Genomic DNA, 144179 nt, shown 5'->3' on the forward strand with positions numbered 1-144179 from the left:
ATTCTTTGTTTTTATTTAATGAAAAAAAAAATATTTTACAAATATTTAACAATTTCTAATGGGGCAATTATTAAAACAATATTTAAAAAAATATGTATATATATGTAACTTTACAACACAAAACAAAATGTCCACATATTGTGGTGAGGTATGAGATATAGCTGAACCAGACACCATAATGTGACTAAAAACCCGGAAATTAAATAGTGGTTGGTGGTTACAGCCATGTAGATTCATGCTCACATAGATTCATACCTTCAAGGACCCCGTCTAGGGACTTAGGGAGGCTCAATGTAACCAAATAAGAGGAATGTTATTTGCCAATTGCATTAATTTTAAGTGTAAAATATTTTTGGTTGAGTTTCGTTTTAGACATGGCATGTAATGGACTCACTATGGAAAGCCATTATGTATTTTTTTTTAGTTTGTGACCCAAACAGTGTTTAGGAATCTCCAACCTGAGGAAAAACAATCCGTATATGTAAAAATTTTCAAGTATGACACCATATATTGAATTTTATTCGTTTGAAACATTTTTATGTAATATTTTCGTTAGTTCTTCGATGGTTACTCTCATATTTCTTTCGCAAACGATTTCCTACAAGGTCTTATATGCTAGAGTTTTAATTAAAAATAATTAAACCTAAGGTATGTGTCGGTGTGTTTATTGCTCGTGGTATAAATGACAATGTATGAAAGTGTGTTTATGTTTATAACTTTACCTAATTCTAAAGAAATGGATAGTTTGGCCTGCCATCCATCCTGTGAGTGTTTGGGTATCTGCAAAACATAAGAATCAAAAACAACACAAACAATTATTTAATTATCTATTTAGAATATGGCTTCAACAAAAAGGTTTCTTTAATTGGTAAAGCTATGTTTGACCTACATTTTTTGATGTAGGTCACTGTAGTTCCCACAAAAAGTGGTCATTTAGCATTCATTCTTAAAGCCCTAAGAGCTCTTATATGTATCCAATTGGGCTGAAATATGATACGTATAGAACATATGTTTATCCACTCCATCATCCTCACCAAATACCACAATTTGAAATCCGGCGAGAACATCTGTAACAATTTTCAGCAGTGGTTAGAAGTGTCGCACTGCGGCACGTCCTTCGGACTCAGCTATAAACAAGTAAAAGCGTGCTAAGTTCGGCCGGCCGAATCTAATATACCCTTCACCATAGATCGCATTTGTCAAGTTCTTTTCCCGATATCTCTTTTATGGCAAACAAAGGATTAAAGGAAACAATTGCTATAATATTGGAGCTATATCAAGTTATGGCCCGATTTGGACTATACTTTAACTGAATGTTGTGTAAAATTTCAACCAATTCGAGTAAGAATTGAGCCCTTTAGGGGCTCAAGAAGTAACATAGAGAGATCGGTTTATATGGAATCTTTATCAGACCATATTTGGGTCTGAATCGGTCTATAGCCACGTATGTTGAAGGTCATGGGAGAAGCCGTTGTACAAAATTTTATCAAAATTAGATAATAATTACGTCCTCTGGAGGCTCAAGAAGTCAAGACCCTAGATCGGTTTAAATGGCAGCTATATCAGGTAATTGGAAGTCATAATTTACCACGTCGTTCAAAATTTCCGCCAGATTGGATTGGATAATAATTGCGCCGTCTAGACGCTCAAGAAGACAAGACCACAGATAGGTTTATATGACAGCTATATAAGGTTATGAACCGATTTCAACCATACTTAGCACAGTTGTTGGAAGTCATAATAAAACACCGCATTTCATCCAAATCGAAGAAGAATTGTTGTTGTTGTTGTAGCAGTTTATTATACCCTCCACCCTAGGTCTGAATCGGTCTATAGCCACGTATGTTGAAGGTCATGGGAGAAGCCGTTGTACAAAATTTTATCAAAATTAGATAATAATTACGTCCTCTGGAGGCTCAAGAAGTCAAGACCCTAGATCGGTTTAAATGGCAGCTATATCAGGTAATTGGAAGTCATAATTTACCACGTCGTTCAAAATTTTAGCCAGATTGGATTGGATAATAATTGCGCCGTCTAGACGCTCAAGAAGTCAAGACCACAGATAGGTTTATATGACAGCTATATAAGGATATGAATCGATTTCAACCATACTTAGCACAGTTGTTGGAAGTCATAATAAAACACCGCATTTAATCCAAATCGAAGAAGAATTGTTGTTGTTGTTGTTGTAGCAGTTTATTATACCCTCCACCCTAGGATGGGGGTATTCTAATTTCGTCATTCTGTTTGTAACACCTCGAAATATGCGTCTAGGACCCCATAAAGTATAGTCATGTCATTTTTAGTCGATCTAGCCATGTCCGTTCGTCAGTCCGTCTGTCTGTCGAAAGCATGCTAACTTTCAAAGGAGTAAAGGAGTAAAGCCGCTTGAAATTTTGCACAAATACTTTTTATTAGTGTAGGTCTGTTGGGATTATATATGGGCCAAATCGATCCATGTTTTGATATAGCTGCCATATAAACCGATCTTGATTCTTGAATTTTTGAGCCTCTAGAAGACGCAATTCTTATCCGATTTTTTGAAATTTTGTAGTGTTTTGGTATCATTTCCAACAACTTCGCTAAGTATGGTTTACATCGGTCCATGTTTTGATATAGCTGCCATATAAACCGATCTTGGGTCTTGACTTCTTGAGCCTCTTGAGGGCGCAATTCTTAGCCGATTTAACTGAAATTTTGCACGTAGTATTTCGATGGCACTTCCAACAACTACGCTAAGGATGGTTTTAATCGGTCCATGTTTTGATATAGCTGCCATATAAACCGCTCTTGGGTCTAGACTTCTTCAGCCTCTAGAGGGCGCAATTCTCGTCCGATTTGACTGAAATTTTGCACATGGTGTTTTGGTATCACTTCCAACAACTGCGCTTGGTATGGTTCAAATCGGTTCATAATCTGGTATAGCTGTCATATGAACCGATCTTGGGTCTTGACTTCTTGAGCCAATAGAGCGCGCAATTCTCATCCGATTTTGCTGAAATTTTGCATGAGATGTTTTGTTGTGACTTCCAATAACTGTGCTAAGCATGGCGTAAATCGGTATAGAACCTGATATAGCTGCCATATAAACCGATCTGTGATCTAGACTTCTTGAGCCTCTAGAGGGCGCAATTCTTATCCAATTTGGCTGAAATTTTGTACAACGGTTTCTCTCAACCCTCAACATACGTGTCTAATATGGTCTGAGTCAATCAATAGCTTCATACAGCTCCCATATAAACCTACCTCCCGATTGTGCTTCTTGAGCCCCCACAAGGCGCAATTCTTATCCGAATGAACTGAAATATTACACATTAACTTCCACATTGTTCAGCCGGAACGTAATTCAGCCAGAACTACTCTGGTTTGCCGGGGAAGGTCGATTTCTTCAGGTGCAATGGGAGGCGGTCGTTCTCCAAGAACTGCATTCACCCGGTAGCCAATTACCGCATCTGCTACCGTGTCTGCATGAATGTTGTTTAGACCTGCTTGATATGCTGCTTGATCTATTGGTTCTCTTGTAGCGCTGAACCTCACGCTCTAGATCATGTAGATCTACCTTAAGGTTCTGGGCGTGGAATATCTATCCACAAGATGATGATTTGGATGGTCTCTGCGATAACAGCCCAAAAGGTATTGCTCAGACAGCATGTAGTTATGTCTTCGCACTGCTAGGATCTTTGTCTCTTGATGGAGGTGGTCCACATGAGAACTGAGGAGACAGCCCGTCGCAGTTCGCAGGGCGGCATTCTGACAGATCTGAATATACGAATATTTGAAGAAGAATTGTGCCCTCTAGCGGCTCAAAAAATCAAGATCCAAGATCGGTTTATATGGCAGCTATATCAAAACATGGACCGATCATTTACAATCCCAACAGACATACACTATAGAGAAGTATTTGTGCGAAATTGCAAGCCGCTAGTTATTCTCCTTTAAAAGGTAGCGTGCTTTCGACAGACAGACGGACGGACATGGCTAGATCGCGACGATCAAGAATATATATACCATATGGGGTATTAAACGAATATTTCAAGGAGTCACAAACAGAATGGTATACCCCCATCCTATGGTGGAGAGTATAAAAAGAGGTCCCTGAACATTGAGCTTAAAACTTAAACCGGACAGCACTCATTGATATTTGAGAAGTGCGCCCCTGTTCTTTGATGAAATGTTCATAAGCAAATTTGAATTTGAATTAATGTGCTCAAAAATGCAATTGGCACATCGATCTATATGACAGCCCCAAACCACACGGCAATCAAAATTTAAGCGTAAACGCAAAACATACCACTTCCACGAGCTCAAGTAGAAGAATGGGACATCCTATATCCATATAGTTCGATCTGTATCATTTTCGCCAAAAAGTGTCGAAAGTTTTAAGATAACTACCTACGAGTATTTTAAATTTAAGGAAATAGGGTACAAAATACCCCACACACGTCAGCCCATTGGGCTCATTCAAAAACTTAAGCATCTTTTGGACAAAAGACGGTTCTTCGCCAAAGCGAATCGCTGCAACACATTTTGTAAGTGCAGCCATAGAATCACACGTTCTCTCTCGCCTCCAAAAAATGTTATCAATCCCATGGCAGCCCGAAGAAACCCTTCATCGGCCTGGAGCTGCCACCTCAGTGTAAATGTTCTTGTCCGTGCCGGGATTAAAGAAAACCCCGGATCCTGGTATTATTCGGTTTGCCATAACCGACTCCGCCGTCGGACGTTGTCTTTGAGGTTTAACCGGTGCATTGCCGTTTTTGCTCTGACCTTACATTATCACGGGAGTTTAGTCATATTCAGTGCATATGTTGCAAGTTGCGGTGCCAACATAGACAGAAGTGAGTTACAAGCGTCCAAGGGGCCATTCTGATTTCTCCCGTGCGGCAATATAAGCAACAGCAACAAACCAGTTCCAATAACGCAGGGGAGTGCATCTTGCTTGCATTTGAATTGCAATGGTCTCCGAGGCAAAATCGACGAAATTGTAGACTTTTTAAGTCGGAAGAACATAATGGTTGCAGCGATCCAGGAGACAAAACTGACAAACACCTGCAGCCTGCACAGTTTTTACGGTCACAATGCTCTACGTTAGATTCGCAGATATCGGCCTTCGTGGTACAGCATTCCGTGCAGTATGGATCCATCTCGCCGGCGATAGTGACCTCAACACGGTTGGCAGGTGTGGCCAAGCTTACAAGGCAGAAATAAGTGGGATACTGTCTGGCCATATTCGTCTGCTTCTAGGAGACTTTAGTGCGCATCACGTTTTATGGTATTCTCCCCTGGGTAACGACCAGCGGGGCATAACTTTGACAGAGCGGATTGAAGGTTTCATCTTTTGCACGGTGAATAAAGATGCCCCCACTAGGATTACGAGGCGATGCGGAAGTTGTGGCTGGAACAATTGGAGCAATGTAACTTGGGTACCGGTGTAGGCAAGCTGTGGTCTAATGTTAAGTCACTTTCGAACCTTGGAAGAAGTGACGACAGAACCTCAGTCACTTGTAGTGACGTTAATGTGACTGACCCGATGAGGTGCACCAGGTTGTTCAACCGTCAATTTATTGTGCACCCTTTGAGTGACAAAGCTAGGAGGAGAGTCAACCGTCGCATCCGTGGTCTCCAAGCCGATTGACAGCCATCATAATTTACCGTGGACGAAGTTACGAATGTCATCCGTGGCTCCAAGTCGTCGAAAGAGAAAGAGCGGAATCCCTTCATTGATGCTGAAGAATCTGGATTTACCCGTAGTCGATTACCTTACAACTGACCTCAAATTGTCTTTGACCACTATTGTGGTATAAAAATCGGTTTCAAACACGATATTAATTGGTCCAATTAATTCCTTATTGGAAACTGCTTTAATCACAAATTGATAATATCAATCACAGTTTTTAAAAAAGGTGATTGAAAAAAATGTTCAAATAAAAATATGCATATTTAACTAAAACAAGCTAAAGCGTGATAAGTTCGGCCGGGCCAAATCTTGGGAACCCACCACCATGGATTCTGCTAAGAACCTATACAAAGTAGATTTAGTTGAAAGGCATAAACTTTCTACATGCCAAACTTCTGCCAAACCATCAAAAATTAAAGCTTCTATGAAACGAACAGGATAATTGAGAGACTAATTTATATGCGAGCTATATAGGGTTATAGACTGATTTAGACCATACTTGGCACAGTTGTTCGAAGGCATAGCAAACACTTAACATGCAAAATTTCAGCCAAATCGGACAAAAAAATACGGCTTGTAAGGGCCCAAGGAGTCAAATCGGCAGATCGGTTTATATGGGAGCTATATCAGGTTATAGGCTGATTTTCAACGTACTTTGCAAACTTGTTGAAAATAATAACAGAACGTTGCATGCGAAATTTCAGCAAAATCGGACAAAAAGTCAAATCAGGAGATCGGTTTATATGGTAGCTATATCTAAATCTGAACCGATATGGCCCATTTGCAATCCCCAAAGACATACAGGGTGGCTGATGAATATTGCTACAATGATGAATATTGCTACATTTTTTTTTCGGTGTATGGAATACATTTTTCTTTTATTCATGTTAAATTAAATTATTAAATTAATTATTAAATTATTATTAATTAAATTAATTAATTAATTAATTAAATTAATTATTAAATTATTATTATTAAATAGAAAAAAAGTTATTACATTTTTTTTTGGTAGCGGCTTTCATCAGCCACCCTGTACATCAATACTAGTATCTGTGCAAAATTTAAAGCGGCTAGCTCTACGCGTTCGACCGCTATAGTGATTTCGACAAACGGACAGACGGACGGACCTATCTAGATCGACTCGGAATGTCGAGACGATTAAGAATATATATACTTTTCGGGGTCTTAGACAAAAATTTCGAAGTACAAATGGAATGAGTAGATGAGACTAGATGCTAACCTCTGCGCTACGGTGGCCTCTTTAAACATTTATATAGAACATGTTATAATGAGATCGGTGCTAAAAAATCCATTATGTCAATAATATGCATATTTTAATCATGAATGAGATTAGAATTGCGTCTATAAATTTAAAAAGGTAGTCGAAAGACAGTTTATTGGGAAGTTTTATCTTCTATATATAGAAAGTATTTATGAAAATTTCGAGCGGTTAGAGTTTTTCAAAAGTTTTCTGGCCTTCACTGCCAAATCGTCTGCCCTTTCATTCCCCCTTCTTTTTACACTCCGAGATTGTTCGTGACCCTACCGTCCTGGTTGATATTGCTCTTATGGCCATTTTACTGTCCGTAAAGATGTTCACAATCGACGTCCTCGCGTTCCGTTCGGACCATATTAAGACATAGTTGCCATACAGACCGATCTCTTGAAATAGGTGCTTAAAGCCATTTGTCAATTTAGGGTCTTAAGCCTACAAAGAGCGAATTTTTTAACCGCTGGGACTGGTATAAAATTTCTGGACATCTAAGCCAATTATGGGTCCAAAACCTTTAATTGATTAAATCGGCAGCTCTGGACCGATCAAGGCCAAATTAAAGAAGGATGTCGAAGGGCCTAACACAACTCACTGTCCCAAAATTTGGCAAAATCGGATAATAAATGCGCCTTTTATGGGCGCAAAGCCTTAAATCGAAAGATCGGTCTATACGGCATCTATATCCAAAACTGGACCGATCTGGGTCAAATTAAAGAAGAATGTCGAAGGACCTAACACAACTCACAAATTTCAGCAAAATCAGATAATAAATGTGGCTTTTGTGGGATTAAGACCCTACCCGCTTATGGACCAAAAAATAATCTGTGCAAAATTTCCGCTCAATATCTCTATTTTTAAAGATTGTAGCGTGATTTCAACAGACAGACGGACGGACATGGCTAGATCGTTTTAGACTTTTACGCTGATCAAGAATATATATACTTTATAAGTTCGGAAATGGATATTTCGATGTGTTGCAAACGGAATGACAAAATGAATATACCCCCATTCTTCGGTGCTGGGTATAAAAAGTTTGTAGTTTAGGCCGTTGTTGATTAATTGACAAAGATAAAACATTTAATTATATTTATTTATAACTGTTGTTTAAGATTCAATTAAAAAATTTATTGAATCAATTATTATTCCCTCCACCATAAGATGGGGGCTATACTAATTTCGTCATTCTAATTGTAACTACTCGAAATATTCGTGTGAGACCCCATAAAGTATATATATTCTTGATCGTAGTGAACTTTTATGTCGATCTAGCCATGTCCGTCCGTCTGTCCGTCCGTCCGTCCGTCTGTCTGTCGAAAGCACGCTAACTTCCGAAGGAGTAAAGCTAGCCGCTTGAAATTGTGCACAAATACTTGTTATTAGTGTAGGTCGGTTGGTATTGTAAATGGGCCATATCGGTCCATGTTTTGATATAGCTGCCATATAAACCGATCTTGGGTCTTGACTTCTTGAGCCTCTAGAGTGCGCAATTCTTATCCGATTGGGATGAAGTTTTGCACGACGTGTTTTGTTATTATATACAACAACTGTGCCAAGAATGGTTCAAATCGGTCCATAACCTGATATAGCTGCCATATAAACCGATCTAGGGTCTTGACTTCTTGAGCCTCTAGAGTGTGCAATTCTTACCCGATTGGAATAAATTTTTGCACGACGTATTTTGTTATAACATCCAACAATTGTGCCAAGTATGGTCCAAATCGGTCCATAACCTGATATAGCTGCCATATAAACCGATCTTGGGTCTTGACTTCTTGAGCCTCTAGAGTGCGCAATTCTTATCCGATTTGAATGAATTTTTGCACGACGTGTTTTGTTACGATATCCAACAACTGTGCCAAGTATGGTTCAAATCGGTCCATAACCTTATATAGCTGTCATATAAACCGATCTTGGGTCTTGACTTCTTGAGCCTCTAGAGGGCGCAATTATTATCCGATTTGCCTGAAATTGTGTACGACGGATTCTCTCATGACCATTAACATACGTGTTTATTAAATTCTGAATCGGTCTATAGCCCGATACAGCTCCCATATAAATCGATCTCTCTATTTTACTTCTTGAGCCCACAAAGAGCGCAATTCTTATTCGAATTGGCTGACATTTTACACAGGTCTCCAACATATAATTTAATTGTGATCCAAACCGGACCATATCTTGATATCGCTCTAATAGAAGAGCAAATCTTTTCTTATATCCTTTTTTTGCCTAAGAAGAGATGCCGGGAAAAGATCTCGACAAATGCGATCCATGGTGGAGGGTATATAAGATTCGGCCCGGCCGAACTTAGCACGCTTTTAGTTGTTTTTTAATTGAAAATATCACAAATTTCAATCACAAGAAGTCAAGACCCAAGATCGGTTTATATTGCAGCTATATCACATCGAAATATCCATTCCGACCCTATAAAGTATATATTCTTGATCAGCATAAAAATCTAAGACGATCAAGACATGTCCGTCCGTCTGTCTGTTGAAATCACGCTGCAGTCTTTAAAAATTGAGATATTGAGCTGAAACTTTGCACAGATTCTTTTTTTGTCCATAAGCAGGTTAAGTTCGAAGATGGGCTATATCGGACTATATCTTGATATAGCCCCCATATAGACCGATCCTCCGATTTAGGGTCTTAGGCCTACAAAAGCCACATTTATTATCCGATTTTGCTGAAATTCGGGACAGTGAATTGTGTTAGGACCAGCGACATCCTTCGCCTATTTGGCCCAGATCGGTCCAGATTTGGATATAGCTGCCATATAGACCGATTTCTTGATTTAAGGTTTTGTGCCCATAAAATGCTCATTTATTGTCTTCTTCTGCAATATCGCACAGATCGGTTCAGATTTGGATATAGCTGCCATATAGACCGATATCTAGGTTTTAGGTTTTGGGGCCATAAAAGACGCATTTATTGTCCGATGTCGGTGAAATTTGAGACAGTGAGTTAAGTTAGGTTCTTCGACTCCTTTCTTCAATTTTGCTCGGATCGGTCCAGATTTGAATATAGCTGCCATATAGACCGATCTCTCAATTTAAGGTTTTGGGCCCATAAAAGAGGCATTTATTGTCCGATTTCACTGAAATTTGACAGAGTGACTTATGATAGGCTTTCGACACCCGTGTCGAATATGGTTCAGATCGGTTTATTTTTAGATATAGCTACTGCACTTATTAGTATTTGGTCCAAATCGGTCCAATAACTGATATGGGGCATAAGGTATGAAAGTTTCAACGAATTTTGATGAAAGGTGGTTTATATATATACCCGAGGTGGTAGGTATCCAAAGTTCGGCCCGGCCGAACTTAACGCCTTTTTACTTCTTTTTATTGAAAATGACAAAAATTTCAATCACGATCGTAATTGGAAAAAAAAACGTATTCAGTAAAAATTGATTGAGTCAATTATTTTTTAATTGAAAATTTCCTTAATTTCAATCACAATCGTAATTGAAAAAAAAAATTTAATGAAAACATTTTCAATAAAATGTTAGTGATATTTTTTTCTGTGATCTCGAGAGTGAGAAAGAGAGAGTGATCTCGCTACTGAAGCCTGGAAAGGACACGAGCAAGAAAGTCAAAACGCTTGATGGACTACTCCTTCCGAGCCTCGTTGGAGAATTCCCATTCGGCGAACGTGAACATGGAAATGCAATGCAGTGCATACACAACAAATACTTAGCATGCCACCACCGTACACTGACAAAGATACCTGCAGACGCAAAAGCGCAAATTGGTTGAGAGAAATATGCATATTTAAATATCAAACAAAACATCCCTTGCTAACTTTTGGAAAAATAGACTAAAGTGCGGTTATCAGATGAAAGATAATTAATGAAGCTATATGTAAATTTGATGGGATAATGCTTATAGAAGCGTAAACGGGCATAACGGATGAAAGATATCTATAAAAGTTATATCCAAATCTCATCTGATCTGTTCCAATCTCATAAGCGTTCGTACTCAGGCCAAACAAATGGCATGTGCGAAATTGGAAACTAAATGTGACCAGTTGCTTGATCACAAGAATAACTAGACAAACATAGCGACATGATGCATTCGAATCAGGAAGTGATTCTGGGTTGATCGGTATTCATAGCAATGGGTCAAGCTCTGCTCCTTTTTAAAGCTATGAACTAATGCAAAACGTTATAATACCTTGTACTACAGTAGTGGCGTATAGTGTAACTAACTTGTATTAAAATATGGATTCTAATGCTAAAGCATCACGCTCTGGTTTGGGCGTCGTTTAAAGCAATCAATTTATTAATGTCGAAGCTAAAACTGCTAAACCTGTTGCACATCGATATAATAAATAGTACCATTTGAATGCAAATTATTTCCCCACGACATTAGTCTGTATTACTCACCTAAAATCACATTTGAGTAGAATAAAAATTAAATCGATACAATTTCAGCTCCAGAGTACAGTGGTTGTGCCGATAATTGATGATGTTTGCACTTGCGCTGATGATCTCAGCCGGATCTTAGAACACATTTGCAACATGATGGCATCTTGAATTGATCGCGGATGACGGTTTCATTTGTAAAGGCCACCAGAGATCGATAGATATAGCTTTGCTTGCAGGTGGCTGTATACCGGTTGGGTACCTGTAGCCCGTTGCTTTCACCACAAGTGGAACCTTCGTTACTGAAAGGACAAATTGAAACTCAATGCTAGACAAAGAATATTTTCAAAGGACTTACATGCATTCCTCGATACGAATGCCTTGCTTGTAATTGGGTATATTCACAATTATTAGCCAGTTGTAGTCTTTGTTAAGACCTGCCTGCGGATAGATAACTCTGGTGCGAGTCTTACATAAGTATTCCTCATGTGGTTCGCTGTTCATGCGCTGGCTGATGTTTTGTGGAATAACAAGGTCTTCACCAAAGAATATTTCCAAATTTGAAAATTTCTTCTTAATAACTTTTTCCAAATAGGTCCGTTCCGGATAGTTGCGTAAATTGGTACAGAACGACTTTTCGCCGTGTTCACCATCCTTCTCGACGCAATCATCTGAGTTGACTGTGAAATTAGCGTCATCCTTTCCAGGTTCTTCGGTGGGGAAGAAGGTGGCTAAAAACATGAAATAATTGGATCATTAGTGATGGGTTGGACCTTTGCAAAAACCAAGATAGGACTTACGAGATTGTTTGTTGTTGGGATTTCCCAAGGATTCATTCTAAAATGATAAAAACCAAAAAAAATAATTAATTGAAATCTAATAATGAATTAGCAGTAATAGTATAAAATAGTGTAAATAGTGTAAAGTAATAGTGTTCGTTATACTCTTTTCATTGTATATGTGTAAGTTCGATTTACAGAAATACAAAATTGGGGAATAATGACCAAAATTGATAAATATATACCCACAGAGGACAAACTTTTATTTCTCTTTTTTGGTAATATATATTTACATATATACATATGTACACCTAATTGACAATCTTATAAATAACAAGTAAAAGCGTGCTAAGTTCGGCCGGGCCGAATCTTATATACCCTCCACCATGGATCGCATTTGTCGAGTTCTTTTCCCGACATCTCTTCTTAGGATATAAGAAAAGAGTTGCTCTGCTATTAAAACGATATCAAGATATGGTCCGGTTCGGACCACAATTAAATTATATGTTAGAGACCTGTGTAAAATTTCAGCCAATTCGTATAAGAATTGCGGCCATTGGGGCTCACGAAGTAAAATAGAGAGAACGATTTATATGGGATCTGTATCGGGCTATAGACCGATTCAGACCATTATAAACACGTTTGTTGATGGTCATGAGAGGATCCGTCGTACAAAATTTCAGGCATATCGGATAATAATTGCGACCTCTAGGGGTCAAGAAGTCAAGATCCCAGATCGGTTTATATGGCAGCTATATCAGGTTATGAACCGATTTGAACCTTATTTGACACAGTTGTTGAAAATAAAAATAAAATACGTCATGCAAAATTTCAGCTAAATCGGATAGGAATTGAGCCCTCTAGAAGCTCAAGAAGTCAAATCCCCAGATCTGTTTTTATGACAGCTATATCAGTTTATGGACCGATTTCAACCATACTTGGCACAGTTGTTGGATATCATAACAAAACACGTCGTGCGAAATTCCATTCCAATCGGATAAGAATTGCGCCCTCTAGAGGCGCAAGAAGTCAAGACCCAAGATCGGTTTATATGGCAGCTATATCAGCTTATGGACCGTTTTGAACCATACTTGGCACAGTTATTGGATATCATAACAAAACACGTCGTGCAAAATTTCATTCCAATCGGATAAGAATTGCGCACTCTAGAGGCTCAAGAAGTCAAGACCCAAGATCGGTTTATATGGCAGCTATATCAAAACATGGACCGATATGGCCCATTTACAATACCAACCGACCTACACTAATAAGAAGTATTTGTGCAAAATTTCAAGCGGCTAGCTTTACTCCTTCGGTAGTTAGCGAGCTTTCGACAGACAGACGGACGGACGGACGGACAGACGGACGGACAGACGGACGGACATGGCTAGATCGACATAAAATGTCACGACGATCAAGAATATATATACTTTATGGGGTCTCAGACGAATATTTCAAGTAGTTACAAACAGAATGACGAAATTAGTATACCCCCCATCTTATGGTGGAGGGTATAAAAATGAATTTGTGTTTGTTTGTAGATTTGTTTGTTTGTATGTTTGTGTGTTCCTTATAGACTCAGAAACGGCTGAACCGATTTTCTTGAAATTTTCACAGATGGTGCATAATGATCCCGTGGTGAAAATAGGGTACTACATTTTTTGATATATGAAGGGTGGCGGACCCTCCCCCTTACCCTAATTTTCAGAAACGAAAGATTTCGGAGATGGGTGGTGCGATTTAAGCGAAATTTTGTATGCTCTCATATAGTACCCTAAAAATAAAAATTTGGTATCCAAATTTCGCCAAATGGGGTACCTAGGGGGGTTGCCCCACCCTAAAACCTACCAAACATATATTTAGCCCAATCACGACAATATGGGACTCAAATGAAAGCTATTTAGGATAAGAAAACGTATCTGATATCCAATTGTCGGACCAAGTGCTAGGGGGACCACACCAAAACACCCCTAAATCGAACATATATACCGACCATGGCAATATGGGACACAAGTGAAAGGTATTTGCGAGTAGAATACGAATCTGATATCAAAATGTGGGACCACGTTCCCCCAAACTGGACTTATTTAACTTATTTACTGACCATAGGAAAATTGAGCTTAAATAAAAGGTATTTGAATGTAGAATACGAATCTGATATCCAAATTTGGGGCCAAGTGTTTGGGGGGCCGCCTCTCACCAAAAACATCCCCCAAAGGGGACAAATTTACGACCATAGCAATATGGGGCTCAAATGAAAGGTCTTTGGGAGTAAAGCTCGACTTTGATATCAATATTCGGGAAAAGTGTCTATGGGGCCACGCCACTCCGACAACACCACCCAAATAGTAAGTATTTTCTGACTATTGCAATATGAGGCTCAAATAAGAGCGTTTTTAAAGTGGAGCACGAATCCGATATATATTTTCAAGGCCAACTCACTGAGTAGCCGCCCATCCCCCAAAACACCCCCAAGCCGGTCATTTTTGCCGACTATGGAAAAATGGGGATCAAATTAAAGTTTTGTGGGAGTAGACCACGCATCTGATATCAATATTAGGGGCCAAATGTCTAGCGGACGTCCCACCATCATAACAACCCCCAAATAGGACGTATTTACTCACCAAGACAATTTGGGTCTTAAAAAGAGTGGAATTAAATATTTATAGTTTTTAGGGCCAATACCCCAAACCGGACATATTTGCTGACTTTTGCAATAAGGAGTTTAAATGAGATTAGAAAACGAATTTGATATCCAATTTTGAGGGCAATGGTAATATGGGGTTCAAATAAATGATATATAGATATATGAGAATAGAGCACGTTGCTGATATATCTTCCAGGCTTAGTGTTTGGGTGACCACCCTAATCCCCAAAAACACCCCTAAATCGGGCATATTTACCGACAATATCCATGTGAAGCTAAATGAAAGGTATTGAGAGATAGAGCAAGATTTGATACCTATTTTCGGGACCAATTTTCTGGGGGTCTACCCCTCTCCCAAAATACCCCACAAACAGCAATTTTTTAGTGACCATCACAATATGGGGTTCAAATAAATAATAAAAACGTATTTTGGGGCCATGTGTTTGGGTGACGCCTCATCCTGTAAACTCCTCTTAAGCCAATGATAATATGGGGTTTAAATAAGTGGTATTTGGGAGAAGTGCACGATGCTGATATTTTTTCAGGGTCAAGTATCTGAGGGACCACCTCTCCCCCGAAAACACCACTAAATCAGATATCATCAGAATACCGGGCTGAAATGAAGTAGTTTAAGAATGAAGAACACCTTACATCCAAACTTAAATACGTAGACCAATAAAGTTCATGAGGGATTCAGATAACGGCACTTATATTGTTAAACTGTCAAGTTAGCATGGTATATCACTAAAAGATCTTTAATTGTCCAAAATAAATATTCCAAGGAGACTTTTGTTCCATATAAAGTAAAAGAAGGCGCAGTGGAGCGGGCCCGGGTCAGCTAGTGTAAGATAAAAACAAGTAAAAGCGTGCTAAGTTCGCCCGGGCCGAATCTTATATACCCTCCCCATAGATCGCATTTGTCGAGTTCTTTTCCCGATATCTCTTCTTAGGAAAACAAAGGATAAGAGAAAAGAAACATAGCAATGTTATTCGAACAAAATCAAGTTATAGTTCATTTTGGATCATAAATGAACTGAATATTGGAGACCATAGTAGAAGTGATTCTGCAAAATTTCAGCCAAATCTAGTAAGAAATGTGCACTTTAGGGACTGAACAAATAAAATAGAGAGATCGGTTAATAGGGAAGCTGTATTAGGCTATAAACCAATACATGCCATATTCGACACGTATGTTAATGGTCATGAGAGAAGTCGTTGTACAAAATTTCAGCCAAATCGGATAATACTTACGCTTTTTAGAGGCTCAAGAATCAAGATCCCATATCGGTTTATATGGCAGCTATATCAGGTTATGGACCGATTTGTACTATTTGTTGAAAGTTGTAATAAAACACCTCATGCAAAATTTCAGCTAAATCGGAATAGGAATTGCTCCCTGTAGAGGCTCAAGAAGTCAAGATCCCAGATCGGTTTATATGGCAGCTATATCAGGTTATGGACCGATTTCAACCATACCCAGCACAGTTGTTGGAAGTCATAGTGGAACACCTCATTCAAAATTTCCGCCAAATGAGATAATAATTGCGTGCTCTAGTGGCCCAAGAATTCAAGACCCCAGATCGGTTTATATGACAGCTATATCAGGTTATGAACCGATTTCAACTATACTCAGCACAGTTGTTGGAAGTCATAGTGGAATACCTCATTCAAAATTTCCGCCAAATGAGATAAAAATTGTGTCCTCTAGTGGCTCAAGAAGTCAAGACCCGAGATCGGTTTATATAGCAGCTATATTAGGTTATGAACCGATTTCAACCATACTCAGCACAGTTGTTGGAAGTCATAGTGGAACACCTCATGCGAAATTTCCGTCAAATCGGATAAAAATCGTGCCCTCTAGGGGCTTAAGAATCAAGACCCGAGATCGGTCTATATGGCAGCTATACCAAAACATAGACCGATATAGCCCATTTACAATCCCTACCAACCTACACAAATAAGAAGTTTTTCTGCAAAATTTCAATCGGTTAGCTTTACTTCTTCGAAAGTAAGCGTGCTTTCGACAGACAGACGGACGGACGGACATGGCTTAATCGACTTAAAATAGCACGACGAACGAGAATATATACACTTTATAGGGTCTTAGTCGAATATTTCGAGGAGTTACAAACAGAATGACGAAATTAATATACCCCCATCCTATCATCCTATGGTGGAGGGTATAACAAGCAGAATCGACTGAATGTATTTGGGACGGGAAATTTGAGGGAAATCGAGTATTAAATACCCCTTTCATATGTTTATCAAGTTTTTTCGAGAAATGGGTTTCTAGGCAGCTACACAAAAAGAGATTTGGAAAATATTTGGCATATTGATCGTAAGATGTAATAATGTATCGGATTGTTCCAAATTTTAGTGAATTCAGAATTCCTTGTATGAGCTAAAGACAGGAGATTGGTACTCAAACTAGTCAAAATACATTAAGTTCGACCAGGTCGAATTTTATATATATAAAATTTTTTTTTTGTCAAAATCGGTGTAAACTACACCATTTTTAAACCCATTGCTGCTAAATCGTTCCATGGTAGTTGTTATATATGATTCGTTCTTTGCTTTTCATTTCTTTATAAACAGGAAAAGGATAATGTATAAGAATAGCTATGCTATTGGAGCTATGTCAAGTTATGGACCGATTTGGGGCATACTTAGTTTGGATGTTGGAGACCATCAGATAGCCACATCGGGGCTCAAGAAGTAAAATCAGGAGAAAGGTTTATATGGGAGCTACAACAGGTTATGAAGCGATTGAGACCATATTTCATATTTCATATTGAAGGCCATAGGAGAAGTCGTTGTGCAAAATGCCAGTCAAACAAGACAAGAATTGCGCTCTCCAGAGACTCAAGAAGTATAATCGGAAGATCGGTTTATTGAAAGACTAAATAAAACGCTACGTGCAAAATTTCAGCCAATTAAATAAGAATTGTGTCCTCAAAAAGTTAAAAAATTCAAATCGGGAGATGTGCTTATGCGGCAGCTGTATCAGGTTATGGTCTGATTTAGACCACATTTGGCGTAGTTGTTGCAAGTCATTCTAAAGCGATATGTGCAAGCTTTCACCCAAATCGGATAAGAATTGCGCTTTATCGAATCTCAAGAAGTCAAATTGGGAAATCGGCTAATATGGCAGTTAGCTTTCGCAAGTTCCATGCTTCGGAGCCTATTGGGATCCGGGTAGTATCAGTGTCTTGTATAGTGTAATTGCCGTTCTGTTACAGCGGTGACCAAGGAGATTGAGTTGATGGCTATCTCAATGTTGTAGTTCCCAACTTTTTTTCCATTTTCTTTATTTGACCAGGTTTACAGGGCTTTGTGAAAGTTTATATCAACCACTTTATCTTACCTCCATTTTTGTAAAACCCATTTTCGTTGTTTCCTTTCGAAACTTTCAAAGGCTGCTATTGCTATTTCCGGTGACCGACCCTTAATATCAAAGTCGTCGCCATAGGCGAGACACATATGTTCTCTTGTGAGAAGTGCGCCATGCTATTCACACCTGCATTCCGTTTAATCTTCTCCAGCAGGATATTAAAGAGATCACACGATTTTGAACGGCTCGGAGATTTCTTTCGTATTTTAACTGAGGAGCTTGTACCAGTAAGCGTCAAGCAAAGTCGTATCTGTTTTGAAGGGACACCAAACCTAGACATCGCTAAGGGCTGTCGAGTGCGGCTTTGTAGTCAACGAAAAGATGGTAGGTGTTGATTTGTCCTTCTTGGGTCTTTTCGAGGATTTGGCGCAGGGTATATATCTTGTCTATGGTGGATTCACCAGGTCTAAAGCCACACTGATAGGACCCAATTATTTCGTTGACTTTAGACTTTAATCTTTCACACAGTACGCTCGATAATATCTTATATGCGATGGGGAAGAGACTTATTCCTCTGTACTTGGCACATACCATCTTGTCCCCTTTCTTGTGTACGATACATAGCTTGCTGAGTTTCCAATCATCTAGTATGCGTTCTTCTAGCCAAATTGCGGAGACGAGCTGACGCTTATGCCTTATCAGCGTGTCGCCTCTGGTCTTAAACAGTCCATCCGGCAATCCATCGGCTCCTGCTGACTTCTTGTTTTTCAGCCGGGTTACCACCATCAAGGTTTGGTTCTACGCTACACTCATGGCCACAATCATCGGATAGCAGCAGCTGGGAAAAGTATTCTTTCCATATCCTCAACACATTATCTGTATCAGTTACCAGATTTCCTTCTTTATCTCTGCAGGAGGATGTGCCTGTACCAAAGCCATCGGTTTGATGTTTATGCTTTTGTATAATTTTCGTACATCATTCTACCTTCTGAACATCTCGATTCACTCATACCAAAACGACATATGCAAAATTTCAGCTGATTTAGACCATACACGGCACTATTATTGAGAGTCATATAAAAACGCAATATGCAAAATTTCAGCCAAATTGGATAAGAATTGTTCCCTCTAGAGGCTCAAGAAGTCTAACCGAGAGATCGGTTTATATGGCAGCTATATGAGGTCATGGACTGATTGAGACTACACATGCACATACCAACATATATGGGCAAAATTTCAGCAAAATCGAAATCGCCCCCAAGAAGTCAATTTGGGAGATTGGATCATATGGCAGCTATAAAAACATATGCCTATTTGGCCGATTTACAATCCCAACTCACCTAGAGTAATAAGAAAGTAGAGTTGGAAAGTTAGCGTGCTTTCGACAGACAGGCGGACGGACATAACAAGATCGACCTAAAATGTCATGACGATCAAGAATATATGTACCTTATGGTGTCTTATATGAATATTTCGAGGTGTTACAAACGGAATAACGAAATTAGTACACCCTCATCCTATGGTGGAGGGTATAAGAATGTAAACCCAAATGGGGAAACTGGGCTTTTGGATTTAAGAACTTAAGGAAGTTTTCCAATTTTTTTTTTATAAAAAGTTGACATTTTCGAAGTGCATATAGCTCGCATTTAGGTTAACATATCTTGTTCAAATTTCTCTTAAAAAGTTTTTAAAATATGTCTGCTTCACAAACAAGGAAAAAAAATTAAGGTATTTAAGCAATTTTTTCAATGAAGACCAATCAATGAAAAACTCATATTAGCCAAAAAAAATGGAAAATATACACTTTTCTCTCGTTTTTTGACTTCCAAACTGTATAACTTTCAACCGAGTAATTACATCCGGACATTTTTTGCGGCAAAGTTTAACATTTTTGTCACAAATCCAAGTCATCCATAAAAATGAAAATCGAGCTACAAATATCTTCGTAAATTGCAAAATACGAAGCAGGTCTCGATAAAAATTGCAAAACAAAAAAAAAAAAATAAACGTCGAATATCCCCGAGACAAGGCGAAATATTGAAGACCTCAAGCGGACTGTAGGGATTTTTCAGCACTTTCCAGTAAAAAAGTAATTGAAATCGGACCACAAGGTGACCAAATTTAAGGGCCTGCCAAAAAAACGTTTTGTGTTTTGTTTCACAGTAAAAACTCTTCAGTTATTATTGAATTTTATTATCAAAATGCATGCTTTGTTAAGAAAGTTCATTGCGCGCTTCTTCCATTTTATGGACGAAGCTCTTTTTTGGCTCAATGGGCAGAATTGTAAATTAGCAGAATTGTCGATTTTGGAGTGAAGATCAGCCAGAAGCATTGCAAGAGCTACCAATGCATCCAAAAAAGTCACAGTTTGGTGCGGTTTATGGGTTGGTGCCATTATTGGACCGCACTTCTTTAAAGATGATGCGATTCGTAACGCAACTGTTAATGGTGAGCGCCATCTTAAGATGATATCCAACTTTTTTTGCCCAAAATGCAATGATGCATGACATGTGGTTTCAACAAGACGGTGCTACCTGCCACAACCCGGCACAGGACAGCTGTGAGCACTGGGGTTCGATCTGTGTGGGGTTAAGTGTGTAAAATGAACTTATTGAGAGGCGAGTTTGGTGAACTTTTTACTTCATGTTCGGGACCGGTCTATTTGTCGCCTAGATCGTGCGATTTAAAGTCTTTAGACTTTTTTTATGGGGCTATGTTAAAGCTCATGTCTATACAGACAAGCCCGCTTCAACTAACGCGTTGGAATACAACATTGAAGCATTTATTCGTAAGATACGGGTCGAATTGTTGAAAATGGCCATTTAAGGGACCGTCACTGGAAACATTTGTACAAAATAATCTTCAAACATTAAATTATATGGAACGTACCATAGGTTCAAATAAATATTTCATGCATTTTTCTGAATTTTATGTAATTTTTTTTTTTGGAAAAACTTTTTTTAGCTCTTAAAAAATCACCCTTTCCATTTTGACTAATATTAAAATATCTTGGTGATTTAATAACTGTTCTTTTATCACTCTTCAGACAACTGGTGAATTTCATACCAAATGGGCTGAGATTTAGATGTAGATCCCATATATACATATGTATCTTCCGATTATTAAAGGATCTTCTCAAAATTTTGCACATCGACTTCTTGTATCAATTCTACAATGTGTACGTATTTTGGTAGAAATTCTTTAATTCATATTAAAATAAATTTTAATTTCGGCGATTTAGACTGCATACCCAATGTGGTGTAGGGTATCAAAAAGTCTGCTTTGCCCGACTTTAGCCCAACCTTAATTGTTACACCCACCACCGAAGGATGGGGGTATATTCATTTTGTCATTCCGTTTGCAACACATCCAAATATCCTTTTCCCACCCTATGAAGTATATATATTCTTGTTCAGCGTAAAAATCTAAGAAGGACATGGATAGGTCATGTCCGTCCGTCTGTCTGTTGAAATCACGCTGCAGTCTTTAAAAATAGACATATTGAGCTGAAACTTTGCACATGTTATTTTTTGGTCAATAAGCAGGTTAAGTTCGAAGATGGGCTTAATCGGACTATATCTTGATATAGCCCCCATATAGACCTCATTTAATATCCGATTTTGCTGAAATTTTGGACAGTGAGCTGTGTTAGGCCCTTCGACATCTTTCTTTAATTTGGCCCAGATCGGTCCAGATTTGGATATAGCTGCCATATAGACCGATCTCTCGATTTAAAGTCTTGGGCCCATAAAAGGGGCATTTATTGTCCGATTTTGCTGACATTTGGGACAGTGAGTAGTGTTAGGCCAGTCGACATCCCCCTTCAATTTGGCTTAGATCGGTCCAGATTTGGATATAACTGAAAATTGACACAGTGACTTATGTTAGGCTTTTCGGCACCCGTGTCGTAAATGGTTCGGCCTATATTAGGATATGGCTTCCAAGAAGACCAAAATTTTTTTCCGCAAAATTGAACAATGACTTTTACTTATTAGACCTCTCAAATTTGGTGCAAACCGGACCATATCTCAATAAAGCTGCTATGTGGGCATAAATTATACAATTTTCACCGGATTATGACGAAAGCTGGTTTATACCGCTTTTTTACTTGTTTTACTGCTCCGTTTTTACGTTTTATGCCCAGGAACATTATATATATCCCTTTTAGAGTGTCTCTTAGGAAAGGTATGTTTTCTACTATTGATTTTTATACCCTCCACCATAGGATGAGGGTATACTAATTTCGTCATTTTCCTTGTAACTTATCGTAACGATGATCTAATCATCTTAATATAATAAATCGCAAGTTGTTGGGCTTTTTAAAGCGAATTGGACGGTTCAATGGTATGAACTAGAAGGCATTTCCTTCACAATGGGCGAAAACGCCTGAGTAAGTCTGATTACAGACTGCCATTAAAACTAACCTGGTCTAAATCGGTTATTTACTTGATATAGCTCTCATATAAACTGATAGCCTGATTTGACTTCTTGTGCTTCTATACTGCCCAATTACTATCAGATTTTTCTGAAATTTTGATCGTAATAGTTTTGTATGACTTCTAACAGTCATGAGAAATACAGTTTAGATCGGTCAATTACTTGATATAGCTCCTATATATTCGAAAAGGTCATTTAAAGAATCAATGGGGGAGGTTATATAAGACTTAACTCGCTTTTACTTGTTAATATGTTTATTTATTCATTTATGGAACCGTTTCTTTACAGATCTAACTCGCATATAAAAATACGCAATGTGTTGAACGATTATAATCAATATGATCGAGTTTTTACCCAAATACTTCGTGCTAAATTAAATCGAATTGCGTATTGTAAATATGGGAAATAGGTCTGCTTATTTGATATTCCGTTTGATTGGGAAACATTTCTCAGCCTAATCACACGAAATTTTACACATGAAGTTCAATAACGAATTCTAACTCCCATACAAAGAAAACGCCAAATGATCGCTTCATGTACCATCTCAATGATAAATCAACTCGAAATATTCGATTAATCCTTTATTTAAACATAAAATTTTCAAGTTTAAATTTTAAAAGTTTTGACTATAGCAAAGTTCAAGAATAATCGATTCATCAGATTAGGAGATGGCACACCGTAATAAAAATATTCCACTTTTAAATTTACATTTCTCAATCTATTGTGACCTTATATAACGTCCTTACATTATATACCTCTTGGCTTTTTATACCCACCACCGTAGGATAGGGGGTATATTCATTTAGTCATTCCGTTTACAACACATCGAAATATCACTTTCGTAACCTACAAAGTATATATATTTCGGATTGTCTTAAAATTCTAAAATGATTTAACGATGTCCGTCTGTCCGTCCGTCTGTTGTTATCACTCTACAGCCTTCAAAAATTGAGTTATTGAGGTGAAATTTGGCACAGATACGTCTTTTTGAATTCTTGAACGGGTTAAATCGGACCATATTTGGATGTAGCTGCTATATAGACCGATTTTCCGATAAGGGTCAATGCTTATAAATGGTCAATTTTTCATCCGATTTCGCTGAAATTTGAAACAATGAGTAGTTTATTCGATATAGCTGCCATATAGACTGATCTGCCGATAAAGGATCTGAAGCACATAAAAGCTTTTTTTATTACCCGATTTCGCTGAAATTTGAAACAGAGGGTTATCTTAAGCCTCCTAAAATCTGACCTAAATATGGATAAAATCGAACTATATTTGGGTATAGCTGCCATTTAGACCGATCTCCAGATAAAGGGTCTAAAGCCCATAAATGCTTTATTTATTAACTGATTTCGGTGAAATTTTAAACTTTTAATAGTTTTACGCCTCTTACATAGGACCCAAATATGCTTCAGATCGGACTATATTTCGATATAGCTGCCATATAGACCGATCTGCGGATAAAGGGTCTGGAGCCCATAAAAGCTTTATTTATTACCCGATTTCCCTGAAATTTGAAGCAGTGGGTTGTCTTAGACATCCGTCCCAAATATGGTTCGGATCGGACTATATTTAGATACAGCTGCCATACAGACCGATATCCCGATAAAGGGTCTGAAGCGAATAAAAGCTTTATTTTTTTTCGATTTCGCTGAAATTTTAAACAGTAAGTAGTTTTAGGCCACTCGCTATCCGACCCATGAGTGCAGATTGTGACGAAAGGGGGTTTTCATATATACCTGAGGTGGTGAACTTAATGCCTTTTTACTTGTTGTTGTTAAACTCGGAACCATACATTTGGCTGCGATTATCCCAGTCTTCTGATTGTGCAACGAGCAAATATGTGTTAACATTAGAACATGATTACCTCTTCATAGTAGTTAAGCGAGAATTGTCAATAACGAGTATGTACATATGTATATGTGAGAAGTTTGCCCCTGTTCCTTAATGGAGTGTTCATTGAAAAATTTGCATATGTATAGGACGACGATTGATTATTACAAACTTACCTCTTTTGTAGGACCCTTCGAAGATTCGCCTGTTCTCTGACCATCGCCATTGTCATGACTAGCTGAAATTTTAACAGAATCGTGGGTGACACCAACATTTCTTCACTTTTCCATTTCTCATGTAAAAAATGCCAACGAATAAAAAACTACTTACAGTTATCACTCTTTAAGGGTACAAAATCCTTTCTGTATACCACGTCCAACTTTCCCGTCGGACTTCTTTGGACTTTGAAAAAATTTGCTTCTGTCGTAGACGATACTGAGGTGGGCTGGTCAAAGTGCGTATAGTCATTATCGTACGAGTGCAAAGTCGGCGCTTTGGGTTCGGTATTCTAGAAGCCATGAGAAAGAATGTGAACAAAGCTATAACAAAATGTCATGAAAGCCAGCAAAGGAACTTACATTAAACAAATGCAATCCTGGCCCAAAATCTGTATCAAAAATGCGATCAATTTTCTTATTGATGTCGTCGTCTTGAGGGTTTTTTTGCGAATGACTTGATGTATATGGTACTGTCGGGGGCACGGAAATCTGTGTGTGAACAACGCGTCCATTTTTCCTATCTATTTCTTCGGTCTGATGGATGTTCTGTAAATGAATTGACGTCGATGCTAATGATGATGGTATGTGAAACTGAGATAATCTCGTTCGACTTGCCGCACGTCCAAGCGTATCACCTAAATACTGTTGCCCCAAATCACTTGTGTCAATACTGGGTGCTCGATCACGTCTATCTGAGTTAATTCTACTACTTGGACATACTATCTAAGAAGAAAATACAATGAAAGAGAAAAAAATTTAGCAAAACGATGATTAGAAAATTAAATTAACACCAAAGGACTACTTTCAATTTAAATAAAAAGATTTCTGTTAGGAATAAAGCGAACTTTAAGTAACATTCCAAATTATTATCTGTCAATTAAACCTTACCTAAAACTAAACAATCCTATTTTAATAGAATTTCTTAATACTGAATAGGATGTAAGGTGAACGTCCGCAAATATTCATTTAGACCAATTTGCGTAGTACTGTTGCTTGTTTCCTCGAATAAAACAGTATTAATAAACCCAAATTTTCGTTCAGGGTCTGCCATACCGTTTCCCATTATTCGTCAACTACTTAGACAATCTGCGCCAAGTGTCTGGTGTGCTGCTCAGTACCCAAACAATCCTAAATGGATATATAGGTCATTGGTAACATGGGGTCAAATGAAAGGTGTAAGGGACTAAAGTATCGATATTATATCAGAAATTGGGATAGTGCCAACCCAAAAAACTCCCAAACGGTCATAAAGGTCTATCTGATGGAAATATTTAGAACCAAGTGCTTAGAGCCGGCAACAGTTCCCACAAATGATCATAACGGACGTGTAGTCTGATCGGACAATTTGATGTAAACATCCTACACAGAAAAAGTTTTTTTTTTTTAATTTCTCATAATTCCATTCATAGTTTATTTTGTACATACTTTTAATGTAACGAACTTTAAATACATGAACAAGTTCTTATATTGATGCGCAAGCCAGTATTTTTTTGAAAATATGTAAAAATTTGTAAAATCCAGAATCATTTTCTTATTTTTCCCAACTTTTCTACATTTTGCGCTCTGTTTTGCTCTCTTATTGGCAACAAGAAACCCGGTTTTGTACTTCGCCTGCAGAGAAAGACCACTTGGGGTGGTTTTTTGCTTATGTTGTTAATGTGTGTGTAAAACTGATAGGCATAACAAAAAGAAAAAAGTTGAAATTTTTCTTTCAGATCAAACAAGTTGCATAGCGTTAGTCTTTTACTGCATGCAGATCTGAGAAGATGCACAAATCATTCCAACAACAACAGGTATTTGGTAGGTTAGGTTTAAGTGGCAGTCTGTCATCAGACTCGCTTAGACGTTTTTGTCCATTGGGATAACATAGGAACAGAAGAAGGAAGATGCCATCAAGTTTCTGCCGTTGAACCATACATATCGCTTTAAAAAGCCCAACAACTTGCTAATATTCACATCCGCTAAGTAACGGACAGCATCAAGACAAAGAAAGACACAAAAAACAAATTACAAACAAAACTTTATGAACACTATTCATGGAATACATGTACAAATTTTTTCTGTGCATACGAGATGTATTTTGAAGAAGATCACAAATTCGCTGAACAAATAAATAATGTGGTTCCCAAAAGAACCCCCATTGCTCCATCGATAGTTTAATTTTTTCGTCAATATAGAACACACTATCGATTCTGTTGATATATTATGTACCCAATTGTTGATATATATTTGACCAATTCCAATAATTGTAATACATATAATCTTTAAAAAAAGTTAGAGTATAGTTGATTGGCTATTGAATAGATATTCTTCTTTAGCTCCTCTATACCTTTTATTTAAGCCCCATATTACCAGGGTGGGTATATAAGTCTTGTTTTGAGGAAGTTTTGAGTGAGGACATTTCGCTTTGAATGCCGATATCGAATTCGTACTCTTCTCGGGGCATGTAATAGTGAACTGAAGAAATGATTATTTTAAACATTTTAGTTATATTGAACAAAAATCCAAATTTCTTTAAATAGTTCATACTGAAATGAATTTCAGTAGGGATATCGTCGACGATAATATTGATATAACCATATTTAGTGATATGCTGCCTTATTCAAAATAAATTAGTACTAATACCACATGAGTATGTCCTTTTTTACAATTAGAGTATATTGAATATATTAAAAAAATATCTGACCAATAGTAAAATGTTCAGTGTGAACATAGGACATCAACAAGCTCTCTCTATTTATTTCTATCATTGGCCAAAGTCTTGGCTTGATTCCACGATATGTGGGTTGATTTCAACTCTCTTTTCGTGCAATGGACCCATGTGTTTCTCGGGCCTCCCCTCCTTGCTGCCCATGTGGATTAAAGTCTAGGACATTTCTCGCTATATCATCGCACGGCTAGGGTATTACCGGCGGCGTAGGATATTCTCATCCGAATTTCTACATCGACAAGGGTAGTGTTAGTTCTACTACTACTACTGTTGAAGATTCTGACTTTTATATCACAAATATGAGATGTCACTGCATTTCTAAACTTTGTTTAATTTAAGAAAGTCACTTCTAGCCTTACTGATACGTTCGCGGATGTCGGCCTCTGATCCTTATGAGAATATTAGCTTTATTTGTACAAAGTTAATTTCCTAACACCTTAAGAATTTTTAGTTATTCGTGAGTTAAACTCATGAACTAAGGTGTATTATGTAAATAACTCAAATTTACGATGTGCCTATTTCTGGGTGCATAGTCCCCTAAATATACGAAAACTGAACCCAAATGCTGGAAATCAATGAGACTGAAAACACAATTAATGGTAAAGTCGTGCGTTAAAGTAAACGCCTTTTATAGGCTTAATAACTTAAATCGAAAGACTGATTTATATGGGAGCTATATCAGTTTATATACCAATTGGGACCATAATTCGTAGCATGGCTCAATTTTTTAAAGGTTATAGGAGTAGCATACACATCCGCACATTAATTCCAATACCCGCGGGAATAGGACAAACAACCAGAAGCACACGGACAGTGTAAACAACTTCGTGTCAGTTCGTTCGGGTGACTCTATTTCAAAGTAATTTGAGTTGCCCAGCCAGTAAACAAATGGCACCATAATCTATATCGGTATCAAACTTTTTCAAACAATTGTTTTTATACCCTCCACCATAGGATGGGGGTATACTAATTTCGTCATTCTGTTTGTAACTCCTCGAAATATACGTCTAAGACCCCATAAATTATATATATACTTGATCGTCATGACATTTTAAGTCGAACGTCCGTCTGTCTGTCCGTCCGTCTGTCTATCGAAAGCACGCAAATTTCTGAAGGAGTAAAGCTAGCCACTTGAAATTTTGCACAAATACTTCCTATTAGTGTAGGTCGGTTGGAATTGTAAATAGGCTACATCGGTCCACGTTTTGATATAGCTGCCATATAAACCGATCTGGGATCTTGACTTCTTGAGCCGCTAGAGGCCACAATTCTTATCCGATTTGGCTGAAATTTTGCATGAGGAGTTTCATTATGACTTCCAACAACTTTGCTGAGTACGTTTAAAATCGGTCCATAACCTGATATAGCTGCAATATAAACCGATCTGGGATCTTGACTTCTTGAGCCGCTAGAGGGCAGAATTCATATCCGATTTGGCTGAAATGATGTAGTTTATTATGACTTCCAACAACTGTCTTCAGTACGGTTGAAATCGGTCCATAACCTGATATAGGTGCCATATAAACCGATCTGGGGTCTTGACGTCTTGAGCCAGTAGAGGACGCAATTATTATCCGATTTGGCTGAAATTTTGCATGAGGTGGTTTGCTATGACTTTCAACAACTTTGATAAGAATAGTTCAAATCGGTATATAACCTGATATAGCTGCCATATAAACCGATCTAGGGTCTTGACTTCTTGAGCCTCCACAGGGAACAATTCCCATCCGATTTGGCTGAAATTTCGCATGACGTGTTTTGTTATGTCTTCTAACAACTGTGTTAGGAATGTTTCAAATCGGTCCATAACCTGATATAGCTGCCATATAAAGCGATCTGGGATCTTGACTTCTTGAGCCTCTAGAGGGAGCAATTATTATCCGATTTAGCTAAAATTTGGCATGACGTGTTTCGGTATCACTTCCAACAACTCTGATAAGTATGGTGGAAATCAGTCCATAACCTGATGTAGCTGCCATATAAACCAACTTCGTGTCTTGACTTCTTGAGCCACTAGAGGGCACAACTCTTATCCGATTTGGCTGAAAATTCGTACGAGATGTTTTGTTATGACTTCCAACAACTGTACTAAGTATGGTTCAAATCGGTCCATAACCTGAAATAGCTGTCATAAAAAACGGATCTTTACTTCTTGAGCCTCTAGAAGACGTAATTATTATCCCATTTGGCTGAAATTTTGAACAACGGCTTTTCCCATAACCGTCAACATACGAATCAATTATGGTCCGAATCGGTCTATAGCCTGTTACAGCTCCTATATAAAACGATCTCCTTACTTTACTTTTTGAGCCTCTAGATGACGTAATTCTTAGCCGATTTAGCTGAAATTTGGCATGCCGTGTTTTGTTATGACTGCCAACAACTGCACTAAGTATGGTTCAAATCGGTCCACAACCTGATATAGCTGTCATATAAACTGATCAGAGGTCTTGACTTCGTGAGCCTCTAGAGGGCGCAATTATTATCCGATTTGGCTGAAATTTTGTACAACGGTTTCTCCCGTGACCTTCAACATACGTGTCAAATATGGTCTAAATTGGTATGTAGCCTGAAACAGCATCGGTCTATAGCCTGAAACAGCACAACAGAGATACCGGGAAAAGAACTCGACAATTTTTATCCATGGTGGAGGGTATATGAGATTTGACCCGGTCGAACGTAGCACGCGTTTACTTGTTATACCCTCCACCATAAGATGGGGGGTATACTAATTTCGTCATTCTGTTTGTAACTACTCGAAATATTCGTCTGAGACCCCATAAAGTATATATATTCTTGATCGTCGCGACATTTTATGTCGATCTAGCCATGTCCGTCCGTCCGTCCGTCTGTCTGTCGAAAGCACGCTAACTTCCGAAGGAGTAAAGCTAGGCGCTTGAAATTTTGCACAAATACTTCTTATTAGTGTAGGTCGGTTGGTATTGTAAATGGGCCATATCGGTCCATGTTTTGATATAGCTGCCATATAAACCGATCTAGGGTCTTGACTTCTTGAGCCTTTAGAGTGCGCAATTCTTATCCGATTTGAATAAAATTTTGCACAACGTGTTTTCTTATGATATCCAACAACTGTGCCAAGTATGGTTGAAATCGGTCCATAACCTGATATAGCTGCCATATAAACCGATCTTGGGTCTTGATTTCTTGAGCCTCTAGCGTGCGCAATTCTTATCCGATCAGAATGAAATTTTGCACGACGTGTTTTGTTATGATATCCAACAACTGTGCCAAGTATGGTTGAAATCGGTTCATAACCTGATATAGCTGCCATATAAACCGATCTTGGGTCTTGACTTCTTGAGCCTCTAGCGTGCGCAATTCTTATCCGATCAGAATGAAATTTTGCACGACGTGTTTTGGTATGATATCCAACAACTGTGCCAAGTATGGTTCAAATCGGTCCATAACCTGATATAGCTGCCATATAAACCGATCTTGGGTCTTGACTTCTTGAGCCTCTAGAGTGCGCAATTCTTATCCGATTGAAATGAAATTTTGCACGACGTGTTTTCTTATTATATCCAACAACAGTGCCAAGTATTGTTCAAATCGGTTCATAACCTGATATAGCTACCATATAAACCGATCTTGGGTCTTGACTTCTTGAGCCTCTAGAGTGCGCAATTCTTATCCGATTGGAATGGAATTTCGCACGACGTGTTTTGTTATTATATCCAACAACTGTGCCAAGTATGGTTCAAATTGGCCGATAACCTGATATAGCTGCCATATAAACCGATCTTGGGTCTTGACTTCTTGAGACTCTAGAGGGCACAATCCTTATCCGATTTGAATGAGTTTTTGCACAAAGTATTTCGTCATGATATCCAACAACTGTGCCAAGTAAAGTTGAAATCGGTCTATAACCTGATATAGCTGTCATATAAACAGATCTGGGGATTTGACTTCTTGAGCTTCTAGAGGCCGCAATTCCTATCCGATTTGGCTGAAATTTTGCATGACGTATTTTATTTTTATTTTCAACAACTGTATCAAATAAGGTTCAAATCGGTTCATAACCTGATAAAGCTGCCATATAAACCGATCTGGGATTTTGACTTCTTGACCCCTAGAGGTCGCAATTATTATCCGATATGCCTGAAATTTTGTACGACGGATCCTCTCATGACCATCAACTAACGTGTTTATTATGTTCTGAATTGGTCTATAGCCCGATACAGATCCCATATAAATCGTTCTCTCTATTTTACTTCGTGAGCCCCAATGGGCGCAATTCTTATACGAATTGGCTGAAATTTTGCACAGGTCTCCAACATATAATTTAATTGTGGTCCGAACCGGACCATATCTTGATATCGTTTTAATAGCAGAGCAACTCTTTTCTTATATCCTTTTTAGCCTAAGAAGAGATGCCGGGAAAAGAACTCGACAAATGCGATCCATGGTGGAGGGTATATAAGATTCGGCCCGGCCGAACTTAGCACGCTTTTACTTGTTTTTAATTTAATTTAATTGAGAAACTTATTGCTGTCCAGTAATGCTTATTGCGTTATTCCATTATTATCGAAGTGATGTCGGTAGGCTAGTGAATGAGTGGAAGCCTACCAAACATAAAATTATGAGTTCAAATATCCTCGTCGGCCACTAACAAAACTTACAAAATTGTTCAAGTAGAGGAATGGGAGAGAAAAAACCGAGAGTAAGCAGAAAAATAAAAAAAAATATTTTTTCAAACATTGAAAAATGTCAAAAGAAATCAATAACGGAACTAGTTTGTTGGAATTAGCAGAAGTACTAATTCCAGGGACAACTTGTTACTCCAATGACAAACCCTTGTTAAATTCACAAGTTGTTTACAATGAATGTATACTAAAGTGGAACTAGCCCTGATTACTTTGGAACTAGGAAATAAACAGGTTTGGAACTAGTGGCCTTAACTACCGGGTTGATTATACTCGCACAAACACAGTTTGCTCTTTTCAACAGTGGTTGTGTGCCCATTTAGTGATTCAGCCATGACTTGCCATAGTTGAAGTCATTATGTACAATTTCAGCCAAATCGGATAACAAATGCGCCCTCTGGAGGCACAAGAAGTTAAATCGGGAGATCGGTTTAAATGGGAGCCATATAAGGTTACAGATTGATTTGGACCACACTTCACTTTTTTCTAAACTACACATAAATACACTTTGCTCCTGTTCCATAATGAAATATTCCTGGGCAAATTTGCAATTTTTCACTCAAATATACCTCTGTACCAAATTTTAGAGCTCTATGTTTTCTACTATTACTAAACTATTTTTCCCAGCAAAAGCATGAAAAGGCAACACTGTGCGTCCCGTCCCCAAACCCCCCAAACGGACATGCAAACCGATTGTGGCAATATGGGACTTAAACGAAAGGTAATTGGGAGTAGAATATGAATCTAGAGGCATCGAAAATGGCTTAGCTTAAATTGCCGATGTCTTCTAATTTCGTATGCTTATTTTCACAACAAAAGTGTTTAAAAATCAACATTAGGTGATAAATCTTGACTTGTTTTCATTTTAATTCTCATGGCAAGTTTGTGGTTGACGCATAAGTACCTCATTATTGTTTATTTTCACCAACGTGCTGTTCTATTTCCAGTCTTTGGTATTTTATTTTGAATTTCAATTTCCTATTCAGTATACTTGGCCCAATCAAAATATGTTCTTCTTATACATTTACATTTAGGTTAATAAATAAGCATTTATGCAATTGGCATTGTCATGGCCCACAGCCCAACGTGTTGTCGGAGAATTTATTTTACTTTTTTTATTTTGTTTGCATGCTTCCATAGTCCTTTTGGCAACAGATGCTGAAAAAATAGCAATAAAATCAATAACCATACAAAGACGTTTAAACAGATGTTTCCGTTAATGCAAATATTTTTTTTAACTCCGTACGTGGTTTATTCAATTATTGAAACACGAGCGCGTGGACTGGCATGTCAGTATGTCAGTCAGACGGCCAGTAACTATTGAGATGGTTATTTCAGTACAATAATTTTTGTTTTATCGTTCTGTGTTAGCGAAATGTTAGAAACAAGAAGAGACATATAAAAAACAAATAAAAATGTGCTAAGTTCGGCTGGGCTGAGTCTTGGGAAACCGCCACAATGGATTCGGCAATAATTTTCCACAATTCAACATAGTTGAAGACATATGTGTATTTTAGTAGTAAATTTTTACCAAATAATCACGAAATGAAGCTTCTAGGGGCCGTAGAGGACTAATCGGGATATCGGTTTATATGGGAGCTATATCCAAATCAGAACCGACATGGCTTATTTGCAATATTGACGCATATTGCATATTGATGTAGGTCATTGGGGACTACATCAATATGAAGCGGATATCTTCATTTCAAACACAGTTGTTAATAATAAATAAGAGCGTGCTAAGTTCGGCCGGTCCGAATCTTATATACCCTTCACCAGAACTCGGCAAATGCGATCCATGGTGGAGGGTATATAAGATTCGGCCCGGCCGAACTTAGCAAGCTTTTACTTGTTTTTGATGTTCTTGCCAGGATCCAATCCCAGGCGTTCAGCGTAATAGGCGGACATGCTAACCTATACAATACGGATGTATTGTCGGGTAAAAAACTTTATATATCCAAATCTGAACCGATATGGCCCATTTGCAAACCCCAACGACCTACTTTAATACTAAGTTTCTGTGCAATTTTTCAAGCAGTTAGCTTCACACGTTCGACCGCTATCGTGATTTCGACAGACGGACGGACGTGGCTAGTTCGACTTAGAATGTCGAGACGATCAAGAATATATATACTTTATGGGGTCCTAGGTCAATATTTCGAGGTGTTACAAAACGAATGACTAGATTAGTATACCCCCATTCTATGGTGGTGGGTATAACATAGCAGATTTGCCTTTATTAAGCGCACTCTCTGCATATCGTCCTTAAGAAAGGATGCTCTCTGGAAATGTGTTTCCGCTTTTGTATAAAACATATTTTTAACATCGCTTATTTTTCGTCATTTAATTCTAAAAACAAGTAAAAATGCATTAAGTTCCGGCCGGGCCGAATTTGAATACCCACCACCACCTCGGGTATATATGTAAATTCCCTTTTGTCACAATCGGGTGAAAATTGGATAACTTATGCACCCAAATTTAGCACGGATTGAGTGGTCTAATATATATATCACTATTCAATTTTGTAGAACAAATTATTGCTCCTTTTGACAGATATATCCAATTTCAAACCGATCTGAACCATATCAAGGTCGGACAACGTAAAGCTCAGAAAAACTCACTGTTTAAAATTTCAGCGAAATTGGGTAATAAATAAAGCTTTTATGGGCTTCAGTCCCCTTATCGGCAGATCGGTTTATATGGCAGCTATATCTAAATATAGTCCGATCAGAACCATATTTAAGTTGGATGTTGGGAGGTCTTCACCTGCTCACTGTTTCAAATTTTAGCGAAATCGGTTAAAAAATAAAATTTTTATGGGCTTCAGACCCTTTGTCGGCAGATCGGTCTATATGGTAGCTATATCTAAATATAGTCCGATCTTTACCATATTTGGGTCGGATTTTGAATTTCAGCGAAATCGGGTAATAATTAAAGCTTTTATGGCCTTCAGAACCGTTATCAGGAGATCGGTCTATATGACAGCTATATCTAAGTATAGTCCGATCTGAACCATATTTACGTGAGATGTCGGGAGACTTAAAATAACTCACTGTTTTAAATTTCAGCAAAATCGGATGAGAAATGATGTATTATGGTCATTAGACCATTTATCGGAAAATCGGTCTATATAGCAGCCATATCCAAATATGGTCCTAATTGACCCCTTCAAGAACTTAACCAGGGTGCATCAAAAAGACGTATCTGTGCCAAATTTCAGCTCAATATCTACATTTTTGAAGGCTGTAAAGTGATAACAACAGACGGACGGACAGACACACGGACATCGTTAAATCGTCTTAGAAATATATATTTTTTGTAGGTTCGGAAATTGATATTTCGATGTGTTGCAAACGGAATGACTAAATGAATATACCACCTATCCTACAGTATAATAACAAAAGTTTCGAATAAACTTTGCTGGCGAACTTTCGATGTATCTATGTCTGTCTGTATGTCATCGAACTACCCAGCCGCAAAATTTGAGAGGCCTTCACGTATTCAGGCATGTTTAATGCAATGTGTTCCTTTTATAATCAAACCATAATCCTTATTCTATTAAAGAAGTCAAGAGTAACGTATTTGTAAATATTTATGATATTTTTTAGGCCTTCAGAAGAAGGTCTGTTATCACTTGTTGCCTTTGCTTTCCAAAGGCAATATTCGGGAATGTCTTTAAAAAAAGATCATAAATATTTACAAATAAGTTGCTCTTGACTTCTTTAATAGAGTAAGGAATGTGGTTTCATTCTAATTTATTTATTTTAAGTAGTTAAAAATAAGGCATGTTAGAAGAGAAATATTGAAAAATCACAACGTTGGCACTTTTCTCCAATCACCGCTAGTTTGCATTCTCCTCCATTTTTAATTTGTTTTTACTGCGTAAGCCAATCCGTACAGAAAAAAAAACTTGTACGTCAGCTTTTTTATTATTTATAGGTATTTTTCAACCGATTTGGCGCTTATAAGTTAATCTCAGATCAAAAACATTGGGTATGCAGCAAATGCCTGCGCAAGACCATTAATTTCTGCTGTCAAGACACGCTACCAATCATAGAGTATTTCCAGAGCTGAACTCTTCGTTCAAAAATACTACATTGTATGAGACAATTGAGAACTGAGTAAAACTGATAAACAAGACATCAAGTAACGAGATGAGTGAATGCATAAAATGAGCCCTTCAGCAAAAAGAAAGATTGATTTGGATTTCAATAAGTGCACGTTGTACAATGCATGTGTTCGAGTACTTATTGCTTCAGATAAAGTACTATTTTTCTTGTCGTCTGCTGACGTAGTACGTAGTACGAAATTCGTACTAAGGCAATGTTGTTGATTTGGCAAAAGCATGGGTAATCACACACACACACACGCCTTGGTTTTTTATATGAGAAAATAAACAGTTTTCTAACGATTTGTGTGATCAGTTCATATTTTGTAAATGACAGCGGGACGCTTTCATATACAGCGAGTAATTTCTCATATCTCACTGCAACGGTGATGAATCCGAGATACCAATAATCCCAAGCACTGAATGGTGGTTGTTTTTATACCCTCCACCATAAGAGGGGGGGTATACTAATTTCGTCATTCTGTTTGTAACTACTCGAAATATTCGTCTGAGACCCCATAAAGTATATATATTCTTGATCGTCGTGACATTTTATGTCGATCTAGCCATGTCCGTCCGTCTGTCCGTCCGTCTGTCCGTCCGTCCTTCTGTCTGTCGAAAGCACGCAAACTTCCGAAGGAGTAAAGCTAGCCGCTTGAAATTTTGCACAAATACTTCCTGTAAGTGTAGGTCGGATGGTATTGTAAATGGGCCATATCGGTCCATGTTTTGATATAGCTGCCATATAAACCGATCTTGGGTCTTGATTTCTTGAGCCTCTAGAGGGCGCAATTCTTATTCGAATGGAATGGAATTTCGCACGACGTGTTTTGTTATGATACCCAACAACTGTGCCAAGTATGGTTTAAATCGGTCCATAACCTGATATAGCTGCCATATAAACCGATCTTGGGTCTTGACTTCTTGAGCCTCTAGAGTGCGCAATTCTTATCCGATTTGAATGAATTTTTGCACGAAGTATTTCGTTATGATATTCAATAACTGTGCCAAGTATGGTTGAAATCGGTCCATAACCTGATATAGCTGTCATATAAACAGATCTGGGGATTTGACTTCTTGAGGTTTTAGAGGGCGCAATTCCTATCCGATTTGGCTGAAATTTTGCATGACGTATTTTATTTTTACTTTCAACAACTGTGTCAAATAAGGTTAAAATCGGTTCATAACCTGATATAGCTGCCATATAAACCGATCTGGGATCTTGACTTCTTGACCCCTAGAGGTCGCAATTATTATCGGATATGCCTGAAATTTTGTCCGACGGATCCTCTCATGACCATCAACAAACGTGTTTATTATGGTCTGAATTGGTCTATAGCCCGATACAGATCCCATATAAATTGTTCTCTCTATTTTACTTCGTGAGCCCCAATGGGCGCAATTCTTATACGAATTGGCTGAAATTTTACACAGGTCTCCAACATATAATTTAATTGTGGTCCGAACCGGACCATATCTTGATATCGTTTTAATAGCAGAGCAACTCTTTTCTTATATCCTTTTTTGCCTAAGAAGAGATGCCGGGAAAAGAACTAGAAAAATGCGATCCATGGTGGAGGGTATATAAGATTCGGCCCGGCCGAACTTAGCACGCTTTTACTTGTTTAAGATTATCTACTCAACAGCAACTTATTCGTTTTACTCTATCTTCATAGTCTCGCTCTTCACTAGTCCTTAAATACAACATCATGTGGGTTCAGTGTTCACGAGTTCAGCACCAATGAATGGTTTTGTGCAGGGTCTTGGTATGCTGGTTAAGTCGTCGAACTTAAAATTTGCTTATATATGAAATGTAGAATTTCGACCAGAATCCGGACATATTGTGGGAGTTGTAAAAAGATGGTAGTCTAAAATATTGAGAAGATCGGTTAATAAATGCGCGAGCAAAGACCTTAAAAGTGATAATCGGGAGATACATATATATAGGAGCTATATCTTAGATCACACATATGTTGTTATATAGTTCCGAGGCATGGGTACTTGTGAAAGCAGACGAGACAGTACTTGGAGTGTTTGAGAGAAAGATTCTTTGTAAAATTTATGGACCAGTTTACTTTGATGGAGATTATCGGCGTCATATGAACCACGAACTGTATGAGCTGCATGACGACGTTAGCATAGTTAGCGTATCAAAATACAAATATATGTTGTCAGAATGAATGAAGAATCTGCAGCAAAGAAGTCTTTTGAATTCGATCACGATGGTACAAGCAAACCGGGACGGCGAAGAGCCCGATAGTAGGATCACGTGGTAAGAGATACCACGAAACATGGTGTCAGAGATAATAGAAGGAGCGCAGAAGATCGAGGCTTTTAGAACGCCATTCTACGTTCGGCTAGTGGGGCAAACTTTTTGTCAACGGAACAGATTTCTATGCAATTTTTCAGTAATCAGAAGAGACATAAAAGAAACCTTAGTGACAATTTTTTTGTGGATCGGTTACCAAATGACCAAATGATAGCAAATAAAAATCGGACGAAAATAAATATCAGAACTACATACATATAAATCTTAACAGATTATAAGCAGAATCGGCATACATAGTTAAAATAATAGAAAAAGACAAATAGGACAAAAATAAATTTGGGGACTAATTATAAATTTTAACAGATTTTAAGCAAAATCGGAATAAAAATAAATATTTAATAATAATTAAAATAATAGAAAATACTTGATCAAAATTTTGGGAAACTCTGTTAAGAAATACGTAGACAAAGTCTCTTAAAGTGAAAATCGTCTAATACATAAATATGGGGACTTTATCTGAATATGAACCAATTTCTATGAAATTCAATAGAAATGTCGGGAGTTTTTAAGGGATCCTTTTTAAATCGGTCAACAAATAGCCACGTTATTGCAATATTAGTCCCAATCGGATGAATATATATATGAGAACTAAACCCAAATCAATCAAAATCTGCACATTATGTGTTAGTCGTAGAGAAAAGCGGCAAAGCAAAGGTTTGCGAAGATCGGTTGATAAATGCGATTGCAAAGGCTTTAGACGTGAAAGTCGCGCGATAGATATATATGGGAGCTATATCTGTATGTGAACCGATTTCTAACAAATTCACCAGTAATGTCGCGACTCATAAGAGACCCTTGTGTCAAATTTCGTGATAATCGGTTCACAAATGACGATACTATTACAGTATTAGTTTTAATCGGACAAACATATATAGGAGAGCTCTAACTGTACTTTGTATATAAATTAATATGGACAGAGAGACGGACGGACGGACAGACAGAGGGGCATAGCTAAATCGAATCAGGAAGTGATTCTGAGTCGATCGGTATACTTTCAGTGGGTCTAGCTCTCTTCCTTCTGGGTGTTACAAACAATTTCACTAATTTATAATACCTTGTACCACAGCAGTGGTGTAGGGTATAAATACGATTATAGACCACTGAATCAACCCTGCTTAAATTAAATCGTAAGTCTATTCAAATGTATTTTTGCATCGCAAGTTTTTTTTTTGTTCAATAAAAATTATTTTGTATTTTTTAGAAATGGAAAACGTTCTAATCGACATACAAAACAAATCTAACATTTCGTTAATTTTTATACCCTCCACCATAAGATGGGGGGTATACTAATTTCGTCATTCTGTTTGTAACTACTCGAAATGTTCGTCTGAGACCCCATAAAGTATATATATTCTTGATCGTCGTGACATTTTATGTCGATCTAGCCATGTCCGTCCGTCTGTCCGTCCGTCCGTCCGTCCGTCCGTCCGTCTGTCTGTCGAAAGCACGCTAACTTCCGAAGGAGTAAAGCTAGCCGCTTGAAATTTTGCACAAATACTTCTTATTAGTGTAGGTCGGTTGGTATTGTAAATGGGCCATATCGGTCCATGTTTTGATATAGCTGCCATATAAACCGATCTTGGGTCTTGACTTCTTGAGCCTGTAGAGTGCGCAATTCTTATCCGATTGGAACGAAATTTTGCATGACGTGTTTTGCTATGATATCCAACAACTGTGACAAGTATGGTTCAAATCGGTCCATAACCTGATATAGCTGCCATATAAACCGATCTTGGGTCTTGATTTCTTGAGCCTCTAGCGTGCGCAATTCTTATCCAATCAGAATGAAATTTTGCACAACGTGTTTTGTTATTATATCCAACAACAGTGCCAAGTATGGTTCAAATCGGTTCATAACCTGATATAGCTACCATATAAACCAATCTTGGGTCTTGACTTCTTGAGCCTCTAGAGTGCGCAATTCTTATCCGATTGGAATGGAATTTCGCACGACGTGTTTTGTTATGATACCCAACAACTGTGCCAAGTATGGTTCAAATCGGTCCATAACCTGATATAGCTGCCATATAAACCGATCTTGGGTCTTGACTTCTTGAGCCTCTAGAGTGCGCAATTCTTATCCGATTGGAATGAAATTTTGCACGACGTGTTTTCTTATTATATCCAACAACAGTGCCAAGTATGGTTCAAATCGGTTCATAACCTGATATAGCTACCATATAAACCGATCTTGGGTCTTGACTTCTTGAGCCTCTAGAGTGCGCAATTCTTATCCGATTGGAATGGAATTTCGCACGACGTGTTTTGTTATGATACCCAACAACTGTGCCAAGTATGGTTCAAATCGGTCTATAACCTGATATAGCTACCATATAAACCGATCTTGGGTCTTGACTTCTTGACCCTCTAGAGGGCACAATTCTTATCCGATTTGAATGAATTTTTGCACGAAGTATTTCGTTATGATATCCAACAACTGTGCCAAGTATTGTTCAAATCGGTTCATAAACTGATATAGCTGTCATATAAACAGATCTGGGGATTTGATTTCTTGAGCTTCTAGAGGCCGCAATTCCTATCCGATTTGGCTGAAATTTTGCATGACGTATTTTATTTTTACTTTCAACAACTGGGTCAAATAAGGTTCAAATCGGTTCATAACCTGATATAGCTGCCATATAAACCGATCTGGGATCTTGACTTCTTGACCCCTAGAGGTCGCAATTATTATCCGATATGCCTGAAATTTTGTACGATGGATCCTCTCATGACCATCAACAAACGTGTTTATTATGGTCTGAATCGGTCTATAGCCCGATACAGATCCCATATAAATCGTTCTCTCTATTTTACTTCGTGAGCCCCAATGGGCGCAATTCTTAAACGAATTGGCTGAAATTTTACACAGGCCTCCAACATATAATTTAATTGTGGTCCGAACCGGACCATATCTTGATATCGTTTTAATAGCAGAGTAACTCTTTTCTTATATCCTTTTTTGCCTAAGAAGAGATGCCGGGAAAAGAACTTGACAAATGCGATCCATGGTGGAGGGTATATAAGATTCGGCCCGGCCGAACTTAGCACGCTTTTACTTGTTTATTTCAATTTTTTTATATGTGCTCAAAGTAAGTTTAAAAAAAAAACTTGTGAGTGGTTTAATTTTTTGCACGTATGCCTACCTATTGTTTTTCTTTTTTAGGAACATTCTGTAAGGCCTATAACAATTCCACTATGTTTAGGTCTTCCGTACTTATTGCATTTTGAATGGGATTAGCCTTCCTTTAGACAAATTCCCCAAGGCATTATTTTAATAGTAGTTATTACTGCCTGTGTTTTGCAGCATTGTGGAAGGTATTTTTTGAAAATATATGTGCTACTCCTTTTTCAGATCAGCTTCGTTAAGGCCTTGCTAAATATATTATCAAACAGGCATGCTCTTGGCATGCCTTGCCTCCCAATATCGCGCTATATAAAATAAAAAGAAGCATGGAATGGGTAAAGAATGGGTCCAGCACCATTTATAGGGCCTTATATAAAGACTTGCAGGTCCTGCATTTTGCGTTGGGTACCCATCTTACAATGGTACGAAAATTGTAGCTACTACAGCCTTAAAAGACGAAACGCATAAAAGATATATATGGGAGTTTCATGTAAATCTGATTCGATTTTTTCAAATTTGTTGCATGTAGTGCGAAATCAAATAAAACATCTACTGCAAAATTTTGTAAGTATGGGACCAAAATTGTGGTTACTACAGCTTTAAAAGGGCATATCGGATCTCATCCGATTCTGATGAAATTTTGCACACGTACTAGGACGTCAAAAAGGCACTACGTGTTAATTTTGGTAAAGATCGGACCAAAATTGTACCTTTTACAGCCTTACAAGCCCATATCGGACGAAAGATATATATGGGAGCTGTATATAAATCTCATCCGATTCTGATGAAATTTTGCACACATATTGGGACTTCACAAAAAGCACTTTTGGTAAAGATCGGAGCAAAATTGTGCCTTCTACAGCCTTAAAAGCTCAAATCGGGTGAAAGTTATATATGGGAGCTATATCTAAATCTGAACCGATTTAGATGAAATTTTGCACACGTATTAAGACGTCACACGAAACATCTCATGCAAAATTTGGTAAAGATCACAGTGGTGGTGTAGGGTATAAAAATCACCAATGCCTATTATGTCACCCAGTTAAGCAAAGAAAATTTCATATGAGCTGCGTATCTGCAAGCGAAATTTTCGATAACGGTACTGATTACGAAAATTGCGTTTAGGATAGTCCATACATTTCTTAAATTTCGCCAGAAGTGCATACTACGCTTTAGCTAAAAAGAAAATAAATGTTATACAAATATAAAGATTTGGATCTCCAATTCATGCTCAAGGGTGCAGATGGACTATTCAGTTCCGTGGTCATTACAACTTGTCCTTTTTTCGGCTAGAAAATATTGAACAATAGCTAAAAACTTTGATTTTTTTCACAACCATGCCTTTTTGCTTCGTTAGAAGAGGCGTTTCAACATGTTTTCCATTGCTTCTTTGTATTCGTGTCATAACAGCTTATTTTAAAAGCAATTGAATTGAATATTTTCTTAGAAAACATGTCTAAGAGTTATTACGTACAACGTTATTCAAATAATAATCACTCGTTTCTCCATACCATCGATGTTAGGTTGTCAAGTCGACGGCAACAGTGTTTGTCTGTTGGCTCAAGTGTTTTATGCATTTCTCAGAAGTTATTCATAAATACAAAAATATTTGAAAAAAAAATATTTTTGAAACTTCTGGGGATCAGTGACCAAACCTTGAGTAGAATGTTTAAATGAAATCAAGTTAAGAGGGAGTCTCTTAACATGATTTGATGTTCTAAATGGCTTAACTGTTGTTAGAGAGATTATAAGCATTTCATATTTAAAACCTGGATACACAACAAAACGAATCAATTAGTGTTTCTCCCGAATTGTATATTAAACGACGGTCCATTTTGGTTGGACATTGCCTAATTGACTTAAGAACAAGTGGTTAAGTTGTGGTTATAAGAAATGTTTTTCCTATCAATTTTCAATCGAAGCATCTTATAAAATTATTGATACATAATCGATTGTGAACGGTATTATATATGTATATTCAAACATCTTTTTGGCGATGTTTGGTAAAACAGCGTGATATCTGCTTTTTACAGCCATCGCCATAGGATGAGGAGGGGATAATATTAGTCCATCATTTCATTTGTAACACCTAGAAATAGTGGTTTGTAGTATATACATTGTCTTGATTGTTTTGTCTTAACATTCAACGTCGATTTACGCATGTCTATTCATCTGTCAAAATAACGATAGTGATCGAATGAATAAAGATATCTACTTGAAATTTTCCTGATATACTTCTCATCAATATAGGTAGTTGCAGTTCTATCACCAAGGTAACTAGAACTTCTTTTCGGAGTATGGCCCATCCACCGTGTTTCTAAAACGAAAAAATTCACAAAATGCTTCTGCAACTGTGAAATGGATAAAAATACATTCACACCAAAAGAAATTAGTCTTCTGATATCAACAAAACATTTTGAATGAATCCATATAAAAATATTATAAAAAGCTTTCCAAATGGACAAAATGTGATAAAAACCTCGCTAAAATTAGACTTTTTAGTAAACTAGCTGTTCCACACACCCTTGTGCCAAGGATGTAGAAACCTTATGCAGTTAATTAGTAGATGTGAAAGTGTTTAGAACTTGAGAATCGGTGGTTTGCGATATGAGGAATACTATTTTTTTTATAAAAATTTTCAATATCGGGACGGCCTTAACATATATATTAGTAAGTCAAATCGGGACTTCCACAAGATTATTCGCATTTGCATATGGTCTTCTTTAAAACATGAAAAGAGAAATATCACCTGCTGGAAGTTATGAGGAAACAATGATGTTAAATTGTTTGCAAAAAAAAAAAAAAATCAGTTTTGATTTTTTTCCGAAATTTTAGATTCTGAAGCGAATAACTCCCGGCCGACACGGGATAACAATGAGCGCCACACAGGCTGGAACATTGAGCTCCGACTTGTGAGGTGTTCATCGTTATAAACGGAAGCGTCGACAGGTTGCGGATAGTGGAAAGCTCCGTTTTTATGCGGGGTAGCTGCAAATGCGGCCGCGGGCAGTCAGCGATTTTCGAGAGGAGAGTCTTAGTGAGGAGACAGGTGGCACGGGCTCTTTTAAATTCTGAGTGCCAATGATACTACAGATGACAAGATGACTATTAAAAAAACCGTCGGAATCTTATGTACCCTCCACCAAGGATAGCATTTGTCTAGTTCTATGCGCGGTATCTCTTTTTAAGCAAACAAAGAATATTGAATAAGAACTGTTATACTATTGGAGCTATATCAAGTTATAGTCCGATTCGGAACATAAATGAGTGTTGAACATTGTAGAAGTCATTGTGTAACATTTCAGTACATTCGGATAAGAATTGCGCCTTGTAGGAGCTCAAGAAGCAAAATCGGTAGATCGGTTTTTATGGAAGCTGTATCAAGCTATAGATCGTTTCAGACCATGTTAGACACGTATGTTGAAGGTCGTGTGAGAAGCCGTTGTACAAAATCTCCGCCGAATCGGATGAGACGCTCTAGAGATTCAAGAAGTAGTGATCCCATATCGGTTTATATGGCAGCTATATCAGGTTATGTACCGATTTGCGCCATACTTGGCACAGTTATTGGAAGTCAAACAACCACACCTCGTGTACAATTTAGCCAAATCGGATGAGAATTGCGCGCTCTACTGACTCAATAAGTCAAGATCCAAGATCGGCTTATATGACAGCTTTACCAGATTATGAACCGATTTGAATCATACCTTACACAGATATCAGAATTGATATCAAAACACCACGTGCAAAATTTCAGTCAAATCGGACGAGATTTGCGCCGTGTAGAGGCTCAAGAAGTCAAGACCCCAGATCGGATTATATGGCAGCTATATCAGGTTATGGACCGATTGTTGAAAGTCATAACAAAACACCTCATGCAAAATTTCCGCCAAATCCGATAATAATTGCGTCCTCTAGAGGCTCAATAAGTCAATACCCCAGATCGGTTTTTAGGCAGCTATATCAGGTTATAGACCGATTTGGACCATACTCAGCACAGCTATTGGAAGTCAAAGTAAAACACTTCATGCTAAATTTCAGCCAAATCGGATAAGAATTGCGCACTCTAGAGGCTCAAGAAGTCAAGACCCAAGATCGGTTTATATGGCAGCTATATCAGGTTATGGACCGATTTGAACTATTCTTAACACAGTTATTGAAAGTCATAATAAAACACCTCACGCAAAATTTCCGCCAAATCGGATAATAATTGCGCACTCTAGAGGCTCAAGAAGTCAAGACCCAAGATCGGTTTATATGGCAGCTATATCAAGACATGGACCGATATGGCCCATTTACAATACCAACAGACCTACACTAATTAGAAGTAGTTGTGCAAAATTTCAATTGGCTAGCTTTACTCCTTTTGGAAGTTAGCGTCCTTTCGACAGACGGACGGACGGATGGACATGGCTAGATCGACATAAAATGTCGCGGCGATCAAGAATATATACTTTATGGGGTCTCAGACGAATATTTGGAGTAGTTACAAACAGAATAACAGCGAAGTAAGTATACCCCCCATCCTATGGTGGAGGGTATAAAAACGGACCCCCAACGTTGACGAAAAAAGGACCATGATTTGCGGATCTGCACCTGGAATGTCCGTTGCCAAAACACGAGGGATGAATTTGGCTTAGGATTTGACACCTTGTCTCAAGCTTTACTCCGGTGGATGAGAGTGTCGAGTTTCTACTGAAGCCGGCATACAGAGCAACCCTGCAATCAGTAGCAACGAACCAGATGAAGGAGAGGTATCGGGAGAAAAGGAGAGAGGAGAAACATCTATTCCGCAGAAAGAAAAAGGAAATGGAAAGACGTGAATGTGAGCGAATTGAGATGGACAGGCGTCAGAATGAAGTCCGGAAATTCTACCACAGAATTAAACATCAAATCGATGGCTTTGGTGCAGGCACATCCTCCTGCAGAGACAAAGAAGGAAATCTGGTAACTGACACAGATAACATGCTGACGATATGGAAAGAACATTTTACCCAACTTCTAGTGTCCGATGTTGGTGACAAAGAGGATACCGCAGAACCAATCCCTGATGATGGTATAGAATGTTTTCCTACTAGTCAGAGTGAGGTCCAAGTAGCAGTGACCAGATTAAAGAACAACAAGGCAGCAGGAGCCGACGGGTTAGCCGCTGTACTCTTTATGATCGGAGACGACACGCTGATAAGGTGTATGCATCAGCTTATCTGCGCAATCTGGCTAGATGAACGCATACCCGATGATTGGAATCTCAGCATACTATTGTATATCCCGTACACAAGAAAGGAGACAAGACGGAATGTGCCAACTACAGGGGAACAAGTCTCCTCCCCATCTAATACAAGATACTCTCGAGCGTACTGTATGAAACATTAAAACCTAAAGTCAATGAAATAATTGGGCCCTATCAGTGCGGCTTTAGACCTTGTAAATCCACCCTAGATATTCACACTGCGCCAAATCCTGGAAAAGACTCGAGAAGGAAAAATTAACTCTTACCATCTCTTTGTTGAATACAAAGCCGCCTTCGATACTCCTTTACGTTCAAAAGTATTTCAAGCCATGTCTGAGTTTGGTATCCCTGCAAAATTATTGTAATAAGACTCTGCAGGATGACAATTGCTGATAAGCGTTTCTCAGTAATAATAGGAAAGAATCTCTCCGAACCATTTAATACCAAACGAGGTTTCAGACAAGGAGACAGCCTCTCGTGTGATCTCTTTAATATCCTGCTGGAGAAGATTGTATGAGATGCAGATGTGAATAGATATGGCACACTAATCACAAGAGAGCACATGCTACTCGCCTATGCCGACGATATCGATATGATAGGTCGGCCACCGGAGGTAGCAACTGCAGCCTTTGAAAGAATCGAAAGAGAGTCAGTGAAAATGGGTCTGGCAGTAAATGAAGATAAGACGAAATGGATGGTTTCAACTCCCAAAAAGCCTTGCACAACCGAGCAGATAAAGAAAATGGACAAAGTTGGGAACCACAACTTTGAGATAGTCAGTAACTTTATCTACCTCGTCACCGCCGTAACCGAAACGAATGACACTAGTTTTGAGATAAAGCGAAGAATAATACTGGAAAACAGATGCTACTTTGGACTAAGTAAGCAGTTTAGAAACAAGGCCACCTCTCGACAGACGAAGACTAATCTTTACAAGACACTGATACTACCCGTGCTGTTATATGGTTCTGAAGCATGGATACTTGTGAAACCAGATGAGGCAGTGCTTGGAGTATTTGAGAGAAAGATTCTTCGTAAAATATATGGACCAGTTTGCGTTAACGGAGAATATAGGTGACGTATATGAACCACGTGCTGTATGACGACGATAGCATAGTTACATGTATCAAAATACAACGGTTGCGTTGGCTAGGTCATGTTGTCAGAATGGGTGAAGAAGCTCCAGCAAAGAAGTCTTTTGAAGGCAAACACGGTGGTACACGCAAACCGGGAAGACCAAAAGCCCGATATAAAGATCAAGTGGTGCGGGACACCTCGAAACTTGGTGTCAGAGATTTTAGAATGAGAGCAGAAGATCGAGGCGCTTGGAACGCTATTCTATGTTCGGCTAGTGGAACAAATATACTGTCATAGCCAATTAAAGTAAGAAGCGAATAACTTTTAATAGGAATGCACAATTTGTCCAATCTTGTAGCTTTTCTAACGATGTCAAAAACTTTCAATCGGTTCACAAATAGTCCCACAATTTCAGAAATACCGACGGTACCTTGAGTCCAATTTGTTGTAAATCCAATAAATCTTAAACCGTTAGAGATATACGAGATAATTCCGAATGTTTCTTGCAAGGTTCTATCTTTTAAAAAATGCATTAAGCCGATGGGCCATTAATTGAGTGTTTGGAAACCAATTTAAAATTTGACATATTTGGAGTGGGTCCCTACATTTTGCATACTTATTGGAAAACACTTCAACGTGCAAAGTTTCGTGAACATAACCCTAATCGTTCAAAAATTCCAGAATTATTTCCAAGGCTTTTCGATTTGGCAACCCTGTAGGTCAATACTTACAAAAACACTTGCAGTGACATACGATGAATGTTCAGGTGCACAACAAAAAGAGTTTGGCAAAGTTGATGTGTTTTTTTTTTTTTGGTTTTGTTCTAAGTATTGATGATAAGTTTGTGTCGGAATAGTGGAAAATAGGTCTTTCTGCTCCTTTACTGCGCTTTGGAGATCTAGGGGACTTAATGAGTCCTGGTTCAGAACAAAAGCATGCTCTACACCATACTCAATAGTCGTTGCGTATGTAGAGCACCTTTATCAATTTGACAAACGGTTTTATGAAGATACATGGCGTATCAGAAATCGCGATCCACCATGCCAGTCATAGTGTATTGGACAACAGCACACTCTTGCTAAACTTTTATAAGTTCTTTGCTATACTATTTTTTGAATAGCATTGAATTCAAATTATCTCGAGTTGGAAGATCTTCAAAAAATCTCGAAAGGAAAAGAGCGCAATCAGACAATTTTGTCTTTACAGAAAATTTTAATAGAATAATGTGTTTAGAAAAAAAATATTGAAATCTTGAGCATAGAAAAATATTTCATTGTCAGAAAAATTATCAAAACTTTATCTTTAGAAAATGTAAAAAAAATGTAGTGGGGGTCATTGCCAGAGCAAAACTTTATATAAAATTTTTGTCTTTACAAAAAATTTCTTTTTTATTTGGAAAAAATGTAAGTGTGTCTACAGAATTTATTTTCAATGAAGAAATTATTTCGAGGGGAGCCCAGGCCTAGGCCAAATTTAACTTTTAGAGAATATTTCATAAACAATCCTTTCATATAAAGCGATCCTCCATGCAACTTCTTGAGGCCCTAAAAGAGTCGATCAGTATCGGAGTTTATTTATTCAAAAGAATACAGACATAAACTGAGTTATTATGTGAAGTTTTTTTCCAAGATCCAGGTGTGGGGTACCCATGATTCGGCCCCAAAGGAACTGAAATCTTTTCTACTTATTGCACACCGTAGCTGATACCAAGTTTTGCCAATTCAAATGACTAAATTTTTTTATATGATCGAGATAAATTACCCAACTGAGCAATTCGTAAACTAACAATTTGATCGTGTTTATTTTACCGAATGCCGCATGTACGAGAATTTGAGCCTACGAACGACCAACCGAAGTAATTTTCAATCTCAACTTATGGTATAGGCATAGGCCTAAAGCCGCTCTCCAATCGTTTTTATGGAGGCTTTTGTCAAAGTAAATGCGACTTATAGCCTTGTATGCACCTCAAGCGAAATTTTCGTTAGCAAACACATGTTGACAAAAAAACTATCTATTCGTTTGATCAATCTATCATACATTTTTGGAGATAAAGTACACATTTATCAAAATTGAGCGTTATTTTGTAAAAATAAATCCCTTATAAGGCACCAAAAATGATTAAAGCAATAATTTTCTTGCAATGAAACCAAAAAAAATATCCAATGCTTTCAATGTCACCCTGTAACACAAAGCAAACCGAGAATTTAGCCTAAAGCTGAGTATGCACCTTTAGTAAAATTTTCGATTGCAGCCAAAGTATTTATGTCTCCACTGGATAATAGTTGTATAAACTACAAGATGGCGACAAACATCGATATATTATTTTGCCCGATTTCATTTGCAAATAACTTTATTTCATGTTGCATGGAGCTATTGAAATATACATTTTCATTCGTGGATGCAAGCAAAAATTCTCCAAAGACTATTTTATTTATTTATATCGTCATTTGTAAGCTGATTCTCCCGTCATTATTAGTGAATTTCATAGAAATCGGTTCAGGTTTAGATGTATCTCCCGTATGTAAGTTCGTCCGATTTGGACTAGTATTGTAACAATTTGGTAATTTATTAATCGATTCGCACGAAATTTGTCACAAAGGATTTCCTTATAACTCCCGGTTTAGCATTTAATTTGATAGAAATCGGTTCAGATTTAAATATATTTCCCATATATATTTTACTCCACTTTTGAATAATACTCAATAAATTTGTAATTTTTTCACCAATCTTCACAAAATTGGGCACGAGCGTTTCTCTTATAACTCTTTTGATGGCTGATGAATTTCATAGAAATTTGTTCAGTTTTACATATACCTCCCATATATATGCATCTCCCGATTTTCACTTTAAAGAACTTTGCTAAACCATTTATCAATCGACCTTCTCAAAAATTTGCACGTTTTACTCTATGGCTCCTACAATATGTACGAAATTTTAAATATCAAATTTAACCAAATTTTAAATTCGACGACTTAGCCTTCATATCCAATGTGGTGTACGGTATTCAAAGTTCGGCTTCGCCCGACTTTAACCCGTCATTACTTGTTTTTATATAGACTGTAGTAAGTCAAATCAGCATGTAGCCTCGGGTAAACCTTCGGCTTATGCTGCCTTATTATTCTCGTTCGAACTCGGCTATAAAAAGGAGGCCCTTATCATTGAGCTTACACTTGAATCGGACTGCACTCATGATATGTGAGAAGTTTGCCCCTGCTCCTTACTGGAATGTTCATGGGCAATATTTGCAATTTGCGTTTATTCAATATTAGGCATTATATTCCGCGAAAACAGTGGCGAAAGCGAATGTATAGTAGTTTGTATGAGGTTCAAATAAATTGATTTTGTAGATTACCCACTTGCATGTGCAATCATATAAATACCAATTAAAAGTGTTTTGAGTTCGATCCTGCCAAATCTTTGTTCCTTCCACCATGGAAAGCATTTGTCGAGTTCTATGCGCGGTATCTCTTTTTAGGCGAACAAAGAATATTGAATAAAACTGTTATGCCATTGGAGCTATATCAAGTTATAGTACAATTCGGACCATAAATGAATGCTGAACATTGTAGAAAACACTGTTTAATATTTCAGTTCATTCGGATAATAATTGCGCCTTGTAGGGTCTCAAGAAGCAAAATCGGGAGATAGGTTTATATGGAAGCTGTATCAAGCAATTGATCGATTCATACCATATTAGACGCGTATGTTGAAGGTCATGAGAGAAGCCGTTGTACAAAATTTCTGCCAAATCGGATGAGAATTGCGCCCTCTAGAGGCTCAAGAAGTCAAGATCCCAGATCGGCTACATATCACCTATATCAGGTTACGTACCGATTTGCGTCATACTGAGCACAGTTATTGGAAGTCATAAAAAATACCTCATGCAAAATTTCAGGCCAATCGGATGAGAATTGCGCGCTCCAGCGTCTCAAGAAGTCAAGATCCAAGATCGGTTTATATGACAGCTATACCAGATTATGAACCGATTTGAATCATACTTAACACTGTTATTGGAAGTAATACCAAAACACTTCATGCAAAATTTCAGTCAAATCGGATAAGAATTGCGGCCTCTAGAGGCTCAAAAATTCAAGAATCAAGATCGGTTTATATGGCAGCTATATCAAAACATGAATCGATTTGGCCCATTTATAATCCCAACAGTCCTACACTAATAAAAAGTATTTGTGCAAAATTTCAAGCGGCTAGCTTTACTCCTTTGAAAGTTAGCATGCTTTCGACAGACAGACGGACGGACATGGCTAGATCGACTTAAAATGACATGACGATCAAGAATATATTATGGGGTCTCAGACGCATATTTCGAGGTGCTACAAACAGAATGACGAAATTAGTATACCGCCATCCTATGGTGAAGGGTATAAAAATTGCTTTGCTATTGAAGCTATATCAGGTTACTTATCAGTTCGGATCATACTTCGTTTGGATGATGGAGACCATATTAGAAGTCATTGCGAAAAATTTCAGGGTTGCTTAATGTGGACTCAAGAAGTAAAATCAGGAGATCGGTTTATACCTGAGCTAAGTCAGGTAAGGAACCGTATCGGACCATATTAAGCACGTAGGCATAGGAGAAGACGTTGTGCAAAATTTCAACCAAATCAGACAAGAACCACGCCCTCTAAGGGGTTTAGGAGATCGGTTTATAAGGGAGCTATATAAGCTTTTAGAGCGATTCAGGCCTTACATGTCGCGTCATTTTGTCATTTTGTCATTGTGTCATTTCAGCCAAAGCAGGTAAGAATTGCGATCTCCTTTATCGGGAGATCGGTTTATATGGGAGCTATATCAGGTTTTGTACCAATTCAAAGCATACTTGACAAATCTGTCGTATGGCATAGAAAACGTCAAAAAGCGAAGTTTCAGCAAAATCGGAGAGGATTTACGCCATCTAAAGGCTCAAGAAGTCAAGATCCTAGATCGGTTTATATGGCACCTACATTAAAACATGGACCGATTTGGTTCACGTTTTGGTATAGGTGGTCAAAATACGAATAGAGCGCGCTTTTATCGTCATGTTCTCTGATATGTATTGGGGGTATATGGGCTGAATCTTATGTACCCTCTACCATAGATCGCATTTTTCAAGTACCTTGGACGGGTTCTCTTATGGATGATGGGGGTCATAACAAGAAATTCCTACGGATTTTTTATATATTGGGTTGCCCAAAAAGTAATTGGGGATTTTTTAAAAGAAAGGAAATGCATTTTTAATAAAACTTAGAATGAAATTTAATCAAATACACTTTTTTACACTTTTTTTCTAAAGCAAGCTAAAAGTAACAGCTGATAACTGACAGAAGAATGAATGCAATTACAGAGTCACAAGCTGTTAAAAAAATTTGTCAATGCCGACTATATGAAAAATCCGCAATTACTTTTTGGGCAACCCAATACATTCTGCTCTACCAAAGGTATGCCCCGCTGGTTGTTACCTAGGGGAGAATGCCATGAAACTAGATGCGCATTAAAGTCCCCAAGGACTAGGCGACTATGGCCACACATTAACCAACCGGCGCACAGTGGGAAAAGCGGCGAAAAATTTAAAAAAAAGTGTACAACATTTAATCTGTTGATCTTAGCAGAACAAAATGTTTCAGACATTTGTAAAGGAGGACATAGGCTTTCAGAAAAGTGGTGCTATAGATCCATATCTTTAATACAGGGTGTCAAAGCTGACCATTTTCCACTTCTCCAACTTTCTGGCGGCCACAACTTTCGATATACTCAACCTATTTGCAAGATATTAATGGTATAATTTTAAAATATCAATATTTTATGTCTTGTTTTTTCAGTGTTTTCGGGAGCGTACCGAGAAGGCTCACAGATGTTGGGCACTATGTAGAGGAGCCGTAGGCTCGAAATGGGGCCTGAATCCGAGGATAGTCCACTGGCTCTACAGGAGCGTGATTAGACCCATACTTACTTAAGCCTCAGTAGTTTGGTGGACTGCGATGAAGAAAAAGTGCATTGTAAGCATAATACAAAAGCGATGAGGACCACGCCCACTACAGCACTGGAGACTATTCTAGATATCCGACTCGTAGATATACAGATTAAATGTGAGGCTGCCACTGCGGCTATGAGACTTAAGGCGATGGGAAAATAGATTGAGGATAGGAACAGCACATACCATCGCGGATCATTCAAGGCGACGATATGAAACATGGAACGAAGCGAAGAGGTTTCCGATCGGATGCCTGAGGTGAACCTTGAGGTCGAGTGCGAGGCACTGCTGCCAGCGGCACACTATTGGATTGGCGGAACCCTAGTATTGCCATCTGGAAGATCATGTTGCACAGATGGATCAAAGCTAGAGGACAGAGTGGGCCTGGGGGTTTACATTTAGAACCCAGGGACTGAGATCTGTTTTAGACTACCTGACCATAATACGGTCCTGCAGGCGGAGATCCGGGCGATCACAGAATGCATGAGGTGGTGCGGTGTTATTGCGAGGACGTTGAGTATGAACATCTTCACGGACAGACCATAAACGCAATAACAACCAGGACGTTAAGATCACGAACAGTCTTGGAACGTAAGAAGGAGATTAACGCCTTCTCTGAGGATGGCAAAATCCGCATCGTTTGGGTGTCGGACCATAGCGGAGTAACTGAAAATGAAAAATCAGACAATTTGGCATTGAAGGCCAGAGGACTGCCGTCAATAAAATTGGCAACCCGAATCTTTTCAGGCCGACGCAGTCCGAGTTAAGGGCGTGGCGACGAATGCGCGTGTAACCCTGTGGAACAGCGAAACGATTGGTAGGACTGCATCTCCTGTGGGGAGATGCAGATCATGAGAAGACGATGCTATTACTGAAAGGAAGTAACAAGGAGGTCAGTATAGGTTTCGGAATAATCGGAATCACTTATGCAAAATCAGTGCGGCATGTGTAGCGCATGCGGGGATGATGATGAGACGTTGGAGACGTTGTCATTTCCCGGCCTTTGCGGCTAACAGATACCTGCACTTAGGTAGGGACACAATACCAAACATGAACCAACTTAGCAACGTGGCATAGAAAACATTTAAGGATTTTGTAAGTAGCACGGAATTCCTAACATCGGTTTTCGTTTTCGGGGTTACTTTTTATTATTTAGAGCGCACAACAAGCCGATTACTGCCTAAGTGTATATAGTGGCATGCGGTGGATTAATATCCACACCCTCTTTTCAACCTAATCTAACCCAGGTCATAGAAAAAGTAATTTTTCAATGTTTCAGCCAAGTCAGAGAAGAATTGCGTTCTCTAAAGGATAAAAAAAGATAAACTGGAGATCGGTTTATATGGGAGCTATATCTAAACGTGGACCCATTTACAATATCAAGCGACCTCCATTGCTAAGAAGTATTAGTCCAAAATTCCAGGCGCCAATCTATACCCCTTCGAAAGAAAGGGTGCCTTAGACAGATGGACCGATTGATGGATGGACATGTTCGTCTTGTCATGACGAACAAGAATATACACTTTACGGGGTCTTAACTGTTTGACGACGAAGAATTATCCGCTCAATAAAGTTACGATTTTATGCATATTCGTCCTTAGAATAGTCCTATTTACTAAATAAAATGTCGCTCAAATGGTAAAAATGTTGTTCCTCCTATGAAAAAAATCATGGGATGTATATATTTTCGGATATTGCTTAGAATTCAAAATAAATGAGATCAAGAAGCAAATTCGGGGCTATATTTATTTATAAAACTATCTCGGCCGTATTACTGAAAGAATGTATGAAGGAGGTCAGTATAGCTATTGGCATCATAACGGGACACATAGGACTACAAGCTCACTTATGTAAAATCGGTGCATGTGTAGGGCATGCGGGGAAGATGATGAGACGTTGGAGCATTTCCTTTGTCATTGCCCGCCTTTCGCGTCTAACAGATACCGGCACTTAGGTGGAGACACAATACCAGACATGAACCAACTTAGGGGAGTGGTATTGAAAACAATTAAGGATTTTGTAAGTTGCACGGAATTACTAACTTAAAATTTTTTTATCCATCACCGTACGATAGGGGTAATATTCATTTAGTCATTCCGTTTGCAGCATATCGAATTATCAATTTCCAACCCTACAAAGTATATATATTTCGGATCGTCTGTCCGTCCGACTGTGGTAATCACTCTACAGCCTTCAAAATTTGAGATATTGAGCTGAAATTTGGCACAGATACGTCTGTTTGATGCACGCTGGTTATGTTCTTGGAAGGGCCAAATCGGACTATATCACATATAGCTGTCATATATACCGATATGCCGATATAGGGTCTGAATCCCATAAAAACTTTATTTACTACCCGATTTCGCTGAAATTTGAAACAGAGGGTTATTTTAAGCCTCCTGATATCTGACCTAAATATGGATCAAATCGGACTATATTAAGATACAGCTGCCATACAGACCGATATCCCGATAAAGGGTCTGAAGCGAATAAAAAGCTTTTTTTTATTCGATTTCGCTGAAATTTGAAACAGCAACTAGTTTTAGGTCACCCGCTATCCGACCCAAATATGGTAAAGATCGGACTGTATTTGGATACATCTGTCATATAGACCGATGTGCCGATTAAGGGTCTGAAGCATATAAAAGCTTTATTTATTACCCGATTTTGTTGAAATTTGAAATACAAAATTCACCAGCGACTTATATTTACTAGCCCACTCAATATCCGTGTCGAATTTGGGTGCATAAGTTATCCAATTTTCACCGGATTGTGACGAAAGGTGATTTTCGTATGTACCCGAGGTGGTGGATATCCAAAGTTCAGCCCGCCCGAACCTTATGCCTTTTTACTTGTTTTGTTTAGGATACTTTATAGTTTTTGGAGCACATAACAAGCCGATTACTGGCTTAGGTGTATGTCCATGGGGCGGATTAATATCTGCACCCTCTTTTCAACCTAACCTAACCTAAACTATCTCGGCCGTATCTGATTTGGTTATTGGAGACAATAAGGATGGTATGAATAGTAAACTCCAGCCAAATTGGATGCATCTTAACCTTAAAAGAGCGAAATCTGAGGATTTTGGGATTTATTATTATATATGTGCCCCATTTGCAATAACCGCTGACGCATATTCAAAAAGTGTCTTTGCAAAATTTATGGCTGAAAGCTTTTTTCGTTCGTACGCTCATGATTTCGACAGACGGGGGACATATGGATCGACCAAGAATGTGAAAAAAATCAAGAATATACAGGGTCGTAAACCGATTTTTTTTTTTTTTTTTTGAGGAGAGACGAGTAAAAATATTCTTTACATCATATGGCGGTGTGTATAAAAAAGATTTTCTGCCTTAAATTTTGGCCTTGGCAAGTCAAAAATATTGTAAATGGGGACTGGACCGACAGTTATTGGGCTAGATCAATTTCGCGCCCCCGTTTTTCAACATCGCTATATTTTTACATAAAATAAAGGAAGATGGCATCGAACCATTTGTTAACCTTAGCAAAACTCGCTTTCAAACTCCGACATTGAACGGTGATACTGCTTTAAACGATTTTCCGAGTTTTCTATTCCAACAGAAAACTGCACCTCGTTAAACACTTAGACGCTCTAATTTATTTAAATTTATTGCTTTGTCTACAAATTACTGTTTTTGCGTTTTTATGAACTAAAAATACATATTATACCCATATATCACCAAACTAAATTATATTATCAGTTACTGATAGATGAGATATTGAAACCAATAATACTAACAATTAAGCTCCCTATTCCACCAAGTCTTCAAAATAGAGACATTTTTGGTCAATGAAGAAACAAAATAATACAAATTTTTGTGTTTGACATTTTATCAAAATGAAGCGAGCAAATTATATTCAATGTGGTGGTCTATCGATTAAATTTCATATTTTCAAAAATCCATTATTAAATGGGGTTTTAGAGCAAAAATACTAAATGGGACATATATGTCCCATTCGTGCTCAAAGGGTTAAGAAGTATTTGTGCAAAATTACAGGCGCCTTGCTTTACTCCTTCGAAAGAAAGCTTGCTTTCGAAAGACGGGCAGATGGACGGACATGACTAGATAAACTTAAAATGTGATATACCCTCTTGTGTCTCAGATCAATATATTCGATGTTTTGCAAACGGAATGATGACATTATTATACCCTCATTCTATGGGGTAGGGTACAAAAAAAAAACAAAAACGTTTACAATAAACCTCAAATGTACTTTCCCATTGCGGCGTTGCAAATTCAATTTACTATATTTTTTTCGCTTTTATAAAAAATCTAAACTGCTAAATTTACAACTTTATTCATTGGTCTAGTTAAAAAAAACAAAAACATCTGTTAAGTCATTTTGTACTTTCATTCTCAGAAGAATGACAATAACCTACAAACCTAGGCTGGTTTACTGAACCTAATGAAACCACATTAAATTCGTTTGAATTTTAAATCGCAATGAATCTTTATTTCATGCGTACATTTGTGGTTATTTAAAATTCGCAAGGCGTTCAGTGCTAGCCGAAATAAATGCAGAACAGCACGAATCTAAAAACAAATAAAAAAACTCACAAGAATATGTCGTGTGGTTACAACTTATGTGCGGCGAAAAAATCCAAAAATAAACCATGACATTAAGGTTATGAAAAAAAATGTTTAAAGTCAGCAAATTTAAGAAAACGATACCGTCTAGGAAACCCAATGATAAGAAAATTTATCTGACAAGGAAAAAAACTGTTGTCTTTGAACTTATAAGCAAAAGCCTGTAAAAGCCGTTTTTCTAACATATGATTAGCGATCAATTGCCGATCCAACCTTTTCTGTTTATGGTTGGAGAGATATAACAGATTAAAAACTTGAAATTTATATATACTCACATTTAAATACAAATTAAATTAGTTCCAAGTTACAGCGAAATTGTATAAAAACATTTCCCATAGTCTGAAATAGTACATGCTATTGAAGAATTTAACCTTGCTATGGATCCGTTACTCTATATATATATATATATGTATTCTGGATCATCATGACATTCTAAGTTAATCTAGGCATATGCGTCGGTCAATGAAAATAGCGAGAGCGCACACCAGCTTGCAAAAAGATATGGGCTGAAAATGTTGCATAGATTCTCTTTGTTGATGTAGACCATTGGGGATTGCAAATGAGCAATATTGGTTCATATTTAGGCTAAGCTCTCATATAATATGGTTGCTACTGTTATAGCCATATTTATATGTGTACCGAGCATCATATGCAATCAGTATTTTAGCAAGAGCCGGTGCCGCCCGGCCTTTCACTAAGACTGTCCACACGCAAAAAAAAAATCGTTTGACATAAAGCAAATTTTTGCCAAGTAAACATCTTTCCTGAAACAGGTTGGACTTTTTGCGATAAATTCTTGTAAGAATTTGTGACAAATATAAAGTTTTTTATCCTGACAATACCTTTCAATCTTGATATGTAGAACATGTTATTCGGGGTTCAACTTGTTTTTCTTTATTGATAAATTAACTAGCTAACCCGGGCCCGCTCCGCTGCTCCTTTTTTTACTTTATATGGAACAAAATTATCCTTTGAATATATATTTGCGACAATTAAAGAGGTTTAAGTGAAATACCATGCTACGAAAATAGTAAATGTAAATCGCTTGACAAATGCCTATAATATTGGGTTGCCCAAAAAGTAATTGCGGATTTTTAAAAGAAAGTAAATGCATTTTTAATAAAACTTAGAATGAACTTTAATCAAATATACTTTTTTTACACTTTTTTTCTAAAGCAAGCCAAAAAGTAACAGCTGATAACTGACAGAAGAAAGAATCCAATTACAGAGTCACAAGTTGTGAAAAAAATTGTCAACGCCGACTATATGAAAAATCCGCAATTACTTTTTGGGCAATCCAATATAAGAATATAAATGCCTTTATCTAAATCCTATATGATCTTTATTGGTGTATGAGTTCGCTCGGAGGGTTTAGGGTCATTAACGTTTGGGTGTTTGATATACTTCATTCTTAGAAGTCTTCATTTCAGCCCGATATTGTCATGATGTCCGATTTGGGGTGTTTTCGGGGGTGAGGTGGTCCCCTAGACACTTGGCCCTGGAAGAAAAATCAGCATCGTTCTCAAATACCATTTATTTAAACCCTATATCGCCATTGGTTTAAGAGGAGTTTATGGGATGAGGGGTCCGCAAACACTTCGCCCCAAAATTTTTACTCTTTGGGGGTGTTTTGGGGCGGTACCCCAAATACATGGTCCCACATTTGGAAATCAAATTAGTTTCCTTCTCCCTAATATCTTTATTTGTGCCACATATTGCGATGGTCAGTAAATAATTGCTGTTTGTGGGGTGTTTTGGGGAAGGGGTAGACCAACAGAAAATTGGTCCCGAAAGTGGGTATCAATTTCGTACTCTTCTTCCCAATAAATTTCATTTAAACCCCAACTTTATGTGGTCGGTAAATATGCTCGATTTAGGGGTGTTTTGGGGAGTGGAGTGGTCCCCCAAACACTTAGCCCTGAAAATATATCAGCATCGGAACGATACTCTCAAATATCATTTATTTGAACCCCATATCGGCATTGCCCTCAAAATTCGTTTTCTAATCTCAAATAGCTTTCATTTAACCACTTATAGCAAATTCAACAAATATGTCCGGTTTGGGGTATGGGCCCTAAAAACTATCAATATCGAGATCAACTCTCTTGAAGATACAAATTGTCTTCGTGAGCAAATACGTCCCACTTGGGAAATGTTATGGAGGTGGGACGTCCCCTAGACAGTTGGTTTTGATAATAGATTCGTGGTCTATTCCCAAATACCTTTCATTTAAGCCCCATATTTCTATAGTCGCAAACATGACCAGTTTGGGGAGTGTTTTGGGGGATGGGGCAGACGTTCAGTGCTTTGGCCCTGAAAATATTAATCAGATTCGTGTTCTACTCTAAAATACATCTTATTAAAGCCCCATAATGGAATGGTCAGCAAAAACCTCCTATATGGGTGGTGTAATGGGGGTGAGCTGGCCCCATATACACTTTTCCCGAAAATTGATATCAGATTCGTGCTTTACTCCCAAAGACCTTTCATTTGAGCCCCATATTGCTATGGTCGTAAATTTGTCCTTTTTGGGGGATGTTTTTGGGGAAGGGGTGGACCCCCAGGAGCTTGTTCCCACATTTGGATATCAGATTCGTACTCCACTTGCAAATACCTTTCATTTGAGTCCCATATTGGCATCGTTTGTAAATATGTCTGATTTTGCGGTGTTTTGGGGGTTGGGGTGCTCCTCTAAACACTTGGTCCGACAATTGGTACGTTTTCTAATCTTAACTACCATTCATTTGATTCCCATATTGTCTTGATTGGTCAGTATATATATTTGGTAGGTTTTGGGGGTGGGGTGGTCGCCCTAGGTACCCCATCCTAACTTTGGATACAAAATTTTTGTTTTTAGTTTGCTATGAGAGAGCACATAAAATTTCGCTTAAATCGCACCCACCATCTCCGAGATCTGGCGTTTCTGAAAATTATGGTAAGGGGGAGGGTCCGCCCCCCTTCAAATATCGAAAAATGTAGTACGCTATTTTCACCACGCTATTTCTTCACCATCTGCGAAAATTTCAAGAAAATCGGTTCAGCCGTTAAAAGGGATTGTGTATATTGAAAAGGATGTCAAGTTCTAGTTAATGTTGTAACTAGAGCTGCGGAGTCAAGCAATTTTTACTCGAATGCGGGAAGATTGCTTCTTTCCAAATTCGGGCTAGAATTTTTCTAAGACAGTTCTATTCTTGGGTATTATTCTGCCCATTCGTCGCTAATGGGTAAAGTCAGTTTACCCATATTCGTCCATCCGTTTAACAGATAGCCACCATCACGATAGCGTTCGAACGAATGAGGCTATCCGCACGACATTTTTTTTGTATTTAAACAAATTTCTTAATTTATTTTATTTTTTTTTTTTTTTTTTTTTTTTGTTGAAACATTTTTTACTACTTTGTACTACAACTTCGCGGCCCTGGTTGTAACATAATTCAAACTACTAATTCAAATTCTCACAAATTATAAGCAGATCTCAGTTTATTTGGATTTATTTCGATGTTATGATACACATTTATATTAAAAGCCTTTCATTCTCCCACAACTCCATTATGGTTTTGTGTTATTATCTGCTGTATTCGTTATTGTATAAATAAAACAAAAAATGGTTGTTGTTGTTTTCGCACATTTAAATATCTACTTTGTGATGTATGTTTCTTTATCACGTAACAGTTACCAAACAATGTTGTGGCTTAGAAATTCTTGTTGTGTTTTCTTGTACCTGACAGTCATTTGTGTGTTGCTGTAATGATTTTTGTCATGGGACATAACAGACTTTTTTTTATCGAAACTTTAAAAAATTATGCTTTCCGAGTATATCATCTGCACTCGTCGAAGGTGCTTAATATACTGACAGCTCTTTGCTCAGTCAAAACAAAAATGAAAAAAATGTAGTGTGTGGGATTGAGTTTATACCAGCGTAAGCACACAATTGCAATAATTTGCAAGCCTATATTCCAAGCCTGCTTGGGATTATTTTCTTGTATACGTACAATATGCAAAAAAGTGCAATAACGTAGTTTCGACAACCACTCTATACGCTTAATTACTCACCCTCTCTCTCTAGTAGGAGAAACACAAGAGTAGTTATTGGTCCAGTACACAAGTAATATTTTGCGGCTATCGAAGCACTTTTGCAATCAAAGAGTTTTCTGTTTTACAACGAAAAGAAGGTCCTTCTAACGTAGCCAAATCTGCTAAAGGGTTTACGATAAACAAATTTAGTTACGTTCAATAATACATATTAACCTTTCCTCAGATTTGACTTGTTGAATTAAATTTTTTGAAAATTTTGTATGTTAAATACACTTTTGCTTTTTAATATCCAAACAAAATCCCACCCAGATAGGTCCATTAATAAATAAAACCATCATATAAACCGATGCCCTGATTTGACTTATTGAGCCCCCAAAAGTCGAACATTTTGTTCAGTTATAAATGGTGTTTTTCTGCACAGAAAATTGTACTACCAATATCCAACATTATGAAAAAGGCAAATCTTGTCCTATACATTTGCATAACAGCAATTGGCAAAAGATGGTGGTTTAAACCACGTGTTAAGCACTGGCTGTATATTGCAGTTGTCAGATCAATAATGCTTTATAGTTTGTGCATCACAGCCACATGAGCGACGGCACCATCTGAATTTAATGCTACATCTTATGCCCCTAGACATTGAGGCTAGACCATTTGCTGCGACCACTGCTATGAGGCTAAGGGAGTTTTCTCTTAGGTTATGCGGCGGCTATGAACACAGTGTTATCCTTGCAACAATGCTGGATGTATCAGGTAGTGTGAATTGCACATTGCCTTCGCCGCTATTAGATAAAAAGGAGCACTATTCCTGAGAGAACCGATTGGAACTACAACATCCCCGGTAATGAAGGTACTTCTATACGAAATTTTCCAGACTATACGGACCGGATGGTCTTTGGAGTGTAATCTAAAGAACCAAATCTGGTCATATCGAGGAAATTATCCTACACTGTAGTGTATATTAAGCGGAGATCTTTTCAATTAAAGAAGAAGAAGAAGAAAATTCAGCTGTTCTCGGTGCAGGCTCACCGAAATATCTTAAGGAATTGTAGAGCAGACGAGCTTGCTGAATAGAATCGTTTTAAAGTCTTCAAAAAATGGTTTATAAAACGCTTTACCATGTAAAGAAATGAAATAGTCACAAAGTTGATTACTTAAATCAATTTCAAAATGTTGCATTCATTAACAGTCCTCTTAAGCATATTTCACACTTGCATATGCGTCCCATTTTATCATAGCAGCATTTGTGACAATCAAGTTTTGCCAGTTCCTGTTAATTTCTCCTCAAACAAATTCAGCAGTTTACCCATACATACTCGTACATACAACTGTTGTGTTTAATCATAAACTTCGAATTCATATCGTCTGTTTATTGTTGAGAATCTAACTAGGCAACTACGACATACTATTTAAAATAGTCATATTAGTCATATTTTGAATTGTTGGCGCTTTTTAGCGCTGCCTATGTACACTTATGTAACTACATTGAAAATTTGTCGAACACTATTTATAGTCACTGTGAATCTGTAAAACAATTCGTTGATAAATAGTTGATTAACTTAATAATATTGTAGCTTATAGTTGATGGGGAGGGAATGTTATTGTTTATGAAATGTCATTGTTTTAATAATATTATTAGGTGGGAATAGCAATTGAGAAATACCCAAAATATGGAAATTCTTCATTTAACGTAGTTCCGGAATATTTCATTCACACGAAGTTACAGAGAATATGTTTTTTGAAATGAGATATAGTAGATAGTGTTAGTTAAACAACAGATAAGAAAGTAGTTGTTATTTGTGAACATAAAATGAGATTTTTGACTTTTCGAGCACATCATATGAATTCTACAAAATTTTACAAAAATTAATTCCGTCTATATGTACACGCAAGAAAATAATTCGTTTGATATAAAGGAAGTTTTTGCCAAGCAAACTTCTTTTCTTGAAATTTTGGAAAAATATGGACCAAATCGGATCTGCACCTGGAATTTCCGCACTCTTTATAGAAAAGGTGCAGTATTCGGTCTGGCGGATGTATTAGAGAAGTACAAGGCAGATATTACCGCCTTACAGGAAGTGCGATGGACCGGGACGCACAACAACACCAAACGGGACGAACTATACTATAGCTGACACATTGTGATAGATGGAGACATTCATCCAGCGTGGTAGATGTACGATCAATCCGTGGAGCAAATATATGTATATATATATATAGGTTCACACCCGTTTGAGTATGGCAAGAAAAGTAAGATCTGACACGACACGGAAGCTGGACATTGAAAACCTGCAAACGCAACAGATGGCAATGACATACTTCACTCGACTGACCCAACTGCTTGATGAAAGAAAGGCGCAGTCGCAATCCACTCCAAGGAGAAAGTCTATTTCGCACCAAGAAGAAGGAAATGGAAAGACGTGAGTGTGAGCGAATCAAAATGTAGGGGAGTCAGAATGAAGTCCGGAAATTCTATTAAAAAATCAAACATCAAACTGATGGCTTTGGTACAGGCACGTCCTCCTGTAGAGACAAAGAAGGAGATGTGGTAATTGATACAAATAGTTTGCTGAGGAAATGCAAAGAACATTTGCTAGTGGCCGTGGATGGCAGCGAAGAGGATACCGCAGAACCAATCCCTGATGATGGTACAGAATGTTTAACTCCTACTCAGAATGAGGTCCAAATAGCTGTGACCCGACTGAAGAACAACAAGGCAGCAGGAACCGACGGGTTGCCCGCTGAAATTTTCAAGACCGGAGGCGACATGCTGATAACGCCCATGCATCAGCTTGTCTGTGCGATCTGACTAGAAGAACGCATACCCGATGATTGGAACCTCCTAGACAAGACGGAATGTGCCAACCTTCAGAGGAATAAGTCCCCCCCCCATCGCATACAAGATACTCTCGAGCGTGCTATGTGAAAGATTTAAACCTAAGTCAATGAGATAATTCGACCCTATCAATGCGGCTTTAGATTTGTTAAATCCACCCTGGACCATATGGTTGAAATCCTGCAAAAGACCCGAGAAGGATAAATCAATACCTGCCATCTCTTTGTCGACTACAAAGCCGCTTTCGGTACCCCTTTACTTTCAAAGGTATTTCAAGACATGTCTGAGTTTGGTATCCCTGCAAAATTAATAAGACTCTGCAGGTTGACTCTTGCTGATACGCGTTCGTCAGTAAGCATAGGAAAGAATCTCTCCGAACCATTCAATACCAAACAATGTTTCAGACAAGGAGACAGCCTATCGTAGATATCTCTTTAATATCCTGCTGGAGAAGATTATACGAGATACAGATGTGAATAGATATGGCACACTACTCACAAGACAACACAAGCTACTCGCCTAAGCGAACGACATCGATATCATGGGTCGTTCACCAGTAGTAGTTACAGAAGCCTTTGAAAGAATCGAAAGGGAATCAGCGAAAATAGGTCTGGCAGTAAATGAGATAAAACGAAATGGATGATAACTCCCAAAACGTCTTATACAACCAATCTGATAAAGAAAATGGAGAAAGTTGGGAACCACAACAAATCACGCCCGAACCGAAACGAATCACACGAGTTTTGAGATAAAGAGAAGAATAGTACTGGTAAACAGATGCTTCGTTTGGAACAATCAAAATACTTTTATTACGATATTTTTCTTTTATTGTAACAGTGTAATGTTACGCATTATTGAACATAACTAACTTCGTTTGGGAGCTACGCCTTTGGAAAAAGGACAATGCTTTTGTTGTAAAACCAAGCACTCTTTCATAATAAAAGTGTTTCGATAGCCGAAAATGATTATTCGGATTACCGGACCAATAATTATTCTCTCCCACTAGAGAAAAGGGGTTAGTATATGAGACTATAGACCAATGATGGGCAAAAATTCTCACACTATTGCACATTACTGTGTACGTACATAAGAAAATAATTCCAAGCAAGCCCATGGGATTGCAAATAACATAAAATATTTTCTTTTGTTTTTGGCTGACCAAAGCAATCAGTATGTTTGGCGGTTTAGTCGAGTGTGAGTGGTACGCTCGGAAAATTTAAATTTTTAAAGTTAGGCCTTAGGAACAAAAATGCTTGTACGTCCAATGACAGAAATCACTAGAACAACGCACAAATTACTACTGGATACAAGAAAACACAACAAGAATTTCTAAGGCACATAATTTGATTGGTAATATTTAGGCAATAAAGAAATATCCATACCAAAGTTGGTATTTAAATGTACGAAAAAAACTTGTTTTATCATTTTTGCCAAAATATGTCAAATGCGCGAATTCTTGATTTTATATTCGAATAAGAAATATTATAATAAAAAAAAAAACAACTAGCGTTACAAGTTAGATCGAAAAAGGCTTGTTAATTCCCCTACATTCGATTGTATTGGGTTGCCCAAAAAGTAATTGCGGATTTTTCATATAGTCGGCGTTGACAATTTTTTTCACAGCTTGTGACTCTGTAATTGCATTCTTTCTTCTGTCAGTTATCAGCTGTTACTTTTAGCTTGCTTTAGAAAAAAAGTGTAAAAAAATATATTTGATTAAAGTTCATTCTAAGTTTTATTAAAAATGCATTTACTTTCTTTTAAAAAATCCGCAATTACTTTTTGAGCAACCCAATATATAAAATTTGTGTTTCCATGTTAGATGTTAAAATTTTTTTGAAAGATCAAACAAGAAACACACAAATTTTACATGCAGTGGAATGTTGGGAGAATAAAATGCCTTTTTTGATTTAATGGTAAACGCTATTTTGGACAAAGAAAATGGGGTCAAATATCCTGAGGGGACGCCCTATCCCAAAATCCACCCGAAGGGACATATTTATCGACTGAGGCAATATGGATACCAAATGAAAGGTATTTAAGAGTAAATTTACAAACTTGACATAAAAATTTCAACCTAAGTGTTCGGGGGGTCCCCCATTCCCAAAAACCCCCCAACAGGAAACTTTCACCGCCTTGGGCAATATGGGTATCAAATGAATGTTATTAATCTCCCCACCCCTCAAAATCCCTCAACAGGACATATTGCCGATTGGGACAATATGGTAACAAATGAAAGGCATTTCGAACTTCAGTATACATCTGCTATAAGAATTTGGTCCATGGTGTCTGCAGGGCATGAATGTCTACGTCGGGCATGAATGTCCAACATCACAAAATGGGTATCAAATGAAAGTTCTTTGGGAGGTGACTACCAATCTGGTGTACACATTTGGGACAGAGCCTGGGACCGGCCCTCCCACTAAATTCGCTTCAATAAGATATGCAGTTAGATTGGGATGATTTGGAATAAAAAAAAGGCATACGACAGTAGAGTTCGAATCGAATGTTGATATACGGATTCAAGTATTTGGTATAGTATATTAAAATAAATGGTCTTTTGGGTCTTAGCGTCGGGGGGACCGACCCTTCCCTCCCAATATAAACAACCCAAACTGCCATGTAGGACAACTGAGAACATATTGTACACAAATGAAAGGACGTGTCAAGGGGCAATCCCCCTCCCCCATCTTTCCTAAAATAAAAAAGGATTTGAAAATAATATATGAAGGCCGATCAGAATAGAATAGGACAGCAACAAAAGGTTTTTGGTAGTAGAGGGCACTCTGGTCCTCAAATTGGGATAGATTCAGAAAGGAACTGCGGAAAATGTGCAACGTTAAATGGTAGATTTGAAATATGATTTTAAAAGTAGATAACCAATACAAAATAGAATTATTAGTGTGGATCTAAGCGAGACCCGTTGCCCTGAATGTCTTTTCAACCAGCTTAAAAAAAATCCATTTTCAAAAAATCATTTTATGGTGTAGCGAAGCGAACGAAGATAGTGTTCTATATATCAAGAATGAAAGGTATTGTTAGGGTAAAAAAAAAACAATATTGCAAGAATTTCTTCCAAAAAAATACACTTTCATCGTAAACAAAGTCTAATGTTTTTCACAAATGTAGTTTACTTTGGGAAAATTTTCGTTATTTGAAACGAATTGTTTTTTGCGTGCATGGACAAAAGTACTCAAACCATTGCAAATTAGTGTGTACGTACATAAGAAAATAATTCCTGGCAAGCCCATGGGATTGCAGATAACTGGAATTGTCACCAGTTAAAACACATTCCACAACAACAGAGAAAAAAGCATTCAGTTTGTTGAGCAGCTCGATCGGATGCGGATGATAAACTTGGAATGTATGTATAACTTTTAAACTTTCGCCTTAGCTACAAAAACGCTGTTATGTCCAATGCTAAAAATCGTTTGAGCAAGAGACAAATGACTGCCAGGTACAAGAACTTTTTAAGTCACATACATTGTTTGGTAATATGTACGTGATAAAGAAATATCCTTCCCAAGGGAGGTATTTAATGAGTAAACCAAACAACAACTCCCAAAGTAATTTTTATATCCTCCACCATAGAAAGGTGTAACACATTGTTCTTTTAGAAACACATTGGAATACTGATCTGAAACCCAACTAAGTATATATATTTTGGACTTGCCATTCTAAGTCCATTTAGCCATGTTCGTTTATCTGTCCGTCTGTTCAGCATCCAAACCAGGTATGGCCCGAATCGGTCTATAACCTGTTATAGTTGCAATAGCATTGCTATTTTTATTTATTATCCTCTGTTTGAATAGAAAGAAATACCACGCAACGAACTCATGCTTTTACTGGTTTGTTTTATTATATAGCATAACGAGTACAGCAGTTCATAATGCAAAACCACAATGGTGTTAATATATTGTGCTACGTAAGGATCGCTCAAGGAATGGAGGTGGGGGATTGGCTTTCGTAATACACCATTCCGTGCAATATAGACCCATCTCGCCTGCGCCTGGCGCTAGTGACCCCTACATGGCGTGAATAGGAATAGCAGTAAGGTCCGGTACTGCCGAGATAGAGCTACTCAACGTGTACATACCGCCGGTTGGTAGATGTGTCCCAATTAATGGCCAAGCTTACAACCCTGACGACATAAGTGGGTTACCATAATCATTTGGTTCTAGCGCATCACACTTCATGGCATTCTCCCAGGGTTACAACCAGCGTGGCATAGCTTTGGCTCGAGCAGATTGAAGGCTCCGCGTTTTGCACGGTGAATGAGGATGCCCCCACTAGGATTACAAGAAGGTGCAGCAGCTCGCCAAACATTTCGATTGCATCCCCTGATTTCCTGAGTGATATATCCTGGTAAGCCGTCATCTCTTTGGGGTCAGACCACCGATTGGACTGGCTTCAGAGAGTATACCAATCGCCGCTACAGTGAACTGCCACCCCACTGAGAGGAAATTCCGAGACATCATTAACGCAGCAGCCGCTCGCTTTATACCAGCCGGTCGAATACCCCAAGTGCGGCCCGTGATGACGAGCGTGATGGGGTTGTTGTATGGACCCCACTTTGTATGGACCCCACTAACCCCAGAATCAGCGATCTGAATCTGGAAATAAACAGGGTAGTCAACGAACATAGGCGGAAGTAGTGGCTGGAACACTTGACACCGGTTTATGTCAAGTCACTCTCGAACCCCGGTAGATCACAGGACCTCAGTCACTTTTGGCGAAGTAACCGCAACTGATCCGAAGAGATACGCCAGGTTGTTCAACCGTCAATTTATTGTGCGTTCCGAGAGTGACAGGGCAAGGAGGAGAGCCCTTCGACGTATTCGTGGTCTCTGAGCCGATGGACAGTGCTACCAGTCTACCAGTGCGAAGACATAACTACATGCTGTCTAAGCAATACCTTTTGGGCTGTTTCGCAGAGACCGTCCAAATCATCACCGTGAGGATAGATATCTACCGCCCAGAAGCCTTAAGGTAGATCTTTAGTTGAAGACATAATTTTATTCTACATTCCAAACTTCAGTCAAACCAGCAAAAGAACGAGGATGATCGAGAGATCGGTTTACATGGGAGCAATATTAGGTTATAGACTGATTTGGACAGTATTTGGCACAGTTATTGAAAGTCGTAACGGAACACTACATGCTTAATTTCATCCAAATCGGACAAAAATTGCGGCTTATAAGGGCTCAAGCAGTCAAATCGAGAGATCGGTTTATATGGGAGCTATATCAGATTATAAACCGATTCGGAGTATACTTGGCAAAGTTGTTGGAAGTCATGACAAAACACTACATGCAAAATTTCAGTTCAATCCGACAAACAATGCGGCTTGTAAGGTCTCAATAATTCAAATCGAGGGATCGGATTACATGGGAGCTATATCAGGTTATAGATCGATTTGAACCGTACTTGGCACAGTTGCTGAATGTATTAATAGAACACTTCGTGCTTGATTTTAGCCAAATCGGACAATAATTGCAGCTTCCAGAGACTTAAGAATTCAAATCAAGAGATCGGTTTATATGGGAGCTACATATAAATCTGAACCAATTTGGCCATTTGCAATCCCCAACGACCTAATATTAAGTATCTTTGCTAAATTTCAAGCGGCTATCTTTCTGCGTTCGGCCGCTATCGTGATTTCGAAAGACGAACGGACATGGCTAGATCGATTCAGAACTTCGAAACGATCAAGAATATATATACTTTATGGGGTCTTAGACGAATATTTCGAGGTGTTGCAAACGTAATGACTAGATAAGTATACCCCCATCCTATGGTAGTGGGTATAAAAAGAATATACATATTCATAAGTACACATATTCATTTATAAATAAAGAAAAACTAGTTGAAACCTCGAATAATATGTTTTAAATGTCAACCGTGAAAGGTATTGTCGGGGTAAATATAACACTATATTTGTCTCAAACTCTTGCAAGAATTTATCGCAAAAAAAAATGTGCTTTTGACGTAAACAAAGGGAAAAGGTTGCAAAAATGTTGCTCGTCGAAAATTCCAGTTATATGAAACGATTTATTGTTTGCGTAGCTTCACAAACTATGTAGTGATTCTTTCGCTTTTGGTGATATGGAAATTGAAAAATCAGATGATCTCGATGTTCTTGGAATGACAATACAATGTGATGACCGTTGGTACAGTTATACTTCTATTGGATTGCCCAAAAAGTAATTGCGGAGTTTTCATATAGTCGGCGTTGACAATTTTTTTCACAGCTTGTGACTCTGTAATTGCATTCTTTCTTCTGTCAGTTATCAGCTGTTACTTTTAGCTTGCTTTAGAAAAAAAGTGTAAAAAAGTATATTGAATTATAGTTCATTCTAAGTCTTATTAAAAATGCATTTACTTTCTTTTAAAAAATCCGCAATTACTTTTTGGGCAACCCAATATATATGAAGTTTCGAAAGAAGCATTGAAGTCCTTGAAAAATATTTCACTTCCCTTTCATGAAGTTACGCAAATTATTACGATATTATTACACTTAAACCCACGTTGTGATTTATGTTTAAATATCAAATACTGAAAATGCCCTCTTAGCTTCGATAGACGATCAACCAATAAATAACAAATCAAATTATTGACAAAATATTTATTCTGAATCAATAATTTGTTTTTCATATTATATTTCAATAAAGCAAAATCACAACAACCAAAATAAATCTCCAGCGAATCAACTTAGTAGAAACGTTGCATGTTTGTAATCAAATTAAATTCTAGAAATATTTTCATGTGAATCTTTCTTACAGATAAGAACACATTTTAATTGATTATGTCATGTAATGAGACATCTGTGCTAGCCGACACAGTGACCAAGCGAAAAAACCAACTAATCAAGTAAAAGGTGGATTAAGCGACTTGCATGTACCCTCAGGTATGTTGAATATCAGGAGAACTCGGTTAGGTTTAAGTGACAGTCTGCCATCAGACTCACCTTGATGTGTTCGTCCATTTTGATAACACAGGAACAGAAGAAGGAAGGAATAATCCTTTTAGTTCCTACCGTTGAATGATCCACATCGCTTTAAAAAGCCAAACAACTTGCAAATGATCACATCCATCTATGCAGACAAATTCTCAAAGAAATGAGAACCTAATTTGGAACTCCTTGTGTCTGCCAGTGTGGGCCAAATACACAGCAGATGGTCTGCAGTCTTTTCTTCCTCGGCGTTCTCAAAGCTTCTGTAGAAGTCTACACTTGAATCTTTTAGTTTGTCTGCATGCATTCCAATCAGACAGTGACCTGTCATGAAGTACACAACGAAAGCGAAATCTGTTCTAACCGGCAACATCAGAGCGTTAGACCTCTTGAAGTCTATTTGGGTCACATCTTTTTGAAGCGTTCACAACAGTCACTTTGTGACCATCTGTCATTCGTTACCCTTCGCGCCTGATCCTGAAGAATTGGATTACATGTCGCTAGAGGCATACCCACAGATTCCAGTTCCCCTAGAATGTGTATGATATTTCCTAGTCTCGCAAGCTCGTCTGCTCTACAATTCCATGGGATATCACTGTGGCCTGGCACCCAGAACAGATGAATATTGGACGGTTCAGCAATCTCTTTGAGAAATCTGTGACGGTCGAGAGCAGTTTTTGTGTACAGAAATACGTTCTCCGAGGATTTAATGGCTGCCAGGCTGTCTGAGAAGATATTCGTTATGACATTATATCTTAGCTATACCACCACTTCTTTAATTGCAAGGATATCCGCTTGATACACCCTGCAGTGGTCGGGTTACCGACCGAAACTAAACGACAAGGTTTGGAACCATCCGTATTGAAGTCTATGGAACTTCATTACCCGGGATATCGTAGTTCTAATCGTTTCTATCGGGAATGGTGGTATTGTGCTTTTTATAAAAAATCGGTTCAAGCTATGTGTAATCCACACTGCCTGGAACATCGGCAAGGACACTGTGCTCATAGCCGCCACTTGACCAGGGAGAAAGCTACCTTAGCCTCACAGCAGCGGTTTGTCCAGAGGTATTGTGTGAAGCATAAATTCAGTGTACAGATGGTGTCGTCCTCAGTGGGGATGTGATGAACAAGCAAGCCATTCTTTGAATCCGGCTGGGTATTGAACAGTAGGTGGACTTTTGAAGCGCCGTGCACAAGCCCACAACACCAAACAACATTAAAGGTCTGACAATTGCAGTATATACCCAATGCATGACATGCGATTAAAAGCTCCAACATATACCAATGCCTCTCTTGCAGATGTAAAGGACAAGGATTTCCTTTTCCAAAATGTTAAATTTGAATTTCAATTTTCTGCCCAGCAAAACACTCAGGTATTTTGCCAAGATCGGTTTATATGGCAGCTATATCAAAACATGGACCGATTTAAACCATACCATACCATAAAGTGATACCAAAACACCACGTAAAATTTTTCAGTCAAATCGGACAAGAAATGCGCCGTCTAGAGGCTCAAGAAATCAAGACCCAAGATTGGTTTATATGGCAGCTATATCAAAACATGGACCGAATTGGCCCATTTACAATCCCAACCGACCTACACTAATAAAAAGTGTTTGTGCAAAATTTCAAGCGCCTAACTTTACTCCGTCGAAAGTCAGTGTGGTTTCGACAGACAGACGGACGGACGGACAGACGGACGCACATGGCTAGATCGACTTTAAATGACATGAGGATCAAGAATATATATACTTTATGGGGTCTCAGACGCATATTTCGAGGTGTTACAAACAGAGTGACGAAAACAATATACCCCCATCCTATGATGGAGGGTATAAGAATAACTGTTTGGCCTTACTCTTCTTCTTTGACTGTCTAATCGTCGCGTTATTGTGAATGGACAACGCTACCGCACCATACTCACCGATTATTTTTGGCATCAATTGGAAGATTTGGACCCGGACGACATGTGGTTTCAACAGGATGGTGCCACAAGCCCAACAGCCCTCATTATAATCGGTTTATCGAAGAGTTAGTATGATGAGTGTGTCATTGCTCACTCGATTGCCGCCTCTTTCTTGTGATTTGATGCCTTTACACAGTTTTTTTTGAGGCTGCCTAAAGTCTGGGGCTATACCAATAAGCCGACGACGTTTGAAGGACTCTGGCCTAGTCATTAAAAACTGGGTCCAACATATTGACAGATGGAAACGTGCCCGCGGTGGCCATATGAACGATGTCGAGTTCCATTCATAAAGTTTTTGAAAGAGTAAATGATTTGCGTTTTATATTAAAACAAGTAAAAGAGAGCTAAATTTTGCCAGGCCAATTCTTGGGAACCCACCACCATGTATTCTGCTAAAAATTAATACAATCTAAATTTAGGTGAAGGGCATAATTTTTTTCTACATACCGAACTTTTGTCATACCAGTAAAAAAAAAAGCTTCTAGGAACCAAACAAGGATATTTGAGAGACCGGTTTATATGGGAGCTATAACAGGTTCTAGACTAATTTGTACCTTTTTTGACACATTTATTCGAAGTCGTTACAGAACACCGCATGCAAAATTTTAGCCAAATCGGACAAAAATTGGGGCCTTCAGATGCTCAAGAAGTCAAAACAGGAGATCGGTTTCTATGGGAGCTATATCCAAATCTGAATCGATATGGCCCGTTTCCAATCCCCTACGATCTACATCAATAATAAATATCTCTGCAAAATTTCAAGCGGCAATATTTACGCGTTCGACCGCTATTGTGATTTCGACAGACGGACGGACGGACATGGCTAGATCGACTCAGAATGTGGAGACGATCAAGAATATATATACTTTATGGGGTCTTAGATCAATCAACATAAGATAGCACGGAATTCCTAACTTAAAATTTTCTTTTTAGAGGTTACTTCATAGTTCTTAGAGCGCACAACAAGCCGATTACTGACTGAGGTGTATGTCCATAGTGGCATGGGACAGATTAATATCTGCACCCTCTTTTCAACCTAATCTAACCTAACCTAGATCAATATTTCGAGGTGTTACAAACGGAATGTCTAGATTAGTATACCCCCATCCTATGGTGGGGGGTATACAAATTTGTCAAGCCCTTTTGGAAAACCAGATATATCACTAAGAGCGCTTGGAAACTTTGCCCTAACCGCAAAACTCACGTCTCAGTATACGCAACCATTTTTACACCCTTTTCTTCCAGAGACAATGTGACTACATTCCAAATTAGAGGAGACAGTACACCACCTTGAGTTGTTTCTCTGTAGACCCATTTTTTAGATCTACAGATCCCAAAACTACCGTAATGAATTTTTTAGTAAGCAAGTTATTAATACATTTTCTTACAGTAATAATGATTGATTGATTGGTGTTACAATATGAAAAGCACTCTCAATGTCTCCATTGCTTTAAGTTCTTTTTAAAGTTCGAGCTTAGAAAATGTTTGTTGCATAGGACTATTAACTGTATCTTCTCAGTCTCATAACAATCAATTTCAATACCTATCAATAGCTTTTATATTTGAATATAACGCAGCCAAGATCAACCTGATCTGACAACACCAACGGTGGGGTAGTAGAGTTGACAGCGAAACACCTCTTTTTCCACACGGAACGACAAATTCAATGCAATCCATTCCCACGAATTTTGGCACAATAGTTGATTCAATATTAAAACATTTACCGGCGCAATAGACCCCAAGTCGCGAGTACAAATATATTTACATACATTTAATATACAAACTCATGAACTTGTCTATCGTGACACTGATTTATAGATGTGCATTAGGGTTATCACAATTTTCCATAGAATTCCAAGAAACCTGATCAAAATGTTTACGAAAGTATAAACAATAGCAATGTTTTCTTTAAAAAGGAAGGTAAAGTTTAGTGTTAAGTTTCAAAATAAAGTGGCTTATTTTTCCTAGCGGAAATGAATGAATCGATGATTGTACAATCAAAGTAAATTACTTCCCTCCTTTATTTTAAGAAAAAACGTTCTAAAACCGTCCTGTTGGCACCATATACTCTCCAAGTCCATACCATCCGATTGGGGCCAAAAATATTGTGCTATCATTGAACGGTAGCAATCCCCATACGCAGTAACATGCTGGTGTTGATCATCACTGAAGAAGTACGCCCCAATGACGTCGCCGGCCTATAAACCGCACCAAGCCGTAATTTTTTGATTGTTGTCTGACCAATTATGCATATTTTGCATAGTGACGAAGCCATTCAGCCATAAATGAGCTTCATCGCTGAATATAATTTTTCGCTCTTAACGTTGAGGCCACTGACTCTGAATTTCGGTAGTAAATTTTAATAATTTCTACTGGTTGTTGGCTCATATATTTTCCATCATGAAATGGCCAACCTTTCTGAAGAGAAATGTCAAAAGAGTAGCAAAAACTATGGCATCGTTAGCTGTCGCTATCGATCTACTTTTGTAGCGTCCTTGTTCAAACCCCGTTATTTTTATGGGAGCTACATTTAAACTTATAGCGATTTCTTTAAATTTTTCTTAGACTTCCTCTCTGCCCTAAAAATAAATGTTCATTGAAAATGTGTTCTGTACTTTATACACAAATTACCATGAACATACTGACATTCATAGTCTAAACCGGAAAGAGATTCTGAATCTTTCGATATACTTATTAATATTCTTATTACTCAATATGTAGAGTCTTGGCTAGAACTATGATAAGTTCGATAAGGTTTTCCCCCTCATCAAAAGTTCTACGAGACTAAACTACAGTGATATGCGAAAAAATAGGGAGAGTTATATCGATGATTTATAGCAATTTGTTAATGCACATACATTGGTTTTTTAGACGAAAAACTGCAAAATAAGAAATGGGAAGGATAATTTCGAGTTACTAATATAGCTGTGACGAAAAAGGGACCTCTTGTGTTTAAAAAGGACTTGCCTTACCCTATGCATATATTCGGTTCAGTTTGAACGAACCGAAACTGGTATAAAAAGCTTATATGAGTAACCAAAACTCATCTCAGTTGGACGGACGTAATCCTCAAAGTTGAGTTTCAACGATATTCCATAGATTTTCAATCGAATTAAGATTCGGAAACTTTGGGGGCCACAGACATTTTATTGCCTTTATACCAAGGTTATCTGTATTAAGAAGTGTGCTGAAGGCTCTTATGCAATTCAAAAATTTATTTGATTTGCCTATAGTCTTCATAAAATTCATCGTAATTTGTATATATTATCATGTCCTGTATACAATACAAGAGGCCCACTTTATGGTATAGAAACACTTCCCAAACCATGACATTTCTACCGGCATGTTTGACGGCTTATACGTTGTACTTGGGGTTTGCTATGGCCTTAGCCGATCTTATTACACGACATTATTAAACATAATTTCCTCTCTATAAAACATGATTTTTATACCCGCCATCATAGGATGGGGGTATACTAATCTAGTCATTTCGTCTGTAGCACCTCGAAATATTCGTCTAAGACCCCACAAAGTATAACTATTCTTGATCGTCTCGACGTTCTGAGTGGATCTAGCCATGTCCGTCCGTCGGTCCGTCTGTAGATGCTGAGCGTACGAATATCACCAAATCCAGCCTTTTCCCGTGTCTATGACCCAAGACCAACATTCGTGAAAAATATTATGATTCTAGTTTTAGCCGTTTGAGCGAGGCGATAATCAGTCAGTCAGCAATCTGTCAGACAAGCAAGTATTTTATATATATATATAGATTATTGATCGATATGGGCCTTACTTGTCATGGCTATAAGAAGTCATAGAAAAGTACCACCTCCAAAATTTCAGCCTAATCGGGTAATAATTGCGCCTTCCAGAGGCTCAAAAAGTTAAATTGGGAGATCAGTTTATATGGCAGCTACAACAGGTTATGGGCTGATTTAGACGATACTCGGTATAGTAGTTAGAGGTCGTATCAAACCGATATCCAAGCAAATCGGATAAGAACTGCGCCCTCTAAAAGCTCAAGAAATCTAATCGGGAGAACGTTTTATATTGCAGCCATTTCAGGTTATGGACTGATTTAGAAAATAGTTGGCGCAGATGTTGGAAGTCATACCAAACCAATATGTGCAAAATTTTAGACAAATCGAATAAGAATTATGTCCTCTAGAAGATCAAGAAGTCTTATCGGGAGATCAGTTTATATGGCAGCTATATCAGGTTCTGAACTGATTTGAACCATACTTGGAACATTTGTTGGAAGTTAAATCGAAACATCACGTGTAGATTTCAGCCATTGCGCCCTCTAAAAGCTCGAGAAATCAAATCGGGAGATCGGTTTGTATGGGACCGATTCGGCCCATTTAAAAGCGCCTAGCTTTACTCCTTCAAAAGTTAGTGTGGTTTTGACAGACAGACGGTGGAACGGGCGGACATGGCTAGATCGACTTAAAATGTCCAGACGATCAAGAATATATGTACGTACTTTATGGTGTCTTTGACGAATATTTCATGGTTTTACAAACGGAATGACGAAATTAGTATACCCCCATCCTATGGTGGAGGGTATAAAAAGATGCCCCTTATCATTGAGCTTAAACTTTAAACCTACTCCAACATGTGTGTCACAAATTAAATAGGAAATGGGCATAGCCATGTTGTGATTTCTAGCTCTCTTCTGTATTTATATACTATCAATATATGCACTCAGAAAAATGCTTATCGTAAACATGAGATATAACATAGAACACATTAGTTCAAGGTTTTTACGCACGTTTAACTTAAAATTCGTGAGGGCTTAGAAAATCAACTTTGTACAAATAAAACTAACTTTTCATGAGTATAGATTAAATAGGTGGTAAAAATGCAGGTGGTGTTAGTAATTTTACTTAATTTTTTTTTCTTTATAATAAGTAAGCACTTTACCAAGCAAGGGTAAAGACAAATTATCGTCGACGATACCTCTTCTGAAACCCATAACTGAATGAACTACTGGAAGAAGTTCGGAATTTTAGTTCAATATGCAAATTGCTAATTTTGCTCATGAACATTCCACTAAGGAACAGGGGCAAACTTCTCACTTATCAATGAGTGCAGTCCGATTCAAGTTTAAGCTCAATGATAAGGGGCCTCCTTTAGATTAGAAGCGACTCCGAACGGCATGCCGCAATGCGACACCTCTTTAGAGAGAAGTTTTACATGACGTAGTACCTCACAAATGTTGCCAGCATTAGGTGGGGAAAACCACCGCTGAACATTTTTTCTGATGGTCTCGCGAGAATTCAAACCCAGGCGTACAGCGTCATAGGCGGACATGCTAACCTCTGCGCCACGGTTGCCTCCGTAGTTCAATATATGTAACTAAAATGTTAACAATTTTTATTTTTTGAGTTCACAAAAAGATACTCGGAAGTAAGCATAATATAATAATTGTTTTTTAGTGTTGAACTAAAATTGAATTTGCTGACTTTGGAATTGTCAACTCCAAAAATATATTCTATTATTTCTTTCAGCTCCCCACAAACTAGAGGAATAATGTGGGACATAATTTTAAAGTATGAAATAATTAAAAATCATTTTGCTGGCTCGAACTCGGGACATTTGTGTTGAGAAGCAGAAATATATGCTGTGTGCCACAAAAACTTACACACTCTTTCAGGCAAAATGTTATGTTAAATTATGCTCACTTCCACTGCTGTTAACATTGTGTCTATAAATAGAATTTGTGAAACATAAACAAAAAAGCATGTTCATCTTTGATGGAAAAGAGATAGAAAACGTTTTGCTTTTGTATTGTTAAATATTAAAAGGAGGAAATAGTCGAAGACTCTAATAATAGTGATGTGGATGAATGCGTAGAGCGTCTTCTTTGTAAATGGAAGGATCTTGGTTCAACACTCGGCTGCGATAAAATTACAGTTTTGTTTAATTTATAATTGCAACATTTCATACTAAATTTGGTTTCTTCAGAACAGCTGAACAATTGATAGCGTGGGGATGGGAGACGGGCGGAACTGGGTTATGAAATTAAATGTGTCCGCCAATATCCAATAAGATGCTTCGAAGAATTCGGAAATAGCGATTTTTTCAATGATTTTCAGTTTCAATGCATGTTTGTTCATATTTTACTAGTGGGAAGTAAAAAGTATAATAATAATATGTAAAAACAATTTCGTAACTGTTATGAAATTAATGAACTCATAGCGAGCTCATAATTCTTTAGCGCCGTAGGAAGTTCAATATTTCCCAAATTTAGCTCATTTTAACTAGTGTTGAGGTTTTTTTCGAGTGTATATTATATACTACAATAGTTCCGGTAGTTCGTTTAGCTGCTGCACTCTAATGTATTTTTGTATGGATAGGTGATATTGATAAACATATAATTACATGTGTTCATTGAAATGTTATCATACAACCATAACAATATAAACGTGTAGTTGTATATATTGCAGTCAGTGCGGTTAATTGTTAGTTTTTCTTGTGGTAAAATATGGAATTACCCAATTTCCCTTCAAGTACTACTACTAAATACAATGAAATATATTTTGATTAAAATCAATCCATCATCACATCGAAAACTGCGACAAATAACGAATTTAATTATATTTTAAATTTATTAGCTAACCAATAGCTATTCAGTTTATTCTGATAGTAGCAAGTGGAAACAACGGAAGTGCGAAAAAATAATAAAATATGAGATAATAGTTCACATATTGATTTGATTAGAATTGGGAATCTGAGGGAAAATATTTAACAATTTTCGAAATCCCTTTTCCACTCCTTCTAATAACGGTTCAAGAGTTTATTCTAGATTTGAGGGAATAACAAGTAAAAAGGCGTTAAGTTCGGATGTGCCGAACTTTGGATACCCACCACCTCGGGTATATATGTAAACCACCTTTCATCAAAATTCGGTGAAAATTGCATATCTTATGTCACATAGCAGTTATATCGAAATATGATCCAATTTGGACAAAATACTGATAAGTACAAGTCATTGTCTAATGGTGTATAACCAAATATTGGTCTCTTTAGTAGTTATATCTAAAAATAAACCGATCTGAACTATATACGACACGGATGTCGAAAAGCATAACATAAGTCAGTGTGTCAAATTTCAATGCAATCGGATTAAAAATGCGCCTTTCATGGGGCCAAGACTTTAAATCGGTCTAAATTGCAGCTATATGCAAATCTTGATCGATCTAGATCAAATTGCAGAAATATATGGAGGGGATTAACTTAACTCTTTGTCCCAAATTTCGGCAACATCGGACAATAAATGCGCTTTTTATAGCGCCAAAACCTAAAACCGAGAGATCGGTCTATATGGCAGCTATATCCAAATCTGGACCGATCTAAGGCAAATTGAGGGAGAATGCTGAAGGGTCTAACACAACTCACTGCCCCAAATTTCCTCAAAATCGGATAATAAAAGTGGCTTTTATGGGCCAAAGACCCTAAATTGGAGGATCGGTCAATATGGCAGCTATATCCAAATCTGAACCGATCTGAGCCATATTGACGGAGGATGTCGAAGGGCCTAAGATAACGCACTGTCTCGAATTTCAGCAAAATCGGATAATAAATGTAGCTTTTATGGGCCTATGACCCTAAATCGGTTGATCGGTCTATATGACAGCTATATCCAAATCTGGACCGATCTGGGCCAAATTGACGGAGGATGTCGAAGGGGCTAACACAACTCACTGTCCCAAATTTCAGGAAAATCAGATAATAAATGTGGCTTTTATTGGCCTAAGACCATAAATCGGCGGATCGGTCTATATGGGGGCTATATCAAGATATAGTCCGATTTAGCCCATCTTCGAACTTAACCTGCTTATGAACAAAAAAAGAGTCTGTGCAAAGTTTCAGCTCAATATCTCTATTTTTGAAGACTGTAGCGTGATTTCAACAGACAGAGGGACAGACGGACGGACATGTCTATATCGTCTTAGATTTTTACGCTGATCAAAAATATATATACTTTATAGGGTCGGAAATGGATATTTCGATGTGTTGCAAACGGAATGACAAAATGAATATACCCCCATCCGTCGGTGGTGGGTATAAAAAGCGTTCGTTGTTACTAACCTCCCCTGTTTAAGTGTAAGACTTCCGAAACACATGTAGTCACTCAATTTATAAAGTTATGATACTTCATACAATGTTTAAGAAATCTTTGCCACTCCGTAAAGAAAGTACCAAGAATAGCAATACAGTTTTTGCCACTTTGATACCAATTTTATACCCACAACTGTAGGAAGGGGGGTATATTCATTTAGTCATTCCGTTTGCAACACATCGAAATATCAATTTTCGACCCTACAAAGTATATATATTTCGGATCGTCGTAAAATTCTCAGACGATTTAACGATGTCCGTATGTCTGTCCGTCAGTCCATCGATGAACTTAATTAAATTTTTGGCGATGAAGATCCATCAAAGACGAGTGTTTATCGATGGTATGGTGAATTCAACAGAGGTCGCAGTTCACTCCAAGACGAATTTCTTGAAGGTATTCAAAATCAGTTGTTGTTCCAAAAATATTGCAAGATTGTCATGTAACCCATTGTGATTGAGACAACCTTAGGCATTAGTGGGAATAGCATACATTCAATATTGCGTGAACATTTGACCATCAAAAAATTTGTTCAATCGCTCTAAAAAAGGCAAGTGTCGATTAGTTGAAAGAAATGCTCAAAAAATTACTTCTAACTAGTGACGTATATAAGTTTTTCGTCACAGAGAAATCAATAAGTTCTTTACTCCAGTGTTTCATGAAGCCAAGAGCACTACGTGCTTTGTTTACAACCATTGAGATGTGTTGACGGAAGTTTAAGCGTTGATCTAAAAGAAATCCAAGGTCTTTAAAGCTTTAGTTGATTGGAACCCAAAAAGTATCTAGTTTTAAGAGAGGTTATTCTTGAAAATGATATTTGTTTGCATTTGGAAATATTAAGTTCCACAAAGTTCTAGTTGCACCATTCGTAAAGAGTATCAAGGTCATACTGAAGATAACACTGTTCATCAGAGTCTCTCCTTGATCTGAAGATCTTTACATCATCTGCATACATCAAAATATTCGAGTGCTTTAAAGTAAAAGGGAGATCTTTTATGAACAAACAAAACAGCACAGGGCCAAGGTGACTACCCTGTGGAACACCTGAAGAGACAACAATTGATTTGGAAACTGCAATACCAAATTTAACTCTTTGAGTACGTCCAGTCAGATATGATCTGATCCACTTTAGTAAAGATGGACTGAAACCAATAAGATCTATTTTTCTTAACAGAAGGTTGTGGTTGACTTTATCAAATGCTTTACTAAAATCGGTATATATAGTATCCGTTTGGTAGCGTTCCCTAAAGCCATCGTTGACCAAACAAGTAAATTCAAAAATATTTGTTATCGTCGATTTCGATTTCCGGAACCCATGTTGGTAGGGAGACAATATAGAAGAGACTTGATGTGAAATAGTGTCAGTCAGAATTTTCTCTAATAGCTTCGGCATAGCATTTAAAATTAAAATGCCCCTGTAATTAAAAACCTCATTGCGATTTCCGGCTTTAAATAACGGTCTTATATAAGATTGCTTCCACAATTCCGGCAGATATCCATGCTTTAATGAACTGTTAAAAAGTGTACAAAGGGGATACGAAAGTTCGAGAGCGCAATGCTTTAAAATGTTCGATGGAATTCCATCTGGACCGGGATTAAAAGTTATCTTCAGTGACCTTAAATTTTCAAGTACTACGTTTTCGCCAATCCCAGACATGTCTATATAAGCTGAATTGTTGATTGTGTATAGATATGTTCCACATAAATCATAATAATTATCTGAGTAGGTAGTGTTAAAAAAGTCAGCAAAGATGTTGGCAATTCCTGAATCGTTATCAGCTACTTTTGCTTTATGTCTAAGAAAGTTCGGTAAACTATAACAACGGCGCTTTGAATTCACAAATTTGTAGAAGGATTTAGGATTTGATTTCAATTGATTTCTAATTTTATTCAAATAACTACCATACGCCAATTTGTTTTCCTTTTTATATTCGCTTCTTGTTAATGAATACATCGAAAAGTCAGCAAAATTTTGGCAAGATTGGTCAATAAATGCGCTTGCAGTGGCTCAAAAATCGGACGATATACATATATGGCAGCCGATTTTTATGAAATTCACCAGTAATATTAAAATTCATAAGAAAATCCTTCGGATGAACATTTATATGGGAGCTATGTCCAAATCTAAAAGTCGTCGAGGAAAGCGTTTTACAAATTTTCATCATGGGATCTTAGACGAATATTTCGAGGAGTTACAAACAGAATGACGATTAGTATACCCCAATCCTATGGTGGAGGGTATAAAAAAAACAGCTTTAGGTTGTTGAGCTACGTTTATGGGCTCAATGATCTAAATCGGGTCTATGTGGCATCGGTCGGAGGCGACACGCTGATAAGGCGATAGGTCTATGTGGCAAAATTGCAAATTTACCCATGAACATTTCACTAAGGAACAGGGGCAACCTATTCACATGTCAAGAAGTCCGAACGGCGCATAAAATTCAAAAATGAAAATTGTTATGAAAAACGCATCAAATAAGAAGACTTTAAAGAAATATATTTGACATTTTTTATAAATAAATGCTACATATTTTTCCCAAAAATTTAAATTTTTGGACTGAAGGGCAGTGACTCCAGGAATTTGAACGTGAAGTCCTTTTATGGAGCTCGGGCCAGTGGCCCTTCCCGTTTGGGGGTCCCTTCGCAAGACGTATCATCTAAATCGGTCTATTCACTTTTTAATTAACCAATGCCTTATATTAAACAAATTTTGCTTAATTCGAGTGTTGTAAACTAGTGAGCCTGGGGTGGTCCAACGTGACTTTTCTACTCTGCTGATTATCCCGATTCTATCCGTTACTGTGGATTCGAGAGTGTCGGTTGGACGCATTAGTCCATAGATGGGCAGCATACACATACATACGCATTCTGGAGGCACTTTGGTTTCCTCCTCCTTGTCTTCGGTTGGGATACGGACATTAGGTTAGCCAAAAAAGCTTTCAAAGTTGTGTTTCATGGCATCTAAAATTAGAATTGTAGCTGTTTATAACCACGGCCGAGACGGGAAAGCTACGATCACCACTCAGGCTGGATTTTTGAACTCCGACTAGCGTCCTATCAATCGTTATCACAGGAAGCTTAGCGGAAAGCTACCGCTCGTCCACAGGTTGCAGAAAGTGGAAAGCTTCATTTTTGATGCAAATGGGACCGCGGGCAGTCAGCGATTTCGATAGAAGAGTCTTAGTGAGGGGTCATGTGGCACTGGCTCTTAATTAAGTACTGAGTGATAATGATACTCGAAATCACAAGGCGAGTTACTGGCGCCTTCAAATAACCAATGGCCAACATCAGTTCCCAGATTAGGGGAGAACGTCGAATCTTGGAGCAAGCGGCTCGCGAGATCGAGGGGTACATGTGCAATCGCACCAAATCCATGCGGTTGGAGCGCTGGGCCAGTAACTCGCCCGCGAAACTCTTTAAGAACCACTTTGAGACACAAAGGAATATTAAAAATGGACCCTCTAACGTTGACGACCCACGCAAACGCAAAATAAAACATGATCTGCGGATCTGCACCTGGAATTTCCGCATTCTTTATAGAGAAGGTGGAGTATACGGTCTGGCGGATGTATTAGAGAAATACAAGGCAGATATTACCGCCTTACATGAAGTGCGATGGACTGGGAATAGCGTCAAAACAACACCAAAAGGTGACGAACAGGTCGGAGACTGAAACACCTTTTCTCAAGCTTTACTCCGGTGGATGAGAGTCTAGCCACAATCCGCATAAAAGCCAAATTCTTCTACATCAGCCTTATTTGTGCCAATGCCCCGACGGAAGACAAGGACGAGCAGACCAAGGATATTTTCTACGAGCGCCTTGAGAGAGATTATGACCACTGGCCCGCCCATGATATTAAAATAGTTCTGGGAGATTTTAATGCGAAAATAGGGAAGGAGGACATCTTCTAACAACGGTCCAACAGTCGGAAAGTTTAGCCTCCACGAGATAACGTCCAGTAATGGGTTGAGGTTGATAGATTTCGCCGCAGCGAAAAACATGGGAGTTAGTTGCACCAGATTTCAACATAAAAAATTCACAAAACCAAATGGCTGTTACCCGATCAAAACACGAGGAACCAAATTGATCACGTTGTGATAGATGGAAGGCATTCATCCAGCGTGTTAGATGTACGATCGATCCGTGAAGCGAATATAGATTCGGATCACTGGCAAGGTTTGCATCCGTAGGAGTATGGCGAGAAAAATACGATCTGACACTGCACGGGTGCTAGACATTGAAAAACTGCATACACAACGTATGGCAACGACATACTCCACTCGACTGACAAACTGTTTGAGGAAAGCACTCCTTGTTCCGATGATATAATGGCACAGTGGCAAATCATTGCCCATTCCATGGAACTTGGGTACCGGAAGCCTTCCCCTCGAGATGCTTCTGAAGTCACACTCATAGAAAAAAGTCTGCTGAAAATAGCAAACACTGTCTGCTGACTGTTAAGTAGTTAATTTAATTGTGCTGCTATTACAGTACTAATTGCTCAATTTCAGAACAGCAGGTTTACTGCCGAAAAGTCTGTTTTTGCTGGGAATGACTGCTGCTTAATTATAAAGAAAAAATAAAATACAAATGTAAATGTGTGTCTCAGTGGATGTTTATAATCACCACTGAAAATATATTTTCCGTAACTTTTTTAATACCCTCCACCATAGGATGGGGGTCTACTAATTTCGTCATTCTGTTTGTAACACCTCGAAATATGCGTCTAAGACCTCATAAAGTATATATATATATTCTTGATCGTCGTGACATTTTATGTCGAACTAGCCATATTCGTCCGTCTGTCTGTCGAAAGCACGCTAACTTTTGAAGGAGTAAAGCTAGCCGCTTGAAATTTTGCACAAATACTTCTTATAGGTGTAGGTCGGTTGGGATTGTAAATGGGCCAAATCGGTCCATGTTTTGATATAGCTGCCATATAAACCGATCTTGGGTCTTGACTTCTTGAGCCTCTAGAAGGCGCAATTCTCATCCTATTTGACTGAAATTTTGCACATCGTGTTTTGATATCACTTCCAACAACTGTGCGAAGTTCCAAAATTTCAGCCAAATCGGATAAGAATTGCGCCCTCTAAAAGCTCAAGAAGTCAAATCCCCAGATCTGTTCATATGACAGCTATATCAGGTTATGGACCGATTTCGACCATACTTGGCACAGTTATTGGATATCATAACGAAATACTTCGTGCAAAAATTCATTCAAATCGGATAAGAATTGTTCCCTCTAGAGGCTCAAGAAGTCAAGACCCTAGATCGGTTTATATGGCAGCTATATCAGGTTATGAACCGATTTAAACCATACTTGGCACAGTTGTTGGGTATCATAACAAAACACGTCGTGCGAAATTCCATTCCATTCGGATAAGAATTGCGCCCTCTAGAGGCTCAAGAAGTCAAGACCCAAGATCGGTTTATATGGCAGCTATATCAGGTTATGGGCCGATTTGAACCATACTTGGCACAGATGTTGGATATAATAACAAAACACGTCGTGCAAAATTTCATTTCAATCGGATAAGAATTGCGCACTCTAGAGGCTCAAGAAGTCAAGACCCAAGATCGGTTTATATGGCAGCTATATCAGGTTATGAACCGATTTAAACCATACTTGGCACAGTTGTTGGATATAATAACAAAACACGTCGTGCAAAATTTCATTCTGATCGGATAAGAATTGCGCACGCTAGAGGCTCAAGAAGTCAAGACCCAAGATCGGTTTATATGGAAGCTATATCAGGTTATGGACCGATTTGAACCATACTTACTGGATATCATAACAGAACACTTCGTGCAAAATTTCATTCCAATCGGATAAGAATTGCGCACTCTAGAGGCTCAAGAAGTCAAGACCCAAGATCGGTTTATATGGCAGCTATATCAAAACATGGACCGATATGGCCCATTTACAATACCAACCGACCTACACTAACAAGAAGTATTTGTGCAAAATTTCAAGCGGCTAGCTTTACTCCTTCGGAAGTTAGCGTGCTTTCGACAGACAGACGGACGGACGGACGGACATGGATAGATCGACATAAAATGTCACGACGATCAAGAATATATATACTTTATGGGGTCTCAGACGAATATTTCGAGTAGTTACAAACAGAATGACGAAATTAGTATACCCCCCATCTTATGGTGGAGGGTATAATAACAAATGTGGCGAGCGAGTTCAGCCGCATTTCAAAATGTTTACAAATGCATGGATCAGGTAACTGCTTTACAGTAATATTCCACAAATTAAAGTCATCTCTTCCAACACAATTTCTAAAAAAAATGCCTTAAGTAATCAAAATATGTAACAGGCAAAGTAGCATAACATTTTTTTTTCTGCAGATTTTTGTACTTACAACAGCAGATTTTGTTTGCTGATTTAGCTGACCGAAATGTTTGCTACTACAGCAGCCTTATGTTTGCTAAGACTGCGTTAATGTCTGCTTTCCCATTTTCAGCAGACAAAAACATCTGTTTTAGCAAATATTTTTGCTGTTTTGAATAACAAATTTGATTGAGTGCAAGTAAGTGGCATACAGAGCAAGTCTGCAATCAGTAGCACACCGCCACATGAAGAAGAGGCATCGGGAGAAAAGGAGAAACGTCTATTCCGCAGAAAGAAAAAGGATATGGAAAGACGTGAGTGTGAGCGAATTGAGATGTACAGGATTCGGAATTAAGTCCTGAAATTCTACCAAAGAATTAAACATCCAACCAATGGCTTTGGTGCAGGCACATCCTCGTGCAGAGACCAAGAAGGAAATCTGGTAACACACACAGATATAGAAATAACATTGTACTTAACTGCTTGTGTCCGACGATGGCAGCGAAGAGAATACCGCAGAACCAATCCCTGATGATGGTATAGAATGTTTACCTTCTAGTCAGAATGAGGTCCAAGTAGCAGTGACCCGACTGAGAACAACAAGGGAGCAGGAGCCGACTAATTTCCCACCAGAACTATTTAAGACCATAGGCGACACGCTGATAACGCCTATGCATCAGCTTGTCTGCCCAATCTGGCTAGAAGTACGAATACCCGATGGTTGGAACCCGATGGTTGGAACCCGATGGTTGGAAGCATACCATATCCCGTACACAAGAAAGGACAAAAGATGAAATGTACCACTACAGAGGAATAAGTCTCCCCCATCGCATATAATATATTCTCCAGCTTACTATGTGAAAGATTAAAACCTAAATTCAATGAGATAATTAGGTCCTATCAATGCGGCTTTAGACCTGGTAAATCCACTCTAGACCATATATTCACACTGCGCCTAATCCTAGAAAAGACATGAGAAGGAAAAATCATTAAATTTGTTGACTACAAAGCCGCTTTCGATACCCCTATGTTTAAAGGTATTTCAAGCCATGTCTTAGTTTGATATCCCTGCAAAATTAATAAAATTCTGCAGGATGACACTTGCTGATACACGTTCCTCAGTAAGAATAGGAAAGAATCTCTACGAACCATTCAATACCAAACGAGTTTTCAGACAAGGAGATAGCCTATCGTGTGATCTCTTTAATATCATGCTGGAGAAGATTATACGAGATGCAGATGTGAACAGATATGGCACACTACTCACAAGAAAACAAATGCTACTCCCCAATGCACACCGGAGGTAGTAACTGTAGCCTCAGAAAGAATCGAAAGAGAGTTAGTGAAAATGGGTCTGGCAGCCAATGGAGATAAAATAAAATGGATGGTATCGATTCCGAAAAAGCGTTGTACAACTGATCAGATAAAGAAAATGGAGAAAGTTAGGAACTACAACTGAGATAGGAATAAAACGAAAGATAATAATGACTAACAGATGCTACTTTGGATTGAGCATGCAGCTGAGGAGCAAACCCACCTTTCGACAGACTAAAATTTCACTATACCGTGATACTACCCCCGGCGTTATATGACCCCGAAGCATAGGAACCTACAAAAGCAGATGAGACAGTGCTTGGAGAGTTTGAGAGAAAAATCCTCCGCAAAATATTTGGACCAGTTTGCGTTATTGGAGAATATAGGTGTCGTATGAACCACGAGCTCTATGAGCTGTATGACGACGATAGCATCGTTAAACGCATCAAAATACAACGGTTGCGTTGCCTAGGTCTTGTTGTCAGGATAGATGAAGAAGCTCCAAAGAAGTCCTTTGAAGGCGAACACGGTGGTACATGCAAACCGTGACGACCAAAAGCCCGATTGAAAGTGGTGGGAGACACCTGAGCGCAGAAGATCGAGGCCCTTAGAACTCTATTCTACCTTCGCCTAGTGGAACAAATGTTCTGTCATAGCCAATTAAAGTAAGTAAAGTAAAGCTGTATATAACTCCACTCTTATTTATGCAGTTATAAATTTTCGTTTGTTTTTCAATTCTTCTTTGGTGTTGGTACAGTTTATATCTTAAATTGTAGCTAGTTTTAGCTTCAATCTGCGCAAGTGCTTTTCTTGGAATAGTTATAATGTTATTATTTTAATGTATTTTCAAGCAAACAACATACTTGACGTTGACACCTGTCTTGTACAATAGAGAAACAATAAAATAAATACAAATAGAAAATGCTATGAAATGCCAGATATGTACATATGTCAACATGACGCCAGATATGAGCATACTTAAATACACCATTCAATACTACCCTCAAATTTATCGACTTGTTATGTGGCTAATATTATTTAAAGAAATATTTTATTATAACCACCACATCTTCTTCATGATAAAAGTCATGCAATACATAATAGTTAAATCATTTATAGATGACAAGCTTAAGTTTTGAATTTTAAGTGTATGCAAGTGCACAAAAAACAATTAAAAACGTGCTTAGTTCGGCCGGGCCGAATCTTGGGAACCCACCACCATGGATTCTGCTAAATACTTTTACAAAATAAATTTAGTTGAAGGGCACAACTTCATACTGAACATACCAAACTTCTGTCAAACCAGCAAAAACTAAAGCTTCTAGGAACCGAACAAGAATGATCGAGAGACCGGTTACCATGGGAGCTATATCAGATTAAAGACCGATTTGTACCGTATTTGGCACAGTTGTTGAAAGTCGTAACAGAACACAACATGCAAAATTTCAGCAAAATCGGCTACAAATGGCGGCTTGTAAGGGCTAAAGAAGTCGAATCGGGAGATCGGTTTATATGGGAGTTATATCTAAATCTGAACCGATATGGCCCATTTACAATCCACCAAAGACCTATATCAACATTAAGTATCTGTGAAAAATTTATCTCTGGTGATTTTTCCGTTAAAATTTTGCGCAGATACTCTATATTGATGTAGGTCGTTGGGGATTGTAAGAGGGCCATATCAGTTCACATTTAGATATAGCTCCCATATAATCCGATCTCACGGTGTGTCTTTTTGAGCCCCTGGAAGCCGATTTGGCTGAAATTTTGCACGTAGTGTTCCGTTGTGACTTCCAACAACTGTACCAAGTGCGGTCTAAATCGGTTTATAATCTGATATAGCTCCCATATAAACCGACCTCCCAATTTGACTTCTTGAGCCCTTACAAGTGGCAATTGTTTTTCGATTTGGCTGAAATTTTGCACGAAGTGTTCTGTTGTGACTTGCAACAACTGTGTTTAGTACGATTCAAATCGATCAGCGACAGGAGTCTCAATACAGCCTAACGAACAGGGAGCCGATGATGGTAACATCACCTACTCCCAAAAAGCCTATTTACTTAAGATTTGGAAGACTAAGATAGGCAATGATCCTAGTATTGAAACATCAGGCAGTACAGGCAATGAAAACTCAGTTCAATCTAACGACCCGACGATTTAACCATTGCCGACTATTCGGAAGACTAGGATAGGCAAAGAACCTAATACGATGACATCAGGCTGTGCAGTGACAGGAAGTCAATGCAGTCTAAAGAACAGGGAGCAGACGATGAGATCATCACCTACTCCCATGATGCCCATTTATTGGAGGCCCAATGATTGAGGTAATCCAGATAAACCTTCACCGGAGCAAGACTGCTATACAAGCTCTGATGGAAATAATCAGCAAGTACAAGATTCATATTGCCTTAATTCAGGAGCCATAGACGTCGCCAAGATAAAAAAGTTTCTCTCAAAAACCCATGTTCAAAATGAAACTTTAGTAGACGACTTGGGAATGAAAGCGGAGACAACAGAGGACATGTTGAGGCTTTTGAGGAAAACCCATTTTCCACAGGATACGAAGGGACTCATGGAGATACCGGAATCTTGGAATAATGACGTTGATCGAAGGTTTATAATTACGGAATTTATGATGAAGAAATCCTTGAGTAGCATCAAACCATTTTAGTCACCCGGACCTGATGGAATATTTCCGGCGTTACTACAGATTGAGACAGACTATCTGGCATCGCATCTGGCCAATATTTTCAAAGCGTGCCTAGGACTTCCATATACTGCGAAAGCCTGGCAGAAGGCAAGGTTGGTGTTTATACCCAAGCCCGGCAAAGCAAGTTATACGATCCCAAAGGCCTACAGACCCATAAGCCATACATCCTTTCTACTCAAAACCATGGAATGTATTGTGGACACCATGAAAAAGAGTAGGACATCCAGCGAACTGCTCAAATACCAGCAGCATTCCTATGTCAAGGGAAGGTCGGTGGAGACTGCCCTGCACGAGGGCAGAGAAGAATCCTTCGATGCCAAACGTACACCCTGGCGGTATACATTGACATTGAGGGGGTTTTTAACAATGTGCGGACCGACACACTGATCCAATCCTTGGACCAGTACCGGGTGGAGCCGCTCCTTAGAGACTGAATAAACTATGTGCTAAGGAAGTTAGATAAATTGTGTGTCCCATGGCATAAATATAAGGGAGAAATTGGCACAAGGCACACCACAGGGCGGCATTTTATCGCCAATCCTATGGTGACCACCATAAATGACTTATTACGGATGCTGACTGAGGAGGGATTTGAATCCGTCTGCTACGCAGACGATGTTATAATACTTCTAAGGGGTAAGGATCCGAACGAGCTATGCAGAAGAGCCGAAAGGGTCTTGCATATGACATATGAGTGGGCTAGACCCAAAGGTCTCAATGTAAACCCAGAAAAGACTGAAATATGCCTGTTCACGAGCAAGAAGAAGGTAAGCCAATTTAACGCACTACGTTTCCTCAATAAGACCATTTCGATATCTGACAAGGTCAAATACTTAGGTGTGATCTTGGATAGGAAACTGAATTGGAAGTGTCACATTCAGGAGCGTACTGAGAAGGCTCACAGATGTTGGGCACTATGTAGACGGGCCGTAGGCTCGAAATGGGGCCTGAATCCTAGGATAGTCCACTGGCTGTACAGGAGCGTGATTACACCAATACGTACTTACGCCTCAGTAGTTTGGTGGACTGTTATGGAGAAAAAGTGCAAAATAAGGACAATACAACAGGTTCAGAGGACATGTTGTCTTGGCATAGGCGGAGCGATGTGGACCACGCCCACTAAGACACTGGAGACTATTCTATATATCCGACCCATTGACATACGGAGTAAGTGTGAGGCAGCCACTGCGGCTATGAGACTTATTGCGATGGGAAAATGGACTGAGGATGGGAGCAGCTCATACCATCGCGGTATAATCGAGGCGACGATAGGAAACCTGGAAGGAAGGGAAGAGGTTTCCGATCCTGAGAGAACCTTGAAGTCGAGTGCGAGCATTGCTGCCATCGGCACAGTCTTGGATTGACGGAACCCTAGTATTGCCATCTGGAAGATCATGTTACTCGGATGGATCAAAGCTAGAGGACAGAGTGGTTCTGTGGGTTTTAAATTGAGAACCCCGGGACTGAGATCTGTTTTAGACTGCCTGACCATAATACGGTCCTGCAGGCGGAGATCCGGGCGATCACGGAATGCGGGAAGTGGAGTGGTGTGGTGCAAAGGCGAGGACGTTGAGTGTGACAATAAAATTGCCATAAGGGTCACGAACAGTCTTGCAGTGTAAGAAGGAGATTAACGCCTTCTCTGAGGATGACAATCCGCATCGTTTGGGTGCCGGGCCATAACGCAATAAGGGAAAATAAAAGGGCAGACGATTTGGCGGTGAAGGCCAGAGGACTGCCGTCAATAAACTTGGTTAACCCGAAACCTTTCGGGTCGACGCAGTCCGAGTAAAGGGAGTGGGCGACGATTGCGCATGCATCATTGTGGAATAGCGAAAAGGTCGGTAGGACGGCGAAAATCCTATGGGGGGATCCAGATCGTGAGAAGACGAGGTTATTACTGAAAGGAAGCAAGAAGTAGATCAGTATAGCTATTGGTATCATAACGGGACACATAGGACTACGAGCTCACTTATGTATGTAAAATCAGTGCGGCAAGTGATAGCATGTGTAGGGCATGCTGGGAAGATGATGAGACGTTGGAGCATTTCCTTTGTCATTGCCCGGGTTTCGCGTCTTAGGTGGAGACACAATACCAGACATGAACCAACTTAGGGGAGTGGTATTTAAAACAATTAAGGATTTTGTATGTAGCACGGAATTCCTAAATTAAAATTTTTCTTTTTAGAGGTTACTTTATAGTTTTTAGAGCGCACAACAAGCCGATACTGGCTTAGGTGTATGTTCATAGTGGCATGGGGTGGATTAATATGCACCCTTTTTATACCCACCACCGAAGGATGGGGGTATATTCATTTTGTCATTCCGTTTGCAACACATCGAAATATCCATTTCCGACCCTATAAAGTATATATATTCTTGATCAGCGTAAAAATCTAAGACGATCTAGCCATGTCCGTCCGTCTGTCTGTTGAAATCACGCTACAGTCTTTAAAAATAGAGATATTGAGCTGAAATTTTGCACAGATTCTTTTTTTGTTCATAAGCAGGTTAAGTTCGAAGATGGGCTATATCGGACTATATCTTGATATAGCCCCCATATAGACCGATCAACCGATTTAGGGTCTTAGGCCAATAAAGGCCACATTTATTATCCGATTTCGCTGAAATTTTGGACAGTGAGTTGTGTTATGCTCTTCGATATCCCTTGTCGAGTTGGCCCAAATCGGTCCAGATTTGGATATAGCTGCCATATAGACCGATCAACCGATTTAGGGTCTTAGGCCCACAATAGCCACATTCATTATCCGATTTTGCTGAAATTTGGGACAGTGAGATGTGTTAGGCCCTTTGACATATTTCTTCAATTTGGTCCAGATCGGTTCAAATTTGGATATAGCTGCCATATAGACCGATTTCTTGATTTATGGTTTTGGGCCCATAAAATGCTCATTTATTGCCCGATGTCCCCGAAATTTGGAACAGTGAGTTAAGTTAAGCCCCTTGACATACTTCTGCAATATCGCACAGATCGGTCCAGATTTGGATATAGCTGCCATATAGACCGACATCTAGGTTTTAGGTTTTGGGGCCATAAAAGACGCATTTATTGTCCGATGTCGCTGAAATTTGAGACAGTGAGTTTGGTTAGGCTCTTCGACGTCCTTCTTAAATTTTGCCCAGATCGGTCCAGATTTGAATATAGCTACCATATAGACCGATCTCTGGATTTAAGGTTTAGGGCCCATAAAAGAGGAATTTATTGTCCGATTTCGCCGAAATTTAGGACAGTGCTTAGTGATAGGCTCTTCGACATGTTTATGCAACTTGGCCCAAATCGGTCCAGATTTGGATATAGCTGCCATCTAGACCGATATCTCGATTTAAAGTCTTGGTCCCATAAAAGGCGCAATTATAATCCGATTTCACTGAAATTTGACACAGTGACTTATGTTTGGCTTTTCGACATCCGTGTCGTATATAGTTCAGATCGGTATGAGGTATATGAGTATAAGGTATGAAATTTTCACCGAATTTTGATGAAAGGTGGTTTACATATATACCCGAGGTGGTGGGTATCCAAAGTTCGGCACGTCCGAACTTAACGCCTTTTTACTTGTTTCAACCTAAACTAATCTAACAAATTTTTGCATGAATTTATCACAAATGATGCAATTTTATCGTAAACAATGTCGTAATGTTTTCACAAAAAAAAAAAAACGTTTATCTGTTGAAAATTTCCTTTATGGCTAATGTATTTTTTTCGTGTAGTATGCAGTATGCAGAATAGCCAATTTCTAAAAATATTCGCAATAATTTTGCTTTAAGTCTTTTAATGTAATTTTTTAAGGAAGGATATGCTTTGAAAATTTTACAGAAATAGTGTTGAGAAAAAAACATCAGTGACAAACATTAAGTAATAGCCGCTTAAAGACTTCAGTCAACAAAAAAATACTTAACATGCCTTTAGCTTGCGTTACAAATGTCATTCATCAAAATGTTTTATAATCGACACCTATCGCCTCATTTGCCACCGGGGTTCACACACAAAACTCAATTAGCATAATGGACAGTTCATTCATAAATACAAGAACCAGAATCGGTAAATTTGAATAATTTTGCTTGTTTGTCAGTCACTTTTCCGCCACCTTCCATCATTTGTTAATCAAATGAAATAATTTATTCTTAGTGCATACGAGCCACGAACGTGTGGGGAAAAGCAACAAAACAGAAAATCTAACAAAGCATTGGTCGAAAAACTATTTTCGTTGTCACAATAATAACACTATCTATCCATGAGCAGTCGGCAAAGCGATTATGTCCATTCACAAAAATGTATTTATCAAAATCTTCGACATTTGAAGGGGAGAATTTAAAAACCCTAAACCTGCACCTAAAAAAGTAATTCATAAGCCAAAAATAAAAATTTCAACAGGTAAACTTCAACTGCAAAAAAAGTTGGACTTAATTTACAACTAGCTGACCCGGGCCCGCTCCGCTGCGCCTTCTTTTACTTTATATGGAACAAAAGTTTCCTTGGAATATTTTTTTCTACAATTAAAGAACTTTTGTTGAAATACCTTGCTACGAAAATAGTATATCGCTTGACTAACAGTTTAACAATATAAGTGCCTTTGTCCGAATCCCATATGATCTTTATTGGTCTACGAATTTAAGTTTGGTGTAGTTTGGTGTTTAAGTAAGGTGTACTCCATTCTTTAAATACTTTATTTCAGCCCGCTACTCTCATAATATCTGATTTAGGGGTGTTTTCGGGGAAGAGGTGGTCCCCCAGGCACTTGGCCGTGAAAAAATATCAGCATCGTGCTCTTCTTTCAAAAACTATTTATTTAAACCCCATATTGCCATTGGTTTAGGGGAGTTTACACGATGAGGCGTCCCCCAAACACATGGCCCAAAATAGGTTATCAAATTCGTTTTCTAGTCTTAAATACCACATATTGGCATGATCGAAAAATTTTTACGCTTTGCGGGGTGTTATGGGGAAGGGGTGATTCCCTAAATATATAGTCCTACATTTGAATATCAAATTGGTATTCTACTCCCAAATACCTTTATTTGAGCACCATTTTGCGATGGTCACTAAAAAATTGCTGCTTGTGGGGTATTTTGGGAGAGGAGTTGGCCTCCAGAAAATTGGTCCCGAAAGTGGGTATCAATTCTTGCTCTACCCCCAATACCTTTCATTTAAGCTCCACATTGACATGGTCGGTATATATGGGCGATTTAGGGGTGTTTTGGGGATTATGGTGGTCGCCCAAACACTAAGCCTGGAAATATATATCAGCAACGTGCTCTATTCTCATATATCTATATATCATTTGTTTGAACCCCATATTGCCATTGCTCTCAAAATAGGATATCAAATTCGTTTTCTAATCTCATTTAAACTCCTTATTGCAAAAGTCGGCAAATATGTCCGGTTTGGAGTATTGGCCCTAAAAACTATAAATATTTAGTATCACTCTCTTTACGACCCAAATTGTCTTGGTGAGAAAATATGTCCTATTTGGGGGTTGTTATGGTGGTGGGATGTCCCCCAGACAGTTGGTCCCTAATGTTGATATCAGATACGTGGTCTACTCCCAAAAACGTGGTCTTGAGCCCCATATTCCCATAGTTGGCAAACGTTACCGGCTTGGGGGGTGTTTTGGGGGATGCGCGGGCACTCAGTGAGTTGGCCTTGAAAATAAATATCGGATTCGTGTTCCACTCTAAAAACCCTCTTATTTGAGCCTCATATTGCAAAAGTCAGCAAATACTTACTATTTGGGTGGTGTTGTGTGGGTGGGGTGGCCCCATAGACACTTTTCTCAAATATTGATATCAGATTCGTTCTTTACTCCCAAAGACCTTTCATTTGAGCCCCATATGGCTATGGTCTTAAATTTGTCCCCTTTGGGGGAGGTTTTTAGGGAGAGGGGCCCCCCAAAGACTTGGTCTCATATTTGGATATCAGATTCTAATTCTACACTCAAATACCTTTTATTTAAACCCCATATTCCCATGGTCAGTAAATAAGTCCTGTTTGGGGGTTGTTTTGGGGAAGAGGTCCACCCATCATAAACGTGGTCCAACATTTGGATATCAGATTCGAATTCTACTCGCAAATACCTTTCATTTGAGTCCCATATTGCCATGATCGGTAAATATATCCGATTTAGGGGTGTTTTGGGGGTTGGGTGATGTTATGGGGGTGGGGTGGCCCCATAGACACTTTTCCCGAATATTGATATCAGATTTGTGCTTTACTCCCAAACACCTTTCATTTGAACCCCATGTGGCTATGGTCGTAAATTGGAGGAGGTTTTTGGGGAGAGTCGGCGCCCCAAACACTTGGTCTCATATTTGGATATCAGATTCGAATTCTACATTCAAAAAACTTTTATTTGAGCCCCATATTCCCATGGTCAGTAAATAAGTCCTGTTTGGGGGATGTTTTGGGGAAGGGGTGGACCGCCAGAAACGTGGTCCCATTTGGATATCAGATTCGTATTCTACTCGCAAATACCTTTCATTTGAGTCCCATATTGCCATGGTCGGTAAATATGTCCGATTTAGGGGTGTTTTGGAGGTTGCGGTGGTCCCCCTAGCACTTGGTTCGACAAATGGATATCAGATACGTTTTCTTATCGTAAATACCTTTCATTTGAGTCCCATATTGTCGTGATTGGTCTAAATATATGTTTGGTAGGTTTTAGGATGGGGCGGCTCCCCTAGATACCCCATCCGAAATTTGGATACCAAATTTTTATTTTTAGGTTACTATATGAGAGCACACACAATTTCGCTTAAATCGCACCACCCATCTCCGAGATCTGGCGTTTCTGAAACTTAGGGTAAGGGGGAGGGTTCGCCCCCCCTTCAGATATCAAAAAATGTAGTACCCTAATTTCACCACGGGATCATTATGCACTTGGTATCCGTGAAAATTTTCAAGAAAATCGGTTCAGCAGTTTCTGAGTCTATAAGGAACACACAAACATACAAACAAACAAACCTACAAACAAACATATATAAGAAGATAGGGTCGGATATAGATATTTCGATGTGATGCAAACGGAATGGCAAAATGAATATACCCCCATCCTCCGGTGATGGGTAAAAAAATTAGACGTTTGAGCGCAGGGCTGCCAGATTAAATTGGGGGAAAAATCAAAAATGCAGTTTTTACAATTAAACGCATGGTTTTACAAAAAAAACAATTAAAGGTGTGCTAAGTTCGACCGGGCCGAATCTTTCAAACCCACCACAATAGATTCTGTGTAAAATAGACACAAAATAAAATTCGTGGAAAGGCATAATTTTAATTTTAATTTATGCCAAACCAGGCAAAAATGAAAGCCTCTAGGGACCGAACAAGGATAATCAAGATATCGGTTTATATGGGAGCTACAACAAGTTAAAGAACGATTTGAACCATACTTGGTACAGTTATTGAAAGTCGTAACTGGAGGTGTGCACGTAAGTGATTTTTCACTCATGCTCACGAGACAAAAAAAATATTTACGCACCTTCTCGCATAACTTTTTTATGTTGACTCACGTTTTCGCTCGCTCATGAGACAAAAATATTTCTAACGCACGACTCACAAAAAACTTGCAAATAATAGTTGAAATTTTTTTTTTTTCATAAAGCGAATAATAATTTTTTTTGCAAACGTCTGCGAAAAATGAGAGAAAAATAGGCGAAAATGTAGTACTCTGCTTATAGTAAGGAAAATGGCAAAAAAAAAAAATATAGTGGCAACCTTTCAACATCATCATAGGATGGGTGTATACTAATCTAGTCATTCCGTTTGTAACACCTCGAAATATTGATCTAGGACCCCATAAAGTATATATATTCTTGATCGTCTCGGCATTTTGAGTCGAACTAGACATGTCCGTCCGTTTATCGAAATCATGATAGCGGTCGAACGCATGAAGCTATCCGCTTAAAATTTCGCACAGATATTTAAAATTGATGTAGGTCATTGGGAATTGCAAATGGGCCATATCGGTTCAGATTTGGATACAGCTCCCATATAAACCGATCTCCCGATTTGACTTCTTAAGCCGCTAGAAGCCGCAATTATTGTCCGAATTGGCTGAAATTTAGCATGTGGTGTTCTGTTATCACTTCCAATCTCAATCGGTGTATAACCTGATATAGCTCCCATATAAACCGATCTCGCGATTTGACTTATTGAGCTGCTGAAAGACGCAATTATTGTCCGATTTCGCTGATATTTTGCATGTGGTGTTCTGTTATCACTTCCAACAGCTGTGCTAAGTACGGTCCAAATCGGACTAGAACATGATATAGCTCCCTTGTAAACCGATCTCCCGATTTGATTTATTCTGCCCTTACAAGCTGTGATTTTTATCCGATTTGGCTGAAATTTTGCATATAGTGTTCTGTTATGACTCTCAAGAACAGCGCCAAGTACGGTCCAATTCCTATAACTTGGTATGGCTCCCATATTTTAGCAGATTCTATGGTGGTGGGATTCGGAACGGCCGAACTTAGCATGCTTTTACTTGTTTCTTCTAACATCCCCTACATAATTAAGCGGCAGTCATTTTCAGCCAACAACAGATTTTCTGCAGTAATCCTGCTGCTCTGAAATTGCAGAACTACTGCTACAATAGCAGCAAAATTAACTACAAGTGTTCAGCAGACACTGTTTGCTATTTTCAGCAAACTTTTTTCTATGGGTGTAGTATTTTTTTTTTTAATGTTTAACAAAAAAAATATTTTTTACATATAAAAAACGAGTTTAAAAAAATTATTTTTATTTCCCAAGCCACTATGTTTTTACAACGAACAAGTAAAAGAGGGCTAAGTTCGGCCTTATATACCCTCCACCATGAATCGCATTTGTCGAGTTCTTTCCCGGTATATGCCAAACCAAACAAAGGATAAAAGAAAAGAATTGCTATGCTAATTGAATTGAATGTTGGAGGCTCCAGTAGAAGTATATGTGTAAAATTTCAGCCAAATCGAATAAGAATTGGGCCTTGTAGGGGCTCAAGAAGTAAAATTGGGAGATCGGTTTATAGGGGAGCTATACCAGGCTAAAGAACGATTCAGACCATATTTGACACGTATGTTGGAGCTCATAGGAAAAGCCGTTGTAAAAATTTTCAGCCAAATCGGATAAAAATTACGCCTTCTTGAGGCTCAAGAAGTCAAGATCTCAGATCGGTTTATTAGGCAGCTATATAATTGTTGAAAGTCATAACAAAACACTTTATGCAAAATTTCAGCCAAATCGGATAGGAATTGCGCCCTCTAGTAGGTCAAGAAGTCAAGATTCAAGATCGGTTTATATGGCAGCTATGTCAGTTTATGGACCGATTTAAATCATACTTGGCACAATTATTGGAAGTCATAGCGTAACCCATCATGCATGGCTAGACCGACTTAAAACATCATGACGATAAAGAATATATGTACTTTATGGGGTCTTAGACCATTATTTCGAGAAATTACAAACAGAACAGAATGACGAAATTAGTTTGCCGCCATCCTATGGTGATGGGTATGTTCTTATATTATGACCATTTAGCGAAGAAAAATGGATTTTAATGGCTTTGACATAAAATCCCAGCTGATGTCATAAGTAGCAGGCTTATCACTACTGTACCACTACTGTGATACAGGGTATTATAACTTAGTGAATTTGTTTGTAACACCCAAAAGAAAATGAGGTAGATAGATAAGTATACTGATCGGCTCAGAATCACTTTTATCCGATCGTCTTCAAATTTGGTATGGGCATGTTTCTCAGCCTAGAGACGAAGCCTATTGAAATTGGAAAAATCGGTTAGGATTTGGATATAGCTCGCATATATATGTTCGTCCGATTTGCAGTAATACTGCAAAAAAATGGTCATTTGTTAACCGATGCTCGCGAAATTTGGCGGGAAGGATTTTCTTATGACTCTCAAAATTGCAGATGAATATCATAGAAATCGGTTCAGATTTGGATATAGCTCCCATATATATGTTCGTCCGATTTGCAGTAAAATGGCAACCAAATGGTCATTTGTTAATAGATTCTCTCGAAAAATGGCATGATAGACTTTTTCTTGATTTTCGACATTTTAGACAAATTTCATAGAAATCGGTTCAGGTTAAGATATAGCTGCCATACAGCTATAGTTTTCTAGTCACATCAAGCGCATTTATTGACCCATCTTGCCAACATTTTACACAACGCTTTCCTGGATGACTGCTACAGTATCTGAGAAGTCTGGTCGAAATCGTTTCAGATTTAGGTATAGCTCCCAAATATATGTTCGTCCGATTTTGAGAAATATTGCAATAAGGTGCTCATTTGTTATTCTTATGACTCTGGACGTCACTGATAAATTTCATAGTAATCGGCCCAGATATAGATATAGCTGTCATATATGTATATCACCCGATTTTCACTTCTAGAGCTACTGCAAGCGCATTTTTTGGCCAATCTTGCCAAAATTTTGCAACACGCTTTCTCGACGAGTACCAATTTATCTGAGAAGTTTTCTCGAAATCGGTTTAGAATTAGAGATAGCTCCCATATAAAGGGTGATTTTTTGAGGTTAGGATTTTCATGCATTAGTATTTGACAGATCACGTGGGATTTCAGACATGGTGTCAAAGAGAAAGATGCTCAGTATGCTTTGACATTTCATCATGAATAGACTTACTAACGAGCAACGCTTGCAAATCATTGAATTTTATTACCAAAATCAGTGTTCGGTTCGAAATGTGTTCAAATTTTGACAAATTTTGTTCAGCGATGAGGCTCATTTCTGGTTGAATGGCTACGTAAATAAGCAAAATTGCCGCATTTGGAGTGAAGAGCAACCAGAAGCCGTTCAAGAACTGCCCATGCATCCCGAAAAATGCACTGTTTGGTGTGGTTTGTACGCTGGTGGAATCATTGGACCGTATTTTTTCAAAGATGCTGTTGGACGCAACTTTACGGTGAATGAACACATTTCGAACCGAACACTGATTTTGGTAATAAAATTCAATAATTTGCAAGCGTTGCTCGTTAGTAAGTCTATTCATGATGAAATGTCAAAGCATACTGAGCATCTTTCTCTTTGACACCATGTCTGAAATCCCACGTGATCTGTCAAATACTAATGCATGAAAATCCTAACCTCAAAAAAATCACCCTTTATATGTTCATCAAATTTTGAATAATTTGCAATAATGTTGTCATTTGTGAACCGTAGTTATTACAATATGAACATATTTGCTCGAAATGTGATACGGATTGTTTAATATCCCATCGAAAAACTTCCGGCGAGGTCCATCAAAATTGGTTCAGAATTAGACATAGCTCTCACTTTGTACCTATAGGGTAGGTGTAGGGTATTATAAAGTCGGCACCGCCCGAATTTTACCTTTCCTTACTGGTTTTAATATATATATATATATATATATATATATATATATATATATATATATATATATATATATATATATATATATATATATATATATATATATATATATATATATATATATATATATATATATATATATATATATATTATCTCACTGCTAAAATTTTTAAAATTTTTTTTCTTGATATTTTGAGCTTCAAAAATTTGCTATTTTTGACAAGCCAATTTTCTTCCAAAACATAAACTGATATGACGGAAAATTTTTAAACTAGCTTCATTCGCCCATTTTACGCCAATCCTAATTTCATAAGCATACTTCTTTCCTAAATCGAGCTAGAATTTTCTTAAGACGGCTCTATTCTTGGGTATTTATCTACCTATTCGTCGTTAAAGGGTTAATTTAGATGTATAAGGGCCAGATATGCCTTTTTTCCATGTTGTATCACTGTGGGTCGCAGTTTATTGCAAATAAGCGAGTTGAGTTCTTATTTAGATGTACATAGCTCTCATATTATCTGGTTCTCCGGGCTTACTTCTTAAGACCATAGCAGCCTCAATTTAAACGCAACTGGATTTCAGTCCATTTGTATTGGATTTATATTTGAACGTGGAATACGCTTACACTTCCATACCGATTATGCTTCAGATTGGCTCATCCATTCAGAATCTTTTACATTTTTGAGGAGTGTCGTCCAAATCGTATCTTCTTTGAACCTTTATGGTCCTAACTCCCAATTTCTTGGTGTTTAACCGAATTTTGATGAAATTCTGAGCTGTGTGTTGTACTAGGTCTTCGTTCAAAATATGGTCCAGATGGGAAAATATATCCCGCAGGCGCACTGAAAAATTTTGGTCGTGATGCAGACGTCAAAGAACAACACTCTAGCTCTCATTTAAAGATAATAATAATTTACGCACCTAAAATTTTGCACAAATACTTTCAGACAGTGTAGGTTGGTTGAGATTGAAATGTGCCATTTCGGTCCATGTTTTCATATATCTCCCATATAAACCGATCTCCTGGTTATATCTCTTATTTGATTTGACTAAAATTTTGTACTATGACGTTTTCCAGCGGACTCGTGTATTCAGAGCAGCAGATTTTATTGACTGCAGTACGAAATGTTTGATAATACATCAGCCCTATGTTTGCTGAAACAGCAGTAATGTCTGCTTTCCCATTTTCAGCAGACAAAAACTACTGTTTTAGTTAACATTTTTGGTGTTTTGAATAAAAAATTTGGTTGAGTGTATATTACCTGATATACCTCTCATATAAATCGATCTCCCGATTTGACATCTTGATTTGTTGATATTTATTTGGAAACTAGATGGCGCGGTGTGCTTCGCTAAACCCTTGTATGTTTGCGGCCTCCTTTTGACATGGCTCAAATTTAAAAATAGTTTATATATTCACCCAGAAAAATTAGTCACTTAATATCAGCAAACACTGTCTGGATTTATTCATTTATATTTTTAAACTTCTTGTTTTAACTAACAAATTTCTCTGAGTGTTCCTATTAAATTCTCAAATACCTTTCATTAGAATCCCATATTGCCCCGTTTGGTACACACGTCCATTTGGGGCATAATTTTAGGGTGGGTGTCCAGGTTGGGGTGGGCGACCTGCCTAGGAATAAACCCAAATTTGTATATAAGTTTCTTATTTAACTCTTAAGTAACTTTCGTTTGAATTCCATATTGTCCCGATGTAGGCCACATAACCGTTGATACCCACATTGCCCCAATCGGTAAATCTGCGATTTTTGGGTATAGGTTTATATGGGAGCTACATATATCAGGTTATAGACAAATTTAGACCACATTTGACACGCATGTTGAAGGTCATAGGAGAAATCGTTATACAAAATTTCAGCCAAATTGGATGAGAATTGCTTTTCTATAAGCTCAAGAAGCATAATGGGAAGACCGGTTTTAATGGAAGCTATATCAGATTATGAACAGATTTAAACCATACTTGGCATAGTTATTGAAAGTCAAAATAAAAGACTTCATGCAAATTTTTAGACGGACATGGATAGATCGACTGAAAATGCCCCACCACCATAGGATGGGAGTATACTAATTTCGTCATCATGTTTGTAACTACTCGAAATATTCGTCTGAGACCCCATAAAGTATATATATTCTTGATCGTCGTGACATTTTATGTCGATCTAGCCATGTCCGTCCGTCCCTCTGTCTGTCGAAAGCACGCTAACTTTCGAAGGAGTAAAGCTAGCCGCTTGAAACTTTGCACAAATACTTCTTATTAGTGTAGGTCGGTTGGGGTTGTAAATGGGCCATATCGGTTAATGTTTTGATATAGCTGCCATATAAACCGATCTTGGATCTCTAGAGGGCGCAATTCTGATCCGATTTGACTGAAATATTGCACGTGGTGTTTTGATATCACTTCCAACAACTGTGCTAAGTATGGTTTAAATTGGTCCATGTTTTGATATAGCTGCCATATAAACCAATCTTGACTTCTTGAGCCTCTAGAGTGCGCAATTCTTATCCGATTGGAATGAAATTTTGCACGACGTGTTTTGTTATGATATCCAACAACTGTGCCAAGTATGGTTCAAATTTGTCTATAACCTGATATAGCTGTCAGATAAACCGATCTTGGGTCTTGATTCTTGAGCCTCTAGGGGGCGCAATTCTTATCCGATTTGAATAAATTTTTGCACGACGGATCCTCTCATGACCATCAACATACGTGTTTATTATGGTCTTAATCGGTCTATAGCCTGATACAGCTCCCATATAAATCGTTCTCTCTATTTTACTTCTTGAGCCCCCAAAGGACGAATTTATTCGAATTGGCTGACATTTTACGCAGGTCTCCAACATAATTTAATTGTGGTCCAAACCGGACCAAATCTTGACAAACGTAATGATGAAATTGGTATATCCCCATGCTATCGTTTAGGGCATAAAAAAAATTGCATTTAGGGTCCTAAAAAGGATTGTTGTTCATTCGATTCCGCTTAAATTTGGAATAGTGAGTGATGGGGCCTAATCATGACAAACATAACGTTATCCTTATTTGCAAGGCGCTGCATTGCCCTACGTGCAGACACATTTTAAATAAGAATTGGGAGTCTTTGCAATTCCGCAAATAGAAAAAAAAACGTTCAAGGTCATACATCGTCAGCCCATGCTAATACAGGTTAATACCAACTCGTACAACCCTCTACTTAATCCGGTCTTGGGTGTACGGACGTGGGATACAATTCCCAGCTCAAAAATGTGCATGTGATGCCTCCACGCATAAGTTTATGGAATAGTGCTGGCCCACAGTGATCTTTAATCGATCACCCAACAACAACATTGCCCAAAAAGCCAATATGTTAATTGATTTGTGTAATCGACAACAGTAAACAATGAAAATGCGTAGCAACAAAACAAATGTGTGGAGACAAAAAAGAGCGACAACGATTGTCCACCATTCGTCGAACGGGGACAAGCGGGCAGGCGAGCGCTAGTGAATATTTTTGAGTATTTTGAATACTTACCGGATTGAAGACGGCGAACAACAGAAGAAGAACTGGCAAATGTGTGGAAAATTGCGCCATGGCTAAATCGGTCTCAGGTGTGCAACGAGGTGATGGTGATGATGAGGCTTATTGCAGCGGGGTCGGGTCGACGGGATTTTTTGGTTTTTGTTTGTTGTTTTTTTCTTCTCAGGTTCGTGGTAATGTTGTGATAGTTACCAAACTACGTCGTTGTGACGAAGGCCGAACAATGCCGGTGTCACATTTAATCCTAAAGCTTTTGGCTTGCAATTCAAAATTTCCTAAAACGTTTTCTAACTCTGGCCTAGTATTTGGGCAGAGGTGTCTGATATATTAGCTAATGTTGTTTTACTTCTAGGTTTCACTTTGTAATCCGTACGAATGTCTTTTTGAGGTTGTAAGAGTATTCTTTGCTCTTGAATATTTCAAAATTTCTGTTTCAACACACAATTCACCATTCGAACTTGCGGGGCATTTGTGAGCAATGTAAGTGAAAATTGTAAAATTTTTATGCGAAAAAAAATTTTCCGACTTGTTGAGTGCTGCCGCGGCTACAGAAGCAGCTGAGTTTGTTGTCTGACACCGAAATAAAACCGCTTTCCAGTTTGACAATTACGGCATTGACAATTTTTTGTAATTATTTAGCCTTTTCTTCTTCACTTGCATCTGTAATCTGCCAAAATCGACCACAAGCGCAGCAATAACAACGACAACATCTATTTTTCAATTACAGCACCAGCAACGGCGACGACGACAGCAGCAACGAAGACTACAATGACGACAACGACAGCGGCAACAACATCAGTAATGTGCGATTACAAAAGAGACATTAAACCGCCGCTAAGTGACTGACGACTGCTCATCAAACGATACAAAGCAACAACAAAAAAACGAATAATAATCAGGTTTGCATTTATGACGGAGAGTAAGTAAGACACGAGTGAACCGGGCGAAGGAAAAAATCCAATTAAAAACAAACAAAACATTATTCGATAATAATAACCCTGATTTGTTATTTTGACGAAGCCAAATGAAAAAATCTTAAAAATTTAAATTTTTTGTATTAAATAAAGAATCGGCTTTTTCCTGTTTTATTTTTTTTTTTTCCTCTTAATTTTTGTTGATGTTTTTATCGTTTTTTTTTTTTTTTTGGCCACAGCCCGTTAAACACAACCAGCACTGATAATTCGAAAAACTCTTGTTGACCCGTGCGCTACTCGTGTCGAATGAAACACTCTTGATTTTGTTTAAAACGATTTTTGCTTTCTTTGCCTCAGTCTTTCTTGCTGGTGGCTGCGTGAGTGTGTTTGTTTAGTTCGGTTTATTTTTCTTCATGCTCAAATTTATCCACACCGACTGCAATTCGATGATTGTTTTGTTTATTCCCCGTGTTTCACTCTCAATCTCTCGCCGTAGCATTGTTGTTGCATGTTTATTTGTCAAGTCGAGCTTTGTGCTAAAGCTTTTCTCAATCCCTTCCCAAATCAGTGTTGGCAAATCAGTATAACTGTGTTACAGGTAATGTTCGAATTTAGTACCTTTTAAATGAAAGACAAAAAGCTTATACAGGCTAGCTGACCAAGGTGTTATCAAGTTCACATTGGTGCAATTGTCAAACTACAAATGACGTCTTTATGATATTTGTTTTATTGACAGCTTATGATATTGTTGTACGTACCATTGTATCAAAAGCACTTTCTTCTGATGTCATTTACAACGAAAATTTTCGTGAGGGAATTCAAACGCAATCGCTAAATTTCTAATTGTAACTAAGTGTTTGTTGGCGTTAGTCATCTTGCTCACATACACTTACCCCGGTGGAAAATTTCTTTCATTAGAAGCTATTGCAATAAATCTATAGGAACCAATAACGATTGTTAAAGAACGCGTTGTGCTTTTGGTTTTGCAATTACAACAACATAAGTTTGATACAAGTGGAAGATGCTGGCAAAGGCTTTTGGATAGTTGTGCTTATTTAACTTATACCAATGACAATATTATAAAAGCAGCATTCGTTTCTTTTTAAATAGTTTTGCGTCTCATTATTTATTAATTTCGAAGGGGTGGGTTTCGGTTGAAATTACAAAATATGCATGAATTTCAGTTAGATCTAAAGTGATCTTACTGAAATTCATGCACGTGAGTCGTGATTGAATTAAAATTCTTCGTGTGTGAGCGTGAATCGACTCAAAACGTGAATCACGACTCACGAGATATTATGACTCATAAGAAACTCACGACTAAGGGTTGGTATTCTAAAATGCTTTTGAAAAAGTCGCTAAAATTTTAAATTGTTTCGCTAGCAAAATTTGACAGCAATCAAAAGTTTTTGTTTTCATATCAAAACACGTTTTTATACCCACCAACATTGGATGGGGGTGTACTAATTTAGTCATTCCGTTTGTAACACGTCGAAATATCCGTCCGTCTGTCGAAATCACGATTGCGGTCGAACGCGTAGTATTGATGTAGGTCGTTGGGGATTGCAAATGGGCCATATCGTTTCAGATTTAGACGATAAAAACCGTTCTCCCGATTTGACTTCTTGAGCCCCTGGAAGGCGCATTTTTAGCCCTGGAATTTTGCATGTAGTGTTCTATATAGACTTCTAACAAGTGTGCCAAGTACGGTCCGATTAGGTCAATAACCTGATATAGCTCCCATATAAACCGATCTCCCGATTTGATTTCTTGAGCCCTTACAAGCCACAATTTTTGTCTAATTTGACTGAAACTTTGCACATAGTGTTCTGTTACGACTTTGAACAACTGTGCCTAGTACGACCTAAATCGGTGTATAACCTGATATAGCTCCCATATAAACTGATCTCCCGATTTGACTTCTTGAGCCCTTACAAGCCACAATTTTTGTCCAATTTGACTGAAACTTTGCACAAAGTGTTCTGTTACGACTTTGAACAACAGTGCCTAGTACGGTCCAAATCGGCCTATAACCTGATATAGCTCCCATATAAACCGATCTCCCGATTTGACCTCGTGAGTCCTTACAAGCCGCAATTTTTGTCTGATTTGGCTGAAAATTTGCATGTAGTGTTCTGATACGAATTCCAACAGCTGTTTCAAATACGGTCCAAATCAGTCTATAACCTGATATAGCTCCCACATAAACCGGTCTACTTATCATCTTTGGTCATCCTTGGTACATTTTCAGCAGAATCGGCCCAGCCGAACTTAGCACGCTTTTATTTGATTAATCTATACTATACTTTATTTATTTTTTCGGAAATAAATAAAGAAAAACTAACCATTTAAACCGATAAAACAAATAAAAATGTTGCCGGCAATGGTAACCATAATGGTTTCAAGGTTTGTCACTATAATTGTTTTCCCATTTTCCTCACTATAAGCAGAGTACTAGTTTTTCGCCTATTTTTCTCCTACTTTCTGCAGACGCACAGTGGGCCAAATGGCAAAAAAATTGGAAATAAGTCTACAACTTTTTATCTGTTGATTTTAGCCATACAAAATGTTCTAGACATTTGTAGAGGAGGACATAGGCTTTCAGAAAAGTGCTGTTGTTGGTCCATATCTTTAATACAGGGTGAGCTACAGGGTGTCAAAGTTGACCACTTTTGACTTCTCCAAGCTTCTGGGGGCCATAACTTTTGATCTACTCAACCGATTTACATGATTTAGGACTCTAGAGAAAGAGCTTGACAAGATCTAAAAAACTTATGCATAAAGTACCATGCCATCGTGTACTGTTAAGGAGTTATGAATTGTTTAATTTTAAAATATGAAAATTTGGCCTTGGTTTTTTTCAGTGTTTTTTTAATAACTCCGTCAATTTTAAAGCTATAAACTTCATACTTCACACAAATTATGCCAGCATATGTGTGCATAAAATACAAAAGGAATCACGTGAATATCTTTGGCGGTTTAAAAATGGCATCGTTTTCAATATGAAAAATATTTTTTTTGTCAAAAAATTGCAAAATTTTTCAAAAAAGATACTCCCATTTCCTTTAAGTTTTCGCAAACTTTGGCCGTCAAAGCATTATCATTTCTTTCCATTTTCACAAAGTCGAGGTATTAAGAAAAGTTTTAAGTGCTAATTTGGCTAATTTCGATATCAAACAACACCGTTATCTTAAGACCAAAATGGCCAATTTTTTTACTAAACTTCAAAAGTTTCTCACTGGAAAAAAAGTTCCACGGGGATTTTTTCGCTTTTTTTGAACTTAAATGAAAGCTTAAAATGTTCCCAACATTTTAAGGTATGTCTCGCCATATCCTAGCCATAAATGAGATCGTAGCGATCAAAATACTGAAAAAAGTCAATTTTCAAGTAGTGCTATATTCATTGCTAAAAAACAAGTATTACGTCACATTTTATTGCAAAGATGTTAAATAAACTTTTATTTGGTAACACTTCTTCTACAAAACACAAAAAGAATCATGGAAATATCTCTATTCTATTCCATTTTATGGAACCGGCAATAAAAAAGTCAATTTTTCAAAAAAGTCGAATTTCCCAAATTTTGTTTTTGTTGTCCTAATTGCACATGACACACTATAGCCATATTTACGCAACATACCTTATCGTAAAGGAAATTTTCATACCTTTCCAACGATGTATAAAACATTTCTCAACTCGGATTCTATCTACTCTAAAATTCATTTACACTTCATTAAACTCTATATAAAAATGTCTATTTGTGAAATGGAACCTTATATGGGGCCTACACTAAAACATTGATAGATTTGCCCAGGGTTTACAATACAAATGTGTTAGAATAAAAAAAGGTCTCCTGCCAAAGTTTAAAAAAATTGGAATAAAAATATGTGTTTTAGAGCGAAAACACTTCGCATCGGCGTGCGTTTATATGTATATTAGCTACTCCCAAAATAAAAAAGCATTTTAGTTTTGTATTATTTGATTTTATTCTCTACCAAATAATCTAAGGTATCAAAATTTAAAAGCTCTTTAATTTGAATGGCATCGGGATCGTCCTTATCTATATCGTCACATATTTTTGGTAGCCATTTAGTTCTGATGCTGTATAGTACCGGATCAGACGATAACAATAAATATTGAAGTAAATCATAATTTTGGTTAAATTTGGTGCTCTTTCGGGTATTGAAAAGCCGGAACTGTTTAACATCTCTATTACGGGATTCCTGAGCTTCTTCTGTAAGTTCTCCTAACGGAAGTATGTTGTATTCCACAATTTCCTTGCCATGATGTAAGACTTTATGTACTGTCGGTGTTAAAGCTTTCCACGAATATAAATCAGATAAAATGTTTTTTGTGTCATTACTATAAGCTTCAAATTTGGTTGAATTTATCATCTTTTTGCTATTGATTACAGCCAAAATCACTTTGAATCGTCTTAGCAAGTGTTCATCAAGACCGGTTATTTTAGATGTCGATACGGGGTCCTCAAAAAACCGCCTTGCCGAGTTGCCATCATTTGTGCTTCCGTATCCGTAAAGAGGTTTATCTATTATAAGTCCCTTTTGTTTAAACTCCAACTGGATTCGATTCTTCTCTTCCTGCCTCATTTTGTGAAGATCTTGGTTGTTTCTAGCAGAGACATCGCGGTTTCCAGGGCTAGTCCGATATTTAAGGTCATACGATAAATGCAAACAATACTCCATGAATCGAATTCTACAGTGCAGGGGCGAAATACCGAAATTGAGCGCATTTTCGTTTACTAAATTTTCATCAGACTTGTCCTCGAATTGCCCATTCTTCTTGCCACAAATATTGCATCTCCAATTGGACATAACGCCAGTTAATGCGTTTGCCACCTTTCCATCGATCATAGTGAGTTGTAGTTGAAACGAAACTTTTATATTTCTTCCCAATTGGTTTATAACAATCATGGGTAATGCAGCAATTTCTTCCTTTATTTCGTTCACCAAAGATCGTGTTGTGTTCCGGTCTTCCTTTGTATACTCAAACCGAATTGGGCGACATAAATATTTTGACCCAGGTGTTCTATTTATCCATATATCTTGAAATGCATTTTCTTTCGATGATGAAGATTGGTCCTTGTACAATCTCATTCTCAATGGTACTAATGATGCCATGAAAATTGATGCGAAGTTGGCATCTATTTCTGTTTGTTGCTTATATTCGGAAAATCCAGATGATCCATCACAACCCCATTTGCTGATCAAAACCACTTCGGAATTATTACATGTGTTCAACTGTTCTTCAGTAAAATTAGAAATAATTCTAACAGCTGTATTTTCAACAAGATCAGCAAGTTTCACTCTTGCTTTTAATTCGTCCACGTATATATTTGATGGCACCATTTTCGTCCTGGTGTTGTACAATTTATGTTTTGAGGGTAAACAACCCCATCCTTTTTCACGAAGAGCCTTCCTCATTGTTGAGTATTTGTTTCTTGAGAGGCCTAGGTTCAAAATCAGGGCCAGTGCATCTTCCTCCGTGAATTCTGTAGTCGATTTTGGAGTTGGAATACTTTCTACCATTCTCTTTACCCTTTTCGGAGATGCTAATGGTAAAACATCGACAATTCGTCCAACATTTTTTGGTTGTGTTTTTAACAATGCTGTTTTGAACGTATCTTTTATTAAATTTGGCGGATGTGCCGCCAATAGTTCCTCTTGTTTTTTCTTTTTGGTTTTCTCCGTAACTTCGTCGTATGCTTTGCTAGGCCGGCCGGGAATCAGCGGTTTAATTTCAATAAGTAGATCCGATTTCAGCCACTTCTCATACATTTTGAAAAACTTGATTTTTGCGAATGAACATTCTGGCAACCTTCTCTCAAATGATTTGTAGAATTTTTCAAGTTTGTCTAAAGCGTCTTTATTTAGCCTTATTCCATATATGTGGTCCAAAGTGTAAACAAGTTCCTTAAATGACTCCGTGTATGATTTGGAATCATTTTTGATGTCCCATACAATTTTCGAAAGAGTGGAATACTTCAGTATGACTTCCATAACTTATAAATGTCCTTTACGCCTCTACAAAATATAATGAAGAAAATTTGGATTTTGTTCAAATATTTATGCAATATATTCACAATTAATGACCCATTTCAGGTATCAGACGCAATCGTAAAAAGGGGTCCAAAGTGCCTCTTTTTACTTACTCTTCTATAATTATTTACCTGGACTCGAATTTGGTTAAAAAAAATGACAATGAATTTTTTATGGGTAGGTTTTTTCACATTCATTGATACGGTGGATTTCCTGGGAATTCGACATAGCGAAACAGGTAACATTTGTCTGCATCAAATCTTAACACAAATATATATATATATGCAGGTATATTTCTAGGTTACTTTTTATTCAAAAATCATCAGCTTACATTAAAAATAGATGTAGGTACTATACAAACGCACGCCGATGCGAAGTGTTTTCGCTCTAAAACACATATTTTTATTCCAATTTTTTTAAACTTTGGCAGGAGACCTTTTTTTATTCTAACACATTTGTATTGTAAACCCTGGGCAAATCTATCAATGTTTTAGTGTAGGCCCCATATAAGGTTCCATTTCACAAATAGACATTTTTATATAGAGTTTAATGAAGTGTAAATGAATTTTAGAGTAGATAGAATCCGAGTTGAGAAATGTTTTATACATCGTTGGAAAGGTATGAAAATTTCCTTTACGATAAGGTATGTTGCGTAAATATGGCTATAGTGTGTCATGTGCAATTAGGACAACAAAAACAAAATTTGGGAAATTCGACTTTTTTGAAAAATTGACTTTTTTATTGCCGGTTCCATAAAATGGAATAGAATAGAGATATTTCCATGATTCTTTTTGTGTTTTGTAGAAGAAGTGTTACCAAATAAAAGTTTATTTAACATCTTTGCAATAAAATGTGACGTAATACTTGTTTTTTAGCAATGAATATAGCACTACTTGAAAATTGACTTTTTTCAGTATTTTGATCGCTACGATCTCATTTATGGCTAGGATATGGCGAGACATACCTTAAAATGTTGGGAACATTTTAAGCTTTCATTTAAGTTCAAAAAAAGCGAAAAAATCCCCGTGGAACTTTTTTTCCAGTGAGAAACTTTTGAAGTTTAGTAAAAAAATTGGCCATTTTGGTCTTAAGATAACGGTGTTGTTTGATATCGAAATTAGCCAAATTAGCACTTAAAACTTTTCTTAATACCTCGACTTTGTGAAAATGGAAAGAAATGATAATGCTTTGACGGCCAAAGTTTGCGAAAACTTAAAGGAAATGGGAGTATCTTTTTTGAAAAATTTTGCAATTTTTTGACAAAAAAAATATTTTTCATATTGAAAACGATGCCATTTTTAAACCGCCAAAGATATTCACGTGATTCCTTTTGTATTTTATGCACACATATGCTGGCATAATTTGTGTGAAGTATGAAGTTTATAGCTTTAAAATTGACGGAGTTATTAAAAAAACACTGAAAAAAACCAAGGCCAAATTTTCATATTTTAAAATTAAACAATTCATAACTCCTTAACAGTACACGATGGCATGGTACTTTATGCATAAGTTTTTTAGATCTTGTCAAGCTCTTTCTCTAGAGTCCTAAATCATGTAAATCGGTTGAGTAGATCAAAAGTTATGGCCCCCAGAAGCTTGGAGAAGTCAAAAGTGGTCAACTTTGACACCCTGTAGCTCACCCTGTATTAAAGATATGGACCAACAACAGCACTTTTCTGAAAGCCTATGTCCTCCTCTACAAATGTCTAGAACATTTTGTATGGCTAAAATCAACAGATAAAAAGTTGTAGACTTATTTCCAATTTTTTTGCCATTTGGCCCACTGTGAGACGTTTGTGAAAAAAAATATTATTCTCTTCATGGAAAAATATTTATTTAAATCGTGATTCGCAAGTTTTTCCTAAGTCGTGGTTTTGCTCGAGAGTCGTGTTTTTTCCTGAGTCGTGCGTGAGCGTGCCTGAATTCACATGCAAGTAAGCAGCTGATAAATTGGTTGGTGCCATATTAATTTTTATATATGTATATGGAAATGACAACATTTTGGCCAAAGAAACCGAAAAAAAATAAATAAATGTGAATGCCTGTCAAACCATCGAAATTGGAAATTTTTTCCAATAAAAAAGAAGTACCAGCCTTAATAGTGTGATTTCGTTAATTTGCCTGAAAAATCAAAAACGGCTATTGTTGGCAAACTCAACCATCTCTAAGTAAACAACATGATTGTGTATCGCAACATGAATCATTATAATTGACGTGGTTAATTTAAGTACACAGCAAGTAAAGTAGAGAAATAAAATGCAAAAGATTTGCCCAGTGCTTCTTATGCCCATCACCATAAGATGGGGTATATTACTCCAGTAATACCGTCTGTAGCACCTATTCTTGATGGACTCGACATTCTGAGTCGACTTAGCGATTACGATAGCGCTAGAAAAAATTTGAATTTTTGCCCAGATACTTATTATTGATGTTGGTCGCTGGGGATTGCAAATGGACAATATGGGTTCAGATTTGGATGGAACTCCCATATAAACCGATCTCCAGATTCGACATCTTGTGCCTCTAGAAGCCGCAATTGTCATCCGAATTGACTGATATTTTACACGGAGTGTTTTGTTGTGACACCAACAACTGTATAAGGGAGCTAAGAATCTTTGGTACCCACAACCATGGATTCTGTGAAAAATTTATTTTTATTAACTCATTTTGTATTTGAATTATCTTTATTGATATTGTTATAAAGATGACATTTTTCACAGATTCTTCTTTTTTCCATAAGCAGGTTAAGATCGAAAATGGCCTATATCGGACTATATCTTGATATAGCCCACATACAGACCGATCCGCCGATATAAGGCCTTAGGCCCATGAAAGCCACATTTATTATCCGATGTCGCCGAAATTTGGGACAGTGAGTTGTGTTAGAACCCTCGATATTTTCCTTCAATTTGGCCCCGATCGGTTCAGATTTGAATATAGCTGTCATATAGACCGATCTCTCGATTTAAGGTTTTGGACCCATAAAAGGCGCATTTATTGTCCGATGTCGCCGAAATTTGGGACAATGAGTTGTGTTAGGCTATTCGACACTTTCTGCTATTTGGCCCAGAACAGTCCAGATTTGGATATAGCTGCCATATAGACCGATCTCTGGACTTAAGGTATTTGGTCCATAAAAGGCGCATTTATTGTCCGATTTCGCCGAAATTTGGGACAGTCAATTGTGTTAGGCCCTACGACATCTTCCTTTAATTGGGCCAGATCGTTCCAGATTTAGATGTAGCTGCCATATAGAACGATCTCTCAATTTAAGGTTTTGGGTCTATAAAAGTCGCCAAAATTTGGGACAGTTTGTTGTGTTGGACCCTGCGACATACTAATACAATTTGGTTTAGATCGGTCCAGATTTGAATAAAGCTGCTATGTAGATCAATCACTCGATTTAAGGTTTTGGGTCCATAAAAGGCGCATTTATTGTCCGATTTCGCCAAAACTTGGGACAGTCAGTTGTGTTAGACCCCACGACATCTTTCTTCAATTGGGCCAGATTGGACCAGATTTGAATATAGCTGCCATATAGGCCGAGCTCTTGATTTATGGTCTTGGCCCCATAAAGGGCGCATTTATAATCCGATTTCGCTGAAATTTGACATAATGACATACGTTGGACTTTTCGATATCCGTGTCGTACATTGTTCAGATCGGCCTATATTTGGATATTTTGGATGAATGACTTGGACTTATTAGACCACTCAATGTTCGTGCAGAATTTTGTCCAAATCGGACCATTTTTCGATATAGCTGCTATGGGGGCATACATTTTTCACCGGATTATGACGAAACGTAGTTTACGTATATACCTGAGGTTGTGGCTATCCAAAGATCGGCCCGACCGAACTTAACGCCTTGTTACTAATTAATTTTTAAAATAAATTGTGCTTATTGAAAATATGCCAAATTCAATTTAAAGTTGTAATTTTCAATTCAATTTAAATTCTATATTTCACCAACTATGAGCAGATCTCATCTGCTAATTCAAACTCGTTTGTAGTTTATTTCCATGTGATAATACACAATTGTATTTAAAGCCTTCTATTTTCTTCTCCATAATGGTTTTGTATTATGATTTGCTGTATTCATTATGCTATAAATAAAACAAAAATACTTTTGGCAGTTGTTGTTTTCGCACATTTGAATACCTACTTTGAGATGGATATTTCTTTATTGCGTAAATGTTAGTAAACAATGTGTGTCCCTTAGAAAGCCTTGTTGTGTTTTTGTGTGCCTAGCAGCCATTTACGAAACAATGTGTGTCCCTTACAAAGTGTTGTTGTGTTTTTATGTGCCTGGCACACAATGACTAATGATTTCTGTTATTAGTCATACCAAAATTTGTTGACTTATTGCGAAATTTTTCAAATTGTCACTTTTCGAGTTTACCATCCGCACTTGACCGTTGACAGTTAAAACAAACAAATAAGGTCGGACTAAAGTCGGGCGAAACCGACCTTCTGATACCCGACTCCACATTGAGAGTGCAGACTAAGCCGTCGAAATTAAAATTTGAAATATTGAATTTTGACCAAAAACCCTTCTGTAATCTAGGAGTCACAAAGGAAATAGCTGTGTAGTTGGACAAGATTGGTCTGTAAATGCTTTTCCAAGGTCCTAAAAGTGATAATCAGAAATACATTTATACGGGAGCTATATCTAAATCTGAACAGATTTCTATGAAACTCCGAAAAGTCATAAGAGGAACCCTCGTGCCATTAGAAGCGGTTAACAGATATAAAACTTTTGCACTATAAGTCAAAATCGGACGAAAATATATATGGGAGTTTTATCTTAATCTGAACTGATTTCAACCCAAATCGCCACACCTAGTGAAAGTCATAAAAGGAGATATTGTGCAAAAGTTACAGTAAATCCTTTAGAAATATGCTGACAAAGGCTCTTAAAGTGAAAATCGGTTGACCCATAAATATGGGAGATACATCTAAATCTGATCCGAGTTCTGTGAATTTCAACGACAATGCTGGGAGTTAAAAGGGAATCTTTTTTGCGAATTTTCGTAGGAATCGGCTGGCAAATAACTAAATTATTACACTATTAGTCCAAATCGGACGAATATATATTTAATTTAAATCTGAACCGATTTCGATCAACATCTGAATGTTTGGTAGTAGATGCAGATCGGTTGATAAATGCGGCTGCAAAGGCTAAGGGAGCTATATCTTAATCTGAATCGATTTCTATGAAATTCACCAATGATATCGAGAGTCACGAGACATTTCGTGAGAATGGGTTAAAAAATAACCATTTTATTGCATTATTACTGCAAATCGGACGAACATAGATATGGGATCTATATATCCAAATCTGAAAATCAGCATAATGGATGACAGACTATTAGGTCGAAAATCTTTCGCCATCGTGTCATAAGGTTTTCCTGCTTTTGGAATAAAAATTACGTTTGTGTGTCTCCATCCTACAGTCAAAAACGACATGCTGATACAAGTAAAGTTTATCTCCCTAATCCAAGGAGCCAGTATATCGGACACAGCTTGTTATTCAACCTGTGATATATTATCAGGGCCCGGCGACTTAAAGGAGTCTAAAATGTTTAATACATTTCCCATAAACATTCCATTAATCAACAGGGGATCGAAATTTGTATACCCCAAATTATTTTCGACTCAACACAATTTCGCCAACATCCTCCGACGAATGTATATCAGTGACAACCTCTTCTGGCGCCACATTGTCCGTTGGAGAGTATTTCGGAAATATGTATCAACGAGTATTTTTAGTGCTTCCTCACTCGACATTGTCAATAAATTATTTAACTTCTGAGTACATCCCACCGTAACAGGTTTCGAGGATGCGATTTTCCTCAGCCTAGAGGCTTCAGATTTTTCTTCACGGAGCTGAAGAATTTCGCCCAAGATTTGTTCTGAGGCTTTCCCCAGCTCGCCCTTGTATTTTCTTAGCTCAGCTTGATAGACGTCCCAATCGTGTGGTGCCCTTGTAGACATCGGCCTGTTAAAGAGTTTTCCGCAGCCGTTCCTTAGACCAGTTCTGTGTTCCAATATGGCTGTCGCTGTTTGCCATTTAGCTTGGATCTACACCCAGAGAAAAGTTGATAGCAAACGTCCTTATTTCAGTACCATACGGTATTGATAGTAGAGTCACATCCTATGGTACAAAAACAATGACGTATGGTATGGATGAACCATAAAATGATTAGTACTGTTTGGTACTAACCTTATTGCCAAATTGGTATTGGTTTTAATACCAACTTGTTATTGGTTTTAGCACCAGGCTCTATTGGTTTTAGTACGAAACTTTTATTGGTTCCACCTCTCATTAACAAAAAAACTATTGAAAACAATGTTAATCTATTTTGTTTCGATTATTTATGTTAATAATTACAAGAAGTAATGCTACACCGTGACCAACCTCAATTCTTTGTATTCAGCAATTGTTTCCATATCCATTGATTCCACATCCATTGATTCCCAGAAGTAGTTTTCATTCACTGGCTTTCGCGGCTAAGAGACCACTTAGGTGGGGACACAATACCAATACCATAAACCCACTTAGGGGAGTGATAAGAAAAACAATTAAGGATTCTGTAAGTAGCATAGAATTCCTAACACAATTTTTTTGAAGTTACTTTTTAGTTTTTGGAGCGCACAACAAGCCGATTACTGACTTAGGTTTATGTACAGATTGGCATTGGGCGGATTAATAACCGCACCCTCTTTTCAGCCATTCAACAACACTTCTGGCGCGATTAGAGGAATACAAATGTGAAGCTGTCAATTTTTAATAGCCTTTGTGTGGTATTGAATTGATACCAAGTGGTACTAAAAATCATTGCGAATGACGCGAACAAAATAATACCAGGCGATATTGGCAAAGTACCGTAATTTTTCTTTCAGTGTAGGACATGCTGACACAAGCGAGTCATACAGGGCCTTCGTGATCCGCATGACAATTATGTCCATGACTTTCTCAATTTCCACTTCCTTTCTTGGTATAGCAAAGGTAGTCGTGCAGAATGTGTGCCGAAATTTATTCCAATACTCCTTTCTTCTCTTTGGCCGAGGGACCACTCTGCAGTATTTTCTGCAAGGCAGAAACTAATTTAACAATGATCAGAGAAACTGTGGTCATCCAACACTTCTCAGTCACAAATCCTTCAGCTTATATCTTCCGATACAAAAGTAACATCTAGTACATCCTACCTGTGCCTGGTACTAAAGGCCGGTTAATTCCTTTTATTAAATATTTCCAGATTGCTGTTAATATCCGAACTTTCCCATATCTGCTAATGTGCATAAACATCACTTTCCCCAATGAAGCTCTTTTTCGGCTTTAGGCAGCAACTTAAGGCTTGAAGGCGCCATCTCTCAATTGTGGTCATATATTGGGAAGCCAGCCAGTAATGGGACTTATTAATTTCAGGGTAAGCTGCTTCTGGATTTTCAGTGCTTAGTGACGGAATTCAGGAATTCTGGATCCACGAACTATTCCTCCTCACACTTATGGTTCCAAGATAGGAACAACGTCAAATCCTCCCGCCATCAGAAGGACCTTAAGTGCCGCCGAAACGGCCTTACAATAATGGAGATTTATCTGCAGAAACCGGACCATAATCAGGATTCAGATCTTACAACACTGTTGCGTTAGTCTCGTCTTCAGGAGTTTATCCTCACTTGTTCGATCTGGTCATGATGAGTTTCCTTACGCATCCAGGAGCAGTTAAAAAAGCAGTGGAATCACTTTTCCTCAGGACGCTGGACTTTTGCGTTGTGGACAATTCTTTCTTAGATGCTTCAGTAGCTGGTGTCGATGGAACTTATGAGTTCCGTCCTTCCCCGCTGGAGCACGCCTTGAGCCCAATGCAATCGGATGATCCGCTCACACAGGTCTTTTCTGGTCCCGTCGCCTTCCCCTCCTTTTCCAGTCGTGTATACAAACCTGCATCGTCACAAGCTGAAGTAGGCCCAGGTAATTCTGGAAGGACATCAGAGTATCCATTGACTATTCCACTCCAATTGTTCCTAGGTATGCAGCCCTCTTCTTCACCCTTGCCGACAACTAGCGTCTTAAAGCTGTCCCTAGCGCCATAAGAAGAGGTTTTTGGACCCCTTAGTTAATTTTGGCATGGGATGCAGGTGACTACAGGCTTTTGGCTGACTGCGTTATCGTTTCTGAATCTAGACGTATAGCCTTTGCGATAGCCTGTGCAACGAATCTCCGAGTCCAATTAAGTAAGGGAGCCTCTCACGTTATAGTAGAGAGTTTAAGGATCATTCACACTATCACTAAACCAAATTAAGGCCAAGGCAAATTATAGGCTCTTGAATATAAAATAGGTTCGAATAGGTCCTTAAGATTCTAATAAATATAAAATGGGTTCGAACTTGTCCTTAAGATTCTTACCGATGTCTTCGTCAGAAGCCCTTTCTGACCAGTCGTCCGTCGGCTAGTGGAGCCTGGCGCAGCCGCTTCCCCAATCGAAGTCTCAGTAGCAAACAACATGCTACTTCCGATACCACCACCGCTGCTGTTGAGTCTTTGGAGTCCATTCTAAGCCTATTCCGGGGCTCTAGATCTGCCGCTCCACTGAAAGCAGGCGCAGATCATCAGCCTCCTAATGGATGGTAGCTATGCTTGAGTTTCTTAAATTTCCAGTTTCTTGAAGCTTGAAGCTATGCAGATTTATTGAACAATTTGTTGATATTTTCACTATCCAAATTCCATAGCATATGTTTAGGAGCAAGATTTTTTTGTGAACATGACAAGATACTTAAAAGCCATATTTGTGGATACATATCGCACGTGATATTAAAAATTCATTTGATATGTATAAATTATGTATAGCTACGGTTAATTTCATTTTATTACCTCTACATTTATTACATTTTAATAATAGCGCAGTCATTAAAATAAAAGTATATAAAATGCACAAAGTTCATTGAACCCAGCCAAAGCATTTTCTACCGCTAATATATGAAAGTAAGTGGGCTGTTTTCTTTGCTTGTTTTCATTAACCTCTAGAAGGGAAGAACATGCCAGCATTGGATGGGCTGTACTAATCTAGCCATTTCTTTTAATCTAATCATTCTGATTGTCACATTTCGAAATGTTGATCTGCGACCCTGTTAAATGTATATTGAGCCCCCCCAGCAAATATGATGTAAGCCATGACGGGTGACAGTTTTTATTGAACAACTTTTGATATACTCATAATTGGTCGTTAAAATTTTGTAAGGAAATTCTACTAAACCTTATTTACTGGAAATTTGACTAAATGTTAAGGAAGGATATTTTTCATATTCAAGGCATCTACGTCGTAAAATTAGATTACAGATCATATTTAAGAAATTGGGTCTTTGAGGTCTAGGCACAAAGCGTTCAGATTTATATGTACCTCCCATATATATGATCCTCTGATTTGGACTAATATTGAAATTAGGTGGTCATTTGTTAAGCGATCTTCACGAAATTTGACACGAGAGATTGTCTAATCGGTCTTCACATTTCTGGTTTGATAGAAATCGGCTCCGAATTAGATATAGCTCACATGTAATTGGCAGGACCTCCTCTAGTTTGTAATGATGCAGGTTGGTATCGGTGCCGATAGAAACTAATTGCCTTCGGGGATCCACGCTCAATTGAGATGTATCGGTGCGCCCTAATGAAGATTGGCAAGATTTGGCTAGACACAGCACTGAATTTGGTCAAGAAGGACGATATTCCTTTTACACCAATGGTACACGCTTGGATACCAAGGATTCCCTTAAATACTAAGTCAATACTTAGGACACTAAGGGAATGTAATCACAATCTTTCAACCACCGACTGGAAGATTGATAGATTGGATGAGGATGAGTCTCAACAAGTTGAAACTAAAGGTCTATAGATGCGATGGGGTTGAAGAATTAGAAGACGAAGTTGTTGCGAACACTTGTCTGAGGAACTATCGATCAAGTCTGGCGGATTGCTGGGAGACCGAAAATCGCTCTACCACGGTCAAAACAGGAGGGGAAAGCGTCGAAAAGGGACCCGACAAGCCCTGTGTGGTTGGGTCATACAGTAGGATTGGGCTCAAGGTGGCGCCAGGGGGGAGGGTCGGAACTTAGAAGATACTTTGATATCAGCAGCTGTCGTAGGAGGAATCGTGCATAGATGTTTCACTAGTAAGGATGAACTCCTGGCGGACTCAGGAGACAAGGCTAATGCAACAGTGGTGTAAAATCGGAATCCTGACCTTGGCCCGGTTTCTGCAAATAAATCACCACCATTGTAAGGCCACCTCGAAGACACTAAAGGTCCCTCTGATGGCAGCAGGAGTTGACGTGATTCTTGTTCAGGAAACAAGGGTGTGTGAGCGAATGGTTTGTGGACTAATAATTACTGGATTTAAACTAATCAGGAGTAAGGAGAATAGGAAACACAGAGCCAGTATTCTTGCAAAGAGTACTCTCAATGTTTATCTTTTTCCATCACTAAGCATTGAAAATTCATTAGTAGTCTTCAAGGTTGACTTGCCTATATTACATTACGCATGATTCAGAGTTGGCGCCTTCAAGCCTTTAGTGATTAGTTGAAGCCGCTTCTGCAAGGAAAAAGAACAGTATTGTAGAGAGTGATGCCAATGCACATTGCCAGATTGTACATTGAAAAATGTAAATTTTAATGATTTAGGTTTTCTACTGAATTGTAGGCTTGATTTTGGTTCTCATATTGACGAATGTGTGAATAAGTCTAGAGGTTTAATGGGGTTTATAGAACGATGGTCTACGAAATTTATTAATATGTATGAGGGTTGCCTTTTATATTTCGTGATTGGACTACCCTTGTGTTGCAATCTGCCAACTGACAGCTCAATTGTAAAGCTTGATATTTTAAGGTTATACGTACTAAGAACTTTTTGACATAAGAGCGCTATATGTGTTCTTTCCAGTAACTTAGAAGATTCATTTCGCCCAAGAAATGGAATTAAAACTTTAATATTTGCCTGTCATTATCTTTTACAACTTTCAACGTGAATTAACTCAACAACAGTGCATCGATGAACTTAATTAAATTTTTGGCGATGAAGCTCCATCAATGGTGGATTGTATGGTGAATTCAACCGAGATCGTAGTTCACTCCAAGATGAATTTCGTCGTGAAAATCAGTTGTTGTTTCAAAAACCATTGATGTTGTTCGCCAACTGATATTGCAAAATAGTCATGTGACCTATCGTGAGATTGAGACAACCTTAGGCATTAGTGGGATCATCAATATTGCATGAACATTTGATCGTTAAAAAAATTTGTTCGCGTTGGATCCCACTCAATTTGTCAATCGCTCAAAAAAAAGCTCGTGTCGATTGGTCGAAAGAAATGCTACAAAAATACAAAACAAAAGCATTTTTGAGCACTCAAAACATCGATTTGATGAGTTATCCGCCATATAGTCTTGACTTGGCACCGAATGACTTCTTTTTATTCCCACGTAAACAATAAAATGAGAGGTCAACGTTATTCAACGTTGATGCATTCAGAATGCATGTTTTGAAGACACTTCAATCAGAATGACAAAAGTGCTTCGACAATTGGTTCAAACGCATGCAAAAGTGTATAGATCTTAATGGGGAATATACGAATAGAGCGCGCTCTATTCGTATTCGACGTACAAAAGAAGTCTTGTGAATACAGAAAGTGACAGATCATTTGACATGTCTTAACGCCTTTGCTATAGACACCACATTGAGAGAATTGAATCGGTTCAGAAACAATTCTTAATCTTTGTGGTTAGAGGTCTCGGATGGAGCAGTCTTTATGATTTGCAAATTGCAAAATTTGCCCATGAACATTCCACTAAGGAACAGGGGCAAACTTCTCACATATCAATGAGTGCAGTCCGATTCAAGTTTTAAGATCAATGATAAGGGGCCTCTTTTTTATAGCCGAGTCCGAACGGCCTGACGCAGTGCGACACCTCTTTCGAGAGAAGTTTTACATGGCATAGTACCTCACAAATGTTGCCAGCATTAGGAGGGGAAAACCACCGTTGAAAATTTCACTTGTTTCAACTTTTGACTTTGGCTGGAGTGAAGTACTGGCGATGTCCTCAAATAGTTTCGCTTGACTGACCGTGTCGAATGCTTTCGATAGGTCCCGTCCAGTGGCATGACTGACCCTGTCGGATAGCTTCGATAGGTCCAGTGCAAATGCTCCAAGTGTTCCAGCCACAAATTCCGCTTATGTTCGTTGACTACCCTGTTTGTTTCCAGATTCTGGGGTTAGTGGAGTCCGTGCAACGAATAGCATCACGCTCGTCTGCCAGTACCTCCATCTGCACCAGGAAATTGGGAAATTGGAGCCGACCCAATCGGCCTTCTTCAGATTGATAAACGTCCGGCGGTCAGAGGATATGAAGTCGGGTGGTCGATCGATGGTGACAATTAAGAGGAGGTAGTCTAATTCCAATAAATGGCGGCTTGCCAGGATACGTCACTCAGGATATCAGAGGATGCAATGGAAATGTCTGCGAACTGCTGCACCTCCTCGTAGTCCTGGTGGAGGCATCATTCACCGTGCAAAACGTGGAGCCTTCAATCTGCTCTGCCAAAGCTATGTGCCGCTAGTCGTTAACTAGAGGAGAACGCCATGAAACGTGATGCGCAAGTCTCCTAGAACCACTAGTACCACGGTACAGGCGAGATGGGTCTATACTGCACGGAATGGTGTATCACGAGGGCCAATCCCCCACCTCCACTGCGTATGCCATCCTTACGTAGCATATTGTACCCGTGACAACTGTGCAGCCTGCAGGTTTTTGTCAGCTTTGTCTCCTGGATTGTTGCAACCAATATGTTCTTCTGACTCATAAAATTCACTATCTCGTCGATCTTGCCTCACAGACCATAACAATTCAGTTGCAAGAAAGATGAACTTCCCGGCAAATTTGGGGCTGGGGTGCTGCTGTTGGGTATATTGACGCGCGGGAGAGGTCGGTGGGTCACTTAGTCCGACGACAAGGACGCAGAAGGTGGCGACGCAACTATCTATATTCGCACAGCGACTTGCAACATATTCAGTATGACTATACTCTTGTAGTGACTTAAGGCCAGCGCAAGATCGGAAATGTACCATGCACCATGCAACTCTTAGTCACTCCGGGATGTGCCCTCCACATAACGAAAAAAAGATGAACATGTACACTGCGGCGGCAGCCCGTGCCGATGAGGACTCCATCGGGTCAATTCGGTGCATACAACCGGCTGGCATGAGATTGCCTGGCGTATTAGTCGAACAGGTAAACCTGCAACTGCAGGTTCATAGCAATTTAATTCCGCTTCGGTACACGATTATATTCGGTCTAAATCCATTACTATGGGTTCAGCATGAACTTTGTTGTCCGTCCGTAACTGTGGACATTTTAGCTGCTCCGATATCGCTGAATGTGGATCAAAGACCTGCGCAAGACAGACCTTCAGCAAAATGAAAGCTTGATTCGGAGTTCAGTTCAATGCATGTATTCGGATACATTTTGCTTTAGATAAGGTGCTATTTTTCTTGTCGTCTGATTTCGCAGTACGAAATTCGTACGAAGCCAACGAGGTTGATTTGGGAACAGCGTAGGTAAATACACGCACACGCCTAGCTTTTATACCCACCACCGAAGGATGGGGGTATATTAATTTTGTCATTCCGTTTGCAACACATCGAAATATCCATTTCCGACCCTATAGAGTATATATATTATTGATCAGCATAAAAATCTAAAACGATCTAGCCATGTCCGTCCATCTGTCCGTTGAAACCACACAACAGTCTTTAAAAATAGAGATATTGAGCATAAGATATTGAACCATAAGAAGGTTCAGTTCGAAGATGGGATATATAGGACTATATCTTGATATAGCCCCCATATAGACAGATCAGCCGATTTAGGATATTAGGCCTATAAAAGCCACATTTATTATCCGATTTTGCTGGCCTAACACAACAGTGTGTTGTGTTAGGCCAGTCGACATTTTTTTTTTTCAATTTGGCTCAGATCGATCTAGATTTGGATATATGTAGCTGCCATATAGACCGATCCCTCGATTTAAGGTCTTGGGCCCATAAAAGGCGCATTTATTGTCCGATTAAGCCATAGCTTGGGACGGTAAGTTGCGTTAGGCCCTTCGATTTCCATCTTCAATTTGGCTCCAATCGGTGCTGATTTGGATATATGTAGCTGCCATATAAACCGATCCCTCGATTTAAGGTTTTGGGCGCATTAAAGGCGCATTTATTGTCCGATGTCGCTGAAATTTGGAACAGTGAGTTATGTTAGGCCCCTTGACATCTTTGTGCAATATGGCACAGATCGGTTCAGATTTGTATATAGCTGCCATATAGACCGATCTCTCGATTTAAGGTATTGGGCCCATAAAAGGCACATTTATAATCCTATTTCGGTGAAATTTGACACACAAATTTGATTGTGTTTTAAAATTATCTACTCAACAGCAACTTGTTCGTTTTACTCTATCTTCAGTGTCTCGCTCTTTAGTAGACTTGAAATACAATCATGTGGGTTCAGCGTTCTCGAGTTCAGAAGAAACCGTCAGCAATGAGCAAAAACAGGCACCAATGGTTTTGTGCAGGCCTTTGGTGTGTATGTTGCGTCTGCAACCACTACAGCGACCGCTGTGTTCGAATAGCTGAGCTAAGGAAGAGCTGCAAAAAATCTTCAACAGGGCGAAGGCCACAAGGGTACCACACGATAGGGACGTCAATGAGGCTGAGCTAAGAACATACAAGGGGAGCGGTGAAAGGCTCACAACAAATACTGGGTGGAATTCTGCACCTCCGTTGGAGATATATCTGAGTCCTCTAAGCTAAGGACGATCCTATCCTCGCGACCTATTACGGTGGGATACATTCAGAAGTCAGAAAATGTATGTCTTGTGAGGAAACACTAGAACTTCTCGTTGACACACATTTCCCGGGAAACTCTCCAATAGATAACGTGGTTCTAGAAGAGTTTGGCACTGGTACGCATTCATCGGAGATTATTGTAGGAATTGTGTCTGAGTCGCAAATCATTTGAGCGATAAAAAGTTTCTACTCCTTCAAAACCGCAGGCCATGATGAATCACAACCTGTGTCCGACAGACTGGCTTTTAGGGGAGATATACTATGCTTGTATCACCATGTCGTATATACCTGTCTGATGAAGGGACCAAAAGTAGGAAGACCTTACTACACGAAGGCGAAAGATTTTCGTCCTATTAGCATGTAATCTTTTATGCTGAAGACTAATGCAAAGATTTTTGAAGATCGCATATCTTCAGTGTTTCCACTGAAATAGCCCCTCACGACTATATACAGGGTTCACTTGCTGTCAAGGAATATATAATGGTGGCATTTCTTGACATTGAAGGTGTTTTCAATAACGTTAAACTGACGTCAATCATGGGGAGTTTCATGAGTTTCAAGGCATCAACAAAAACGCAATAAAGTTTATTAATAGGTTACTTACTAAAAGATGCATTACGGCAGGTTTGGGATCTGTAGATCTAAAAAGATGGATCAGCAGAGGAACACTTGAAGGTGGGATATATTCGCCTATACTTTGGTATATAGCCATTAATAATATATTATTGTTTCTGGAAGAAAAATGTGTAAAAGTGGTCGAGTGTTCTGATGACATTATAATAGCAATAAAGGGAAAGTTTCCAAGTACTCTTGGGTTAGACTAGGTTGAAAAGAGGGTGCAGATATTAATCCGCCCCATGCCACTATGGACATACACCTAAGCCAGTAATCGGCTTGTTGTGCGCTCGAAGAACTATAAATTAAGAAAACTTTAAGTTAGAAATTGCTTGCTACTTACAAAATCCTTCATTGTTTTCAATGCCACTCCCCTAAGTTGGTTCATGTCTGATATTGTGTCTCCACCTAAGTGCCGATATCTGTTAGACGCGAAAGCCGGGCTATGTTAAAGGAAATGCTCCAATGTCTCATCATCTTCCCCGCATGCCCCACACATGCTATCACTTGCCTCACCGATTTTACATAAGTGAGCTCGTAGTCCTATATGTCCCGTTATGATACCAATAGCTATACTGACCACTTTCTTGCTTCCTTTCATTAATTGCCTCGTCTTTTAACGACCTGGATCCCCCCATAGGATTTTCGCCGTCCTACCGACGGTTTCGCTGTTCCACAATGTTGCATGCGCATTCGTCGCCCGCTCCCTTAACTCGGACTGCGTCGATCCGAAAGGCTTCGGGTTAACCAAATTTATTGGCGGCAGTCCTCTGGCCTTCATCGCCAAATCGTCTGCACTTTCATTTCCCCTTACACCGTTCTGGCACGGCACCCAAACCATGTGGATTTTGCCATCGTCAGAGAATCTCCCTCTTACACTGCAAGACTTTTAGTGACCTTATCGTCCTGGTTGTTATTGCCCTTATGGCAATTTTACTGTCGTAAAGATGTTCACACTGGACGCCTCGCGTTAGTACCACACCACTTCACGCATTTCGTGATCGCCCGGATCTCCGCCTGCAGGACCGTTTTATGGTCAGGCAGTCTAAAACATGACTCAGTCCCTGGATTCTCAATGTAAACCCCCAGGCCCACTCTGTCCTCTAGGTTTGATCCATCCGTGTAACATGATCTTCCAGATGACAATACTAGGGCTCCATCAATCCAAGACTGTGCCGATGGCAGCAGTGCCTAGCACTCGACTTCAAGGTTCATCTCAGGTATCCGATTGGAGACCTCTTCCCTTAATTCCAGGTTTGCTATCGTCGCCTCGATTCTACCGCCATGGTATGAGCTGCTCCCATCCTCAATCCATTCTCCCATCGCCTTAAGTCTCATAGCCGCAGTGGCTGCCTCACACTTAATATGTATGTCAATGGGTCGGATATCTAGAATAGTCTCCAGTGCCCTAGTGGGCGTGGTCCTCATCGCTCCGCCTATGCCAAGACAACATGTTCTCTGAACCTGTTGTATGGTCCTTATGTTGCACTTTTTCTCCATAGCAGTCCACCAAACTACTGAGGCGTAAGTAAGTATTGGTCTAATCACGCTGCTGTAGAGCCAGTGGATTATCCTCGGATTCAGGCCCCATTTCGAGTCTACGGCCCGTCTATACAGTGCCCAAGCACTCTTAGAAATATAACTCAGGAAGCTATACGTGCAACACGTAGACCCAGAATGCACATTGCCCGCGTTTTGATGTATAAGAAATTGAAGAAAGAAAGAAAGGAGACTTTTCCACTATGCACATGGAAAAGAGCCGTAAGAAATGTTGGTGGTTTAAACCGCGAGTCTGCGCTGGGTATATAGTGCAGTTTTAAGACCTCTAACGCTATATGTTGCTGTGGTACTGTTCAATACTCAGCCGGATTCAAAGCATGACTTCTTTGTGAATAACAGGTGCACTGAAGACGACACCCATGCGCTGAATTTAATGCTACACCTAATGGCATTAAGTAGTGTGGATTACACCCTACCTGCGCCGCTTTTTGATAAAAAGTACTGTACCACTTTTCCTGGTAGAACTCATTGGAACTACAATATAACTGGTAATAAAAGTTACATAGACTTCTATACGGATGGTTCCTAGCTGGACGAGCAGGTGGGCTTTGGGTGTACTCTGAAGAACTTGGACTAGTCATTGGAACTACAATATCACTGTTAATAAAAGTTACATAGACTTCTATACGGATGGTTCCAAGCTTGACGAGCAGGTGGGCTTTGGATGTACTCTGAAGAACTTGGACTAGTCAAACCTGGAAGATTACCCTACCACTGCAGTGAATATTAAGCGGAGATCCTTGCTAAGGTATAAAGTAATACGACAATTGGCATCAACATGGGTTCTAATTTTTAGACATGCGTGTGTGTATGGGGGCAAAAAAATTATGGAGGGTCGATCAGTCTCTGTTTATTTTGTTTTTTTTTTTTTTTGGAATTCTCGATGGATTCATAATAAGCGAATGAGAATATTGGTCATCACTGAATCTAACATTACGATACAACAAGGAATACGGAATTATTTCCGAAAGAATTCAAACATACTAGCAGAACTGGTTTGAGGTACGCAAGGAGTCTGTATTCTGGCTCGTTCCCCTTAGGCCAATATGAGAAGTAGAAGTTATTTATGATTCCACTCATAACCATTTAAACTGTGCACTATTCGAAGTCTGGAGAGCGAAAAATATTCATTTCTCGCGATTTTGATGAAACACTGTTACGATTGCATTTTAAACCATCCCTTGCTTTTTTTAGCAGTTGCTTTTGCCTTTCAATTAGTGAATCGTTGGTTAAGTTCTGTTATTGTCAACACAATGAATATGACTAAGAAATTTCAGGATTTCTTAAAACGAGTCGTCACACTCGAAGTAAGCTAGATCAACTAGTATTCACCATTCTAGTACGAGTATTCGACAGCTTTAATTCTAATGTATCCAATGTAGAAGAGAGAGAACAATCACCGAACATTGAACTATCTAGGTTTCAAACACTTTCTAACATAAATTTATCAGTGTGGAATAACAAACACATTTAAAATTTCTGATGACATAAATTGAAATTTTATTATAAGTTTATACTAAACTTTGCATAAAATAATAAAGTTTCAAAACGCTTATTAATAATTAATAAATGTTCCTTGTTATTTTGGATCCCTACACCACCACTTTTATAACTTAGTGCATTTGTTTGTAACACCCAGAAGAAAGAGAGATAATGGGTCCATCTCTGATAAATATACCGATCGAATAAGAGGCGGAGAACTATCGATAGTCCGCGCCATCGATAGTAATTTTACAACCATCGATAGCTACCGATAGTACTATCGATAGTCGAGTATTGGTTTGTATTTTAGGCTTTTTTATACCCACCACCACAGGATAGAGGGTATATTAATTTAGTCATTCCGTTTGCAATACATCGAAATATCAATTTCCGACCCTTCAAAGTCTATTTATCTGATCGTCATAAAATTCGAAGACGATTAAGCTATGTCCGTGTGTCTGTCCTTCTGTCCGTCTCTGTGTTCTTCTGTTGTAATAACTCAACAGACTTCAAAAATTGAGATATTTAGCTTAATTTTCAGTAAAGCTATTGGTATCATAACGGGACACAAAGGACTTCGAGTTCACTTATGTAAAATCGGAGCGACAAGTGATAGCATGTGTAGAGCATACGGGGAAGATGATGAGACGTTGGAGTATTTCCTTTGTCATTGCCCGGCTTTCGCGTCTTACAGATGCCGGCACTTAGGTGGAGACACAATACCAGACATGAACCAACTTAGGGGAGTGGTATTGAAAACAATTAAGGCTTTTGTAAGTATCAGGGAATTCCTAACTTAAAATTGTATTTTTAGAGGTTACTTTATATTTTTTGGAGTGCACAACAAGCCAATTACTGGCTTAGGTGTATGTCCATAGTGGCATGGGCGGATTTATATCTGCACCCTCTTTTCAACCTAACCTAGCTTAAATTTGGCCCGTATGTCTTCTATACGCAGGTTAAGTTCTTGAATGGGCTATATTGGACTCTATTTGGATATAGCTGCCGTATAGACCGATCTGCCTATTTAGGGTCTTAACCTACACCAGACGTATTTATTATCCGATTTCGCTGTAATTTGGAAAATGGAGATTTATAAAGGCCAACATTCGAAACGAATATGGTTCATATCGGGCCATATTTACATATAAACAGATCTGCCGATTTGAACCTAAAACTGCTGCTTGTCCAAACGATGTTGTCAGTATTCGCCGAATTAGCTGCAGTGCTGGTATCTGGGACATGCATTTCCAAGCCAGATTGGTATCTCCTCAGACGATCGTGCAATTTTGAAGTATTTTCGCTTGTTTTTTACTCCTGCCCGCAGTTGATGCACTTTGCAAATTTATTGTAATCTGAAATTTTTTTTTTTTTTTTTTTTTTGAGTTCACCTCTCGTCGCCAAATCTTTCTCCGAATCCGTGGTGTTGCAATCGTATGCCAGCGATTCAGTGCTCGACCTACTGAGTGTGAGGGAGCTCCTACATTTTCCTTAAATTCAATGCATAGTCAAAATACTTCATAACTAATTTGAAAGTAAGCATTATATCTCTTTGAAGAAAGCGATCAGTTTCTTTTTATTGTAGTATAACTTCTTTTAATAAATTTTTTCACAAATATTGTTTTTAGCAAGAGCCTCAAATTAACGCGCAAATTTAACTTAGATATGTGAAAACCATACTATCGACGATAGTATCGATGGGCACTATCGAAAATGTCTTGGCCGCCGATAGTAGCGCTAGTGCCTAACCATCGATAGTGCAACCATCGATAGTACGAATTTGGAGCTACTTAAAAATCCTTATTTTTCTTCATACCACTCCCCTAAGTTGGTTCATGTCTGGTATATAGTGTCCCCACCTTAGTACCATTGTCTTTTAGCCGCGAATGCCGGGCAATGACATTAGAAAGCATGCCCTCCATATGCTATCACTTGCTGCACCGTTTTTGCATAAGTGAGCTCGAAGTCCTATGTGTCCCGTTATGCCACAAAAAGCTATACTGACTTCCTTCTTACTTCCCTTCAACAATAGCCTCGTCCTCTCACGATCCGGATCACCCCATAGGATTTTCGCCTTCGCCTACTGACTGCTTAGCTGTTCCACTGTGTTATATGGGAGTTTGTCGCCCATACCCTTAAATCGGACTGCGTCGACACGAAAGGCTACGGGTTAACCAAGTTTATCGACAACAGTTCTCTGGCCATCACTGCCAAATCGTCTCCCCTTACTCCGCTTCCAAGTTTCCTATTTTTGCCACGATTATACTGCGATGGTATGAGCTGCTCCCATTCTCCCATCGCCTTAAGTCTCGTAACCGCAGTGACTGCCTCACATTTAATCTGTATGTCACTAGGTTGTCTAGAATAGTCTCCAGTGCCCTAGTAGGCGTGGTCCTCATCGCTCAGCCTATACCAAGACAACATGTTCTCTGAACTTGTTGTATGGTCCTAACGTTGCACTTTTTCTCTATATCGAAATCGTTTTATTGAGAAAACATGGCGCGTCTAATTGGTCCTCCTTCGTCTTCCTCGTGAAAAGGCATATTTCAGTCTTCTCTGTGTTAACATTGAGACCCCTGGGTCTAGCCCAGTCATATACCATATGCAATACCCTTTCGGCTCTTCTGCATAGCTTGTTCGGATCCTTAAACGTAAGAAGTATTATAACATCGTCTGCATAGCACACAGGTTCAATTCCCTTCTCATTCAGCATCCGTAATAGGTTATATGTGGTGGTCACCCAAGGGAGTGGCGATAAAATTCCTCCCTGTGGAGTGCCCTTTGCCACTTTCTCCCTTATATTTATGTCATGGGTACCCGCAATTTATCCACCTGTTCCTTAGCATATGGTTTATCCATACTCTAAGGACCCGGTCTACCCAGTACTGGTCTAAGGACTGGATCAATCAGTCGGTCCGCACATTATTAAACTACGCCTCGATTTCAATGGCAACCGCCAATATGTACGTTTTGGCATCGAATGATTCTCCTATTTTATGCACATCCTAGAGCTGGTCAGTCTCCACTGGTGTCGCATAACTTGCTTTGTCGGGCTTGGGTATAAACACCACCCTTGCCGCCTGCCAGGGTGGTGTATATGCAAGTCCTAGGCACTCTGTGAAAAGAGTTGCCAGATGAGCGCCCGATAGTTGGCCTCCTTTGGTAATAACGCCGGAAATATTCCATCAGGTCCGGGTGATTTAAATGGTTAGGAGCTCCCCAAGGCTTCCTTGACCATAAATTCCGCAATTATAAACCATCGATCAACATCATTTTTCCAAGTTTTCGGTGTTTCCGTGAGCTTTTGAGTCATTAGAAGCCTCAACATGTCCTCCGTTGTTTCTTCTCTCACTCCCATGTCGTTGACTAAAGTTTCAGTTTGGACATGGGTTTTTGAGAGAATCTTTTTCGTCTTGGCGGCGTAATTCACGCTATCGACCTGGTCACAGAAAAGTTTCCAGGAGGCACATTTTGTCACTCTGGTAATCTTATTTTATTCCTTGAGCCGTGTGTAATACACATCCCAATATACTTAACGATTTTTTACAACGTGTTCTGTTAAAAAGTCTGCGGACCTCTTTCCCAATTTTACGAATCTCCAAGGTGATCCAGGGTTTTTCTTGGGCTGATTTCCTTTCTCGAAGAGGACAACTATCTTCGAAAGACTTCACTAGTGCAGTCGTAATCTTGTTGACATTGTCGTCAATGTCTTCTATGTTTGGATAATCTTAATTATCATGCCCAAGTCTTTTTTTGAGTAGTCTTCCTTTCATGGAGCTATGTACATAGTTGTCCATCGTTTTACGGTTTTAGTGCACTTTTTTCGCATTGGTTTTATTGTTGGGCATAGATACAGAATTTTTGAGACGAGGTTTAGTCCGCAACAGCCAACATTTAATCATTCTTTCCTATTTTATAAACCGTCCCGTGCAAAAGAAGACTCATCCAAAGTTAGATTGTATAAAGTGCAATCATTAAGAAACGAAGAAGTCTGGACAGTGTTTTTATACTCATCACCGAAGGATGGGGGTATTTTCGTTTGGTCTTTCCGTTTGCAACACACCGAAATATCCATTTCCGACCCTATAGAGTATATATATCCTTGATCGTCGTAACAATCTCAGACGATCTAGCCGTGTCCGTCTGTTGAAATCAAGCTACAGTCTTTGAAAATAGAGTTATTGAGCTGAAACTTCGCACATATCGGACTATATCTTGATATAGCCCCCATATAGACCGATCTGCTGATTTCAGGTCATAGGCCCATAAAAGCCACATTTATTATCCAATTTTGTTGAAATTTTAGACAGTGAGTTGTGTTAGGCCACTCAACATCCCTTTTAAATTTGGCTCAGATCGGTCCAGATTGGGATATAGCTGCCGTATAGACCGTTCTCTCGATTTAAGATAAAAGGCGAATCGATTTAGCTGATATTTGACACAGTGATTTATTTTAGGCTGTTCGACATTCGTGCCGTTTATGATTCAGATCGGTCTATATTTGGCTGCCAAAAAGACCAATATTGAACCAAAATTAAACAGGGACTTGTATTTATTAGACTACTAAACTTCTACGCCGAATTTGGCCCAAATCGAACCATATTTGGTCATAGCTACTATGGGTGCATAAATAATGCATTTTTTTCCGGATTATGACGGTGGTTTGCATATATATACTTGAGATGGTGGGTATCCAACGTTCGAACTTAATGAATTTTTATTTGCAATATAACTAAAGGGTGATTTTTTTGAGGTTAGGATTTTCATGCATTAGTATTTGACAGATCACGTGGGATTTCAGACATGGTGTCAAAGAGAAAGATGCTCAGTATGCTTTGACATTTCATCATGAATAGACTTACTAACGAGCAACGCTTGCAAATCATTGAATTTTATTACCAAAATCAGTGTTCGGTTCGAAATGTGTTCATTCACCGTAAAGTTGCGTCCAACAACATCTTTGAAAAAATACGGTCCAATGATTCCACCAGCGTACAAACCACACCAAACAGTGCATTTTTCGGGATGCATGGGCAGTTCTTGAACGGCTTCTGGTTGCTCTTCACTCCAAATGCGGCAATTTTGCTTATTTACGTAGCCATTCAACCAGAAATGAGCCTCATCGCTGAACAAAATTTGTCAAAATTTGAACACATTTCGAACCGAACACTGATTTTGGTAATAAAATTCAATGATTTGCAAGCGTTGCTCGTTAGTAAGTCTATTCATGATGAAATGTCAAAGCATACTGAGCATCTTTCTCTTTGACACCATGTCTGAAATCCCACGTGATCTGTCAAATACTAATGCATGAAAATCCTAACCTCAAAAAAATCACCCTTTACTTACACATTTACTTGTCAGATTTATTAATTCTGTTTACAACCTTGGAAACCACTGGCAGTGTGTTCCAGCCAGTTCCTGCCTTTCCCGCTCACATTAGTGTCACCCTTTTTACGAACAAGGACACCAAGCTACTTAAATTTTTTCTGAGAAGTTCTGAGAAAGGTTAAAACTGACGGTTCTGAACGAGAGCATAATCTCTTTAGCTCCGAGGAGGCCCAAATCATTTTTATTCCATTGCTGGAGGCGCAGTTAAGTTTGTGTCTGTGACGCAAGTCTTACAAGAGCTAACGAGATCCATACCCAATTCTGTGCAAATTTTGAGAAGCTCATAGTGAATTCCGAAGCCCAAAGCAAATTTAGTGGCGCCCCCATGATACGGCACGTCGTATAACTGATTGGATCTCAGTGAAAATTCAATGAGACTAAAACCTACAAGAGGTTCGCCAAGAAAATTAAGGGAATTGTTTCAAAAGCAGGAAAATTCCATAATTTTGTTTGAATTTATTTTTTTATACCTTCCACCAAAGGCTTGGGGTATTCTAATTTCGTCATTCTGTTTGTAACACTACCAAAATATGCGTCTAAGACCCCATAAAGTATATATATTCTAAATCGTCATAACTTTCTAAGTCCGTCTGTCTGTGGAAACCACGGTAACTTTCGAAGGAGTAACGCTAGCCGCTTGAAATTTTGCACAAATACAAGTGCGCTTAGTATGGTATATAACCTAGTACAGCTGGGATCTTGATTTCTTGAGCCTCTAGAGGGCGCAATTCTTATCTGATTTGTAAGAAATTTTGTACATCAGCTTCTCTCATGACCTTCAATATACGTGTCTAATATGGTCTGAATCGATCCATAGCTTGATACAGCTCCCATATAAACCGATCTGCCGATTTTGCTTCTTGAGCTCCTATAAGGCTCATCTCTTATCCGAATGGACTGAAATATTACACAACTTCTGCAATGTTCAGCGTTCGAATCTAACTATAACTTGATATAGCTCCACTAGCATAGCAGTTCTCATTCATTATTCATTGTTTGCCTTAAAAGAGATACCGCGCAAAGAACTCGACAAATGCGATGGAGGGTATATAAGATTTGGTCCGGCCGAACTTAGCACGCTCTTACTTGTTGTGTACTCATTTTTGTTGCCTAGTTATTAAGATTCTCCTTTTTTAGAAATTAAAAACTGGAAATCATTCAAGAATTTAAGACTTAGATTAAGAAGGACCCGTAGCAACATTTGGGGTATTTTCAAGGAAAAAAAATCAATCACCACATCGTACTGCTATCCATAAAACCAATTCATCCAAATTACTGCTCTTCGAGACCTGGACGAGCAACAATTCTGGAATTTTGGTAAGTGACAACCACTTTTGCTTAAGCATTCATACATACGAGTATTAACTTAAATTTTTCAGAAGAAAAATTTAATCTCAAGTTGTCTCTTTGAAAATGGGTAACTTTGTTGCGTAACTTCAAATCATTTTTATAAAGTAAAGTTTCAAAGTAACTTCAACCCATTTTTATAAAGTAAAGTTTCAAAAAATATTATACCGCATTCAGTTATTTCCATTCTTCTTCATTCGCTGTTAATAAGCGCTAAGCCCGTTGAAATGTTAAGAAATCAAATATATATACAATTTTTATACCCTCCACCATAAAAGGGGGTATACTAATATCGTCATTCTGTTTGTAACTACTCGAAATATTCGTCTGAGACCCCATAAAGTATATATATTCTTGATCGTCGAGACATTTTATGTCGATCTAGCCATGTCCGTCCGTCTGTCCGTCCGTCCGTCCGTCTGTCGAAAGCACGCTAACTTCCGAAGGAGTATAGCTAGCCGCTTGAAATTTTGCACAAATACTTCTTATTAGTGTAGGTCGGTTGGTATTGTAAATGGGCCATATCGGTTCATGTTTTGATATAGCTGCCATATAAACCGATCTTGGGTCTTGACTTCTTGAGCCTCTAGAGTGCGCAATTCTTATCCGATTAGGATGAAATTTTGCACGACGTGTTTTGTTATGATATCCAACAACTGTGCCAAGTATAGTTCAAATCGGTCCATAACCTAATATAGCTGCCATATCAACCGATCTTGGGTCTTGACTTCTTGAGCTTCTAGAGTGCGCAATTCTTATCCGATTGGAATGAATTTTTGCACGACGTGTTTTGTTATGATATCCAACAACGCTGCCGAGTATGGTTCAAATCGGTCCATAACCTGATATAGCTACCATATAAACCGATCTTGGGTCTTGACTTCTTGAGCCTCTAGAGTGCGCAATTCTTATCCGATCAGAATGAAATTTTGCACGACGTGTTTTGTTATGATATCCAACAACTGTGCCAAGTATAGTACAAATCGGTTCATAACCTGATATAGCTGCCATATAAACCGATCTGGGATCTTGACTTCTTGAGCCTCTAGAGATCGCAATTATTATCCAATTTGCCTGAAATTATGTACTACGAATCCTCTCATGACCATCAACATACGTGTTTATTATGATCTGAATCGGTTTATAGCCCGAAACAGCTCCCATATAAATCGATCTCTCTATTTTACTTCTTGAGCCTCCAAAGGGCGCAATTCTTATTCGAATTGGCTGGCATTTTATACAGGTCTCCAACATGTAGTAATATAATAATAGCAGAGCAAATCTTTTCTTATATCCTTTCTTGCCTAAGGAGAGATGCCGGGAGAAGAACTCGGCAAATGCGATCCATGGTGGAGGGTATGTAAGATTCGGCCCGGCCGAACTTAGCACGCTTTTACTTGTTTTTTTTTTAATTAGTTATGCGCTAGATTAGTTTTTGCAAATTTTCTCAAAATTACCTTTCCCATTGTCTTTTTGAACAATTTCGCAATGAAGTAACTTTCTTTAATTACAATACATATTTGACGTAAGAATTCCCTTTTGCTATTTTCAAATATCGTCAATTCAAATTTCTGGTATATTTGATTTGCTGTTATAGAATGCCAACAATTATATCAAAGACATTTATGTTCACTGATGTTAATGTTAGAACGTGTTCGAATCGAACTTGTAAGCTTAAGGTGGAATGAGTTTAGAATTCAGGTTTTTATATTTATACTGTTAAATATAAATGCGGACCCTCCCCCTTACCCTAATTTTCAGAAACGCCAGATCTCGGAGATGGGTGGTGCGATTTAAGCGAAATTTTGTGTGATTTCATATAGTACCCTAAAAATAAAAATTTGGTATCCAAATTTCGGATGGGGTACCTAGGGGGGCTGCCCCACCCTAAAACCTACCAAACATATATTTAGACCAATCACGACAATATGGAACTCAAATGAAAGGTATTTAGGGTGAGAAAACGTATCTCATATCCAATTGTCGGACCAAGTGCTAGGGGGACCACCCCAAACCACCCCTAAATAGGACATATTTACCGACTTTGGCCATATTGCCAAAGTCGGTAAACTCAAAAGAAAGGTATTTGCGAGTAGAATACGAATCTGATATCCAAATGTGGGACCACGTTTCTGGGGGTTCACCCCTTCCCCAAAACACCCCACAAACTGGACTTATTTACTGACCATGGGAATATGATTCTTCAATAAAAGGTATTTGAATGTAGAATACGAATCTGATATCCAAATATGGGACCAAGTGTTAGGGGGGCCGCCTCTCACCAAAGACATCCCCCAAAGGGGACAAATTCGCGATCATAGCAATATGGGGCTCAAATAAAAGGTCTTTGGGAGTAAAGCACGAATTTGATATTAATATTCGGGAAAAGTGTCTATGGGGCCACGCCACCCCCACAACACCACCCAAATAGTAAGTATTTTCTTACTATTGCAATATGAGGCTCAAATAAGAGGTTTTTAAGGCCAACTCACTGAGTGGCCGCTCATCCCACAAAACACCCCCCAAGCTCGTCATGTTTGCCGACTATGGAAATATGGGGCTCAAATTAAAAGTATGTGGGAGTAGACCACGTATCTGATATCAAAATTAGGGACCAACTGTGTAGGAGACGTCCCACCACCATAACAACCCCCAAATAGGACGCATTTGCTCACCAAGACAATTTGGGTCTTAAAGAGAGTGGAACTAAATATTCATAGTTTTTAGGGCCAATACCCAAACTGGATATATTTGCTGAATTTTGCAATAAGGAGTTTAAATGAGATTAGAAAACGAATTTGATATTTGATATGATTTTGAGGGCAGTGGCAATATAGGGTTCAAATAAATGATATATAGATATATGAGAATAGAGCACGTTGCTGATATATTTTCCGGGCTTAGTGTTTGGGGGACCATCCCAATCCCCAAAACACCCCTAAATCGTGGGTATCTACCGACCATGTCAATGTGGAGCTTAAATGAAAGGTATTGGGGGGTAGAGCAAGAATTGATACCCATTTTCGGGACCAATTTTCTGGGGGTCTACCCCTTTCCCAATTTTTTAGTGACCATCGCAATATGGGGCTCAAATAAAGGTATTTGGGAGTAGAAAACGAATTTGATATCCAAATGTAGGACCATGTATTTAGGGCATCACCCCTTAGCCAAAGGGAAAAAATTTTTCGACCATACCAATATGTGGCCCAAATGAAAGGTATTTGAGATCAGAAAACGAATTGGATAACCTTTTATTTTGGGGACGCCTCATCCTGTAAACTCCTCTTAAGCCAATAGCAATAATGGGTTTAAATAAATGGTATTTGAGAGAAGAGCATGATGCTGATATTTTTTCAGGGCCAAGTATCTGGGGGACCACCTCTCCCCCGAAAACACCACTAAATCAGACATCATGAGAATATCACGCTGGAATGAAGTATTTTAAGAATGGAGTACACCTTATATAGAAACTTAAATTCGTAGACCAATAAATACCATATGGGATTCAGTTAAGGCACTTATATTGTTAAACTGTTAGTCAAGTTAGCATGGTATTTCACTAAAAGCTCTTTAATTGTCTAAAATGAACATTCCAATGAAACTTTTGTTCCATATAAAGTAAAAGAAGGCTAGTGTCAAATAAAATGTATTTACATGAAATAAACATGAGCGCTTAAGAATTTCCTGGTCTTTTCAGTGGTGATGTAGGGGAAAGGTTTGCAAATAGTGTTGCGTTTGAAATCTTCTTAAAATCATTTAAGCTAGGAGATGATGGAAGGGATAGGGCTAGGAACTTTGAGCTCCACTTAACATCCGGAGACGCTGTTAAAATCACATTTAATTCGTGTTTATTTGTTCCGTATGACTGCATGCTTTTTGTTTATTTCTTTAACCATACCGGGGCATTTTTATACCCTCCACCATAGGATGGTATGATATCTTGAGTGACTAGAAGGCGCAATTGTTATCCGATTTGGCTAAAATTTAGCATGAAGTGTTTTGTTATGATTTCCAACAATTGTGTGGTTCAAATCGCCCCATGACCTGATTTAACTGTCATATAAACCGATCTTGAGTCTTGACTTCTTCAGCCTTTACAGGGCGCAATTCTTATCCGATTTGACAAAATTTTTTTTGGTGGAATCATACATTGCATCACAGCCACAGTATTGGCGAATGGTATAGTTCTTTTTTAACCATGGATGCCATATAATTGTATACTTTGTTTACGAATATCATGCTAGGACCTAAAACTCTCAACTGGATTCTTTTGAAAAGTATCACATACAACTTTGGACGTCATGTCGGCACGGGTTAGTTATTGTTAACCCATTGCCATATTAATTTGGATTTTGCAT

At 38.4% G+C, this 144179-nt stretch overlaps 2 protein-coding genes and 1 long non-coding RNA gene across 4 annotated transcripts in view; 2 read left to right on the forward strand and 1 right to left on the reverse strand.

Annotated features, from left to right (window-relative positions):
- Positions 1–496: 496 nt before the first annotated feature.
- Positions 497–108908, reverse strand: LOC106093438 (protein spaetzle). 2 transcript variants are annotated; one of them, XM_059362881.1, is made up of 9 exons: positions 107559–108908; positions 25177–25284; positions 24922–25107; positions 24674–24851; positions 24520–24581; positions 12114–12150; positions 11672–12044; positions 11335–11615; positions 497–780 (listed from the first exon to the last, which is right to left on the reverse strand). In XM_059362881.1, exons 1-8 carry the CDS (start codon positions 107616–107618, stop codon positions 11441–11443), a joined length of 1179 nt encoding a protein of 392 aa, XP_059218864.1. In that variant the 5' UTR covers positions 107619–108908; the 3' UTR covers positions 497–780; positions 11335–11440. The 2 variants fall into 2 exon arrangements, with proteins under 2 accessions (XP_059218864.1, XP_059218862.1); XM_059362879.1 differs by having other exon boundaries at positions 24922–25284; positions 107559–108905.
- Positions 71896–79880, forward strand: LOC106093440 (uncharacterized). The gene is made up of 3 exons (XR_001222355.1): positions 71896–71981; positions 72035–72159; positions 79683–79880. It is a non-coding gene; the product is annotated as an uncharacterized LOC106093440 (long non-coding RNA).
- Positions 108909–139745: 30837 nt separating the features above from the next.
- LOC106089011 (protein takeout-like) overlaps positions 139746–144179 on the forward strand; it is a gene marked incomplete at its 5' end in the record, with an annotated part of 22464 nt that continues 18030 nt past the window's right edge. The window contains one exon of the mRNA XM_059361627.1: positions 139746–139791. Coding sequence (XP_059217610.1) covers positions 139746–139791 — 46 coding nt within the window. The remainder of the gene's footprint in view (positions 139792–144179) is intronic.

This window comes from Stomoxys calcitrans, chromosome 2, assembly GCF_963082655.1.
Source record: "Stomoxys calcitrans chromosome 2, idStoCalc2.1, whole genome shotgun sequence".
Classification (NCBI taxonomy): domain Eukaryota; kingdom Metazoa; phylum Arthropoda; class Insecta; order Diptera; family Muscidae; genus Stomoxys; species Stomoxys calcitrans.

Excerpts from the sequence above, each read along its gene's own strand:
- LOC106093438 (XM_059362879.1), bottom strand. The coding sequence starts at position 107,618 with ATGGCGCAATTTTCCACACATTTGCCAGTTCTTCTTCTGTTGTTCGCC. Across the intron at positions 25,285-107,558 it reads TGTTCGCCGTCTTCAATCCG|ATAGTATGTCCAAGTAGTAG; the intron begins GTAAGTATTCAA and ends TTTTCTTCTTAG. Across the intron at positions 12,151-24,519 it reads CGAAGGGTCCTACAAAAGAG|AATGAATCCTTGGGAAATCC; the intron begins GTAAGTTTGTAA and ends TTATCATTTTAG.